General features: G+C 36.5%; 1 long non-coding RNA gene across 1 annotated transcript; it reads right to left on the reverse strand.

Moving 5' to 3' along the window:
* Nucleotides 1-43,611: 43,611 nt before the first annotated feature.
* Nucleotides 43,612-109,953, reverse strand: LOC141279696 (uncharacterized). Its single transcript, XR_012334361.1, has 3 exons — nucleotides 109,858-109,953; nucleotides 52,359-52,428; nucleotides 43,612-43,785 (listed from the first exon to the last, which is right to left on the reverse strand). It is a non-coding gene; the product is annotated as an uncharacterized lncRNA (long non-coding RNA).
* Between the last annotated feature and the right edge of the window lie 34,226 nt (nucleotides 109,954-144,179).

Below are 144,179 nucleotides of genomic sequence, written 5' to 3' on the forward strand. Positions count from 1 at the left end.
CCATTTACTGAAATAACTCAATTCTTTTTGGTGGGAAAGAAATCAATGTAGAGGGTGGGGTCACTCATCCCAAGACTTAAAACAGAGATTTTCTAAACAGAGGAATTTGAGATCTGGTTTATTGGTTCGGTTTATTGAGGCCAATAGTTGAATGTTACTGTCTTGCTCTTCACAGAACGTCAAAACTTAGGACAGTCATCCCTTTAATATAATATTATAGTGGTTAAAATATGGTCTCTGAACTAAACTGTCCGAGAGCAAATTTCAGTGGTACTGTCTAATATTTATGTATTCTTGGGCAAGTCACTTTTAAATCTCTTCCTCAGTTTCCTCATGTGTAAAATTAGGAGGCTTATATTACCTAACTTTATAGTATTACAGGCTTTCTGTGTGTGTGTGTGTGTGTGTGTGTGTGTGTGTGTAATGATTAAGTAATACATGTAAAACATTTAGAGCAAATATAAAATAAGCCTACTATTAAAGGAACTGTTAACTATGATCCACCTTACCCTCTCCCAGTTAGCCCCATTTTATTTTTTTACATGCTAATTTCTTAGAATATAAGCAAATGAGGAATACAAAAAATACTCATTTATGAAAAGACCATCCGGTAATAAAATTTACAAAATTGTCAACACGTATTACTTGAGCAAATAAATATTACAGAAATAAGATTTCCAAGTCAGAAAAATCAAGTCTAAAAGCACTTTCTGATTTATTCTTCTTGAGATTTTGTTTCTTTGGTTACAGCCTTTTCTTGCAGTGGTTCCCAGGGTCACTAACACTGACCTCCAAAGGAGAAAAAAATGAAAAAGATAAAGAGAATACTAAAATCCTTTTAGTATCCTATGATATATCTGATATATCTCTTATGACCATGGCAAGTATGATATATACAGATATATCTCTTATGACCGTGGCAAGTATGCTGCAGGTAAAGGAGGCCTGGATCAATTTTATACCCTTGTTTGAATTTTGGCCATAGGGTTCAGATGCTGTCTTGATTTCCACCACGTGGAATCTGGTCTTTCTAGATTTCTTACTTCAATCAAATACTAGTTTTAAAATTCATCTCATTCTGTTGGAGTTCTCCTTTATCTCTGATATAGAGTGATTATTATTTCCTCTCTAATATAAGCATTTTAAACTGTAACTTCCTTTAGCACTGATTAAGCTGTATACCACAAATTTTGATATGCTTAGTCATTATCATTCAGTTTGAAATACTACTAAATTTAATTTTTGCTTTCTTTTCTGACCCATGGGTTATTTAGAAGTGTCTTGTTTAATTTGAAAAGATTTGTGGTTCTCCTAGATATTTTATGGTTTTTGATTTATAATTACACCCCTTGTGGCCAGAGAACATACTCTGCATGATTTAATTAAATGAATCGGGATTTGCTTTATTTTCTTGCATAATTTCCGTCTTGGTGAACATACTAAGTGCTCGTGAAAATAATATGTTTCTCTAGTTGTTGAGTGCAGTGTTCTATAAATATCAGTTAGGGCAAGGTGGGTGACACTGTTACTAAAACAACCTATTGATTTTTGTTTTTGTTTAGGTGTTCTATTAATTCCTGAGAGAATGGTGTTAAAATCTCTAATGGTAAATGTGAAATTGTCTCTTTAATTCTGTTAATTTCTCCATATGTTTTGAAGTTCTGTTATTAAGCACATGAACAATTATCTGTTATCTATAAGAATTTCCCTGTTTACCTCTAGAAATACTTTTCTCTTAAAAATTAGATCATCTGATGATAACATAGCCACTCTGACCTTCTTAGGCATACTGTAAGCATGGCATAACCTTTTCCCATCCATTTGCTTTCAACTTATCTATGTCTTTATATTTAAAGGGAAACTCGTGTAGATAACAGATAGTTGAATCTTGTTTCTTTATCCATTCTGATAATCATTGACTTTTAATTAGAGTGCTTAGTCCATTAATAGTTAATGTAATTATTGACATAGTTGTGATTTATATATATCCTTGGCTATTTGTTTTCTGTTACTTCTATTTTTTTGTTCTTCCTTTCCTGCATTTTTTTGGATTATTTAAGAATCATTAGAATTTAATTTTAATGTATCAGCTTTTTTGGCTTGACTTTTTACATTATTTTTAGTGGTTGCTGTAAATATTACAGTAAACATTCTTTATTTTTCATTCTACTTAATGTTACTATACCATTTTATGTAAAATGGAGAAATTGTGCAGCCATCTTTTATGCTATAGTTGTCATATATATCACATACACATGAAAATATAAGCCCCACAGGACAATGTAGTAATGTTTTTTTTAAACTGTTCTGAAGAATTCCTTTAGCATTTCTTGTAATGCTGGGCTGCTGGATATAAATTATCTTAATTTTTCTTCTTTATTTAAAAATGGTTTCATTTCACATTTATTCTTAAAGGATAATTTTTTGGCATATAGAATTCATTTTTTTCTTTAATAACTTTCAAGATGTTGGTTCACTGCTTCCTCACCTGTATATTTTCTGAGGAGAAATCCATGTTATTGTTCCTCTGTAGGTAACGTGTTGTTTTTCTTTGTCTCCTTTCAAGATTTTGTCTATATTTAGCATTTAGTGTTTTGACTATGATGTGCCTTGGGCATGGTTTTCTTCATAATTATCTTGCTTGATGTTTGCAAAACTTCATTCCTCTTTAAATTTATATATTTCACCAAATGAAGACAATAATGGATATTATTTCTGCAAATACGTTGTCTGCTCAATTCTCTCTCTTGTCTTCTGCTGGGACTCCAATTACATATATATTAGATCTTTTGATTTAGTTCCACATACTCTTGAGGCTTTGTTTTTTTTCAATTTTTCTCTGTTTTTTTTCTCTCCAAGTTCACTGACTTTCTCTCATCCATATTATTTGTTGGGTTTCTTTTTTAAAATTTTCAGATATTGTATTTTTCATGTAAATAATGCCCATCTGTTTCCTTTTATAGTTTCTATTTCTCTTCTATTTCACTGTGAGCATACTTTCAGTTATATCCTTGAATATTTTTATAATTGCTATTAAAAATACTTGTCTGCTAATTGTAACATGGATTATCTCAGGATTCTTTTCTATTCAAAATGGGTCAAATCTTTTTGGTTCTTCATATGCAGAGTAATTTTGGATTGCATTTTGAGCATTGATATGCTGTGAAGGCTGAGGACTCTGTTTTATTCACTTGAAAACATTTAAAATTTTGTTATTTTAGCAGGTGATTTACTTCTAGGAATTCAATTCCAAATTTTGTATCTCAAATCTCAGTTTAGTTTTGTCTCTTTATCCTTATCTGAGGGCTATCAGAAGCATGTGTAGTTCAGGAGTGAAACTAATTTAGGCAGAGTTTACACACAAAATATAGGGATTTATTTCTCTAGTTCTCAACTTTATTGAATCCCTTTTACTTTTATTTTTTTAATTTAATTTAATTTAGTTTTATACAGCAAGTTCTTCTTAGTGATGTTTTATACCTATGAGTGTATATATGTCAATCCCAATCTCTCAATTCATCCCACCACCACCCACCCCGCTGCCACTTTCCCCACTTGGTGTCCATATATTTGTTCTCTACATCTGTGCCCTCTCACTTTTAAATAGCTGTTAGTTGCCTCAAATTCTGTTCTCTGGCTCTTCAAGGCACAAAATTCCTAGGTTTTCTATCAAAATTTTAGCTGCTATGTATGCAGCTAACGTTGACAAAAAGCCTTAGACATAAAAATCATATGAGCTACCCCTTTTTTCCAAAATTTTACTCCAGAATTTGTCTGCTGTTGTTCACTTTTAGCATCATTATTTATTTTAAAAAATTGCCCAGAGTTTGTAATTCTTATCTGCAGTAGGATTAGATCCTGTAGAAGAGTTCTTGGTTGTACCAGAAATGGAACACTGATCATTATTTCTTAAAACACAAGAAATGCGAACAATCCAAGAATATTTGAACTTTGGTGGCCGATTACCTAATTCTCTAAATGAGTATAGTTGCCTAGTTATCTTTTTCCCAAGTTTCTATCAATAAATGGAACCTGAGAAACAAAGTCCCTCTGGGGCAATACGAATGCTATAGCCATGTATAAATACCCAAGGAACCAGAGAAATTGCAAGGTGTATCCTTGCTTTAATTCTAATAATAATGAACCCTTTAGAAATATGAGAAATGAAGAGGGGAAATTTGCCTGTTTATGGATATTTCTGAATTAAACTCCTTCTCGTCCATCCACCTAAATTGTTTGGTAAATACTGCAAGGTCCTGTATCATAGAAGATATGGTACAGCCTTTCTTACATAAAGATTGGACTGTCAAGAATATAATTAGAGCCATACTTTCTGATCATAGTGATATTTCTGATACTTTTGAGCCAATCATCCATAGTACCTTACTTAGCAATTTAACTGATAATAGAATTTGCAGAATTGATTAGTAAAACTAGTTGTTGAAAAAACTAGACGTCACAGGAAAAAAAAAAAAGGTAGCTGGAGCAAAAGGAATTAATTTCAAAAATAAGATTTATGTTAAATACATGGGAGAATAAATGGTATGGACATATATAAATATTTAAGCCATCCCTATCTAAAATGCTTATCAAGTATATAAGCTACCCAAGACTTAGGACTGCACTGAAAAAAGATGGATATATGTTTTGTCAAACAAAAGATAAAAAACTTATGCAGACAATATTTGGAGTTTTGAGAAAGTATGTGTGTGTGTACACAGGCAGATATGCCTGTGTACATGTGCATAAATTTTTCACTGAATATTTTTTAAGTGAAAATTCTAGTGGAAAGGGAATCTAGCTAATGTCATTCTTTTCTGTGGCTTCTTCCCTACTCATGTCATTCTAATTTATCAATCTTGCTGAGAAGTTTAAAGACTAAGGTTTAGTTTCTTACTGAATATTATTTTCATTTTTATTATTTAATCTAATGAATTTTTATTAGACTTGCTGAATTTTAACACCAGTTTCTCTGCAATATGCTGATGAGTTTCCGTCACTGCGGGGCACTGCGTATTGCTATCAGATTAGTAGGTGGAGCACATACTATCAGATTTCCTATAAGTAATGCAGATTCACTTATGCCATATCAGTCAATACTGAAAATTATTTCTGAAGGAAAGTAGAAGTTATCATGTTAAAGAATAAGAGAAGGAGCTGAATTCTTTTTTTTTTTTGCGGTACGCGGGCCTCTCACTGTTGTGGCCTCTCCCATTGCGGAGCACAGGCTCCGGACGCGCAGGCTCAGTGGCCATGGCTCACGGGCCCAGCCGCTCCGCGGCACGTGGGATCTTCCCGGACCGGGGCACAAACCCATGTCCCCTGCATCGGCAGGCGGACTCTCAACCACTGTACCACCAGGGAAGCACAGGAGCTGAATTCTTGATCTCCTAGAGTCAGAATTTCTGCTTAGTGTTAGAACACTCTGGGTAAATATTTCCATTACACTTTGATACGTAATACTGAACTTCATATTCAAATGCTAGTCAATTAGAGAGTTTTTCATGGAAGTTGTAGCGGAAGACACATGACCAAGCTACCTAATAACCTACATCTCTGGGTTTTATTTTATAGAAATCAAATAGAAGTGGCAAAAATGACAAGGCACGGTGCTGGTTAGAGTTAAAGACAACTGATTTTTCACTTACCATCAATGAAGTATAACTTTTCCGATGGGCAATTGGGCAACATAAAGCTAATGCCATAAAAATTATAAATTTGATTATATATAGTAATTCAGCCTCTAGAAGTAAGCATTTCCTTGCTTATCCCAATGAAATAATTAAAAATGTGATGAGGCATTAGACATACAGAGGAATGTCAAATATGGCACAGGGCCAGTTGTATCAGAGGAGACTGTATCTGCTCCACTAATATTTTTCTGTGACTTTTGTAAAGATCAAGGCACTCTTCCCCCTAGAAGGCCATCTGATAAATGGATATACATGGTACAAGGAGGGAGCAGGCAAGGTTGGAGAGTGTTGAAAACCTCTTGTGCCCCATTTCATAGCTCTGTTCTCAGCTGCTGGGATTTTTTTGTTTTATTTGTTTGTTTTGGAAACATAGGTTGTCAATTGTTATTTGAAAAATGGTGGAAAGAAGTGGCAACACTGATGGATACAAAATGGCAATTTATTTCCAAGATTTCTTGTGCAAGATTTTGAGTATTTTCAAAATTATGAACAGTAGGTTACTTTTATGTGTTCAAAACTTGTTAGGAAATAATTTTACCAAATCATTTTACTAAAAATGCCAAATATAAAGATTCATAAAATCAGAAAACTCATGTAATGATCTCTTGACTAACTACCAATTAATTTTACTCCTGGAGAGTAAAATTTAGTAATCAGCATAAAAGGTTACATACTGACTTCTGATATATCTTAAGCTTTTCTCTAACCATTAAAGGCTGAATGGTTATACAACTCCAGGGCCATCTTCCAGATTGTAATCTAGGTGAATTTCTGCCTGGATTTGTGCAATGAGAAAAGTCCTCCACCAACATCTGTTTTGAAGAATTCATAGCTATTAGTTTATTTCATTATCTTTCTAGCAAAAACTGAGCATTTCAGGACCATTAAAGTCATAACTTTAAATACATTACCAAACCATGATTTAAGGTCTGCTACAAGCCCATATATTAGAGGAGAAAAACCAATGGGGGAATATTTGGCTCAAACTCCCCAGTTGAGATCATGGTCAGAGGTGTGACACTTGCCAGAAACCTCGGAAAAACATCACACATCTACACATCACTCCACCCTTCACCACAAGAAAAAATAAGGCAATATAAGGCTAATATCTTTCCACCTTTCCCAAAAGTCAGGGCATTAAAGCTACTCTTTGCAGTCTAGATTGTTAAGTTTCATGTCTGAATGCACAAAGAAATGGCATAGGTCATAGGTGAGATACAGCATCCTGCAACCCATTTTAAAAAGTGATTTTTCATGTGACATACTCCTTGTACCAGACTTGACCATTTTTAAACACAAAAATATCCCAGAGTATAACTGCCAAAATACTTAAAAGCATATCCTTGAGGAAACTGAGTGGATTATTATTTCCCTCTAGATCAAAACTTAAAATAGAATTAAAAATAGTCTTCTACTCCAAGATAATGCGGAACTTAATTTCTTGCTTTAATTTACTGTGAAGTTTTAACAACATTTGAATAGACTGGAAATAATAATAATTATTATTATCTTTTAGGGGGACATGGAGAGAATCAGATTAAACATTACAACCATTGTTTTAAAATGTAATCTCATCATTGAATCATTCCGTCCTGGTATTTTCTAATCATTATATTATTTTTAATAATATAAGAAGCACCCATGAACACACCACTTAACACAAAAACTAGGATCTTACCAATAAAATGCAGTTAACCTTAAGGTCTTCTCACAATGCATACATCTAACTGTCTCTGCTGGGGTAAGCATCCTCCCAAATATATTTTTACCTTTTCTTACTTTCATTTTTTTCACAGCTTTATTGAGATGTAATTGACATAAAATAAACTGCACATTTCCCCCCCCCCCAAGGTTTATTTAGATGCAATTGACCTATAACATTGTATAACTTTAATGTATACAAAATAATGATTTAATATGTATATGTTGTAAAATGATTACCATAGTAGGTTTACTTAATATCCATCGCCTCAAATAATCACAATTTTTTTCTTGTGATGAGAACTTTAAGACCTACTACTCTCTTAGCACCTTTCAAATGCACAATACAGTGTTATCTCTAGTCACCAAGCTGTGCATTACATCCCCAGAATTTATTTATCTTATAACTAGATATTGGTATCTTTTGACCACCATCACCCATTACTCCCCAAACCCAACTTCTTGCAGCCACCAATCTGTTCTCTGTTTCTGTAAGTTTGTTTTTTTTAGATTTCACGTGTGAGATCATATAGTATTTATCTTTTATTGTCTAATTTATTTTACCTAGCATAATATTCTCAAGATTCATTCATGCTGTCACAAATGGCAGGATTTCCTTCTTTTGATGGCTGAGTAATATTTCATTATATGTATACCGTATTTGCTTTATCTATTCATCCATTGACGGACACTTGGCTATTGTATATAATGCTGCAGTAAACATGGGGGAGCAGATATCTCTTTAAGACAGTGACTTTATTTCTTTGGATGTATAGCCAGAAGTGGAATTATTGGATCATATGGTAGTTCTACTATTAATTTTTTGAGGACACTCTATACTTTTTTCCATAGTGACTGCACCAACTGACATCCCTACCAACAGTGTACAAGAGTTCTCCTTTCTCTACATCCTCACCAGCACTTGTTATCTCTTATCTTTTTGATAATAGTCATTCTAACAAGTGCGAGGTGGAATCACTTTGCGGTTTTGCATTTCCCTGATGATCAGTGATGTTGAAAAACTCTTTCATGTGTCTCTTGGTCATTTGAATATCTTTTTTGGAAAAATGTTTATTCAGGTCCTTTGCCTATTTGTAACCAGATTATTTGTTTTTTGTTTTGGGTTTTTGGGTTTTTTTGTTTGTTTGTTTTTCGCTATTGAGTTGTATGAATTCTTTATACACTTTGGATGTTAACCTCTTTTCAGATATGTGCTTTGTTTCCAGACTTATTCCTAAGTATTTAATAGTTTTTGCTATTTTAAATGGTGTTTCTTAAAAATTCAAGTTCTGATTTTTTTATTAGTGTTCCTGATCTTAGGGAGAAGGCATTTAAAATTTCTCCATTAAGTATGATGTTAGCTATGGGTTTTTCTTAGATATCCTTTTTCAGGTTGAAGAAATTCCTTATACTCCTAGTTTTCTGAGAGTTTGTTTTTTTAATCAGAAATGGATGTTAGATTTTGTGAAATGGTTTTCCTTCCTCTATTGAGATAGTCAGATGGGTTTTCTTTTTGAGTCTATTAATAGGAGAATTATATTGATTAATTTTCAAATGTTAAATCAACCCTGCATTCCTGGGGTAAATTCCACTTGATATTGGTATATTATTCTCTTTCTCTCTCTTCCTCTTTCTCTATGATTCCATTTGCAAAAATCTTGCTAATAATTTTGCTAAAAATAAAAACTGTAGTTTTCTTGTAATATCTCTGGTTTTGCTAATGTTATTTTTTTCTTTAAATATTTGATAAAACAATGTTGGGTCCATATGGGCCTGGAATTTTCTGTGGGAAGGTTTAGCTACATCTCCAATTTCTTTGATAGATACAGGGCTGTTCAGGTTACCTCTTTCTTCTTGAATGTGCTTTGATGGTTTACATTTTTCAAAAATTTGTCCATTTTTCTAAATTGTCAAGTTTATTTGCATTAAATTGTTCATACTATTCCTTTATTATTCTTTTATTATCTGTAGAATCTTAGTAGTGGCACTTTTCTCATTCCTAATATTGGTAATTTTTAATTTTTTCCCTTATCAATCTGGCTAGAAGTTTATCCATTTTCTCCATTTTCTCAAGAGGTTTTTGTTTGTTTGTTTTTATTGATTTTTGTTCTGATCTGTATTTTTCATCACTCCTGCTAACTTTAGGTTCAGTTTGCTTCTATTCTACTTGCTTAAGGTGGAAACTGAAATAATTGTTTTGACACCTCTTTTTTCCTAGTATAGGCGTTTTGTACCATAAAATTTTCCCTTAAGCATTGCCTTAGTGGCATATCATATTTTGATGTATTGTATCTTTATTTTCATTGAATTCAAAATACTTTCTACTTTCCCTTTTCATTTCTTCTTTGACATATCAGTTATTTAGAACTGTATTGTTTAGTTTCTAATTATGTAGGAAGCACTTCACTCTCCTTCTCTTATTGATTTCTAATATGATCCCACTGTGGTTAACGAAAATACTTTGTATAATTCGAATCATGCAAGATATTTTAAGACATGTTTTATGGTCCAAGATAAGTTCTTTTTGATAATATTCAGTGTTCACTTGAAAATAATGTGTATTTTTCTATCATCAAGTAGAATATTCTAAAGTTAATAATTAAGTAAATTGGGTTGAGAGTATCATTCAAGTTTCTACATCCTTACTGGTTTTCTATCAACTTGCTCAATCACCTATTGAAAGAAGTGTATTGTGATGTTATTGTATTTATGGATTTTTCTATTTCTCCTTGCATTTCTATTGGCTTTTGCTTTATATAGTTGAAGGTCTGTTATTAGTTACATAAGCATTGATAACTTTTATGTCTTCTTGATGAACTGACTTCTTGATCATTATGAAATGAATTTATTTCTGATAATATTCTTCTTTCTTAAGTCTACTTTGTCTGATGTTAATGTAACACCTTCAGCTTTCTTTGATTAGAGTTAGGATGACATACATTTTTCCATTTTAAAACATTAACTCAGGGCTTCCCTGGTGGTGCAGTGGTTGAGAGACCGCCTGCTGATGCAGGGGACACGGGTTCGTGCCCCAGTCTGGGAATATCCCACATGCCGTGGAGCAGCTAGGCCCGTGAGCCATGGCCTCTGAGCCTGCGCGTCCGGAGCCTGTGCGTCTGGAGCCTGTGCTCCGCAACGGGAGAGGCCACAACAGTGAGAGGCCCGCGTACCGCAAAAAAAAAAACAAAAAACAAAACATTAACTCATTTCTGTCTTTATATTTAAACTGGGTTTCTTATAGATACCATGTGTTGAGTCTCACTATATTATCTAAGCTAACAATATCTTCCTTTTAATTGGGATAATTATACCATTTACTTTTTATTTAATTTGAATACAGCTGTTTTAAATTAAAATTTTTGAGATAGTTGTAGGTTCACATGCACTTATAAGAAATAACAGAGAGAGATATTCTATACCCTTTACCTAATTTCCTTCAACAGTAACACTTTGTGAAATTATAACACACGATTACAGCCAAGATACAGATATTAACATACTTAAGATACAGAACATTTCCATCAGCACAAGGAAGCCTCATTTTGCCCTTTTACAGCCACAACCATTTCTCATCTGCCTCTTCTTTAACCACTGGAACCCACTAATCTTTTCTCTTTCTGTAATTTTTTTTATTTCAAGGTTATATGTACATAGAATGAAATCAGAACACTTCCTAACACCATACACAAAAATAAACTCAGAATGGATTAAAGACCTAAATGTAAGGCCAGACACTATAAAACTCATAGAGGAAAACATAGGAAGAACACTCTTTGACATAAATCACAGCAAGATCCTTTTTGACCCACTTCCTAGAGAAATGGAAATAAAAACAAAAATAAACAAATGGAACCTAATGAAACTTAAGAGCTTTTGCACAGCAAAGGAAACCATAAACAAGACGAAAAGACAGCCCTCAGGATGGGAGAAAATATTTGCAAATGAAGCAGCTGACAAAGGATTAATCCCCAAAATATACAAGCAGCTCATGCAGTTCAATATCAAAAAAGAAACAACCCAATCCAAAAATGGGCAGAAGATTTAAATAGACATTTCTCCGAAGAAGATATACAGATTTCCAACAAACACATGAAAGGAGGCTCAACATCACTAATCATTAGAGAAATGCAAATCAAAACTACCATGAGGTATTACCTCACACTGGTCAGAATAAATCTACAAACAATAAATGCTGGAGAGGGTATGGGGAAAAGGGAACCCTGTTGCACTGTTGGTGGGAATGTAAATTGATACAGCCACTATGGAGAACAGTATGGAGTTTCCTTAAAAACTACAAATAGAACTACCATATGACCCAGCAATCCCACTACTGGGCATATACCCCGAGAAAACCATAATTCCAAAAGAGACATGTACCACAGTGCTCATTGCAGCACTATTTACAATAGCCAGGACATGGAAGCCACCTAAGTGTCCATCGACAGATGAATAGGTAAAGATGTGGCACATATATAAAATGGAATATTACTCCACCATAAAAAGAAATGAAATTGAGTTATCTGTAGTGAGGTGGATGGACGTAGAGTCTGTCATACAGAGTGATGTCAGAAATAGAAAAACAAATACCATATGCTAACACATATATATGGAATCTAAAAAAAGAAAAAGTTCTGATGAACCTAGGGACAGGTCAGGAATAAAGACACAGATGTAGAGAATGGACTTGAGGAGACGGGGAGGGGGAAGGGTAAGCAGGGACAAAGTGAGAGAGTAGCACTGACATATATACACTACCAAATGTAAAATAGATAGCTAGTGGGAAGCAGCAGCTTCGCACAGGGAGATCAGCTCGGTGCTTTGTGACCACCTAGAGGGGTGGGATAGGGAAGGTGGGAGGGAGATGCAAGAGGGAGGGGATATGGGGATATATGTATACATATTTTTCACTTTGTTATACAGCAGAAACTGGCACAACATTGTAAAGCAATTACACTCCAACAAAATGTTTTTAAAAAAAAGATTATATGTACATAAACTGTCCATTACTTTTTGAGATTGACTCTTCTAATGCAAAATAATTATTTGGATATTCATCCAGGATGTTGTGTGTGTCAATCAATAGTCCATTCATTTTTACTAGTGAATGGTATTCTATATCATAGATGTACCACAGTGGCATATATAAGTGGATGAAATTCATTGTTTTTCATCTTCTTTGTCCATTCATTTGTCAATGGACACTTAGGTTGCTTCCACATCTTGGTTATCGTAAATGATGCCGCTTTGAACATCAGGGTGCATATACCTTTCTGAATTAGTTTTTTTTGTTTTCTTTGGATATGTTCCCATGAGTGGAATTGCTGGATCATATGATAGTTCTATTTTTAGTCTTTTGGGGAACCTGCATACTGTTTTCCACAGTGGCTGCACCAATTTACTGTAGTGCCAACAGTGTACGAAGGTTCCTTTTTCCCCACACCCTCACCAACATTAGTTATTTGTAGACTTTCTGATGACAGCCATTCTGACAGGTGTGATGTGATATCTCGTGATTATGATTTGCATTTCTCTGATGATTAGCGATACTGAACATCTTTTCGTGTGCCTTTTGGCTATCTGTATGTCTTCTTTGGAAAAATGTCTATTCAGTTCTTCAGAAAAGCTTTCAGCTTTCACAGTTGAGTATTACGTTAACTGAGGGTTGTATTGTCACACTTTTAGTTTTTACCAGTTGGCCTGGCATAAAATGGCATTGCATTTTGGTCTTGATTTGCATTTCATTGACTTTCAGAAGGACCAAACTATTAAACATATTGTCCTCTTCTTAAATATTATTTATCTCTCTATATATCTTCATATATTTTATTTTATTTGTAGAAGCATTTCTTTCTTTCTTTTTTTTTTTTTTTTTTGCGTTACTTGGGCCTCTCACTGCTGTGGCCTCTCCCGTTGCGGAGCGCAGGCTCAGCGGCCATGGCCCACGTGCCCAGCCGCTCCGCGGCATGTGGGATCCTCCCAGACCGGGGCACGAACCTGTGTCCCCTGCATCGGCAGGCGGGCTCTCAACCACTGCGCCACCAGGGAAGCCCCTGTAGAAGCATTTCAAAACAATTGTTAGATTCCTAGATGTTTGTTATCCTTGGATGCTATTGTAAATAGATATAATTTCTTTAACTACATTTTCCATTTATTTCTTCCTATTATGTATATTTTATATTTTTCTATGTATAATACAACATAGGTAATACAGATTTGATACATAAAATATAAAAATTAGGTATAAATATATATAATTTATATAAAATATAATTTATATGAAATATTAAAGAAATATTGATATTTCTTTAAATTTTATATATGTTTTATATCGAACTTCCTTATAGATAAAGCTTTTAATTTACTTTTATACATTTCTGTCACCTGATTCTTGGTTTTCCAATAATTACAGCTATTTGGGCATAACTTTTCTGAAAGATTCTCTTTTTCAGACCTATTTCTGAGCCTGTTAGTGCTCAGTTATTTGCTAGAAAATGATAAAGAATAACTACTTTGGTGATATTGCTATTAATGGCTGTTAATCCTTCAATATATTTTGGTGTTTTATGGTACTAAATATAGCACATTGGTATATATGTATTTGGATATAAGGAAAGAGTAATTATATATGTATTTGGCAAACCTCCCATATCTGATAATTCATTTCTTCTCTGAACATATTTTGGTGTTGAATAGTATTAGTTTGGCCTAGGAGGCTGAATATAATATAGACTCCTATAACCAGAAAAAACAATGAAGTTGTTAAATAGTGGTTATTTTACCAATAACTACTGAATTAAAGAAATAGATATGGGACATGAAAGGGATACATTCCATCATGAATTCATTTATTAATTCATATTCTCACTCTATTCCGTAAAGATTTATTTAGTTCCACTTTTTTGCCTAGAAATGTGCCCATGAGTGAAATGTATGAAAGATGCTCTAGACTTGGTAAACCACTGCTGTTTTCTCACCGGGCCTACTGCGTTTATTTCTGGGCATCAGAGCAGATTCAGAAGAGATAGCTTATGTTTTTATAATTAGTCAAAGATATATTTACCTTGTAAATTCCAAATTCATTCATTTGAAAAGCTATCAGTGTGACAGCAATATAGATTTTTAGAACCAAAGATAACTTAGAAATCACCTTGTTCAATTCCTTTATTTTTTTGTCTTTATGACCTGCTAAGTTTCAGAGGGGTTAAGAAAAATAGGCTGCCTGGGTATAATCTCAGACTCCTAAGAAAATACAGAAAATAAATGATAGACAACTGACTTGGAAATTAAGTCTTAAAGTCTCAGTGTCCTCACCAAAAAATAGGAATATCATTCTACAAGGACTGATACTAAATGGAATGCACTAGCACTGTGCCCAGCACAGAGTAAACAAACATTACTTGCTAAAAATGAGCTAAATATTACCAGCAGCACTGCTAGTTGAACCCACTTTTTTGATTCAGCCTCCAGAGAAAAAACTGACTTCAAATTTTTTTGTGTCCATGAAGTAATAATCATAATCTTCTACACTGGGTGATGTGTGTCAGATTTTGTTATTGTTCCCCTTTACGTTCTTTCCCTTCTTGTGAGAGAAGTATAGCTCCCTGAGACATGGATGTCAGACTGGCTTTGGCCAGTGAAATGTGAATGAACCTGACATATATCACTTTCTACCAAAAGTCTTAAGAGCAGTTGTGTGCTTCTTCTTTTTTCTTTTCTTTTTTCCGTGAAGCCAACATAACTTGGTAGAGGCCGAGCCTTATGTATTCAGAATGAAGAATTTTGGGAGCAGGATCTCAGCTAACCCATGGTGAATATATATTGTGGTCAAGAAATAAACTATTGTTGTTGTACGGTATTGAATTTTCAGGGTCTTTATTACCACAGAAATAACATTTTTTACTATAGAATAACCTAGTAAAAGCTGACTAATACAGGGAATTACATACATTTTTTGTGCATTGTCTTGCTATTTGTTTCCATGGCAGCGGTATCTACAAACGCTGCCAAATATATGGTTGAATGTTGTGAATTTTATTTGGCAATTTTATTTTTAAAGTGCTAATCTTCTTTCTGGATTCAAGGGGAAAATATGAATGAGTTTTTTTCCCCCCAATTTTCACCCCAGATGTTTGGCAACATACAGACAGAATAGAATGTTAATGGTTTTGAAATGAAATTAAGCTAGAATGTTAGTCTCATCAGAGAAAACTGTATTTTAAAATAGGAGGAATAGGAATTGTCTTCCTGAGGGCAGCACCTCCTTCATTTATTAAGCTTCTTATTTGTCATCTAGTCTGAGGACAGGTTCATTCAGCTCAGCTGAAGCAAGTTAACTAGACGGATTTTTTTAAATACTAGTCACATAATAGCAGTCAATAAAAAAATATATTTTGAGGCTTTTGCAACACGAAGTATTATTAAATTCAAAAAAAGCAGGATGAATATATTATTGATACAAGTACCTTAAAAATAAGAACGCTGTAAGATTGCTTAGTAGAAAAACGTAATCACCAGAAATCAGAAATTCCTTACAATTGACCAGTGAAAGTAAGCCTTTATAAAAAAAAAAATTATTAGGTTATCTGCTTTAATTTTTTTTTGATAATGCATCTAAGGAGAGACACAATGGGGACTTCAAATATCTTGGTAGAATTGTGTTTCATAAACTCTGTGTTGGGTATATTGCTATTAAATATCTTTCATACATATTAATACATATTTTTTATTCAATATTTAATAAAATTTTAAAGAAAAATCCAGTAAGTTAAAAAATGGAGAATATCTGTTTGATTTTTGACATATAAATTGTGTAATGATATAGCAGGAGCCATATGGAGAAGTGATGAGGGTAAAAGCCTGATTGGAGATGGTTGAGAAAAGAGCAAAAAGTGATAAAAATGAAGACACAGATGGTGCATAACAACTTTTTCCAGAAAGGAGATATGGTAGTAAATGGAAAAGGAAGTAGTTTAGAAAAAGGTGGCTGTTTGACTTTATTTTAGTTTGTAGTAAAAAAGGGATTGACACCTGTTTCAAAGCCAGTGGGGAAGATCAGTTGAAAGGAAGAGGATACCAAAGGGAGGAAGGGATATACCACAGCAAAATGTACTTGAGAGGAAGGGAAGAGAGGAATCCATATTGTCCACAGAGGAAGTCACCTTGGATTGGAAAAATACACGGGCCCCTTTATTGTAACAGGAAGGAAGAAAAAAGGATGTGTATTCTTTCCATAAAGCTAGGAGAGAGATGCCTCTTTTCTGAATTAGGGAACTAGCAAAGAGAGTGGAATTGGTGAGTGCAATCAAGAAAAATTTAGAAAATACTAATAGGACTTTTTTACCATTTAAATGTTTTCCTGGTTGGGGGGGAGAGCATACATGGATAAAAGAAGAAAACAGGATTAGCTGGACTTCTGGCTTGAAAAGGTTTGGGTGGAGTGTAATGCTATTTGTTATTATCGAGCTCTAGGAAGATGTGTAGATTAGAAACTAATCTCAACTGAGGTTCAGACCTGCACAAAAACTCCCAGAAACACAGATCAGGACAACCACATTGTGAACGCTACCTCACCAGTGTGATGGAATCGTCAGAAGAACCAGGAGTCAGAAGACATGAACTCTCTTCTGGTTGCACCTTTACATTACATGGATCTGTGTACACCTTTGGGGATTTCATTGTCTTTATGAGACCATATCAATTTTTGATCCTTTATAATATTTTAATGAGCCTACGTTTGTGAACATCTTCAGAAATCCAAACCTCTGACTTTTCTTCTAGAGGTATATGGCATTTTTTGGATTGAACCTGGTTATAGCAAGATAGTGGTCAAAAAAACAATTGTTTTTGGAGCACAGCTCTTAGATTTAAATAGTTTCAGTATTCATTTTATCTTTCAATAAGAATATATTGAACCCTTACCATATGCAAAGGGCAGTTTTAAATACTTAACACAAGTGAAGCTCCTCCAATCTGCGGAGGGGGGAAAAGAAATCTGAGCCTTCAAGAGGCTTACGTTCTAATGAGAAGAAAAAGCTAATGAACAGTAAACATAATAAGTAAAGGATAAATAAATGAGGATAACATGTTTGAAAGTGGTAATTATTATGCAAAGATTAAAAGAGCAATAAATGAGAAATCTGGCATGAAGATAAACAGTAATTAAAATATGATTATCAGCATGGACCACATTAAGAAGTAACAGTTGAGCAAAGATTGAGGGATTTAACCATTTAGATATTTGAGGGAAAAGGGAAAACCTAGTGCAAAATGCCAGAAAGTACATGACCTAGAACAAGAACACCAGAGTGACTGGATCAGAGGGATCAGGGAAGAGTAGTAGGTGATGAGGTTGGAGGGATAAAGAAGTGATAGTTCACTGGCTGCTGCTTCTGAGTGACATGGGGGGTCACCAGGGTAATTTAAGCAGAGGAGAGACACGAGCTGACTTAGGCTTTATAAAGATCACTTCATCTGTTGCGTTGAAAGCGTTACTCTATCTGTGGGTGAGGGAAGAGGGCAAAGAGTCCAAGAAGAAAGCCATGCTAGTTAAGGTAAGAGATGACAGTGGCTGAACCAAGGGGGCAGCACATTATGATCCTGTTTCAAAAGTGAAACAGAATTTGCTGACACACATCGAATATGTGTGTGAGCGAAAAAGCAAAGTCAAGAGTAACTTCAAGGTATTTGGCCTGAACAACTAGGAAGATGGAACTGCCATCAGCTGAGATGGGAAGTCTGTGGATGGAGTAGGTAACCAAGAGTGTATGTACATCAGGAAGTCAGCTCTAAATGATAAGTTTGAGATGTCAAGTAGACCCTCTAGAGAGTTGCCAGCATGGAGCATGTTGTCAATCTTCCACCTGATATCACAGCTCATCTCATTACTATGTGAATAAATGACTCAGTGTAGTGTATTTGTGCAGAACATATTACATATTTAATGGTCAGTTAATATTCAAATTCTTGATATTCTACCAAAGTTGTTTTTGTTTGTATGCATTATGGTAGAATAGAAATACCTTAGGATATCCAAAAAGCTAACTTAGATGTAATGGAAATAGATCAGAATGTCCAAAACTGATTTAGTCAGTTCTTTCAAAATGTATAAAGTGCTTGATTCTTGTTAGAAGAAACTCTCCATGTTATTTTTTTTAATGTAATGTGGACTTTAATATTGCTCTGAAATATCTATCATTATTTGATATCCCAAATTTATTTGCTTTCTATATTGCAAATTTCTAAAATAATTCTGTCATTTTGCCGTCAAGAAGAACATTTCAGTGTGTCATAATATAATCATAAACCAGCTTAAAGACTCAGCCTATCCCATGTTTCTCTTATCCTCTAAGTAGATTTAGATTATTGCAACAAAGAGGTAATTTCACTCATTCAAGTCAACAATGATGGCCAGACAGTTTATGGGATGGAAATGCTTACAGATCATACAGGGACTTTGATTGCAGAGTGATATGAAGTATATTTGCAGTATTTTCTCTTAGTTATTTTTATCTGCTAGGCTTATAGACCTGTAAATAAAAGTGACAGATTTCCCCAAAGAATTAAGTTTCAGCTTATGAGTTTATTTTATGGAGCCTCTATTCTACCTGTACAAGTACTTCAAGTGGTAACACAGGCAAATATAAAGCAACATCCTATTTTACTTTATTAGTGTATTTTACCACAATTCTGCAGATACACAAGCTTCAGAGATCATAAACACCGAAGGTCTTGAAGACTTTACCTTCCAATAAAGCGCTTTTTGGAAAGTGGTACTGCCTTCCAACCTATAAATACACTGCTACCCTTGAGGGAGCAAAGATTTATCTCTTTCTCAATTTACAAGTAAATCCATTGTTAACCCACCTCACCTCTTCACCAATAAAGGGCTGATTTATGATGGACGGTCAATGAGTCCATCTGAGGCGATTTCTACTAAGGCTAAGAAAAGAAAGTATAAGAAAACCTAGTAAATTGTGCTCCGTTTAATGTAGATTAAATGAAGTGAGCTATATTATATTGCTCAGCATCAATCCTAAGGAAGCACTTGACTGTTGTACATTATACCTCCAGGATGAGAATAATGATGCAAGCCAGTAATCATTCCTCCAATAGAACATTGTTCATGGTGCTTGGGGACTGTGGCTGTACCACAGCTGTCTGATGAAGTCCTACTCATAACCTGTCACTTGCCCACTGTTTCTTGCATTTCCTTCCAAATAATTTTGGAGTCTGTTTCATTGTCTACCTGAATATATTATTCCATGCTAAAGAACAATAATAGCAGAATAAAAAGAAATAGCACATTATATACTTATAAAGAAGAAATGTTAAAATTAATAAATTGAAATAGGGACGTTTCTCACGGCTAACAGAAAAGTTCTTGATATTGGAAAGAGTAGTGTCTGGAGTTAGGGGCTAGATCTCAAATCCTCCACCAACTCTTCCTTAAATCACACATTCCCTGGGGTGTACAGCATACTTGTATCCTCTTAAAATATATTTTCTGGGGTGTCAACCTCCTAAAAGATCCTTCATTTTTCCTCTTTCTAAGAGAGTGAGCAGCTAAAGAACTGCGAGGAGGCTTTTTATGTGAACCTAACCAGGGTCAAAGGACCTTACAATCTGAGACCTGGGACAGATCTTAGTGAGCACTTTCCAGTGTTGTCTGAGAAAAGAACACTGAGGAATACTGCATCCTGTATCCTCTTCTTAGAGGTTTGTAAACTACATTAGCGTTTAAATACTTTGAGAAGTTCTGCAATAGAGAATTCTATTCAACATTGCATGGCCCACCCTCCCTCAAATATACTATATTATAGATTTTTTTTTGTTGTCGGGTGGAAATAAAATTCATTCACACGTTAGTAATGTTAATCTAATCCCACTTCTTTCAAAATGAGGAAACTGAGACCCAAGAAGGTAAATGATAATGACCGCAATCTCTCTGACTCTGTCATAAGCCTAAACGGGACCTGAGATCTGTTGATTACCAACTTAGTGCATCCTGGGGCTCTAAAAACTTTGTGAAAAGACTGAGCTGTATGTTAGATCAGGGAAGACTATAGAAAAACAGAAAAAATATCTCTGCTCAATATTTTGAGAAAAAAAAATTGATAAACCTCTTGCACGCCAATATTTTCTTTCTTTCTACTGTTATATAAAATGGTTTGAAATGTATTACCTCATTTACTTACCTTCACCTGACAATAAGTTGTTATTCTTAGTGCATTATCCAGAAACATGAATTCTTCATTTTTAAACTTAGAAAATTTAAATTGTATTTTTCTATATTAGTCTGTTTCAGCTGCCATAACAAAATACCAGGGACTGGGTGGTTTAAACAAGAGAAATGTATTTTCTCAAAGTTCTGGAGGATACAAGTTCAAGATCAAGATGTTGGCAGGGTTGGTTTCTGGTGAAGCCTCTCTTCCTGGCTTCTAGATGGCTGCCTTCTTGCTGTGTCCTCACATGGCCTTTCATCTGTGTGTCATAGTCCTGCTGTCTCTTCCTTTTCTTATAAGGATATCAATCCTATTGGATTAGAGCTCCATCCTTATGATCTCATTTAACCTGAATTATGTCATTAAAGGTCTTATCTCCAAGTGCAGTCACACTGGGGGTTAGGGCTTCAACATATGAATTTTGAAGGGGACACAATTCAGGCCAAATCATTTCCATTCCTATATGGTATTTTCTGCTATCATTTGTTGTTTCAGAGAACATTCCTTTTTCATCCCTATTCTTTCAGCTTGCCCCAGGTTAGCTCTTTCTTTCTTGTCTCTAAACTTTCCAAACATATTTTATAACTGAAAAACTGAAGTTTTGGGGATAGACCCAACAACAGTCTTGAAGATTTTCATTACCTCCAACTTTCGTAGACTTTATTTTCTTGCACAGACCAGTCCTTCTCCAGGTTCTCAATTTGGGAATCCTGCTTCAAGGCATCCCCTGCTGTCCTTGCACTTGTCTAACAAGCCCATGGTCCTTCCACAATAATTAGACCATCAACTGTGGTTTTATAGAGTGAGCTGTTGGGCAATATCCCATCTAGGAGATGAAACTTTTTGTTTGTACCAGCACACTAGTAGTATCAATTTGTTGACTCTTTTCTGTGAAACAGTCTTATATACATGAAAGAAATAAGTATGGTTGCATTGATGTTAACGACCATTTCGAACATTCTGCAGTTATGCAGAGCTAAAAGCACGGTATTGGCTCTATTTCAAATTCACTGCAGCAAAAAGAAGGAAAATAGGTAACAAACAGACCAACCGAAAATAAGTAAGTTGCATTTGATCACTTTCATAACAACCTTTACATTGTGCATTACTACTGCGGGATTAAAATAACATCTCTATATTATTCTCAGTTGTGCATTTTTGTTGCCCCTCATAATCATTTGCAAAGCAATAAACAGACATTAAGTAGTTATATGACTTAGCTAGGATCACACAACTATTAACCTCTTGAACCAAACTTAAACATAACTGATTTCAATTGATTTAAACTGAAATTCAGCAGTTAATTCAATCAACACTGACTGTATGCCAGGCTCTGGTTACAAAAAAGTGAGCAAAAAGAGTCAGAGCTTGGATTTAACCCTGCCTTCCAGAAGCTGGTGGAAAGACAGACACATTTAACCTGAACAGGCGGGGTATCAATCAGGCTTTGATTGGCCACAGAAATTAAGAAAGGGTGCAGAAATAAGGTCATATGGAAGACCAGAGTAGCTAAGTCAGAGAAAAGCATTCCATTCACAGAAGAGGACCAGAGAATGATGTAAGAGGTAAAAGAATGAATGAATGAATGAATAAGATGTTTAGTTTGACACAAAACAGAGGACACGTCTATGACTGATTATTGGAAATAATTTCTTATCCTTTTTAGTAATTGCCATTACAATGAGAGTTAATCATAACACACACCCAATTTCCAAAAAAAAAATTATAGTTTGAAACATATTTTTATTTTTTATTAACGCTTACTCTTTTGTCTCAGTCTAAGAATCTAAAGAATATTGCACTAAATCCAGACAATGAACTTCAATAGCCAGATTTTGATGTTTGATTTACGGCTACAGAATGTGTGTGGGTGTGTTCACGCCATCAGCCTTAAAGACTGAAGGACACACCCGAAACTTTCCCTTAGTAGCTAATTATGGAAAGTTAGATCTAAAAATTATACCCATCTTGAATATATTTATATTCACTATACCTTGGGGTATAACATTTCTCAAATCATCAGTCATTTACTATTGTACTACTTTTGTTTATTTCCTGTCATAACTGTTTTCTTTAACTATCAAGAGTTACCTTCATTCCTATGCAGTTATAACATTTGGGATCTAAACAGTTATTTATTGTCTCTATATCATGTATATTTTTTAGACATATCAGTAACATCAGTTTTCATTTTTACCAGAAAAGTCTTAGCTTATTTGATGGTCTCACAATTTACCCAGGAACATATCTATTATTTTCTTTCAGATACAGTTCTATGTTCAACAATATTTTTATGATTATTTTGTAGGAGAAACATCAGCATATTTCTTTATAATTACTTTATACTTACTTTATTATTACTTTAAGTTACCTTTCAAACCATCCATTCAATATAATATTAAATATCTACTGTATGCCATCTATTGTTCATATAATTCAGCAACATGTTCATTTTTTCCTTATTTTGTCTTGCCATAGGAGAATCCAGAAAGATTAAAGGCCCATGTATGCTAGCAAGTAGTTACCAGAAAAGCTTTTTATGATACATGATTCTAACATGCCAGAAGAAAACTGCATTGACAATGATGTAGTCTAAATAATAAGAGATACGTTTGAAATTGAAAATTAAATATACTTTTGCACATCCTGATATGCTACTGTGCTTGCCTCATTTGCATGCAAATAAGGGTTCAATAACTATTTTAATTGCTATATCCTCCCAAAAGCAAGGAAAGAAGATTCAAAATATATGTATTATTTTGTATGGAAAAGAACGTTAATATTCACCAAATAATTACCTAATTTACATAGTGATTAGGCTCATCTGCAGTAAAGTATTTTTATAAATATACAGAGGGAACATTAGATGTGAAATTTGACAAGTGAAATAAGCAAATCTAATAAGCAAAATTGTATGCAGGTGAAAGACTTCTAGTACATTCTTTTTACTATAACTTTATTAGTAATGTCAGAATGATAAGTCAAATCCTTAAGCATTCTATACATCGTATTTGGTAGGTGAGAGGGGAAAAGCAAATATAATATAGTTAAAAAAATATTGAACATGATCAAACACATCTGAAAGAGATAAATTCCTCAGGGAAGAATTTCCACCTACATTATTTCAAGTGGAGTAATCTATTTTCTAATTAGCAGGGAAAAAAATCTTCTGTATATGACCTTGAATTCTAAAATATTAGCTCAGAGGGAATATTTACAATCTGGAGGCTCAGATGCATAATGAAAATATGGACATGACTTTTACTCTTGTTAAGATTCTTTTTAAATCATTCTTAGGCATAATCTGCCTATGTTGACTGACATTTATAGTATGGAAATTAGCTGGAATACAAATGCAGTGGCTTTTGAAATTAGAAAACACAATACTGAGAAGGCAGGTTAAATGTTTGTGGTGTTTAAAGCCATTTTTCTTGGTAGAACCAATACCTTTTTTCATTTTGATCAAGCATATATTCTAAATGAGTTTTACATATTGAAATTATTTTAGTTCTCTAACGCAACTTCTTTTGTCATTTCATATGTAGCTGTTATTCATTTCAGAGAAATGTGTTTTTCAGCTTTCAACATTTTAAGTATGATAAAGGAGGGAAGACTGTAGGATTTAAACATGGAGAATTTGTTAGATAGAAATGTGTGCGAAATGAACAAACATGAACTTGAATTAGTGAATGAGCAAACTGACCTGCTTTTAAGCAATCTATTCACTTGTTTGTGGGTTTAAAGTGATCAAGAACAATGATTATAAGATGAACTGTGAGGCTGCGCAGATGGATATGAAGAATTAAGAGACTTGATGAAAAATTCTAGTTTATGATCCTTTTCTCCAGAATCTGGGACAAGATAGAGATTCCTGGGCTTCTGGGAGAATCTTGAACTGCTGTCTGCACTGAATTGGAAACTAAAATTATAAGGGCGAGAACGCCACCTTGCAATGTATCTGGATTTTGGTGTCAGCCAGACCTGAGGTGGAAACCTGACTCCTTCATTCGTACATTACCTGATCCTAGGAAACTTACTGTTCAGAAGTTCAGGTGGTAGGATGAGAATGACAGTCATTTCTTTCAGGTTTATTGTGAGAATTAAATAAGATTGTTAATGAGCATCAAGTCTGTAGAACATGGCCAATTTCATAAATAATGGCAAATATAAGTGTTATAAAAGGTCCAGGAGCCGAGAATCCTGGGATATTTCTCCCTTCAGCAGCTGACTTCCCTTATCCTTTTTCTTTTTTTTTTTTGAAGGCGTTTCTCTATTGTTTTCAGCAACCAGGCCAATGCCATTCTTGACCATTTTCCTTTGAAAGTGGTATGTTTTTCTGAATTAATTTTTAAAGTATTTATTTATTATTGAGGTATAATTGACATAGCATTATAGTTTCAGGTGTACAACATAATTAGATATTTGTACATATTATAAATGATCACCACCACAATAAGTCTATTTTTTTTTTAACATCTTTATTGGGGTATAATTGCTTTACAATGGTGTGTTAGTTTCTGCTTTATAACAAAGTGAATCAGTTATACATATACATATGTTCCCATATCTCTTCCCTCTTGCGTCTCCCTCCCTCCCACCCTCCCTATCCCACCCCTCCAGGTGGTCACAAAGCACCGAGCTGATATCCCTGTGCTATGCGGCTGCTTCCTGCTAGCTATCTAACTTACGTTTGGTAGTGTATATATGTCCATGCCTCTCTCTCGCTTTGTCACAGCTCACCCTTCCCCCTCCCCATATCCTCTACTCCGTTCTCCAGTAAGTCTGTGTCTTTATTCCTGTCTTACCCCTAGGTTCTTCATGACATTTTTTTTCTCCTAAATTCCATATATATGTGTTAGCATACAGTATGTGTCTTACTCTTTCTGACTTCACTCTGTATGACAGACTCTAGGTCTATCCACCTCATTACAAATAGCTCAATTTCTTTCTTTTTACGGCTGAGTAATATTTCATTGTATATATGTGCCACATCTTCTTTATCCATTCATCCGATGATGGGCACTTAGGTTGTTTCCATCTTCAGGCTATTGTAAATAGAGCAGCAATGAACATTTTGGTACATGAGTCTTTTTGAATTATGGTTTTCTCAGGGTATATGCCCAGTAGTGGGATTGCTGGGTCATATGGTAGTTCTATTTGTAGTTTTTTAAGGAACCTCCATACTGTTCTCCATACTGGCTGAACCAATTCACATTCCCACCAGCAGTGCAGGACTGTTCCCTTTTCTCCACACCCTCTCCAGCATTTATTGTTTGTAGATTTTTTGATGATGGCCATTCTGACTGGTGTGAGATGATATCTCATTGTAGTTTTGATTTGCATTGTCTGTATATCTTCTTTGGAGAAATGTCTATTTAGGTCTTCTGCCCAGTTTTGGATTGGGTTGTTTGCTTTTTTGTTATTGAGCTGCATGAGCTGCTTATAAATTTTGGAGATTAATCCTTTGTCAGTTGCTTCATTTGCAAATACTTACTCCCATTCTTGAGGGTTGTCCTTTGGTCTTGTTTATGGTTTCCTTTGCTGTGCAACAGCAGCAAAAGCTTTGAAGTTTCATTGTTTATTTTTGTTTTTATTTCCATTTCTCTAGGAGGTGGGTCAAAAAGGATCTTGCTGTGGTTTATGTCATAGAGTGTTCTGCCTACGTTTTCCTCTAAGAGTTTGATAGTTTCTGGCCTTACATTTAGGTCTTTAATCCATTTTGATCTTATTTTTGTGTATGGTGTTAGGGAGTGATCTAATCTCATACTTTTACATGTACCTGTCCAGTTTTCCCAGCACCACTTATTGAAGAGGCTGTCCTTTCTCCACTGTACATTCCTGCCTCCTTTATCAAAGATAAGGTGACCATAGGTGCGTGGGTTTATCTCTGGGCTTTCTATCTTGTTCCATTGATCTTTCTTTCTGTTTTTGTGCCAGTAGCATACTGTCTTGATTACTCTAGGTTTGTAGTATAGTCTGAAGTCAGGGAGCCAGATTCCTCCAGCTCCGTTTTTTGTTCTCAAGATTGCTTTGGCTGTTTGGGGTCTTTTGTGTTTCCATAAAAATTGTGAAATTTTTTGTTCTACTTCTGTGAAAAATGCCAGTGGTAGCTTGATAGGGATTGCATTGAATCTGTAGATGGCTTTCGGCAGTAGAGTCATTTTCACAATGTTGATTCTTCCAATCCAAGAACATGGTGTATCTCTCCATCTATTTGTATCATCTTTAATTTCTTTCATCAGTGTCTTATAATTTTCTGCATGCAGGTCTTTTGTCTCCTTAGGTAGGTTTAGTCGTAGATACTTTATTCTTTTTGTTGCAATGGTAAATGGAAGTGTTTTCTTGATTTCACTTTCAGATTTTTCATCATTAGTGTATATGAATGCAAGAGATTTCTGTGCATTAATTTTGTATCCTGCAACTTTACCAGATTCATTGATTAGCTCTAGTAGTTTTCTGGTAGCATCTTTAGCATTCTCTATGTATACTATCATGTCATCTGCAAACAGTGACAGCTTTACTTCTTCTTTTCCAATTTGGATTCCTTTTATTTCCTTTTCTTCTCTGATTGCTGTGGCTAAAACTTCCAAAACTATGTTGAATAAGAGTGGTGAGAGTGGGCAACCTTGTCTTGTTCCTGATCTTAGTGGAAATGCTTTCAGTTTTTCACCATTGAGGACGATATTGGCTTGGGTTTGTCATATATGGCCTTTATTATGTTGAGGAAAGTTCCCTCTATGCCTACTTTCTTCAGGGTTTTTATCATAAATGGGTGTTGAATTTTGTCAAAAGCTTTCTCTACATCTATTGAGGTGATCATATGGTTTTTTAATCTTCAATTTGTTAATATGGTGTATCATGTTGATTGATTTGTGTATATTAAAAAATCCTTGCATTCCTGGAATAAACCCCACTTGATCATGGTGTGTGATCCGTTTAATGTGCTGTTGGATTCTGTTTGCTAGTATTTTGTTGAGGATTTTTGCATCTATGTTCATCAGTGATATTGGCCTGTAGTTTTCTTTCTTTGTGACATCCTTGTCTGGTTTTGGTATCAGGGTGATGGTGGCCTCGTAGAATGAGTTTGGGAGTGTTCCTCCCTCTGCTATATTTTGGAAGAGTTTCAGAAGGATAGGTGTTAGCTCTTCTCTAAATGTTTGATAGAATTCACCTGTGAAGCCATCTGGTCCTGGGCTTTTGTTTGTTGGAAGATTTTGCATCACAGTTTCAATTTCAGTGCTTGTGATTGGTCTGTTCATATTTTCTATTTCTTCCTGATTCAGTCTTGGCAGGTTGTGCATTTCTAAGAAGTTGTCCATTTCTTCCAGGTTGTCCATTTTATTGGCATAGAGTTGCTTGTAGTAATCTCTCATGATCTTTTGTATTTCTGCAGTGTCAGTTGTTACTTCTCCTTTTTTATTTCTAATTCTACTGATTTGAGTCTTCTCCCTTTTTTTCTTGATGAGTCTGGCTAATGGTTTATCAATTTATCTTCTCAAAGAACCAGCTTTTAGTTTTATTGATCTTTGCTATTGTTTTCTTTGCTTCTGTTTCATTTATTTCTGCTCTGATCTTTATGATTTATTTCCTTCTGCTAACTTTGAGTTTTGTTTGTTCTTCTTTCTCTACTTCCTTTAGGTGTAAGGTTAGATCATTTATTTGAGGTTTTTCTTGTTTCTTGTGTTAGGATTGTATTGCTGTAAACTTCCCTCTTAGAACTGCTTTTGCTGCATCCCGTAGGTTTTGGGTGTTCGTGTCTCCATTGTCATTTGTTTCTAGGTATTTTTTGATTTCCTCTTTGATTTTTTTCAGTGATCACTTCATTATTAAGTAGTGTATTGTTTAGCCTTTATGCGTTTGTATTTTTTACAGATCTTTTCCTGTAACTGATATCTAGTCTCATGGCGTTATGGTCGGAAAAGATACTTGATACAGTTTAAATTTTCTTAGATTTACCAAGGCTTGATTTGTGACCCAAGATATGATCTCTCCTGGAGAATGTTCCATGAGCACTTGAGAAAAATGTGTATTCTGTTGTTTTTGGATGGAGTGGCCTATAAATATCAATTAAGTCCATCTTGTTTAATGTATCATTTAAAGCTTGTGTTTCCTTATTTATTTTCTTTTTGGATGATCTGTCCATTGGTGAAAGTGGGGTGTTAAAGTCCCCTACTATGTATGTGTTACTGTCGATTTCCCCTTTTATGGCTGTTAGTATTTGCCTTATGTATTGAGATGCACCTATCTTGGGTGCATACATATTTACAATTGTCATATCTTCTTCTTGGATCAATCCCTTGATCATTATGTAGTGTCCTTCTTTGTCTCTTCTAATAGTCTTTATTTTAAAGTCTATTTTTGTCTGATAGGAGAATTGCTACTGCAGCTTTCTTTTGATTTCCATGTGCATAGAATATCTTTTTCCATCCCCTCACTTCCAGTCTTATGTGTCCATAGGTCTGAAGTGGGTCTCTTGTAGACAGCATATATATGGGTCTTGTTTTTGTATCCATTCAGCCAATCTGCGTCTTTTGGTGGGAGCATTTAGTCCATTTATATTTAAGGTAATTATCGATATGTATGTTCCTATTTCCATTGTCTTAATTGTTTTGGGTTCATTATTGTAGGTCTTTTCCTTCTCTTGTGTTTCTTGCCCAGAGAACTTCCTTTAGCAGTTTTTGTAGAGCTGGTTTGGTGGTGCTGAACTCTCTCAGCTTTTGCTTGTCTGTAAAGGTTTTAATTTCTCCATCAAATCTGAATGAGATCCTTGCTGGGTAGAGTAATCTTGGTTGCAGGTTTTTCTCCTTCATCACTTTAAATACGTCCTGCCAGTCCCTTGTGGCTTGCAGAGTTTCTGCTGAAAGTTCAGCTGTTAACCTTATGGGGATTCCCTTGTGTGTTATTTGTTGTTTTTCCCTTGCTACTTTTAATATGCTTTCTTTGTATTTAATTTTTGACAGTTTGATTAATATGTGTCTTGGTGTGTTTCTCCTTGGATTTATCCTGTATGGGAGACTCTGTGCTTCCTGGACTTGATTAACTATTTCCTTGCCCATATTAGGGAAGTTTTCAACTATAACCTCTTCAAATATTTTCTCAGTCCCTTTCTTTTTCTCTTCTTCTTCTGGAACCCCTATAATTCAAATGTTGGTGTGTTTAATGTTGTCCCAGAGGTCCCTGAGACTGTCCTCAGTTCTTTTCATTCTTTTTTCTTTATTCTGCTCTGCAGTAGTTATTTCCACTATTTTATCCTCCAGGTCACTTATCCGTTCTTCTGCCTCAGTTATTCTGCTATTGATCCCATCTAGAGTATTTTTAATTTCATTTATTGTGTTGTTCATCATTGTTTGTTTCATCTTTAGTTCTTCTAGGTCCTTGTTAAATGTTTCTTGCATTCTGTCTATTCTATTTCCAAGATTTTGGATCATCTTTACTATCATTATTCTGAATTCTTTTTCAGGTAGACAGCCTATTTCTTCTTCATTTGTTAGGTCTGGTGGGTTTTTACCTTGCTCCTTCATCTGCTGTGTGTTTTTCTGTCTTCTCATTTTGCTTATCTTACGGTGTTTGGGGTTTCCTTTTTGCAGGCTGCAGGTTCATAGTTTCCATTGTTTTTGATGTCTGTCCCCAGTGGCTAAGGTTGGTTCAGTGGGTTGTGTAGGCTTCCTGGTGGAGGAGACTAATGCCTGTGTTCTGGTGGATAAGGCTGGATCTTGTCTTTCTGGTGGGCAGGTCCACATCTGGTGGTGTGTTTTGGGGTGTCTGTGGCCTTATTATGATTTTAGGCAGCCTCTCTGCTAATGGGTGGGGTTGTGTTCCTGTTTTGCTAGTTGTGTGGCATAGGGTGTCCAGCACTGTAGCTTGCTGGTCGTTGAGTGAAGCTGGGTGCTGGTGTTGAGATGGAGATCTCTGGGAGAATTTCACTGTTTGATATTATGTGAAGCTGGGAGGTCTCTTGTGGACCAGTGACTTGAAGTTGGGTCTCTCACCTCAGAGGCACAGCACTGACTCCTAGCTGTAGCACCAAGAGCCTTTCATCCACACGGCTCTTTTGGGAGGTCTGAGGTGTTCTGCAAGCATTCAGTAGTTCTGTAGGAGTTGTTCCACGTGTAGATGTATTTCTGGTGTATCTGTGGGGAGGAAGATGATTGCGTCTTACTCTTCCGCCATCTTCCCCTCTGCTATCTCCCCTTTTCCTTTTGAGATATGACAATTCTGCGTCTGTGAGGGTTTCTATGGTATATTTAAGCGATCTGACATGTAACATCCACAAGGGCAGAGATCAATCATGCAGGTATTAAAATCAATGCAATAATGAGAAATAAAACTCTATGATTATAATTTACTACTTTACAAAATGTATATTTATCTAAAAGTTCATTCATATGTGTTCATTGACATGAGATCATGCCAACCCTTGGTATGAAGTTTCACTGTACCTGACACATACTAGTAACTGAAATTTATTAGGAATGCAAATTTTCTGAAAGTAGAGAATTTAACAAAAGTCTGTGAACTTCAGACTGAAGAAATTCCTATCAAGGGAAAAGGACAAGAAAGATGACAGTCAGTAGAGTAATCCTGTACAGATTCATCCAGAGAGAGAAAAATACCTCCAAATAATTTTATAAGGTCTTTATAACCTTGATATCAAAACTAAAAAAGTACTTTGTCGGTCACACAAAATACTGGCAAGGTGAATTCCGCAGTACGTATGTTGTGAACAAGTTGAGTTTTTCCAAAGAATTCTAGGGAGGCTAAGCATTAGAATAATCTATACTCCCCATATTAAAAGATTAAAGGAGATGCTTAAAGAGCCTCTGATACTGTCTAGTTACTATCTAGTACTTATTTTTAATTTGAATTACTTGCACAATAACACCACAGTGTTCACTGCAGCTCTATTTACAATAGCCAGGACGTCAACCAACCTAAATGTCCATTGACAGATGAATGGATAAAGAAGATGTGGCACATATATACAATGGAATATTACTCAGCCATAAAAAGAAATGAAATTGAGTTATTTGTAGTGAGGTGGATGGACCTAGAGTGTGTCATACAGAGTGAAGTAAGTCAGAAAGAGAAAGACAAATACCGTATGCTAACACATATATATGAAATCTAAAAAAAAAAAAAAAATGGTACTGATGAACCTAGTTGCAGGGCAGGAATAAAGAGGTAGACATAGAAAATGGACTTGAGGACATTGGGTGGAAGGGGGAAGCTGGAGCGAAATGAGAGTAGCATCGAGCTGTATACGCTACTGAATGTAAAATAGTTAGCTGGTGGGAAGCAGCAGCTTAGGAGATGGGCTCAGTGTTTTGCGATCACCTAAAAGGATGGAATAAGGAGGATGGGAGGGAGGCTCAAGAGGGAGGGGATATGGAGACGTGTATGCATATGGCTGATTCGCTTTGCTGTGCAACAGAAGCTCACAGTATTGTGAAGCAATTATACTCCAATAAAGATGTATTTTAAAAAAAAAGGAATTTTCTTAACCAAATAACTAGTACCTATTAAAACCTCAATACAGAAGGAACCATTCAAAATATTGTGTTAGGACAATTGTTTATTCTAGATATCTACATTTTGAAAGGCCTGTTTATTCTTTATATTTGTCACGAAACGCAGAGCAATTGTCATAAATTGTCTGTGCTCAGAATCATAATCTCTATAAAGGGGATGTTGCCTGACCCCTGTCAAACTTAATGAGATGAATTCAATTAAAGGAGAAAGAAACTAATCTATGCCTATGCTCATAGTCTATGTAAAAAACAAAAAGGATTGTTTTTTCATACACTTACGTTGATATCGGTTCTGTGATCTTGCACCTCAATTACTCTTGCTGTCAAAGCAGATTAATATTGCTTTAGCCCCTGGTACTCTGAATGCAGTGGGAAAACAGGCAGCCTCAGCATCACATGGGAGCTGATTTAAATATGCAGAATCTCAATCAGACTCCACCCAGACTTACTTGAATCAGAGTCTGCATTCTAACAAGGTCCCCGGGCATTTATCTGCACAATGTAACCCATGAGAAATACTGCTCTAGGCTACTGACTTCCTGCCTTCAGAAACACTATGAGGATCATTAATCCCCAAGAATTTTACTTTTGGCACAGAGTATATGATATTTGCAAATATTTTGTGATTTTTTTTTTGTTTTATCTGAAGGTATCGGAATTTGTTGGCAACTTCCCCATCATGGTGATAATAATAGTTAACAATTGTTAAACTATGTAACTGTCCAAGGAACTGTCCTAAGTATTTGAAGTGCATTTATTGTTTTCATTTTTCCACCTCCCCTGTGAGTTGCATTACCCCATCGCACAGAAGAGGAAACACAGACTTTACATACCTTGCTCAAGATGAAAGTTGTTAAGATCCAGAGTTGGTTTCGGAACTAGGCAGTCCAATTCCTTGGCCTGCAACTGTTAAAGTCTCTTAGGCTATTGCTCTGATACCACAAATATACTCAACTGTTTTTTTTGTGTGTGTGTGTTACGTGGGCCTCTCACTATTGTGGCCTCTCCTGTTGCAGAGCACGGGCTCCAGACACGCAGGCTCAGCAGCCATGGCTCATGGGCCCAGCCGCTCCGCGGCACGTGGGATCTTCCCAGACCGGGCACGAACGCGTGTCCCCTGCCTCGGCAGGCGGACTCTCAACTACTGTGCCACCAGGGAAGCCCTACTCTTAATTTTTGATCAGTTTATTTAATATGTTCAGTCTGTTCCCAACGTATATCAGTATATTTAATTTAATTTAAGAGGTAGCACAAGATAATTTTTTTAATTGTATGCTAATCACTCTTTTAAGCATCCACATTCATTTGCTCATTTAGTTTTCACAGCAACTATGTGAATTTCATTGTTTTGTTTTACAAATGAAGAGTTTTTAAAATTCTTTTTAGAGATAGGAAAAAAAAACCCCAAAACCCTGAGTTCCAGAGGCATATGACTTGCCCAGCATCAGACAAGCTAGATATTAAAAAGTAAAAATTCATGAAGTCATGAATCACAGTGGAGGTAAATTCAGAGTGATGCTTCTGTTCCAGGATTTTCTACTTGAGCAACTCCATGAAACAATGTTTCCTAATACTGAGGTGGGGGGGGGGGGAACAACTTCTCAAAAGTAATTTTAAGAAACCCTTGCCTGTCCAACACCCTGTGTCTATCTCCTTAGCTGCAGAGCCTGCCCTTAGGCGAAAGCTACTTTGAATGCCAACATGTTGGAGATGGTATAGGATAGAGGTGGCAGGTGAGCAGAAAACATCATCAAATTCTCTAACAGTGCTGTCAACTAGAATTATAATGCAAGCCACACCAGTCACTGTACATTTTCAGATGGCCAGATGGAAAGAAGAAATAAGAAGTGGGTGAAGTTCATTGTAATCATATATTTTATTTAACCTGCCATGTAAAAAAATGTTATTTTAATATTGTCAATATTTACTTTTATGAAAGAGATACTTTGCATTTTTTATGCTTTGTCGTTGGAATTGGCATATATTTTTTTTTTTTTTTGGCATATATTTTTAAGTCACAGCACATCTCCTTCTGACTAGTCACCGTTCCAATGCTCAGTGACCACCTGTGGCTCCTGGACACATTGGTGCACTGGACATCATGGTGCCAAAGACTCTGAGTGACAAAAAACCCTCAATAAGTATGTCTAACATCAAAGGAGTAATCTATAATGTTATCATTACTAACACACAGTACTATTCTATTTCCCTGCAAGGTTTGTGCAATTTTATTTTTCATATTTTTCTTCTTTTAAAAAATTGGTGTAAAATTGTTTTTATTCTGATTTTTTAATTTCAGAATTTGAGCATAATTTTTATTCCATCAAAACCTTAATAATTAAATATTCCTTATGGATTTCTGACCAATGTTTAATAGAAAATCTCTGACCATCAGCATCTGGTATAAATTTTCTATATATAAACAATGCCTTGGTGAAGTCCTGCTACAAAAAATTTTGTGCTCATACCTGAGTAAATGTACACATTTGTAATGACCTCCATGATAGGATCAAATTGTTTTCCATAGAATAATACCAATGGTACCCATCAGAAGTGTTCCTTTACCACTCTGCCCAACCCTACTGAAATTTAGGAAATATCTTTGCCACTTTAAGAAATGATATACTTTTTACTTCTAGTTTGTTTCTTTAATTACATGTTAGGAGAATGTGTGTGTGTGTGTGTGTGTGTGTGTGTGTGTTTAGAGGCCATTAGTATTTCTTCTCATGCATTTCCTGTTTTTCACCTTGGACCAGTTCTTTATATATTGAAGGGATCGATTATTTTTTTCTTCAGATATGAGCAAATATTTCCTAGTTTGGAGAAATATATTGAGATGATTTATGGTATTTACAATTATGTAGTTATTATCTACCAATATTTGCCAATTGGTCTACCCTTTCACTTTCATATTTACAAAGGATTTTTTCCTCCCCCAAATTAAGTATCAATCTCCATTTTCCCCTGCTGTTTTATTGTTTTTTCTGTATTTAATGTCTTAACCTGTATGGAATTTATTTTTTGTATGTAAGTGAAATGTAACTTTTAAAAAAATTATCAGCTGATTCCAAGTAGCTTAATATTTGTTAACTTCAGAAGCTTTTAGATGCACAGAATTAGGTATTTAGTCAACTTCAAAAATAATTATTTTGTTTTCTTAGGAAGGTTTGAGCTAGGTTTTACATAAAACCTAAATCAGTCCCAAATGATGTGAGAAGTGTGAGGTTTAGAATTAACACAGTATTTCCTGTACCTGGTCAGTGATCCAGCAAGTGGAGAGGCAGGGAGGGAGGAAGGGAGAGCCTAATGAAAAGCACATGCTGTCAATTTTTATTTCTTGTGCAGAAACGTTTCTTCTCTGGACTGGCGCCATGTCTTTTTTTCTTTTCTTTCTTACCCTGGCATGGCCTCCTTCATCCACAGCCAGCCCTGCTAAAATCATTGTTTGCCTGAAATAAAGAGCCATGGCAGGTGTAAACATGCGATAAGTGCCTCCGTAGCCTCCAGGCCTGATGTATCTAGAACCAGAATTAGTTTCCAGAGTCCCTGATGGGACCCAGATATTCTTCCTCAGAACAGTCGCCTCCTCGTGTCCCCAGGACACAGCTTCTCCTGACATCGCTCTTTCTTTCTCTCTCTCTCTCACACACACACACACGCATACTTACACTTCAAGCCTTCAAAAATCATTGTTCAGAAATATCAGTAGCATTCTCCTTCTCCTGAGTTTTCCTCCTCTCGCTTCCCTGCTACACAGATTTTTCCCATAAGAAGAGCCACAGCCCACTTCTCAGTTCAACACTGTCTTGAACAAAGTGGATCCCGCAATTTCTTGGCATTTGGATTTCTTTTTTCCTTTCAAAGTTTTTTTCTTTCTATTTTTATAGTCAGTTGGTATATTTATTTGGAAATCTGGAGGTGAGCAGGTTTAATGCCTGCTAGAGAGAGACAGTATCATTGGCATGCTAACTGGATTGGTAATGTGTAACTGTTTAGCATTTGCTTGTGCTACATGCATGCATGTAAGAAAAACAGTACAGAATGTGTCCCAAGCACAAATCTGTCATTATGCCTGCAGGTGTTCTTTCAAAAGCATTGAAAGGGCCAATACATGTGAGTAGCATTGCACTTGCTGTCAGCAATCTTTTCAGCCTAGGGAAGAATAGAGTCATGTATGGAATATGGTGCTAGCATACATGGAAAGCATAGACTTTCTCTGTCAGTGCCCATGCATTTTGCACATCTTTTCCATAAAGTGATATAAACCTTCATTTCAAAAGCCAGTTGATGGAGTCCTATCTATTAAGACTATAAATGATGAAAAAAGCCACTTCTTTCAGTGCCATCCCTGGGGTTATGCTGCACACCTCTCGTAATAATTGTATACGTAATCACAAGCCAGTGGCCGTGTGGGATAACTGGTTCTTCCCCACTGCACTTATGGGAAGTCAATCTGAGAATTACTGAGATCGAAAGAAAGCCACAGTGACTGCAAGACTGAGGCCCATACTGATCTAGTCAGAACTGGATAGATCTGTCAGGTCGGAGCAGAATACATCATGCTCCTGGTGGGAGAGTTCTTTCCGCAGAAAAGGGAAATAATTATTCTCTCCAATGAAACACTTGAGACGAAAGTACACGTACTCAAAAAACAGTCTAATAGAACCCTGAACTTGGAAAAGAATTTTTTTTCTTTTCCTTATTATTATTATTATTATTGGTAGTTTCTGCTTGGGAAAACATTACTCTGAGGTTCCCTATGTCTTTCTGAGTCTATCTGGGCATTTGTTTTTTTTTTTCATCAGTGTATTCACATTTAAAACTATGGTTTAAAAGCCTTTAGTTGAAACAGAAAGAGGCAGATCCATTTGGTATATATGAAGTTGGCAGTAATTGCATTGGAAAACCCCAAAACACACAAACCAGAACCAGCTGTAACCAAACATGTATGGAAAGCAGTGCATAGAATTTTCCATGGCCTGTAGCAACGATGTTATACAAACAGTCCCTGAGGTGTCTCAGCAGCGCCATGCACAGTGGAAAGAAATTAGATAATGCTAAAGACTTACCAGATGGATATTCAAACAGTACTTTCGTGTAAAATTCTCTCCCTAAATTGAATATTGAAGAAATAGCTACACTGAACTTATAAAATTAACGTCTTTGTTTTCTAGCACTCTTCCCTGACATGAATGTGCAGAGCTGAGAATCTAAGGACTAAGTTTGTGCTGTATCAGTTAACAGGACACGTGAAAATAAGCAGTAAGGATAACCCCAAAATAATTGGGCAAAAACTAATTGAAAGTAGATTATGAGAAAATGCACAAAAGAAGAATAATTTCCAGTGCCCTTGATTCCAGATTTGAGGTAACAAAATGCCTTTTTAATAAGAAACAGACTTCTTGTTTCAATCATTGTCTTCTTGCAGAGTGTTGCAACTTTCTAGAACACAGTCATGATGCGGTTCTCCAAACACCTAAAATATATGTTCCTTGTTGCACTAAATCCCAAACTTTGTTTCATTACTAAGTCCCTTTGTAATCAAACTTCACCTTACCTGGAAAAACATATCCCCCCTGGAAAAACATATCCCCCTGCTAACATAGAACTTACTTTTATCAGTCTACTCTGTAATACAATGTGCACTGTTATCAGTACATACTCCAAGGCATTGTTTCCTTAGAAATGCCCTCTTTTTTCCTTCAATATGTCCAAATTCTTTTTTTCCTTCAATAAATTCAAATTCTGGATTTCAATATGTTCAAATCCAGGCTTGGAGGCCCAGACTATGCCCAGTCTCTTCCATGGCTACTTCAAACCTCCTGTCTGAAGTCTCCCACTGTAGGAATAATACGGGTTTCATTAAGTAGTAGGTGACTATTTATTGGCAAGCAAGTTAGAAGGACTACCATTCATGGGCATTCATACTGGGAAAGAAAATAGGTATTAGATAGATTCAAACAAGTTGAATTGGGAGTGCTGAATCATAAATGCTACATTGAAGGACATGGTTTCTTAGACAAGTATAGCAAATAAAAAGGATGACCATATATCCACATTTGCTCTGCGTGGTTACAGTTTACCTGTTGTCCCTCTATGTTATGAACTGTACCCCTTTAATCTCAAAGTTATTTCCATTTGGATGATAAATAACTGCTTTGTTAATCCCTGTTGAGCGCTTATTACATGACTGGTAATATTCTGAATTCTCTATGCATTAACTTCTTTGAACTGTACAACAGCCTTATAAGATAATTAGTAAAATTATTTTTGCTTTCTAAATTAAACAGAAGCCCAAGGATTGTATTTCAAATGATCACACAACTATGGAGGTAAAAGCAGCTGTATAGGGCAGCAGCTGGAGAATTTAGGCTAGGTTTTGCTGAATTCTAACATAGAGTTTTTGAGAATAGAGGTAAAATTAATGTTAAATATTTATGAAGGGAGTTAGAGAGTGCCTAGAGAATTTTCCACAGAGCTAAGCAGATCTAAATATTGAAATAAATGACACACAATGTTTTCTAAATAAAGGCACTATGATACTCTCACAGGAAGACCACAAATACTTCGGAAGAGGGGGGTTGAAAGCTAGAGGAGGAGTAGATCCGGCATTAATAAAATGGCTTCTGAGCCTATCAACACCATCTTGCTCTGTTCCTCAATATACTAGAGAGTGTCTTACAGCTCTCCAGCATCCTGCAGGTACTTGAATGTATTCAGAATAAGGCAGAAATGGAACGTTAAAAATATAATTACTTCGGAATAATTTGTCTTATGAAATAATATCCATACCCTCAATATCCATACCCTTCTGGGCGACTGTCAACCTAAATGAATCTAGTAGGTATTTGTAAGATATTAGCAGTGGTGGTATTCCTCTAGGATGCACTAATTGGCTCCACTGAGTGTACTCATGAGATGTGTGCTCATAGGTGCTCAATAACTTCTTTATGGATGACTTTCGCCACTGAGTACATTTGCATATGTCCATATCTATGAACGATCGTGCCAAACGTACCTTAGAAAACTGTACAAATTCAATTCAGTTTTAATTCAATTAATTCAATTCAAAGTAGCACATTGAGAATGAAATCATTTGTTCAAACAACAGTGGGGTCCCAAGACCATGACTGTTTTATCCAAGTTTGTGCTTATCCTTGGGGCCTGTAATTTTCCAGGTCACAATCCTTCCTCTATTTACATCAAACTCTGATAATGAGTACGTTCAAAGTTTACTTATGTGTCACCTTTGCATCTCTCAGAAAGTTATGTTTTCTCTCTAGAATGGTCTGTAATTTGTTGGCTGCCAGCTTTGCTTCATGCCTTAGGAATAAGTTTGACGTCTCTTTTCTTGATGTTGCAACTCTTATCATCTTGCCTCAGTACTCTATGTCTATCTCTTGTTCTGCAACTTAATAAATCTGTGTTTCTACTTCTAGGTTTAAAACAGAAATAGAATTCACAATTTTGGGCAGTAATTTCTTGAAGAAGAAAAAATATGGATTTCCTAACAAGAAGGGCATAAATGCCATTGTCTATATAATAATATAAGCATTAAACGTGTTTGCAAGAATTCAGTAACACCTATAACAATGTCATCTTAATTAACAATTACTTTCTGTGATTCATAGTAGTAGTAAATGAGTGTTTATATATGTCAACTCAAGCATTCAATTTAATGACATGACATTTACTGTTAAGTACCAGTATGCTTATTTTTTTAATACATAAGCTAACAATAGTATGCTTGCTCCTTTATCTCTAGATCAGGAAAACACTTCCTACTTCTTCAGTTCTTCAGCGTGAAGATGTGCACACTTCTCTGTACTAAACATCATTGCCAAGCCAACGTCCAGTACCTCAACTCTCCTTCGGATGTCATTTCTCATTCAGGGAGTACATACAGAGGAAGTGGGCCCCCCTTCAGCCCCAGAGGTTTGTCCAAATCATTTGTGGGTAATCTGATATCCCTAGCCAACACAGTTTAGCTTGATTATATCAATATAACCATTAGGATTTTTGTTTTATGCTAAGGAAGGAGATACCTTTGAGATAATTTAAGATATCCTAACCGATATACTTGCATTATCCTTACTTTACTCATTACTTACAAATAGAATATTGCAATTTAGATATGAGATATTTATAGATAGATAGAGATCTGAGATATATAATCTGTCTATGCATATGTATCTGAGATACATATATATGTCTCCATCCCCAAAATGGAAACAAGGTTTTCCCTTTCCTGCTAAAGGAAATCAAAGCCCATTGTCCTTGCAGAAAGTTTTATACCTCATGGCAGCTACTATGGCTATTCAAAAACAGTTAACTAATAGGACTTTCTGTCTTGGGGAACTTTCTCGAACATGGCACAAGAAGATGGGGCCCACACAGAAATCAGGAGTCTAACTAAGGTACCTAAGCTAAGTCTACCTAAGTTAAGCGGGCAGAAATCTGAGGTCAGGACTGTGGAGGGCCATTGAATTTGTGGAGTATGGTAGCAAAGAAAATGGAGAAGTGGGGAGCAGGGCAGTCTCTGTGGAGGTACCCTTTGGGTCTTTGGCTGAGGACTAGATTAGTTTGCAAAGAGAAATCAGAGGCTTCAGGTCTGGAAATTGAGAGTCGCCAGGATTGGGAACATCTTTAATAGCAAATAACTTAATGTGAATTAATTGATACAAATGGAACACTTAGTAAGCATCTAAAAGGGGTTATGCATGGTTTCATAAGAGGGAGAAGTAGCCAAAATGGGAACACAGGAAAATACCCAAGATGCAAGCTTCATAATTTTTCCCAGGGCTAATCATGAGTAAGAGTATGATTAAACCTAGTGCCGTTAGAATTTTATTGAAACAAGTAAACCCTTTTCCCCTCAATCCTTAAAATTACTGTATTATGCAATGACAGTGTCTTAAAATGAAAAAAGATCAATCCCACAAATTTTTAAAAAAATCAATTATCCAATGGGAAAGAGATGGATTACCATTGATTGCATCCTGCCTGAGTTAGAGATGATGGATGACTGCAGTCATGGCATTGATCTCTGGGAGCCGGCTTAACACGGGTCTTGCATGGCTTATTATGGGGCCACCCACTCAGAGAACACATACACACACAACAAATTCCACATCCACATTTTACATTCTATCAATCAGGGTCTTCCAGCTATTCTTTTGTTCATATAACTTTGACGACGTCCCTAAATTCAAGCAATGCTACCCACCTTAAACATTTTGTTCAGATACAATGACTATAAAGAACAGACAAGTGCAGTAACAGAAGGAGAGGGGGCCTTATAAATGATCTTCTGACAGTCACTGTGGTTCGTTCCTAAGTGAAGATCCTGAGAGCTCATCTTGTAACTCATACAAATCCTTCACATTTTCAAATAACCAGGAAACGGGTGAAATATTAGAGCTTTATTCCAACCTGCAGCATTTCGTAATGATAAATATGTCCAGTTCAGTTTCAATTTATACACTCCATGAAATACTATGTATATAAATTGGGGGGGGGAATCAATAGTGACTTGTTAGTTAAGTGGAATGCATTGTGACTTCAAGACTTTTTATTTAAATTTATTTAAATTGTACATTCTTTCTTGAAAGGCATCTCAACTTCAGCCTCATCTACTGTTCAAGGTGAAGTTCCATGCGCGGAGGGCAAGAATCACATGAACACAGGACTGGTAACGAGACATTTCAGATTCTACAATACATGTACTGTTCCTCCAATTGTTTACCAAATGCGGCAGTTAAGCTCCACTGCCCCCTCCTTGACTCACTGACTTACTGGCTGATGAACAAAACTGCCAACTGCACATTAACAGGGGTGCTTGTTGGAACTGTGTTAACCATTGTGTTGCCATTTAAACAGGAAAAATCCTCATCACTGTAATATATGTGCTGCTCTTTACACAAAATAAACAGGAAAAAATGTTGATGAGTAAGAAAAGCAAAAGAAGTAGGAAATATATCTTTGTCTCTGTTGTACACTAACCTAAGTCAATTGACTGCTTAGCCAATATCAATTTTTAAAAATTTTATCTGATGTTTTTGGTAGATGCTGGTAAACTCCAGAGTTAAAAGGAGGGGCAGTGCCTTATTAAAGAAAGGAGCTCTTATTATAAATTTTACCAAATGTAGTAACATTTATTAGTAAACAAACAGGTACAGAAGAGTCATATAAACTGGTCTGTACTTTAGAGAAGACTTTGCCCTTGGTGCATGGGACTTCACCTTGAGGGAATGGCTATTCCTAACAGCTAAGAATAACTAATAACTGACTGGCATAGATTAGCGTTAATTAGCAATATGTTTAATACATATATTTAATATATTCTGATAGTTACATATTTAGTAACGTATATAACACTCGATTATTCTAACATAAATAACCAGATAGACATAATTGTTCCAAGTTGAAATTTTTCATGCGGGGGCATAGTTTGACAACATAGCCGGGAGTTACCATCTAACTTGTGAGAAGCATACTATAAATGAAAATAAATAAAATAAACTTCCTTAAGACTTCATGTTTTCTCTGTGTGTGACATATCACTGTTTCCCAAGACTTAACAAAATTAACCCTGAACTACAACATGGGGAAATAGAATGAAGAACACAATTCTAGTGTCAGCCGTTATTTGGAACTGGGGCCTGAACCTAGATGAATTAGATATTATTATCATCACTTTATTATTAACATGTGACTTTTTATATCTGAATTGGTCATGCTAGGCCCAATATTATATAGAAAAGTCCAGAAAATTGAGAAAAAAACTTGCTGAGTTATCAAATAAGATGACATGCCAGATTTTTGGCAATTAGCGGGCAGGCTAATATCAATAGATCATTAATGTAACTCATTTTTATAGAAAAATAGTTTTGTAAAATGAAACATCCAAGCAAGAAGATCTGTGCTATGGGAAGGAGAATGGAGAGTAAACGAACCTTCATGAATGCCTATGTTTCAGACACAGTACTAGTGTGACCACATATAATCTTTATTATTTAGACTATCTCTGTGAGGTAGGGTATATTATTCTCATGTTTACGGATGACGATACACTGTGACTTATGCTAGATAAACCTACTTACATGTACCAAGCAATTATACTGTAAAATTAAATTCTAAAACTTTTGACAGATGGGGTGTGAAACATCTGGATTTCTCCCTTAAAATATAAGTTTTTAGTGACTTTCCATCATGTAAATGCAGTTGTACTCTAACTCTGAAATTGCCAGTTCTGTTCTGGGGGGGGGGGGGGGGGGGGGGGTTCTGCGGTACTTTTCTGGACACTATCTGGTCATTTTGTCCTGTTGTTATTTTTGTATCCTTGAAGAATGTAAAGATGGTGTTTTCATGAAAATGAATATTGCCTTTTCTTTGACTCAGGATGGTTGACTATAATGCTGTCATTATACTTATGTTTAAAACTCTCATTCATCTAGGCACTGAGTACTTGCTGGAATCCATAAAAAAGTATAACACCTACCTTCAAGGAGCTTATCTTTGCCTGGAAATTAAGCCAACTTCTTCCTTAGTGAGGAACAACTCTAAATATTGTAGCATTGAAATTGATGGGTCTCATCTTAGAAGGCTTTCTTTTTTTTTTTTGCACTTTACTCATAAGACCACCTGGAAACCAAGAGAGTTTATACATGTTATATTTTAATTGACACACACCACCAAAAGCTTGTTAATAGTTCAGAAGATTAGTGAGTGTTGATGTTTACCAACAAACAATATCCTTTGTAATGGGTTTATGGAGAGAAATAAAGAGTTGCGGCCTCACTGCTCTGACCTGCTCCTCCCTTTTACAATATTGGTACTTGTTCTGTAGTCACTTATAACCCTCTGTTGTGGCTAATTGGAAGTTCTTGGTCTGACTACTAGCTTCTTGCTGTGATAAATATTTAATCACAGAGGGGGAAGTTCCTTTTTTGAGAACATACATTGGTCTGTAACTCTTGAAAACAGAACAAAGGGCACTGTTACCTGGAAGGCACCTTCCTTCACTCCCTGGTCCAGGGTTGAGAAAGGTCCACCTAATTACCTCTGCGGAGAAACAGCAGTCTCCTCCTCACTTACTGTCTGACATTTAGACATTTCTCCCCTCACCTCTTCCCACTGGTGTGAAAAGGAACTGAATACAAAACGAAAGTCCACTTAGCTAGCACGTTTCCTCTCCATCACAAAGTTACGCCGTGGATATGTGGTATGTCACTCTAACTGTGTCATTTTTCTCTCCAATTAAAAATAATGGATGCTTTTGGCCTGTCAGCCTGCACAATGTTCCTGTAGGGAGAAAATTAGTTGGTATCTCCACAGAGCCATTGTCCACTAATTTGAAGTTCAAGGTCTGACTGCGATCCATCTCCATGTCCCCCCACGTATCAGAATGTCACTAAGAATCCGCACTTCCCATGGGAAGACTCTGACAGGCATGATTACACCTGAACCCATCTTTCCTGGAACAATTTTCATGCAAACTGGGAGTGAGAAAAGATTATCACATCTTTCAATTACTCAACTATATTTCCTGGAAGAAAGTCTTCTGAATTTGTCAGTAGCTGCTTCATCACAGGGATGTTAATATATTTTATTGGCCAATTTTCTGTGACAAATGCATTTGAGAACAAACCCAAAAAAAGAAGCTCTTAATATATCAGGTATTAGAAGAGAACAAAAGGATATACAGCCACCATTGGTCAAAGGAAGCTGTGTGTGTGTGTGTGTGTGTTCTCTTTATATTTCGATTCTCCAATACCTAGAAGAATATACAAGTTTTCAGTTTGCCCACCTTGGGACAGTTGGGCTGCCAATTGCTAGTAGAATAAATGCTGACAACCTGAACGTTGGGAACAAATTATTGAAGAGGTGCAAAAACATTTAATTAAATCTTGTAAGCCAGAAATAAATTTTAATAGTTAAAAACATTTCATTCCTCTTCAATTACACCTATTCAGCCTTCAGGGTTTTCTCTTTGAAAGAGAGTGCAGTTGCCAAGAGAGACAACTTTCCTTGAAGGGAATTGTGTTCTGGGTTATAACTGGGAGACTGTATTAGCTACTGTTTGAAAACTACCATTCTATCCCCATCTCTAAAGACTGCAAAATATACATAAAAGGAATATAAAAGGAAGAAAAAATTATAATCAAAAACATTAAAGGGATAGAACTTAAATTATTTCATGACATATTCATTAACCCCAAACTTAGAAGTATTCTACTAACTAAAATACAGCTAAGAGGGCATTCTGAAGAGGAAGAAGCTGTGTATGCTTAGCTACATTTTCTGAGATTTCTTATTTTCATATTACGCAATATATTCTCATTATAGTTCTTCAGAAATTTGTTTAGGTATCTCCAGGATATAAGCTACAATAATTTCAAATATATAGCATGAGTAAAGACAAATTTGCAATTAGAAAAGTATTATTTTTTCCCTTTAATCATTAGTTTTTTTCTTTTTACATATTCAGCAAATGTATTTAATATGTTTATAAATTCGCAGTTAAAATGATACTTCCATCTTACTTTAGTTCATTTTAAGATTGTATCTTAAATATATTTTTTTATTCCTAAGAGTTGCTGAAAATTATTTTAAGGAGTACCTGCCTAGTATTTCACTTTATCTGACAGTAGGTTGATTTCCATTTTTTTTTTTCGTAAGTATAGATAATTTGGCAATTAGGACATTTGTACATATGCATTCCATATCTTCTTGAGCAACTTCTGGAACTTCAGATAAATATCCCCATATAAGAACTAACACATCTAAAATCTATCTCTTTCAAATTATTTTCCCATTTAGTTTATTATAGAGTATTGAGCAGAGTTTACTGTGAAAAAGAATAGATACACATATATGTATAACTGAATCACTTTGCTGTACACCTGAAACTAACACAACATTGTTGTACAACTATACTCCAATATAAGACAAAAATTAAAAAAAAATAAATAAAATCTATCTCTAAGTTACCCGAACAATAGCTTTGGAAATTAGGGGCTTGCTACCTCAACTACCACCCCTAAAAACATATTGGAAAATTTTGTCAAATCATTAGAAGATGATAGCTTAGAGAACAACTGATTTTTGGATTCGTTCACTAATTTCATTACTTTTAACTGACAAGAGGAATTTCCTGTGTGAGAAAAAAATCAAGTAGCACTTCACAGCAAGCCATGGGATATTTTTGTTCTATGAGTCCCATGAATGCACATCAATTAAGCTAAAAATATCTAAGGGGTAGGAGCTGGAGGAACATGGGACAATAAATCTGTGTAGTTCAAATTTTTAAATTTTACAGAAGAAACTAAGGCCCAGCTAAGATAAGGGTCTTGTGTAGAATTTGTTTCCTCCTTCCCTGTCTAGTAGTCTTTGGACTATAACGATACTTCTTCTTTAATAGAAGGCAAATAAACTACAGCATTTGGGGGTAGAAATAAACTCTGATTTTAATTGTGATTAAAACACCAGGCTTTGGAGGCCATGAATTAAGATAAATTTAATGTGGTGTTATAAGAAATTTGACAATGAGTGTTTAATACAGTGATATGTAAGAAATTTGACATTAACTGGAATGTCTTAATATCATTCAATTCATTAATGATCACAATTGAATTAATGTATAGTCCCTTGTTTTGGTTCCAAGATTGACCTATGGAGTACAACCAAGGTAGAAAAATGAAAGTGATTAATTGTTGATTTTTTTCCCTTATCTTTCAGGAAAGCACTTTAGCCTCTGTTAAGCCTGGAGAGGGCAAAACTATTGTTGGAGTATGGTGATTACCAAAAAAAATTTCAAGTATGTAAAGGAAGATGATTCAGAAGATGTAGAGAGGTGACATATTACTATTAAGACCAGAATAGGAAGCGAATTTGAAAAGAATCAGGAGGGAGGAGGGACTTAGGTTAGACATAACAAAATACAGTGTAATGTATTTGAAACATAATTTCATGTTATTTTAATGTGCTATGAAAATGTCTTCCCAGAAGAATTGGAAAAGGCAAAAGGGAAAAAAAAGACACTATCAGTCTAGAACACTAATGTAGATGTCTACATAAAGAGAAGGCAGTGAATTCTGAATTCCCTTCCGTTCCTAGAATTTAGACTATCATTGACTTAAAATGCAAAATCTTGAGGCTAAACCATCTCTTATGACTTCACATATTTAAACTAAAAGCAGTAAATCATATGCAGAATCCAGTACAAAGTCGTTTAACTTGAAAATAGAAAGAGTGATCTCTACTGTTTCAGAAATTGGTTAAAATAAAAATGGAAAGAAATTTATGTGTGAGAGAGTTAACAGGAAAATGACTTATGGCATATAAATGCAGATTTGGATGATACACACACACACGCACATTCAGTAGATGGATTTGTAACAAAGAGTTTGGGATGGCTTTTAATCTTATTTTAGTTAGATGGGATATTGAAGTACATTATTTTGCAAAAAGAAAATCACATTAAAATAAGACCTTTGAAATGAGACTCAAATTTTTTTTTAGATTGTACTAAAAAAGTTAGATCATATTTTATATGATACCAATCTGTTGCAATAGCTAACATTGCAAAGGGCATAGAAGTAGAAAAATTTCAAGGAGGCAGTTCTTTTTTTTTTTTTTGGCTTAAACAACAAATTTATTTCTACAGTTTTGGAGACTGGGAAGTTTGTGATCAGGGAACCGCATGGAACGTTCTGGTGAGGGCCTTCTTGGTTTATAGACAGCTGCCTTCTTGCTGTATCCTCACATGGGCAACAGAGAGCAAGAGATCTCACTTGTGTCTCTTCTTTTTTAAAAAACGTATTTATTTATTTATTTGAAGTATAGTTGATTTATAGTGTTGTGTTAGTTTCAGATGTACAGCACAGTGATTCAGTTTTATATATATATATATATATATATATATATATATATATATACACACACACACATATTCTTTTCTAGATTCTTTTCCCTTATAGGTTATTATAAAATATTGCGTATAGTTTCTGGTGCTGTACAGTAGGTCCTTGTTGATTACCTATTTTATATATAGTACTGTGAATTGATATATGTCATCTTTTCTTTCAGATTACACATATAAGCCATATCAAATGTTATTTGTCTTTGTCTGGCTTACTTCACTTAGTTAGATAATCTCTAGGTCCATGTTGCTGCAAATGTCATTATTTCATTCTTTTTTTAATGGCTGAGTAATATTCCATTATATATATATATATATATATATATATATATATATATATATATACACACATCTTCTTTATCCATTCTTCTGTCAAAGGATGTTTAGGCTGCTTCCATGTCTTGGCTGCAATGAACATTGGGGTGTGTATATTTGTTTGAATTAGAGTTTAGGGAGACAGTTCTTTAATGACGTGAAAATTTTCTGGGCTAACTTAGGATTTTGTTTCCTCTCTCTCCACTATTACCCCAATATCACTCCACAATGTGTTTGAGACCCCCTGTTCCAATAAAGTACGATACAATTATACAAAGACGTGACAGTATGGAATGACTGGAAAGCTGTATTATTTTCCTACTGCTGCTGTGAGGGATCACAACCTTAGTGGCTTAAAGCAATATGAATTTATTATCTTACAGTTCTGGAAGTCAGAAGTCTGAAATCAGTCTCATGGGGTTAAAATCGAGGTATCATCAAGGCTGCATTCCTTTCTGGAGGTTCTAGAGAAGAATCCATTTCCTGGCTGCTTCTACCTTCTGGAGGATGCCCATAGTCCTTGGCTTCTGGCCCCCTTCAATGCCAGTAATGATGGGCTGGGTTCTTCTCACATCATATTACTCTGACCTCTTCTTCTGCCTCCCTCTTCCACTGTTAAGTACTCTTGTCATTATCTTGGGCCCACCTGGATAATGTAGGATTATCTCCCATCTCAAGGTCAGTGATTGGAAATCTTAATTCTACTTGAAACCTTAAAAGTCTTCTGTAGATTCTGGGGAATAGGACATAAGCATCTTTTGTGGGGGGGAGGGAAGCGCATTCTTCTACCTACTACAGAGTCGAAATGGCGCATACACACACAGAATTGAATTCCATTATTTATAAATAAATTTAGAGACTTTTCTTTGCCTCCTCAACCTTAGATAAGGTAGATTTCCCTTTTGCAGTACTAGGACAGCTGAGTTGCATTTTAGCTAGATCCTCCAATCTCAAGTCACTTGCTAAATGACATACCCAAAGTGAAAGAAAAGAGGAAATTTATATACGTCCTGAAAATGACCCTTTTGTGAACATTGAGTTTCCCTTTTATTTACTGACTTTAAAATGCATTGGAAAGAAAGATGATACTGTGGGCAAGGAGGGTATGGGAGATTCCAAACAAGTAACACTGTTGTAAAAGTGAAAAACTTCTATTAAATGTGTTGTGAATTTTTTTATACATGAAGTAAAAGGTCAAGAGTCTCACAGAATTAATTATGGAGCAACACACACACACACACACACACACACACACACACAAACCAAGAGGAAAGGAAAAGTGAACATCTGTGTTCAATTACTGTGCTAGGCAGCGCTACCAGTGGTCATCTTTGTGTGAGCGAATGATCGATAACTTGATTCATGGGAAGAGCACTATAAATAAATAAATATTTCTGGTGGAGATAAAAATAGCTGATCCACTTTTACATGTGGTTTTCTTGTTTGTTTCACTGGTGATCCCCCAGGAGTCCCAACCAGACTACCACACAGATTAAAATGCTCTTTAAGTATCTTTGAAAAAGCTTTAATGCCTTCCCAGTTGCATTTCAGTTGACTGACATGTCATGTCACATGAGATGATGTGACATTTGGACCTTTTATGATTGAGGGCCATTCATTAAATTGCTTAGCAAACTTTATGTTCCTGATTGTCTAAACAGAGAGGGTTTAACCAAATATTAAAGCATGGATGGTTCTATGAGTAATTTATTAAACCTGGCTTTAACAAGTAAGATAGAATGTCATACTGAGTAGTAAGTAATCTATCTATAGTCCACGTCAGAACATCCTAGATGGTACCATTCTTTAGCATTCTAGGATAGTACCTATCTCAGCATTCTTAAATCCAAATGCAGACCCATTGTCAGTTTCCTTTGAAAATTCTATAGCAGTCAAGACAATTTTTGAGTGTTCTATGGTCAGGGCTTTTTTCCCTCCATATCCAAAGAAAGATATAGTTATGCCCAATGGCTTAGACTATGTTATTCTCTTTTATGACCTCCAGAGGAGTTGACATTTCTAAAACTACTTACAGATACTACATAGTGTACATTTCTCCCATTCTCCTTAACTCGTTATTGACCTATATTCAGTGTGTACGTAAGATGCAGATCATATTTTAAATGTGTGATGCTCTTTATGAAGGACATCCAAAAACTGTTTAAAGTGATATTGACGTACAGTCTAAGAAATAGGGGCAATTACAGAGTTGAGGCAAAAGTCACATATCTGTATCCTGGATAGTAATTTTTGTACAAGATTTACATTTCTATTTGTAAAGTTTAAATTCTAGAACAAACAGTAAAATTTGGTGACCAGTACACTTTCAGTAATTCCACAAATTCATCCAATGACATGTTCTCAGGTAAAGAAGGATGCCAGTGTTTCTTTCATGTGGAAAATATTTGGGGGCATAGGCTATCAGGAGCATAGAAAAACATAGCAAACTTGTGTTCATGTAATTTCATTTCGTTTTCTTTAACATAGAATGAAAATGTCTTGGCATTTAAATCTAAGATGGATTGATAAAATAAAAGTGCCTTAAAGTAGTTATTTAAGATTTAGCATCTGCATAAGCTCCAGAGTAAAGTCTGTACTCAGAAGCATCCTATGTTTCTTGAGAGGGCGGCTTGCATTTCCTAATAATATCCCCCACCAGCTAAACAAAAACCCACCTTGTTTTCAGAAAAGATGTATTGAACAGTAGTAAAAATTAGTAATGGGCCAAGATAAATTCTGGATGTCCTTTTTTTCATTGCAAATTACTCATTACTTTCCTCCCTTGCAGTAAATTCAGGGTATAGTTAAAGAAGCCCTGTGTGGACTTTGGTTTTGTCCACTGCACTCACTATTTTGTGTTGGGAAGTCCCATGTCTTTAGCATGTTAGACATTTATTACCTAGGTAAGGTCTGGTCCATGTGCATGGGCCTGTACAATCTCAAAGGGCAAGACCTTGGAGTTATGCCCTTCCACTGGACTGAACATGCAGTGGTGAGATGCAAATACAGTCAACTCTTGCTCAAGAAACCATTTGATTGTGTTGAGTATGGCAGTAACTTGGTCCAGGTTTCAAAGGTCACATTGGTTGGTAAATTCCACGTACTGAATTTGGGCTGAGTTCCTGCTGCTCAAATGTGTTGACTGGATGTCCCTTGGAGAAGTAATAAGGGACAGCATTACCATGTTTTAGTTTTTGAGATATTGGGGAGCGAGGAAGGTTAAAGAAATAAAGGGAAAGGAAGACAGAGAAAAAACGCCGATGCAAATGTCAGTTTTCAAGGTGTTTAAAGTGTAAATAATGAATATGGATAATTTGGCTGTTTACACAGCCTCAGTAGATGCCACATAACTTACTGACATTCAGCCAGTCCCTATCAATATAAAGTCGTAAGAAAAAAAAATATCTTGAGGAGTTAACTGCACAAATGCCTGCAAACTGTAAGCCATACCTCGCACTGGACAGCTTTGCCCGTTAATCCTCAGGTTTTGAACAGAGTTATGACTAGCTAAAAATTATCCTTTCATTGACACATAGGGAGGGCTGCCTTTAAAACCTCTTATCTTTCCTGAAGTATAGGTGTGCTTTCCAGGAAGGATATCTCACATATGCAAACCTGGGTTGAAAAAGTAGGTAATTTGAAGCAGAAAACTGTACGTGTGTATATTAATAAAATCATACCCTTGAGTTGTGTATGTAAGTTGTGGTTGAAACTCCAAACTAAATCAAATATCTAAAATTTCAGTAACAAAAATGCTACATCCTCTGGATTCTATTCCTTTATGTATTCATCTATCTATCATCTATATCTGTTTCATCTCTCTCATATTTACTTGCTACTAGATCTAAATATTTTGTGCCTTTAGTATATTAACATAAATTAATATCACAAGTTATATGTCTGAGCTTCAAAACAATCTTGTAAGATAGTTATTTCCTCATTCATGAGGAAACTGAGTCTCAAAAAAGTAAGTACTCACCGAAGGCCACACAGATAACCAGTCCCAGCCATGCTGAAAGCCGTCTTCCTTCCACAAAGGACAGCCTGGCCTGAAGCAAAAGAATGAAAAGGTAAGTCTCTTCATAAATGTACCTAGACTTCAGTTCGCTTAGGGCAAATTCACTTTTTGTCTTGATTCATCCAGATCAGCTTTTTGTGAAATCAAAATTCACAGGATACTTGCCAACTAATTCCTATTTGTGTCACGCTAGGACAATCTGGCCTAAGAGGCTTATGATATAAAATTACTATATTGTTAAAAGACATTTATGAAATAGATTTTCCCTCCTACCACTCTGAGTGGAGAAAAATGACGTGCCATCAGTATCGACACGCTCTTCCTATATACTATTATTCCTGGACCAGCTTGAAGGGAGGATACAATAAAGGTTCATTTGTTACATGCCTGCAACAATAGATAGGTTTAAGTGGCCTTTCTCTGTTATTGCATTCACAGCAGATTTCTTACTGTGTGATATAACATGATATACACAAGCAAGGAGCAAAATTCCCAATGTGGCTTATCTTTTTTCTGAAAGTGACATTAAGCAGTATGATGTTTCATTACGAGTTTCTTATTGTTTTGATACACTTCATGGTAAATGGTGAGCCACTGTTCATTCCCAACTTGTTTTTAATCTGAACACAGAAAAAAATTCGGCAGCCCTTTGTATGCCTTATCAGAATCACTCAGCCATTCAAATGGATTTTTAAGACACTTGTCCCTTTCCATATTGTGTATTATATTAGTTTGTTTTCCTGAATCTTTATTTGTATATAGGTTTAACTCTAGAAAAAAAATACTCTGGAAACAAATCATTTCCCAAAGAATCAACTGGGAAATCTTTATGAATATTTCATTAAAATTATTTCTATTCTGAAAACCAAAACAACATAAATTATCAAATAGTATGATTTACATCTTAGTACAATCATTTTCTCATGCTGTCAATTTTCTTTTTAGAACCTCTGGTAAATATTGTTAAAAGCACATTTAGTTTAAATCAGAATAGGTGAAGTATAGCTTGACAAACATTTAGATGAAGTTGATCAATGATACTATCGTATATAATTTAGGTAAAAGTCCTTTGTAAGGATAGATCCTTTTTTTCTTCTTTTTTTTTATTGAAGTATAGTTGATTACAATGTTGTGTTAGCTTCATGTGTACAGCAAAGTGATTCAGTTATACACACATATATATATTCTTTTTAATGATATATTCTTAAACTTCAGTTATTATCTAAACTTGCTGCTCAATTTGATTGTGTAGAGATGGCAAGAGTAATTGTATTAACAAAACAGTAGACTGTATTTACTGCTGCAACCCTCTGACAATGGGTTTGCTTATATAAATAAGTCCAGACATGCTGGGCTCAGGGGGATTGATCAGTCTTCAAGTGGAAAGAGCTGACAAAAGATGCCAAACTCTCTGCCCCTCTGTTAAATCAATATTCTTGAATAGAAAGTTAAAACTCTACCGATCTGCCTAGGAAAAACTTCTGCAGCAAAAGCTTTACTGTTGAAAATGATGAAGTATGGGTTAGCATTCACACACCCATGCATTTTTCATTTTCAGGGAATCATAAAATGCAGTTTATGATTTTCAGCAACTGGCAATGGGAATTTACTCGTGTACTGCATACATGTATATCTAGGAAGTAAAAGAGAGTTTGAAGAACACTGATCAAAATACAGTGTCACAGTACTTCTTATACACCAAACTAAATGTCTTCAAACATCATATTAACCATCAGCTTCAAAGAAGGATAAAATCAAAGCTATTCACATTGGCATAAAAATGAATATATATTTGCTTGATTGGTGTCTCTCTGGTCAAACAGATGACTCAGCCTAGTGTGCCAGGTACCCAAAGAGGAGGACTGATCAAAAGACTTTGTTTTGGGTCAGTTAGCCGGGTGGTGGTGTTAAAAACTTCTACACTTCGAAGGAGAGTGATCAAAAGTGAATTAAAGAGCTAACAGACACGAAATCAAGGCAGCAGTTATCAAAGAGCCAAAACGAAGGGAGCTTCAGTACAGAAAGCAGAGAATGAAGACAGAGACCAGAGTCAAGTCCAGGCCACAACAAACGGGTGTTCCCCGCGTCTACTGCACGAGAGAGAGCCATTCGCCTTGCAGACATAGAGGGATTTGTGTGACATGGGGATTCTGAGCCTCCCAACCAAGTCCTGGAAGGGAAGGAGAGAAGCTGCTTCTGCATAAACCCACGCTGGCCCTCATGGTCATGCACACATATGGGAGAGGATGCTCAGACACACACACTAGTGCTTGCCGGGGCATGGCTGTGCCCTGTGCTGCCACATACTCTCAGTGCTCCCTGTTGGCATCTGTCTACCGCTCTCCAAAGCCCAGTCTCCACTGGACAGTGGGAGAGTAGAGCAGAAGCATCCTACCACCCATCGTTTGTCTGCCCTGATATCCAAGGTAAGATATCAGGTAAGATATCAGGTAAGATCATTTGTGAGAACTTATGGTGGCTATCCCCAAGGTTGAAAGTGACCCCAGCACAGAGCTGTTGAGGGTGATCCATAATATACTAACTTAAAAATGTTTTATTTGAGGAAAGGGGCATCTTATGACTGTATAAACTAGCAGTGACTTGGGTCAAGTTCATGGTCGCTATATCCAGGAATAGGCCAGAGGTCCTGATACCAATAGAAAAGATGGTAGTAATGGAATATTAGGCATTCATTGCCAGGAGCAACTTAGATGTGAAAATCCTTCCCTCAAGGGCTTTGCGTCTCAGCTCTGCACACTGCACGACTCGTTGTTTATTGTTGTTTTATTTGCTGCTCTTTAGATGTGCTTTCTCTTACCCCCAGGGCTTTGACACATAGTCTTCCTTCTACGTGGGGAGTGCCCTCTGCAACCCCTCTCCCTTACTTCCCTACATAGATTTTTTTCCTTCTCTACTTAATAAACACGTACACATTCTTTAGCCTTCAGCTCAAACGGACTGTTCTTGGGGTGAACCTCCCTGACAGGTCATGGAGGTCTAGGACCCTTCTTACGGGAACACAGAGTCCTGTTCCTTTCTTCCTCACCAGTTTGTCACCACATGTGTACTGAGTGGGATGTTCATGGTTGAGATTACAAGGAGTTGCAATTATTCATGATAAAATCAAGGCAAGATCATGAGACTGCATGGATGGGAGTGGTGAAGGACAGATATCTGGAAGTCAAAGAATGAAAGGCCAGCCTAAAAGAGTCACCTCTGGATATTTAACTCACCAAGTATGATGGCAAGACGTGGGACATAAAGATAATGAGAAAGGAGCTCAACTTTTCAAGGATTGAAGTATAGTAACTTGAGAGGGAGTATATGTCTGCAAAGTAGGGGAATGGTGGGTATTGTCTGATGGCAGGAGAGTCCAAGATGAGTGACTGCATAGAAGAGAGAATGAAAATGGTCTGAAAGTGGCAACAAGCAGCAAGGAAGACACCTGTCCCACCAGTAGACCCCACAGGTACGAGTGACATGGGACACAAACCATGAGAAGCTTTGAAAAGGCTGTAGGGAAAGAAGCTTTGTAAAGAGGCAGGTATCAGTTAGAGCAAGAAGACGGAATGAATATTCAGAGAAGAGGTGAAAGATACATGGGATTTTTACTCATGACTGACTTAGGGCTCCAGAAGCTCAGTGAATTGAGTTTACAGTTTGGGAAATGATAGAAGTGGTCAGAAAAGGCTAAGTTTGGAGTAATAGGATTAGATCTCAGGGGATGAGGGGTGATCTACAGTCCTGAGCTTCTTTTGGTGACCACTATAAGCGGAACAAGAAGTGTGATGAGATTAATCCATTAAGCCTGGTGTGCCCTGAGTTGCCCCTTCCTCTGTATCCCTGTTACATCTTTTACGATCCGCATATTAATCCTCATCACATTGTGATTAAATCAGTATGTTTTCTGCCTCCTCATAAAACTGTGGTAACATGAAGATGGGAGTAGGCCTTCCTGACCCTTTGTATCTCTATCATCTGCCATTTTTATTTGCATATTATATGCCTCCACAACCCATTTAAAATAATCAGATAAAATAATACAATTGGATAGACCATTTGATTCATTCTCTTGCCTTTGAGTTGACTAATATCTGAAGTTTCTACTGGGTAGAAGATTATTTTCCCAAAAGAGGAAAAAAATGGATACATCTTGACTTACTATTTAAGATACTTAAATGTGGAAATGAAAACAATCATTTGTTTATTCAACAAATATTTATTGAGTGTCTACTATGTACCAGGCATTGTTCTAGGCTCTAAAAAAATATAATTTTTTAAATGAAAGAAAAATATAGTTTTTACCTTCATGGATCATAGTCAGGAAAACATAAACGTATGAAATAATTATGCAAATAAATGTTAAATTATAACTATGATAAGAGCTATATAGGATAGTTTATGGAAAATTACTGGGTGTTTGGAAGCATTTACCAGAAGTTATAGGCTTGTTTGAGGATGGCGGGGAAGCATCAATGAGGAAGTGGTGATTTAATGAGTTTTAAAGGAAGAATAGAAGTTAATAGACCAAGGAGACGGATGAAGAACAAGCACAGTGAGAACCACGGAGCAGAAGGAAGGTCACCCATCAGGCAGACCTTTGTACGATAGTGAGACTTTGGCCCTTTATCCTAAGTGCAGTGACAATCTGTTGAAGCCAAATCTTCATAAAAATATGATCCCAAGAGTTAAAATTTATCCCAGTAAAGATCTACTTAATATAAGTTAAGACGGTAAAATGTTCCACATTTTTATTGTACCAAGGACTATGTTGGGCTCTAGAGGTAAACATGTGAACAAACATGGTCCCCTGACATACAGAAGGGCACACTCATGTGCAAGAAAAGATACGGAAACATTTATAATCACAATATTCACAAGCATTTGTAATAATAGAAGCATATGTAAAAATCACAATGAACAGGAAAGATTACGTCTGAGACTCTGAGGTTTGCCAAAGACTACTCTGAGCACTTGGTCTCTGGGGAGGAATTTGAAAAATCAACAGGGCATTTTCTAGACAGAGAGGCTGATGCAGCAAGGGGACAGCATGAGCAAAGGAATGAGCATACAGAGCAGCATGGTGTGTACCTGTGTGGCAGTTGGGAGGAAGTGGCTATAAGTAACTTAGTATTCTGAGAGCGAGGAGTACACAGGGGGTGATAGCAGATGAGGCTAAAGGGTTGTACCTGGGCAGACCATGATAGGTGTTATTTGCCATAGCATGAAGCTTTTCCTAAAACAAAGAAACACAAAAGCAAAAACAAAAAACTGTTGAAGAAACATAGTTGGAAGGAAGAGGCAGGTCAAGCAAGGTAATCAGTTGTAACAGGGAACATGGATAGTATAATTTTCCTTCCCCTTAGGCAAAGTTGCTACACATAGGACATAGGTTTACTTTGTTCTGGGAGCTTGAGAGCCTTTCTGTGTCTTATTCTGCCTTCTCTATCTTCCTCTCTATGCTTTTCCCCACTCCATCCTCTCAATGTAATTAACTCCTATTCATCTTTCAAAACCCAGAACTCTCTGGGGCTTTGGAAAGAGGTGTGGAGTGAGAGAGATACAGCCTCTCTTCTTGCGTTGCTTTATCCCCTCTGAATGCTAATTTCACATGCCTAATTTGTTCACAGAACACCTGAAATTCTTCCATTGTACTCCTATAAATAACCACCCGTGGGAATTGTAATGGCTACAGAACACAAACACTGACTTCTGATTGTCTACCAAATGGATGTAGGGCATGTCTGTGATCAAACCACTTCCCGAAGTTATAGCGGCTTGCCTTCACAAGTGAACAATGAGAACCAGAGGTATATGGGGAACTCTTGCAATTGTTAAAGGCGTATAAACTACGTTAAAAAAAAATAAAATACAAGCTTTCCGTCTTGAGATGTGTAACTTCCTTAACTCTCAGTTAGCCTCATACCTTAAAGGCAGGAAGGAAGAAATGCAATATTGGCAGAAAATTCACTAGAATTGGCTGCGAATGATGTGTTTCTGGCACTCTGAGATACTTAACACCTTTCAGAATAGAGGGAAAAATCGCTTTGAAACGTTTCAGCAAGGCACACATGGAGAATATTCTTGATCAAGACAAGCTGTCAGCACTGTATTTTACCACTGCTGCTCCCCTACCCATTTTCTTCACTAAATATACTGTGTTATTCTCTCATGCGGGGTCAAAAGTCTAAGAGTCAGCTCTAGTTTCTGCCCTGTCTCAAGTAAATTTATTTGCAAATGATATAGGAAAAGAGGTTTGCTTTTTTTTTTTTCCCAAAAGAAACAAACATAAAGATATGCTTGGGCTGGTATCAGTATTCAATAAGGCAGGTGAAGATAGCACTACATCAGCATCATTCCAAGGACATACACATCAGCTTAAAAAATAGATTCAAGTAAAATAAAATGTTTCTTTTACCTCAGTCAGGCTCACAGTACCTCTCTCTTTTAGAGAAGTATCCTGAAACGTTTTATTATACTGTAGTAATATTTTGATGTCTTGAGTGTATTGTGATTTCTTTTCAACAGTGATACACCTTAACATAGTCAGAACTTAAACAGAGTGTGTTGGAGTCCATTAATGGAACTAGACCACATTTGTCAGAATGATTTGTCCAGAGAGTGGTAAGCAGCACTTCAAATCTGAGCTGATAGATTTAGTCCAAACCGTTAATGCCAAACTTTTGGAAAATGATAAGCAGGTGGGAGTACTCAAATCAGACTGGACACAACCTGATCTGTTTGGATGAGCACTTGTGATTTAAAGTAAAAAGAATGTTGGACATGGTATCAGCAGATCTGGATGTGAGTCTGAAGTTGGTTCACTTATTAGATGCTTAATTTTGAGCAACTCATATAACCTCTCTGAACTCCAGTATTCACAGATGTAAAATGGTATAATAATACCTATCTCAGAGTGGTTTTGTGAAGATTAAATTGCTTTATTTTAAAATTTATTTTATTGAAGTATAGTTGATTTACAATGTTGTGTTAATTTCTGCTGCACAACCAAGTGATTCAGTTATACATATATATACATTCTTCTTTATATTGTTTTCCATTATGGTCTATCATGGGACACTGAATACAGTTCCCTGTGCTGTACAGTAGAACCTCCTTGTTTATCCATTCTATATATAATAGTTTGCATCTGCTAATCCCATTAAATTGCTTTAGCATAGTGAAGTGTCTAGCAAAAGCTTGGAGTACAGTAAACTTTCAATAAATGATTGTAGAATCAAAACTGAATGAATTCAACCTGAATGAATGAATATTGGGAAGCATGTTTCTTTCTGGACAAAACTGAGACAAAAGTGAAGGACAATGGCTGAGAAAGGTGACCAGCCCAGGCCAAACAGTGTGTTAAAGTCCTGATCCAGTGTTTACAGAATGCCTACTCTATCTCAAGGTAAGAAGAGTCTTTCCCAGATCTGACCTTGAGTTCTCAGTGTCATACTGGGCCACTCAGAGCCCAAGGAGCCTCCCCAGACTCGTGAAATTATTTGTTTCCATAACCAAGAGAAGAGTTTGCATGGAAAAATGGAAAAAAGAGTTATTGCTTCAAAGCTTAATTGAATGTAATTCAGTCTTACTAACAATGACTGAATACTTCCTATGTGCAAGGACTATATGAAAACCAAGTGAGTATGTATGTCAATAAATGTTTACCATAATATTGTACAATGCAAAGAAAGTTTATGCTGAAACAGAATAAGTAAAGTTTTATTTGTTCATTGAGATAAAGAATGAAGGAGAAAGGTTGGGCTTTTTCTTGGATGCTATTATGTGTGGAGAGCAGAGGTCCACATATAGGGAGATGTTCAAGAGTAATTAGAATTAAGAGTTTGTAGCAACTGAATGGAGACACAACATCACAGAAAAGAGCTTGTCCTACGCAGTCATTTCCACTGTGTCTTTGGTGCTCCCGGCTCCCATTTTTACTCCCTTTATCCCTTTAATTTTTTCTCTTTTTCACCTAGAATTCCTAGACAACAAATGCCTGCATTTGTATCCTGCCTGGGTCTCTCCGATCAGAAGGGAAACCTATTCTGTAAGGTCAGGTAGATTAGAATTAATCCCAGGGAGAATTTGTACTGTATAAGAAGAACCACTGGAATGGAAAATGAAATGAAATGATACTTCATAAATCTCCACAAACCCAATGGTTCTGAGTGAAGGACAGGTTGGGACAGAACACTTTCTGCCATGGCCCATGGGTAACTGGCTGCTTCTCCAGACGTAGCTCAGCCCTGTGCTCTCCTGTAATGCTGGTTGCTAAAAGGCACTGGCTTTCTTGGAAGGAGGGTAAGGGTCAAGGGGAAAATGAAGCCATTGAATGCTCAACAGAATTTGCTTCCACCATTTTTAAGCAGCAAGACCCCAGATTGACCTGAAAGCCATAATTGTGAGGAGGTTTCCATAAGGGGGTCAGAACACGGTGGGTGTCTGTGGCCTCCTGGGTGCCCTGGAAGGCTGTGTATTGGGAGTTGAGGGAGGCAGAAGAGATCCACGTAGACAATCCCTTCTGAACGTTAATTCCACCTTCCAACTTTGTTCACGTAATGCCTAACACAAAAAAACACTTTACGTTTCTATAACAGGTTGAGATTCAAACAAGCCTTCACTTCCTGCCCATCACTGCAGTATTCATGTATTTCATTAAACCACTGCCACTTTTTCTCCAGAGGATTCTGGGTGAAGTGACAGCTAAATATAACGGAGCATAAATCAATAGGTAAACATCTGCTCCAGGGGCCTCTGGAAGGAAAGGTGAGGAAGTTTACATACATATGTAGCCTCTCTGTAGCAAGACTGAATTTATCGCAATGCTCTCCACATCCATTCGAGAGCCCAAGAAGTGAAAAAGTCACTTCAGTGGGAAAGGGAAAACCCTGCTTCTTCAGTGTCAGACCTTCAAATCTTTGCAACAGGAAGCATTTCATTAAAGTTATTCATAGTTATCTAGCAGAAGTAATTTTGTGTTTGGGGTAAAAGAACATAACCTAAAACATATACAAAGAATCCTATTTAACATAAGAATAAGCTATTAAAGATCTGTTCAAACATAATCAAGGTTCTACTAAGGAAAAATAATACATGAGATTGTATGACTACAGCCCAAGCTTGAAACTCAAATCTCAAGGTTTATGTTTTCTTTCCTTCTTTTTCCTTCCCTCCTGATCTCTCTGCCCCCACCCCCTCTCATAAAAGAAGACAATGCAGGTTTTTAAACTACAATCCTCACAATTAATTTATGATTATTTTTCAGCGATATTGCTAAAAAATATTGTACATTTAGCTTTCATTTCATCAGTACGCTAAAAAAAAATCACTCTAAGCATTAGAGATTTTTCTTTCTGGATTCTTGAAAATGAATGTTAATCCAATGGGAAATTGCAAACATGATACAAGGTAAAGGTAATACATCTTAACACATGTTGTGCTGGTGTGCTGAACCATATGAGTTGGGCTCGCAGTTTTATATACTTCAGGTATAAAAGCCCTCTGTACATTTGCTAGGAAATATGGAGGCAATTCAAGAGGGTGCTTTGCTGCGGAGCATGTATTTTATGTGCTTGTCTCCCTAAATCTTGCCAGTAGTTACTGGTTATAAACCTCAGGGTGAATTTGCAATAGAATTTTCTGTCTTTACTAGAAAATCAAATTGGCAAAGCTCCTGCCTGGTAAATAGTGTTTGGGGATTACCCAATCTTAGGGTTGGAAATAACTTTGGAGTTCATACCTATGATTATTTATTTTAAAATCAGGAGTATGCCAATATTATAAAGGAGAGAAAATAAAAGTCCTGCAGGCTACATATCATAAACAAGGAGAAAAGCTTTTTTCACGTTCCCATATTGAGTGATGCACACCTATTTTTACTATTATGACTGCCTTAACTCTCACAACCATCATATGTATGTAGACTCTTCAGTAGAAGCTCAGATTTAGGGGGTACACCTTGGTTCCAATCCAAGGCTGTCAAATCCTGAAGAAGTTATTATTCTCTGATCTGTGAAGTATGAAACTTATCAGCATGATTTTTGTGGTTGGTAAATGTGATATAATACAATATGTGACGTCCTGATCCAATGTGGACCATGAGACTGTTGGTTCTTATACCCTGCTTAGAAATTGTAATTATGTGATGTGATGGATGTGTTAACTAACCTTATTGTGTCAATCATTTCACAATATATATGTGCATCAAACCATCACACTGTATACCTTAAATATACACTATGTTATATGTCAGAAATACCTTAATATGGCTGAGGGGGAAAGACAATAAATAAATAAAAACACCGATTTCACATTAAAAAAAGGAAATCAGTCACACTTGGTCTCAAGGCACAAATAGGAAACAGTTCAACAAGCAAATGTTGAGCACACACTTTGTGCTAGAAAAATGTGCTAGGTGCTAGGGATATAACTGTGAAGCAATAAGAATAAGAAGAATTAACATTTATTTAAGAGTGCTGGACAGTAATCTAGACATTCTGCGTATATTAAGTCCTTGCCCTTCGGGAACTTACAATTTGGTGGGGACACAGGTGAGAAAATGAGCCTATGCAGTACAGTATGATGAGGGCTAAGGGAGAGTTTGCTCAAGGGCCTGGGGCAATTCATCAGAACTCAGGAGGAGCTGGAAGCCTTCTTAGACAAGATGGCATTAGTGTGACCTACTTACGGGAAAGAGAAGCCTTTACTTTCTGAACTTTTGAAATGATAAGATTAACAGCCTTCGCATTAGAAGCAGATTGCACACTCTGCCCAAAGAGTCACTGGATCATTAGAGTGAGAAGAGGAATCGTGTGTGTGTGTGTGGTGGAGAAACTGATAGAGAATAGATAGAGAATGCCCGACTGGCAGTCAATGGTATGGCTTCATATGGACGAAATACATCCTGTATGAACCAACTAAATAACCACTAAATGAATGAATGAATAAGAGAAGCCCTAGTAAACAAAAAATTACAGTTTTGGAAGAGAAAATAGGTAATATATGCCATTTGAAGAATGACTGCCTGTTCTGGAAGCAAGGCCCATAAAGTCACTTAAACATCATAAGCAAGCTAATGAAGCCCATGGTGAATGGTGTTGCTTGTTCACAATTCTTTTGTTTGCTCCCCACCCTTGCCATGGCTTACCTGCCCTATTGTCTTTGATCTTGACCATAATTTGCTTTGGCCGATAGAAGTCATCAGACTTAGTACCATGTTTAAAAGTAGAGGTTCTGGAGTCAACCTTCTCTGAGTGATACCTCAATTCTGCCACTTCCCACCAGGTAACCTTGGGCAAATTACTTGACTTCTCTAGACCTACCTTTATTTTTTTTTTCCCATTTTCACATAACAATAGTAGTTTTTTCATAGGATGATGAAGATTTTGATAATGTAAATAAAGTATTTAGTACAGTTCCTGGCAAATAGTAAATTGTTTAAAAATTAGATAATCGCAACATGATTATAACTCTTCTACCTCTACCTCAGGTGAAATTTTCAGAATATTTCATCCAGATTTCTTCTTGAGTCCATTATATTTCTTGTGGTATTTCTGTGCCGCTATAACTTTTAGTATCCTTGAGACGGTGGCACCCTGAGGAAGTGCCTGGACTTCTACCCTTTAATTTTGGTTAGCCCGTAAGAACCTGGAAATCCTTGGTAATTTAAACTTATTTAATAAACAGTGCTAAAATCAAGTAATAGTTAGATGGACTCTTGAAGAGACCATAATCTCTGAGGTTCATTTTGGATTGCTGCTGCTTTAGAAACTCTGCAAAGGAGGAAAAAAGTGGCTATTGCTTTCTCCAATGGAAAATTTTCCTCTGGCAAATATACTCTGGAATTGCAAAGCACCATTTAATTTCACACAATGTCAGAGAGAAATAGTATTAGCTCATTTGGCCCTCCATAAGAAACTGTTTTTTCTAAGATCAGGTGTCTTAATGATTAAGGTTTTTTATTAATGTATATTTCTAGGCAGCCTCATGGAGCCACTACAAAGTCAGATTATGTTTCAGAAACATGGGTGTCTTATAATAAAGATGTTTTCTTCATGAGGTAATGTTCCTGAAATACGTGCTGGCTAATCCATGATCCACTAAATCCATGAGGTAATGGGTCTGAAATACATGCCATAAACCACAGAAATTTCTTGATGGGAAAACTGGACGTGGACTATTGCATTTCTCTGTACGTTAGGGCAGTCAGGATGACTAAAACATTTTTTTTTCTCTTTTCCCATTTTCTTTCACAAAGATAGACAAAATTTACACTACCAATTATTTCAGAAGAAAAAGTCATTTATAAAACTCTTCCCACAAAAAAAGGAAAAACAACAATTTGACAGTTTGAAATGTGGCACAAAGTATGTTGTAACAACCTCTCCACTCCACATGCACACATTTAAACCATTAATATGAGCTCTTACCTGTTAATTCAATTACAGAAATGAGAAAAAAAATCTTAACTTTGAAGGAAAAAGCATTAATATGAACTCAAGACAACGGATTTAAAAATACATATATTTTTCCTTAGAAAGAGTCACTCCCTTACCAATGAATATTCTTTCTGGAGGCACAAGAATGAAGCTACTTTACACACAAACCTATAAACATGCACACACATATACTTCAAGACTCTTAGTAACCAACTGGTTTAAACCCTTCATTTCATAAATGATGAGACAAAGAGCTAAAAATGTTAAGTGCCGTCTGTGGTGGTTCTGAAATACATCCATAATTTATGTTTTGTAAGCTTCCCTCAAGAGATGGAGCCTAATTGTTCTGTTACTGGAGAGTAGAACAAACTTAGTGACTACCTTCTGAAAGAATAGAATGTGGCTGAAGTAACAGTACAGGAATTTTGAGCGTAGGTCACAAATGGCAGTGAGACTTCCTCTGTGCTTACTGTCCTGGATTGCTTACTCTGGGACAAGCCAGCCACTTAGTCTGTGTCAGTGAAAAGTCAATGGAATGTGATGAGCAGAATTCCAAGATGGCCTCCAAGCTTCCCACCCCCGGTGTACACATCCTGTGCGGTCCCCTCCACTTGAGTGTGGGCAAGACATAGAAATATGTTTGGATATTACTCTCATGACCAAATGTAATATGGAAAAGGTGAATGGGTAGTTACTCCCATGATTATATCATGTTATTTAAGCCTGTCATAGCAGGCAGTGGAGAGATTCTTCTGATGCCTTTGAAGAAGTTAGTGCCATGTTGTGAGAGGGCCTTGTGGCTAGGACCTGAAAACAGCCTGTAGGAGCTCAGAGAGATCTCTGACTGACATCCAGCAAGAAGACAGGAACCTCATTGCTATAGCCATAGGAGCTCGATTTGGCAAACAACCTGGATGTGCTTGGAGATAAACCCTGAGCTCTAGATGACAACATAGCCCAGCCAACACCTTGATTTTCAGCTTCAGAAGAGAAACTAAGCAGAGGACCCAATCTAACCTGTATCCTGAATCCTGACCCATGGAAGCTATGAGATAATAAATTTGTGTTGATTTAAGCCATTAAGCCTGTAGTAATTTGTTACAGCAATAGAAAACTAATACAGAAGAGAACTGAGGTCTTCTGCCAATAACTATATCATGTGAGTGAACCATCTCGGAAGCGCATCCTCCAATGCCAGTCAAGTGTGCAGCCCTGCTCAACCTCATGAGAGGCCTTAAGCTAGAACCACCCAGGCTAGGCTGCTATATTAGTCATGCTTTTCACATTTTCTGATGTTTTGGCATCTTGAGGGCCCTGGCTGGCTGGGGAGAAACTAGCTAATTCCTAGCGATATTAAACAACATGCCTGCAAACACGAACACATTTCATATGCAAACCAAGCAATCCTGAGTCCATACCCCTAATTCCCTCCCCTTTAACTACCTCCTTCATGTAACTCTCAAACCCCAAGCCAACATTTCCTCTGTCCTAAATCAACCCAGGGCTAGGTACCAGACGACTAGAGATTACCTCTACAGTCCAGAGCCCACTGACATTATTCTACTAGTCAATCCTAAACGTATCCCCTGCCTTTCCCACAGGAAATACAATAAAGGCTTCATACCATACTTTCTCCTTGTCCTGTTACTGCCTCCTGACTAAATCTGGAGCTTCTCCATGTAGCCCTGCATGGAATGACTTACCCCACTTCTCTTGGGAAATCAAAGTAATAAATCTTCTTTCAGTTAGCCTCTCTGTGTTGTCACTGAGTCACCTCCATGAATGAAAACCCCGTTGAGTATTATTTAACCCAGCAGCTCCCTAATTTCTAATCCACAACACCTATGTGAGATTATCAATATTTACTACTATTTTAAGCTGCTCAGGGGTGAGTGGTTCTTCAGTAATAGACGACTAACACACCATCTTTGCCCCTATTCTTTGGCAGAGCCAGAGAAGACAGTCCAGGTTCCTGATCCTCCCAGATGTAGGCTGAAGTAGCAAAAGAAGCATAGCCTCTGAACTCGGACCGATCTTAATTTAAATAAAAACTCTGCTGCCCATTTTCTTTTTGAGTTTGGTCAAGTTCCTTTAATGTTACTGAGGCTCAACTGCCTCATCTTTAAAATTGAAATAATACTTAAATCTTCAGTATTTTACTAGCAAGATAAAGCTTACAAATGGCTTTGCATGAAGTTCAGTAAATACTAGTTATTTTTTCTAACTGGGTGTTCTCTCCATTGTCGTAAAATCCAGAGTTAATAGTCAATTGCTAATACAAAGACATTTTGTCAGTCCTAAGATCTCTGACAAAATTTCTTTGTGTAAGCAACTCGTATTTGAAGATAATGTTAAAGGACTATGACAGAAATCAGAAGAAGGAAAATTATAAGAGATCAATATGCATATGAAGAAAAAGACAAGTCACCATCACCATCTTGAAACGTTTCAGTATTCCTTTGAGTATCTTTCATAATCCTGGGTTGCTGAAGTGAAAGGAGCCAGGTAGTTCAAACAGAGCCCAAGCATCACTTGGGCATTGCTTGTGCCAGACCATCACTGTTTCAAAAGGAAAAAATGTTGCAGAGGAGGTAGAACACTGTGCTCTCATTTTTCCCCGTATCTCCTATCTGTTGATAAGAACTTCATCCCTATCTTCCTATCTTTTCAGTGATCTACGCTTTTCGGAGAGATATCCTGGAATAAAAAAATGGATAAATGCCAGGCAGTCTACTTATATATTCCTTCACCTAATAAATCATATCAGTAAGATGTATCAAAGATGACTCTCAAGGAGTTTATATCTAGTCAAGAAGGAAGTTATAAATAAAAGTAAAAACCATGAGATTGATGATTAAATCCCAAATGAGTGGTTATTTTGAAATGCAATATTCTCTAAAATCTTAATTAATTTGGTTATTTGTCTCTTCTTCAATGCTGGAAATATGGAAATAATGAAACTCTCTACACTATATATAAAATCAAATTTTCTCTCTTTTGGTTTATGCTATAAAAGAAAATTTTGCCTAAACAAATGCCAGGTTTTATAGTTTTGAATTTAATGTTTAGTTTTATGATCCATTTTGACTTGTTTGCATATAATATAAAGTGTGAATATTAAATTGTTCCATCAACATTTGTTGAAAAGCTACTCTTTCTCTATTGATTTATTGGGCAACATTGCCAAAAATCAAATGACCATGTACATTTGGGTCTGTTTTTGAACTATTCAGTTTCATTGATCTATGTGTCTATCCTTATGCCAATACCATATGGTCTTGATTACAGTAGCTTTATCATAAGTCCTGAAATCAAGTAGTGCAAAGCATCTAGTTTTATTGGCCTCGTTAAAAATTACTTTGGCTCTTCTATGTTCTTTGTATTATCAAGTAATTTTAGGAATAAAATTGTCAATTAATTATGCAAAAATTATGTGTTGATGTTGATTGGTATTTTTTTGAATATAAATATCACCATGGGGAGAATTGTCATCTTAGCAATACAGAGATTTCCAATCCGTAAACACAGTCTATGTCTTTAATGGTTTGAATCTTCTTTAATTTCTCTCAGTAATACTTTAAAATTGTAAGATACATGTATCACACATTTTTTAAAGGTATCCCCAAATTTTCATGTAGTGATGCCATTATAAATGTGTTTTAGTTTCCAATTTTTCATTACTAGTAAATAGAACTGCAGTTGATTTTTATATAGAGAGCTTATATCCTGTGACATAGCTAAACTTACTTATAAGTTCTAGTAGGAGCTAAACTTACTTGTAAGTTCTAGTAGCTTTTATTTAGTAGATGATTAGGTTATTTGCAAATAAATACAGCTTTATTTCTCTTTAGAATCTGTATACATTTTATTTCATCTTCTTCTCTTATTGCCTTGGCTAGGCCCCCAGTACAAAGTTAAAAAGAAATAGTAGGAGTGGACATCTCTGCCTTTTTCTCAATTGTTGGTGGAAAACATACAATTTATCACCTTTGGGAATGGAGTTAGCTGTATATTTTTTTCATAGATACCCTTTATAAGGTTGATGGAGTTCCCTATTCCTAGTATAGATATTGAATTTTATCTTTTTGCATATTTATTGAAATAATCATATGATTTTTACTTTTAGTCTACTGATATGGTGAACTACATTGGCTGACTTTTCAAATATTGAACAAACTTTGTTTTCCTGGGATAAACTCCATCTGATCATTTTATATTATCATTTTATTATATGATGTATTATATGATGTATTATATTATCATTTTATATCATCTTATTATATTCTGCATGCAATTTAACTGTATTTTCTTAAAATATTTTTCTTTATTTCTGAGAGATATCTGTAGTTTTATTGCAATGTATTTGATTTTGTCAGAATAATTCTGTCTCATTAAATAATTTGAGAAGTGTTCTATTTTCTTCCATTATTTTGTTTTTGTGGGAAAGCGTTTGTTTAGAAGTGCAGTGTAGTGTTGTTTCTCCCTTAAATGTCTGGGAGGAACTTCTAGAGAAGACGGCCGCCCCTGCATAGTTTTTGTAGGCAGCATTGGTTTCTTTGGATTATGAGTTATATTCCTTTAGTAACTATAGGACTATTCAGATCACCAATTTCTTCTTGAATGAAATTTGATAGCTTGTTTCTTTTACAGAATTTGTTTTTTCTAAATTATTGTATTTATTGTCTCAATTGTTCATAATGTTGTTCATAATATTCCTTTATTGACTTTTAATGTCTGTAGAATCTATAGTGATACCTTTCATTTCACTTCCGATATTAGTAATTTTTGTCCTCTCTTTTTCTCTTGATTTGTCTAGCCAGAAGTTTATCAGTTCCACTGATTTTTTCAAAAATCAGTTTTGCTCTCATTGATTTATTCTATTTAGTCTAGAAAGCAGAAGTTTTCATTTAATTAATTTCTCATTTAATCTTCATTATTTTCTCTATTCTGCTTGCTTTGAGTTAAATTTGTTCATTTATTTCTACCTTCTTAAGGTAATCTCTTAGGTAATTAGCTTCAGATCATTATTTTCTGTTCTCAGGAAACATTTGATGATGTAAATTTCTCCCCTCTTTTTTCGGATTTCCTTCCCATTTAGGTCACCAAAGAGCATTGAGTAGAGTTCCCGGAGCTATACAGTAAGTTCTCATTAGTTATCTATTTTACACATAGTATCAATAGTATATATATGTCAATCCCAATCTCCCAATTCATCCCACCCTCCCTTTCCCGCCTTGGTGTCCACATGTTTGTTCTCTATGTCTGTCTCTATTTCTGCTTTGCAGATAAAACCATCTATACCATTTTTGTAGATTCCACATATGTGCGTTAATATACCGTATTTGTTTTTCTCTTTCTGACTTACTTCACTCTGTATGACAGTCTCTATTTTTATTTGGTTCAAATTTTTTCTTAACTACCCTGTGATTTCTACTTTGTCTTATAGGTTATTTAAATTGAATTAGTTGATTACCCAATAGTAGATGATTTTCTAAATATCTTTTCTGTTATTGATTTCTAATTCCATTGTGATCAGAGAGCATATTTTTTGTGTTTGTGTAACTTTCATCTTATTAAATAGATTGACACTTGTTTTATGGCCAAGTATATGGTTTATTCTAGAGAATATTCCATGTGCACTTGAAATGTATGTGTCTTTTCAAGTGAGTGTTAGTATTTGAGTTTAGTTTTTGAGACAACTACTCTTCCCATCCCTGGTGCTAACTGAAACATTAAAAAGGGATGGGGTGAGATGGAGTATCTGGGGAAAGAAGAATGCTATAACTTTAAAACAGGAGCTGATGTACTGTTAAAAAAATAATCCACTGGCTAATTTAAATGGGACAATCCCTGACTGAAAGTTAGGTGGGTAGGTGGGGTTATTTTTTCATCACTGAATATTACAGGAGGGAGATGTATGAAAGAAGACTTGATGGAACGGCATTGGAAATTGTCATTGATAACATATGATGGTCATTCTATTAGATGCTCTATTAGTTTTCTATTGGTGATGTAACAAATTATCATACTTTGGTGGCTTAAAACAACAAAAATGGACTATCTTACAGTTCTATAGGTTAGAACTCTTGACTTGGGTCTTGCTAGTTGAAAATCAAGGTGTCAGCAGGGCTATGTTCTTTCCTGGAGGCTTTAAGGGAGAATATATTTCCTTGACACCCAGGAGGGCCCCCCACATTCCTTGGTTTGTGGCTCCATTTCTCCATCTTTAAGGCCAAAAACATAACATCTCTTTGAACATTCTTCTATCGTTACATGTCCTTCTGACCACAGCCAGGAAAGGTTCTTCACTTTCAAGAACTCCTGTGATTAGACATTGGGGATACTCAGGTGATGCAAGATAATCTCCCCATCTCAAGATTCTTCACTTAATCACATCTGCGAAGTCTCTTTGCCATCATATGCACATGTTCCATGGATTAGAAGTGAACATGTTTGGAGAGTCTGTTATTCCTCTTACCATGCACTTTTTATATTTTTTTCAAGATACAGAGTGTTTTAAAATGGTGCTTCTAAATCTGGTTTGTTGTCAAATCTGTGCCTCCATTCAGGAACGCCAAAATCAGTTAAGCAAATGGATTTCCTTGGACTGTAAATGTGATGTCAAAGAATGCAAAACATGATAGGTTGAAATGAATTCCTAGGTCCTTTGGCCATAGCTGCTCCTGACATAACTCTTCGCGTATAAATAAAAAAGGAGGAACTGTGCTGGAAAAGAGCTATTACAGACAAGCTAGGGACGTGTAGCTGGGCTGCTGTAAAGCCTGCCATGAAGAAAGGCTGTTGACACTCACACAAGAGGCTCTGTCCCAATAAACTCTGTTTAATCCCTGGTTTCTGTGGCTCTCCTTCTCTTCTCCTAAGCATCATTTTGTAATAGGGGAGGGAACTGAAAGAGAAATGTCTAGAAAGTCACAGGGAAGGTGACTAGCACACTTTGCATTTTGAATCCCTTCACAATGTTCTTATTCTTCTTTAGAATGTATTCTCATTGTGGGAAGTCTGGTCAAAAATCTTCCACAATGTTTTTGTCCTTTTCCTACCTGCATAATCTGCCCAATTCAGTAATTAATCTCCATATGGGCAAGAACATTGCTTCCTAACTATTTTTTTGTATTTTTTTCTGAAGATGCAGTGAATACAATGTTGTAACTCACGGAAAATACATTAATATCATCCTATTTGAGCATGCTTACACAACTGAGATAGAAATAGTAGGAAAATAGTTCATTCCCCACAGTTTCTTCATATCATTTATGTATTCGGACTCACCTTTCCTTACAGTAAAAATAATTAGAAGTGTTCATAAAAGCTCAAAAGTGTCTGTTATAACAGAAGCTGTTGTTTGTTGTCTACCAGCAGAAAGTGTGTTTTCGGGGACATGCATAAATAAATAGGGAAATCTGTTCTTGCTAATAAGTGCAATCTTGGCTATATGAAGATAGAATTATGAACCAATAGCTCAGTGCCTCATGTGGTTCTGTGTGTCCCACTTTGACTGCCAGTCTTCATAATTACAGTCCAACAGGACAAATGATTTTCTGCTGTTCTACGAAAACGTCATCAGTTATGTGCTTACATCCATTAAAACTTAATCTGATTATGGAATAGTATATTTTCTGTTATTACTGTTTTCATGTGTATTGGGCTATTTAGTGCCTATACTTCTTATTCCTCATACCATATCCCCTAACACATCGCCATGCCATAGCCCCTAACACATGTACACGTTTAGAGACAAATACACTTAATAAATGCAGCTGTGTTCAGATTGGAATTGTAAAGGAAAATCAGATGGTTTGAATAATCACAGTGGGGAAAGGACATTGCCAGGGAGAGACCTTCAAGATGGTGGAGGGCTAAGATGTGGAGATCACCTTCCTCCCCACAAATACATCAGATATATATCTACATGTGGAGCAACTCCTACAGAACACCTACTGAACACTGGCAGAAGACCTCAGACCCCCCAAAAGGCAAGAAACCCCCCCACGTACCTGGGTAGGGCAAAAGAAAAAAGAAAAAACAGCAACAAAGAATAGGGACAGGACCTGCACCAGTGGGAGGGAGCTGTGTAGGACGAAAGGTTTCCACACGCTAGGAAGCCCCTTCACGGGCGGAGACTGCGGGTGGCGGAGGAGGGGAGCTTCGGAGCCACAGAGAAGCACAGCAACAGGTGCGGAGGACAAAGCGAAGAGATTCCCGCACAGAGGATCGGTGCTGACCGGCACTCACCAGCCGAGAGGCTTGTCTGCTCACCCGCCGGGGCGGGCGGGGCTGAGAGCTGAGGCTCCGGCTTCGGTCCGAGCGCAGGGAGAGGACTAGGGTTGGCGGCATGAACACAGCCTGAAGGGGTTAGTGCACCACGGCTAGCCGGGAGGGAGTCCGGGGGAAAAGTCTGGACCCGCCGAAGAGGTAAGAGACTTTTTCTTACCTCTTTGTTTCCTGGTGCACGAGGAGAGGGGATTAAGAGCGCTGCTTAAAGGAGCTCCAGAGACGGGCGCGAGCCGCGGCTAAAAGCGCGGACCTCAGAGACGGGCATGAGACGCTAAGGCTGCTGCTGCCGCCACCACCAAGCCTGTGTGCGAGCACAGGTCACTATCCACACCCCGCTTCCGGGAAACCGGTGCAGCCCACCACTGCCAGGGTCCCGGGACCCACGGACAACTTCCCCGGGAGAACGCACGGCGCGCCTCACGCTGGTGCAACGTCAGGCCGGCCTCTGCCGCCGCAGGCCCGCCCCGCACGCCGTGCCCCTCCCTCCTCCCGGCCTGAGTGAGCCAGAGCTCCCGAATCAGCAATCAGCGGCTCCTTTAACCCCATCCTGTCTGAGCGAAAAGCAGACGCCCTCAGGCAACCTACACGCAGAGGTGGGGCCAAATCCAAAGCTGAGCCCCTGGGAGCTGTGAGAACAAAGAGAAAAAGGGAAATCTCTCCTAGCAGCCTCAGAAGCAGCGGACTAAAGCTCCACAATCAACTTGATGTAACCTGCATCTGTGGAATACCTCAATAGACAACGAATCATCCCAAATTGAGGACGTGGACTTTGGGAGCAGCTGTAGACTCGAGGTTTGCTTTCTGCATCTAATTTGCTTCTGGTCTTATGTTTACCTTAGTTTAGTATTTAGAGTTTATTATCTTTGGTAGATTTGTTTATTGATTTGTTTGTTCTCTTCCTCCATATATATAGATAGATAGATACTTTTTATTCCTTTTTCTTTTTTTGTGAGTGTGTAGGTGATTTGTCTGTATAGCTTTGTTTTTACCATTTATCCTATGGTTCTGTCAGTCCTTTTTTTTTTTTTTTTAGTATGGTTTTTAGCGCTTGTTATCATTGGTGGATTTGATTTGGCTGCTCTCTTCTTGTTTTTATTATTACGTTTTAAGTTTTTTTAATTTTTAATACTTTTTTTTTTTTTTTTTTTTTGCGGTACACAGGCCTCTCACTGCTGTGGCCTCTCCCGTTGCGGAGCACAGGCTCCGGACGCGCAGGCCCAGCGGCCATGGCTCACGGGCCCAGCTGCTCCACGGCATGCGGGATCCTCCCGGACCGGGGCACGAACCCACGTCCCCTGCATCGGTAGGCGGACTCTCAACCACTGCACCACCAGGGAAGCCCTAATACTTATTTTTTATCTCTTATTTTAATAACTTCATTTTTTCTTTCTTTCTTCCTTTTTTTCTCCCTTTTGTTCTGAGCCGTGTGGCTGATAGGGTCTTGGTGCTCCGGCCGGGTGTCACTCCTCTGCCTCTGAGGTGGGAGAGCCCAGTTCAGGACACTGGTCCATCAGAGATCTCCTGGCTCCACGTAATATCAAACGACAAAAGCTCTCCCAGAGATCTCTATCTCAACACTAAGACCGAGCTCCACTCAACGACTGGCAAGCTACAGTGCTGGATGCCCTATGCCAAACAACTAGGAAGACAGGAACACAACCACACCCCTTAGTAAACATGCTGCCTAAAATCATAAGGCCACAGACACCCCAAAACACACCACTGGACACAGTCCTGCCCACTAAAAAGACAAGATCCAGCCTCATCCACCAGAATACAGGCACTAGTCCCCTCCACCAGCAAGCCAAAACAGCCCACTGAACAAAACTTTGCCACTGGGGGCAGACACCAGAAACAACAGGAACTATGAACCTAAAGCCTGAAAAAGGAGACACCAAACACAGTGAGTTAAGCAAAATGAGAAGACAGAGAAACACATAGCAGAGGAAGGAGCAAGGTAAAAAACCACCAGACCAAACAAATGAAGAGGAAATAGGCAGTCTACCTGAAAAAGAATTCAGAGTAATGATAGTAAAGATGATCTAAAATCTTGGAAGCAGAATGGAGAAAATACAAGAAACGTTTAACAAGGACCTAGAAGAACTAAAGAACAAACAAAAAATGATGCACAACACAATAAATGAAATTAAAAATTCTCTAGAAGTAATCAGTAGCAGAATAACTGAGGCAGAAGAACAGACAAGTGACCTGGAAGATAAAATAGTGGAAATAACTACTGCAGAGCAGAATAAAGAAAAAAGAATGAAAGGATTGAGAACAGTCTTAGAGACCGCTGGGACAACACTAAACACACTAATATTAGAATTATAGGGGTCCCAGAAGAAGAAGAGGAAAAGAAAGGGACTGAGAAAATATTTGAAGAAATTATAGTTGAAAACTTCCCCAATATGGGAAAGGAAATAGTCAATCAACCCCAGGAAGCACAGAGAGTCCCATACAGGATAAATCCAAGGAGAAATATGCCAAGACATATATTAATCAAACTTTCAAAAATTAAATACAAAGAAAAAAAATTAAAAGCAGCAAGGGAGAAACAAAAAATAACATACAAGGGAATCCCCATAAGGTTAACAGCCTATCTTTCAGCAGAAACTCTACAAGCCTGAAGGGGGTGCCAGGACATATTTAAAGTGATGAAAGGGAAAAACATACAACCAAGATTACTCTACCCAGCAAGGATCTCATTCAGATGCAATGGAGAAATTAAAACATTTACAGACAAGCAAAAGCTAAGAGAATTCAGCACCACCAAACCAGCTTTACAACAAATGCTAAAGGAACTTCTCTAGGCAGGAAACACAGAGAAGGAAAAGACCTACAATAACAAACTCAAAACAATTAAGAAAATGGTAATAGGAGCATACATATCAATAATTACCTTAAATGTAAATGGATTAAATGCTCCAACCAAAACACATAGACTGGCTGAATGAATACAAAAACAAGACCCGTATATATGCTGTCTACAAGAGACCCACTTGAGACCTAGGGACACATACAGACTGAAAGTGAGGGGATGGAAAAAGATATTCCATGCAAATGGAAATCAAAAGAAAGTTGGAGTAGCAATTTTCATATCAGACAAAATAGACTTTGAAATAAAGAGTATTACAAGAGACAAAGAAGGACACTACATAATGATCAAGGGATCAATCCAAGAAGAAGATATAACAATTGTAAATATTCATGCACCCAACAATAGGAACATAGGAGCACCTCAATACATAAGGCAAATGCTGACAGCCATAAAAGGGGAAATCAAAAGTAACACATTCATAGTAGGTGACTTTAACACCCTACTTTCACCAATGGACAGATCATCCAAAAAGAAAATAAATGAGGAAATACAAGCTTTAAATGATACATTAATCTAGATAGACTTAATTGATATTTATAGGACATTTCATCCAAAAACAACAGAATCCACTTTCTGCTCAAGTGCTCATGGAACATTCTCCAGGATAGATCATATCTTGGGTCACAAATCAAGCCTTGGTAAATTTAATAAAATTGAAATCATATCAAATATTTTCAGACCACAATGCTATGAGAATAGATATCAATTACAGGGAAAAATCTGTAAAATATACAAACACATGGAGGCTAAACTACTTAATAACCAACAGATAACTGAAGAAATCAAAGAGGAAATCAAAAAATACCTAGAAACAAATGACAATGAAAACACGATGACCCAAAACCTATGGGATGCAGCAAAAATTTATAGCAATACATTCCTACCTCAAGAAACAAAAAACATTTCAAATAATCAACCAAACCTTACACCTAAGGCAACTAGAGAGAGAAGAATAAAAAACCCCCCAAAGTTAGCAGAAGGAAAGGAATCATAAATACCAGATCAGGAAAAAAGAAAAAGAAATGAAGGAAACAGTAGCAAAGACCAATAAAACTAAAAGCTGGTTCTTTGAGAAGATAAACAAAATTGATAAACCATTAGGCAGACTCATCAAGAAAAAAAGGGAGAAGACTCAAATCAATAGAATTAGAAATGAAGAAGGCAAGTAACAACTGACGGTGCAGAATTACAAAGGATCGTGAGAGATTACTACAAGCAACTCTATGCCAATAATGTGGAAAACCTAGAAGAAATGGACAAATTCTTAGAAAAGCACAACCTTCCCAGACTGAACCAGGAAGAAACAGAAAATATAAACAGATCAATCACAAGCACTGAAATTGAAACGGTGGTTAAAAATCTTCCAACAGGGCTTCCCTGGTGGCGCAGTGGTTGAGAGTCCGCCTGCCGATGCAGGGGAAAACGGGTTCGTGCCCCGATCAGGGAAGAACCCACATGCCACGGAGCGGCTGGGCCCATGAGCCATGGCCGCTGGGCCTGCGCGTCCGGAGCCTGTGCTCCGCAATGGGAGAGGCCACAACAGTGAGAGGCCCGCGTACCGCAAAAAAAAAACAAAACAAAATAACTTCCAACAAACAAAAGCTCAGGACCAGATGGCTTCACAGGAGAATTCTATCATAAGTTTAGAGAAGAGCTAACACCTATCCTTCTCAAACTCTTCCAAAATATAACAGAGGGAGGAATACTCCCAAACTCATTCTACGAGGCCACCATCACCCTGATACCAAAACCAGACAAAGATGTCACAAAGAAAGGAAACTACAGGCCAACATCACTGATGAACATAGATGCAAAAATCCTTAACAAAATACTAGCGAACAGAATCCAACAGCACATTAAAAGGATCATACATCATGATCAAGTGGGGTTTATCCCAGGAATGCAAGGATTCTTCAATATACGCAAATCAATGTGATAAACCATATTAACAAATTGAAGGAGAAAAACCATATGATCATCTCAATAGATGCAGAGAAAGGTTTTGACAAAATTCAACATCCATTTATGACAAAAACCTCCCAGAAAGTAAGCACAGAGGAAACTTACCTCAACATAATAAAGGCCATATATAACAAACCCACAGCCAACATTGTTCTCCATGGTGAAAAACTGAAAGCATTTCCACTAAGGTCAAGAACAAGACCAGGTTGTCCACTCTCACCACCATTATTCAACATAGTTTTGGAAGTTTTAGCCACGGCAATCAGAGAAGAAAAAGAAATAAAAGGTATCCAAATTGGAGAAGAAGAAGTAAAGCTGTCACTGTTTGCAGATGATGATACTCTACATAGAGAATCCTAAACACTGTACCAGAACACTTCTATAGCTAATCAATGAATTTGGTAAAGTAGCAGGATACAAAATTAATGCCCAGAAATCTCTTGCATTCTTATACACTAATGATGAAAAAACTGAAAGCGAAATTAAGGAAACACTCCCATTTACCATTGCAACAAAGAGAATAAAATACCTAGGAATAAACCTACCTAAGGAGACAAAAGACCTGTATGCAGAAATTTATAAGACACTGATGAAAGAAATTAAAGATGATGCAAATAGATGGAGAGATATACCATGTTCTTGGATTGGAAGAATCAAAACTGTGAAAATGACTATACTACCCAAAGCAATCTACAGGCTCAATGCAATCCCTATCAAACTACCAATGGCATTTTTCACAGAACTAGAACAAAAAATTTCACAATTTGTATGGAAACACAAAAGACCCCGAATAGTCAAAGCAATCTTGAGAATGAAAAACAGAGCTGGAGGAATCAGGCTCCTGGAATTCAGACTGCACTACAACACTACAGTAATCAAGACTGTATGGTACTGGCACAAAAACAGAAATATATATCAATGGAACAGAATAGAAAGCCCAGAGATAATCCCACACACATATGATCACCTTATTTTTGATAAAGGAGGCAAGAATATACAATGGAGAAAAGACAGCCTCTTCAATAAGTGGTGCTGAGAAAACTGGACAGCTACATGCAGAAGGAATGAAATTAGAACACTCCCTAAACACCATACAGAAAAATAAACTCAAAATGGATTAAAGATCTAAAGGTAAGGCCAGACACTATAAAACTCTTAGAGGAAAACAGAGGCAGAACACTCTATGACATAAATCACAGCATGATCCTTTTTGGCCCACCTCCTAGAGAAATGGAAATACAAACAAAAATAAACAAATGGGACCTAATGAAACTTAAAAGCTTTTGAACAGTAAAGGAAACCACAAAAAAGACAACCCTCAGAATGGGAGAAAATATTTGCAAATGAAGCAACTGACAAAGGATTAATCTCCAAAATTTACAAGCAGCTCATGCAGCTCAATATCAAAAAACACAAACAACCCAATCCAAAAGTGGGCCAAAGACTTAAATAGACATTTCTCCAAAGAAGATATACAGACTGCCAACAAACACATGAAAGAATGCTTAACATCACTAATCATTAGAGAAATGCAAATCAAAACTACCATGAGGTATCACCTCACACCAGTCAGAATGGCCATCATCAAAAAAACTACAAACAATAAATGCTGGAAAGGGTGTGGGGAAAAGGGAACCTTCTTGCACTGGTGGTGGGAATGTAAATTGATACAGCCACTATGGAGAACAGTATGGCGTTTCCTTATTAAACTAAAAATAGAACTACCATATGACATAGCAATCCCACTCCTGGGCATATACCCAGAGAAAACCATATTTCAAAAAGAGTCATGTACCACAATGTTCATTGCAACTCTATTTACAATAGCCAGGACATAGAAGAAACCTAAGTGTCCATCAACAGATGAATGGATAAAGAAGATGTGGCACATATATACAATGGAATATTACTCAACCATAAGAGGAAACAAAATTGAGTTATTTGTAGTGAGGTGGATGGACCTAGAGGCTGTCATACAGAATGAAGTCAGTCAGAAGGAAAAAAAATACCATATGCTAACACATATATATGGAATTAAAAAAAAATTGTTCTGAAGAACCTAGGGGCAAGAAAGGAATAAAGACGCAGATGTAGAGAATGAATCTGAGGACATGGGGAGGGGGAAGGGTAAGCTGGGACGAAGTGAGAGAGTGGCATGGACTTACATATACTACCAAATGTAAAATAGATAGCTAGTGGGAAGCAGCCGCATAGCACAGGGAGATCACCTCAGTGCTTTGTGACCACCTAGATGGGTGGGATAGGGAGGATGGGAGGGAAATGCAAGAGGGAAGGGATATGAGTATATATGTATATGTATAGCTGATTCACTTTGTTATAAAGCAGAAACTAACACACCATTGTAAAGCAAATATACTCCAATAAAGATGTTAAAAAAAACAAAACAAAACAAAAAAACCAGGGCTTCCCTGGTGGTGCAGTGGTTGAGAGTCCGCCTGCCGATGCAGGGGACACGGGTTCGTGCCCCGGTCTGGGAAGATCCCACATGCTGCCGAGCAGCTGGGCCCGTGAGCCATGACCGCTGAGCCTGCGCATCCGGAGCCTGTGCTCCACAATGGGAGAGGCCACAGCAAGGAGAGGCCACAGCAGTGAGAGGCCCATGTACCGCAAAAAAAAAAAAAAAGTCTGTATCTTTCTTCTCAGGGAAAAAGACATTGTCTATCTACCTCTAATTTATCTATCCCTCTACCTATCTATCTATATCTAGTTATCTATCTAGATATAGATAAGATTATATAGTCCAAATATATACAAAGATAAATTATTGATACGTAAATAATTAGAGATAATAGACACAGACATATGTAGGTAGAATAAACACACATACACATGCCTTTTTAAAATATAATTAATTCACTTACATATGGGACATGCCTAGACTAGGGGAATGTGTATATGTATATGTGTACTTGGTGTGTGTGTAGTGAAACATAGATGACAATTTTACTTCTGTAGGTTTAAAACCCATTTCTGAATAATAAAATGAATTAGTCACCCCTGTCCTTGAAAGACTAGCCACTCACTCATTATGGCTTCACATTGGAATTTGATCAAAGAAAGAAATGTTACCATAATTTCAATTAATTGAAATAGCTAGTGAGTGTCTCTGTGTTGAGGAAATACCATCAGAACTCAGGAGTCCAACAACACTGGTCTTTGTAAAATGGTTTTGAAAGATGGATCCCATGTCTTACTAAAGAAGCATACCTAAAAACAATTGCATGCAGCTCTGAATCAGTAAGAAACAAGGACGAAATAAAATAAAGTTGGGGAGGATAAACTGCTGAGACCCATCTCCAGAGGGCCATATAAATAAAGCAACACAGTATTTCCCTGAAAATTGACAGAATCAGGGCAAAATACAGATTTTTGAAATTTATAAAATGATTTGGTAAAAATAATTCAGTGGAATGCACAGACACACAAACACAGGAAGAGTGTGACTATAAAGTAGTGAGACTTACTTAACCAATCTCACCTACAAATGCTTTTCCATTCAGATGCTATAAATTGAAGTGTCAGTTTTCCTATGGACCATTATGGCACCTATGTATAAACAGGCCCTTTCTGTATTGACTTGGCTATAAAGGATGCTGACTTGCTCTACTTTCTGGTTTCAAATGGAACAATTGTATTTTCCAGTCAAGCTTAAAATAGGTCACACCGAAAGTTTAATGAGATTTCTTCTCATGAAGAACTTCTCCCTCAAGACTTCAAGCCATTCTTCTAACCAAAGAACAGGAAGTATTCTTTATACCTAGACATTGGGACTCATATTCTTAATAAATCAATTATCCAAATGCTGTTCTCCATATGAGGACAAATAATTGGATGCTATTCTTTCTTTTTTTATGCTTCACAGAAGCAAACCATTTCTAGTGGTAGCTGTGGGTACAGACTGTGAGTCTTACATGGTTAAAAAAAAAAAAAACCTTTGGATTTTTTCCCTTAAGCAAAGCTTTAACATTTCTGAAATTCAGTTGATTTGAATGTCATAACAACCTTTGACATTTGACTTTTACCTGAAAAGAATCATGTGAGTCTCCATTTTGAGTCATTCACTTCTGGATGAATGGCAAGACAATATCCCCGGTAAATCTAACACAAGAAAGTCCTATTCCACCACCTGTGATTATATTCAGGAAGTCTGGTATTTAAACAGTTTGAAAACTAATGTCCACTATCAAACAATCATATAACTTGGCAAATTAACAATATCCTCTAAATTACCTCCTAAAGCAATTGTAATATTTATTATCACTTAAATTTGCAGAAGAGATGTTCCTACATTTGCTTTTTGATGTTTATCCCAATATCCAGGATCACTCGCATTAATAAGTGGAAATCTCTCATAATCTATTAATTCTTTTCAACTGTTTGGTTTGAGGGTAGGTACCAAACTTTTAATGTTCCAGTTATTTTTGCATATTTTTTAACTTTATTGATTTTAATACTACAAGCCTTTCTGTATATTTCTTTAGTAAAGGCAGAGATATTATATGTTAAAATCGATGCAGGAAAGAACCAAGAGGATTTATTTCAATGGGATATCTTCACTGAAAACCACTGACCATCATTGTGGTATTTGCTATTATTCAGTTAGATCACTTTTTTTCTAAACTTTGCTTTGGAAAAATACTGGATGTTTTAGAAGAAGGATGGAGTTATTATTGATAAATTGCTAAGATATATACTCAGCAAGTGTCAGTAGCCTAACGAGGGTTGTACTTCTTCAATGATACAGGAATCCTCAGGAAAGGTGCAAAGCAATCTGCAGATGCATCTGTGAAGAGAGACAGGGAACGCTTCCTTCTTTAAATAGGAAATGAGTTGATTAACTATTAAAAGGCCAGCAATTTTGGTCAAAGCTTTGAATCATCTCAGTCATATATGGTCTGAAAATCAGTTCAAGCAGTAATGCCCAAAAGTCTACGGACTGTTTCCTGACACACATTAGTAATCCCAAGTATTGTGCAATTAAACCAGAATCAATGTTGGTATAGGGCTTGGGTAATATATATTATTGCTTGCTTCATGGTTTAAATCTTGGATCCATCACTTACTGCTGTGTGGCCTTATTCAACTACTACACTTCTCTGTACTTCATTTTCCTCATCTATAAAATGGGTAATAATACCCATTTTGCTATAAGGATTCAATGAGATAACATGTTTTTCAGTGCCCTAGTGACTATGATCTAACACAATCTTCCTACAGACTATTCTTAACATGACAAGCACACAGCTGCTGTAAAAACCTAAGTCATTTCATCTCATGCCACTCAAGATTCCTCAGCAGTCCCCCATTACTTTTAGAGTGAAAGCTGAAGTCCTTAAAATGGCCCACAAGATCCTATACAATCTGTTCTCATTCCTGGTCTGCTATTTCTTTATCTTCATTTCCTGCAACACTCTTCTGGCTCAAGCTACTCCAGACACCCTCTGTTCTTCTTGATTCTTATAAACCTTATAGCCGTGCTTCTGCCTCAGAGCCCTTGCACTCTCTGTTGCGCCCCCCAAAACCCCATGAGATAATCTTCCTCCAAATAGCCACACAGTTCACTTCCTCTCCTCCTTCAACACTTGGCTCAACTGTCACTTTCTCAGTGTAGCTCCATTAAAAGGACACACTCACCCATACCCCTCTCGATTCCCTTTATCCTGTTCTATTTGTTTCTGTAATACCTGATACTCTGTAACATACTATATAATTGATTCATTATGTTTATAATCTGTTGTATTTTCTCTCACTTGAGTGTTAAATCATGAAAGTGGATTTTTTTTTGTCAGCTTTGTTTACTGATTCATCCTAGAACAGTGCTCAGCGTAAAGTACTCAAAAAAATTTCGATGAATGAATAAAAATGAATAAGTGGTAGTGAGTTTTTGTATTATTATTTGGCTTATTGTACCTTCTTATGACTTGGTTCACTGCCATCTCTGCTGCCATTTTTTTTCCAGGCTGTGGCATATGGCAGGTTAATCATTCTCCCCAGGTTGGAGCAGGCTGGTCAGGAGTCCATGCAGCTTCCTACCTTGGAACATAATCAGTCCCCATTTATCTGCATTTACAAAATAGCTGCGCAGCAGTATGCCTTTGAGTGAGCATTCAGGAGGCTTCCAAAGAACACTGCTTTCTTTTGTCTCGCTGCAGGGAAAAAAGGTCTCAACAAAACTCAGTCTTGCCAAGTGCCACAAGTTCCCTCCTTTTCATGCCCTGGAATATAAAGTCAGTTCAAGATCCACTTCAGCTGCAGCTGACGGTGCCTGGGTCCCTGTGTCTCCAGCAGATACAGTGACCACTGCCTGTGAGTAGAGCTTCTGGTGGACTAAGCCCAGCTTAACTGCTGATGAGAAGAATCGCATCATAGTTGCAAAAAAATGCTCCCAAATGCATCTGGACATGCAAAACATGTTAGAGCATAGGGTAAATAGTGAAGACTTTTAAGAGTACTTTCTCTTAAATAAAATTCTATAATTTACCTCTCTCTTCCTCTTTCTTTATCCTATAAATACAAAGAGTGTAAATTAGCTTGAGGGAGATGACAGATGGTCTCAGAGAGAAAATGTGAACATCAGTTGCTTTGTTTTTGTTTGGGCAAACAGAATGAGAGACACACACCACAGCATTTGAAGGACAGGTACGGTTGCTGAAGAATGATTTACAATATTCTAATAAGTTTCTTTGGGGTTAAAAATAGATGGCTGTACATGGAATCTAAGTAGCTCTGCTCTTAAGTAAAACTGAAGAATAAGCAAAAACACCTTACCCAGCAAGTGGGTTGGACAGCATACCTCCCTAAGTTACCACTTTACCACGTTTAAAGTCACGGAAGAGAACGTGACTGTGTATGAATAACAATATATGAAATTAGTCCAATAGGATAATTCCTGTAAGTAGGTGGAAATATAAGCATAAGATAGGTACAGCTCAGTGACTGGCATGTCAAATTTGTGACTAACACACCGAACCCATTCATATGGCAAACTGTTTATTAAGCTTCCTCTATGGGTGGCACTGGGCTAAACTTGGGGGAAAATAGGAAAACAGCCTTTGCCATTAAGGAAGTCACAGTTGAATGTGTAAGAAAGACAAGGAATGTAATGATTTACCATATACAGTTGATGTTTGAGCTACATGAGTTTGAACATGCAGGTCCACTTATATGCCTATTTTTTTGAATAGTAAGTACTATCTATTTTTTTGAATAGTAAGTACTACAGTACTACACTGTCTATGGTTGGTTTAATCCCTGGATGCTGAACCCTGGATAAAGAGGAACCACGAATATGGAAGGCCAACTATAAGTTGTATTCCAATCTTTGACTGCATGGAGTGGCGAGAGGGAGGGCACACATAACCCTGCCTCTCCCCACCCGCCTCAGATGTTCAAGGGTCAACTGTAACGTGGTTATGGTCAACGACAAAGGAATGGTAAGGGAACATAAAGAGACATTGAGGGCACCAATCTCAAGCATGAAGGCAAGCACAGTAAATATTTCCAAGAGGATGTTACAGGGCAGCAAAATCTTGAGAAATGATAAACTAGAGTTGGCTAGATAGAGAAGGGATTGAATGAGAGAGAATATGATTAGCAAAAGGAGTTTGAGCACAAAGGGATGAGGGCAAGAAAGGGTAAGCTAGGAGGTACACAAAAGGACAGGAGGCAGGCAACAGACGGTAGAAGATTTTTACCTCTATTCTAAAGAGTTTGGATTCTTACGGAGAGCTGCTAGGAGAATTTACACAAGGGAAGGATGCAACTATTACTGTTTCAGAAAATAATACCACTGACAATACCAAAAATTCAAGCAACTGGATAGATGATGGCTTAATTCATTGAGAATGAGAATACTTCCTTGGGAATGGCAAAGCAGAAGCAAATTGATGCTGAATTCAGTTTGTGTTATGTAGAGTTTAAGTACAAAGGGGAATGTTTAACAGAATTGGAAAGATAGAGTTTGAGCTTAAGAGAGTAATAAAAATGTGAGAAAGAGAGTTGAGGTCATGAAGTACTTCATCACAGCACATATGATCTCTTGACACATTATTTCCTACCTTCCCCTACTAGAAGTAAAATCCATGAGGGCAAGAACTTTGCTTATTTATTTCTGGATTCTCAGCATCTAGAACCATGCATGAATCACAATGGGTACTCAGGGAATATTTTCTGAAAAGATTATCATTCAGAATTGTAGTTGAAGAAGATGTGTGTGGCTAAGATCACATCTTATCTAGAGTGGAAATGAACGAGGTCATAGAATGGAATTCTAAGTCAAACACTGGGTGAGCACCAACGAATTAGGAGAATTAGGAAATAATGGTGTTAGAGGCCAATAAAAGAGACTGTGGAAAACTGTCTTAAATGTCACAGAGCATTCAGAAGGAATTTATTAATGACTTTCTAAAGAGGTCCAGTGTGGCTCCAATGCAATAATTCCTAAAATTGTGGAATTCAATGAGGTGAAAGTATCACTACTCTAAACAGACACACGAGATGGAGAAGGGAGTGAGCAAGATTGCCCGGAAATATTGGGTCAACGAAGAATTCCATGTCTATTCCATGTCTACCTATTTACATTTTGATTGGGAGCTGTTTAGTTATAGTTAAGGGCTTAGTAGTGAAGTAGTGATTGAAGATAGGCAGAGTGGCCACTAGAGGAAGACGATCCATAGAGGGTTTAAAAACAGGTCTGCCTTGTTGCTGGCTGTTTCCTGGGTTCCCTGCAAGCACTAGCTACATAGAAAACACTCTATTAATCCTCATCAATTGAGTGAATATACTATTGAGTGAGGTAAGTGAATATACAAGAGTCAGGATCAGGAAGTAGGCAGAATAGTAGCTTTTGGATAGGAAGGAGGCTCATCTGTCTCTTTGTCTTACTTCTTCCAGGTGATCATGGCTTGACTCCTACATACATTTGTTCCTTTTTTTCTGGATATTAAGGGGCTGATCGCTTTTTGAGACTTCATCTCCCCTCCTTCTCCTAAACTCATACTTTTGATTCTTTCTTCACACAAAATCATCTGTTTCCACTTTCCTTCTCCTCCAGCTTAATTTCTTCAGTTCCACCTGGCTCCACCAGGCTTTGCATCACCCATTTTATTTTACTTACATGTGAACATGTAAGGAACACGTCTTCCTCACCTCGAGGAAGACAAACTCACCCACCCTCTTGTGGCTTCCCTATCCCACTTCTGAACACTGAATTGATTACCTGAGATTCCTAGGCAAGCTTTCTCATTGTTTTGCAATCAAATCCCTCCCTGTCTCTTGTAAACGCACATGAAACCCTCACCCTCCTTTATGAAGTTATCAGAGACTCCTCACAAAACACCCACTCAATGGTATAACTCATCTGCTGTTTTTATGAGTGGATTAACTTCAAATTGTTTTTCCATGGAGACACACAGGACTGTGACATTTACTAGCAGACATACTAGCAAGGGTACACCTGAGAATGCTGATCGTTTTCTTGAACACATGCAGTAACTTCTCCCTTTTTCTCCCACTCATAATGGGTGTGAATAAGAACTATGCTATGGAGATAACGCTAAATTATCTCTAACTAAATACTTTCACAAGCTTCAACATAACTATTAGTAACAAATACTTTTGAAAAACCACACCAACATTCCAGACTCTGTGAGTAGGTGAGAGCACCATTAAGGCAGACTTAAGTATTTTAAAGGGTAGACAACTTTACTCTGTATGGCTACAGATTATACCCTAAATCCTGCCCAACCATCCTATCTATTTGAATTTCTAGCAATGAGACAATTTAGAATAAATTCATCACTAATCTCATAAGCAATTCAAAGCTTATGCCTTGTTCTTGACTGAAGTACAGTGTGGATAATGTTGACTTATATTACAGAAGTTATATTGGTTATCTGTTATTGCATAATAAATTACCCTAAGACATAGACATTTAAATCAACTTTTTCAACTGTCTTGCTCGGTTTCTGTGTATCAGAAGGAATCCAGGAACAGCTCAGGGTTTTAGTTAAAATGAGGTTTTAGCTAAGCTGTCAGCTGGGACCGTGGTCATCTAAAGGGTTGACAGAGGCTGAAGATGTGCTTCAAAGTGGCTCACTCCCAGGCCTGGTGAGTTGGTGCTTGATAGTAGGAAGAGGCCTCAGTTCCTCATGGCGTGGACCGCCCCTATAAGACAGCTGGAGTTCCTGGAGTGAGTGGTACATGGGAGAAAGGCAGAAGCCTCTATGTCCTTTATGCTTAGCCTGAGGTCCCATCTCATCATTTCTGCAATATCTTATTAGTTACCCAGATTGGCCTTATTCACTCTGGAAGAGGGTTCCACAAAGGCATCAATACTAGGAACTGAAAATTGTTGGGAGTCCTCTTGACTGTCATGGAAGAGGTATCCCTGCGTTTCATTTATCTGTTTTTCCTACTAGCATTTCCCTTATCATAAAGATGCCTTGTTTACCTCAAACTCTTTTCACTCTCATAATTCTTACCTTACTGCATTTATAATAATTAAGCTCAATAAAGACTTATCCATAAGAAAATATACATATATAGGTATACATATTTTTTAGATTTGCTTTTAAGTATTTCAGAGAGAGCTAAAAGTCCAGATTGGTTTTCATTTCAGCCAAGTCAGTAGGCTGTATTTACTCCAAATGCCCATGAATGATTTCAAGGGCATAATGGATTTTGCAGAGACTTTTAGTCCTCCTCCAAAAAAACTGGAAGCCCTGCTGGGATGGGGCTAGCAGATGTGCAATCCTGACAGGAGGGACTGTGTTGTATTTCTGGATTAGATGTTCATTAAGGGAAAGTGGTATAGATGAGCTATATACTCAGGATTTACCACTAATGCCTTCCAGACCCACAGGAATCTTCTCCACTTGTTTTTCTCCACTAACGTTAAGAGACTTAACAACTGTCCTGGGAAGTCTGACATCAGTTTTGAATCTCATGATGGAGAGATTTTTGTCATTTAATTTTCTAACTGACTTGAAGCAGCAGAATGGCCTCACAAAATCTTTTTTGAACACCTGGTTACGTGAGTTCATCTGCCCTGAACACAGATATGTAGTCCAGAAGAATGGCTGCAAGCACATTGGAGCACTGTTCAGCATTACCCCACCCCCATCCCATTGCAATGACACTGTACTGTAACAGGCCAGCAAGGACTTGGAGCCCAGGGGCAAATTATTTAATGCATCCCTGTCTCTGTTGCCTCCCTGCCTTGTAAAAATAGAAAGATGATGGCTGACATGACTCACAGAACTCTTGTGACAAATGACTAATAAAAACCCAAGCAAAGGGCTTCCCTGGTGGCGCAGTGGTTGAGAGTCTGCCTGCCGATGCAGGGGACACAGGTTTGTGCCCCGGTCCGGGAAGATCCCACATGCCGCGGAGCGGCTGGGCCCGTGGGCCATGGCCGCTGAGCCTGTGCTTCCGGAGCCTGTGCTCCGCAACGGAAGAGGCTACAGCAGTGAGAGGCCCGCATACTGCAAAAAACAAAAACAAAAACACCCAAGCAAAAGCACTCTATAAATACAAAACGTTATTATATGAAGCATGCTGTGACATGATGAGACGATCTAAGGGACCTAAATGCTTTCAGGATATTTAGTAGATTTTGGCAATGTCCTAAATGTCATTAAGACCTGAGTAACCATGTCTTCAAGAAACACGTCCTGTGATTGACTCAGGTGCAAGACTCTTCCAGCTTATCAGGAACTACCTTGACACTTTTCTGTGGCAGGATGAACATTGTTTGATTGGGTTGGGTTACATGCCGCCAATGCCAATGAAACATGGTGAGTCAGGTAATCAAAAGAAAAAATCCAGACCAATGTAGTCACACTGATAGACTTTGGTTCTGATATCATTTTACTCTGCCCACATGACCCCTTCTGAATTCTGTTTTGTGAATAATGACACTTTGGATTTGCCTAGTAGAGAAGACTACCGGCTCTCAACCAGAATGTTTTCTAAACTCTTCTGTATACAAGGTAACTCTTGGGTGACTTGGTCATGCACATTTATCCCCCATAAACAAGGGCAGATTTATTGAGTGAAGATATCAAAACAATTTCTATTGAGCAAGCAGAATGGAAGTGGGAGTCTATAATCATATTTGATTTTGTAACACCTTAACCTTTTCTTATAAATATACTTTTTGACAACACATTTTTACTAAATTGAAATTTATTTCATTCTGAAGGGTTGGAAGAGGATTAGGAAGATGGGAAAGAATTGTGTTAAATCTTCTACAATAAGAGGAAATTGTTTGAAAAGAAGCCCAGTTACATGGAAGGACATCAAAATTGGAATCCCTGTTTTGTCAGCTATTAACTGTACAAAATGGACAAGTCATTTATCATTCTAATTCCATCAATAAGAAAAATTAGACATAAATATTAACACCTACCTGTGTACAAGGATTGAGTGAGATAAATCTCGATCTCTGTTTTGAGCATTTTGAGGTCAGCAGTGGATTACAGCTGTTTTAAAAAATTACGTGGGCCTATCTAAATGTATGATTAAAATTTCTCAGAGGTTTATCGTGTGGTATTTACAGTAAGATAAGAATGTATTCTAAATTGATCCTTGATCACATTTTCATTCTTTTAAACTTGTTCTACCTCATTTTCTCTGTGATAATAACTATAATTATATCCATTCCTCATTATAAAGCTACTCCTTTTTCTTTCTTGACATTCTGCCCTCACTGGCTAATAATGGTGAAACTACCCGAGATTATTTATAAAATTCAGGAGAGCACGAAGGAATGTCATACGCAGTCTGCATTGTATGCACTATTCTAGTTTTCTTACCTACAAAATAAATTTGCCAAAATTAGCATTTGTAACATAAGCTAAGTCCCTATTTCTACATGTGTTAGCTTCTGAGGCTTAAGTCAAAACTCCTAATTTTGACCAATGCTTCATCATCTGTCCTTAAAACATCTGGGAAAATTTCACCATTCTTCTCTCTTCTGTCCCCTTAACCTTTTCAGTTATTACTGGAATACATTTTTAATCCCTTTCCCTTCCTTTTGTTCTCATGCCTGGAGTCCTTCGTAGAGACTTCAGATGGAGAACATTCCACTTACAGTCTAGCTTTTCATAGTTAAAATTAAATTTTTCATCAATGGGAGAAGTGTTGGATATTATTCAGACTTTTAGGGTTTTGGAGAGTGAATTTGTAGAAAAAAATGACTTCATATTTGCTGTTAGATAAAAAACTATGTGTCTGTAATCAACAGAGATCTTCTATATGTAATTTATCTTTTTCTTATGCATTGTCTGTGAAAGATGATCTTGTGTTTCCTGACACATTTTCAAGTGAATGATCTTATAAGAATGCGCCTCTATTCTTCCATTATTTTACCAAATTGCATGTCAGTTTGGCATTTTCTCTCTTATAATCTTAACCTTTCCTTTATTTGAAGTAATTGTCTAGTTCATGTAAAACTATTTACTTTGGTTATTTTAATTACTTCAAAGGGAAAGAAATTCTAACGTAAAATGATCTTTTTCTATATCTCTTACAGACTTAAAATGTACTCCACTACTATGAATACCTTCCCCTACCTAGCTCACATCACCTCCCCACTCCTACACCATGGTCCCCTAGCTTATTGAATGCACTTATAGCATTCCTTTTCAGTCTGTATTGTAATCATGTTGTTTTTCTAATCTGCTTTCCATAGTAACCATGCATTCTTTGAGGACATGAACTCTTATTCAACTCTATTTCCAGCACATAGCTTTGTGAGTGGCCATAATTAGTTCAATAAATATCGATGTATAGATAAATAAATATCAGCTAATTTTTACTTATATTCCAAGATAAAGTTTTATTTATTGCCATCATTATCTTTACTCAATCTAAATAACTACATAAACAAAAAAGTGGTAATATACAAGTTCATCCTTAGACTGATACCCAATACCCAAAGTTTAGAACAAGTTCCACTATATAGTTTATTTTTTTATTCAAAACATTTGTTTCTGTGTTATTTAACTGTCTTCCCAAAGAAACCTATGAATTAAATGTCAATTTATCAAATTTCTATTTAGGTATCTTTAAGATACTCTCTAAATCCCAGCAACTAATCTTGGTGAAAATTAATTAAATTACATCTAAAACATTATAAAATCCTACTATTTAAAGGCACCTTAGAGTTCATCTAATACTCTTTTAAAAAAAACTGCTTATGAAACGTATTTAGACTGATCAATGTTTATGCAAACAAGAAAGATAGGCAGAACATTAGTTCACTTCAATCACTTCAAAGAGAAGATGTGCAAATAAACTAGAACACATTTGAGTTTTCAGAACTGAGTTCATGTTTACAAGACTGAGAAGTCTGGGCCATAATGTGATTTAGTGGTGATATATTAGCTGTATAACAATTAAATCTCAGTAAGTCACTTACCGTACCGAAAGTTTATTTCTGGTTCACACAAATCTGATGTATTTGGCAGGGGCTTTTCTCCATTTCAGGCTTTGATACAACATGCATCTTCCAGCATGGATATAACAGTGTAAGCAAACGATATAGGTGGCATACCAGCTACTAATCATCTTGGACCAAAATTATGTCCATCATTTTTGGTTCCGTGTATTTGGCTAAAACTAGTCCTATGGGCCTGCCAGACCTTACCCTACCAAGTCATTTGTTCAAGTCACACCACACATTAAATTCATTATCTTCCTGTGTACATAATAGACTGACCTCTCTCCAAGAAGCCAACACAAATACCATCCACTCTCTGCATCCAGTTCAAAGAGCAGGGTCACTAATTGTGCCCAGTAAGGAGAAAGAGACCAGAAATGAGAACTCACGGGTAGTCTTTACTATAGATTGTTTTGATCAAGTATGCTACATTGAATGCCTTTCATGATCAAACACTATACTAGGTGGCGAATCAAAATTTTATAAATGGCAATTCAATTATCTGTAGAGACTAAGAACGAACAAACAAAACCAACCACGGCATTGCTTTTTAAATCAGTTCTCATAAGAAACATCAGTATTGTTGCTTTGTACCCTTAGAAGGACTAGATATAGTCAATCAAGGTTTAATATCCGTTGAGTTAGGACCTCTGGCTTGCTTAACTGCTTTATTTTTTAATTTTTTTCAATAAAAAAAATAGGTGTGCATTTTTATGAACAAGAAAAGAGTGAGGTCATTTCACGAGCCATGAAATGATCCCTGCATCTCCCATTCGAGTGCTGCTGTCCAAAATATGAGAATGAAAGAAGCACAATTAAAATTCATACCTTTTTATGAAAACTTTGAAATAATAAAATTATACAAGGTAGCCTAAAGATAATCTGCTATGTGTTTTTGCTTCCCTTCTCTTTCCATTGGATCCTCAGAATATCTGTATAAAAACCACAGGCTGCAAAATGTAGCAAATGATGGCCCTCCAGCAGTGAATGTTTTAAGGTTTATCTTCTCTGAGCTCTTTGAGGCTAAGTAAACATGGTTAGCAATGGAACATTTCTAAGCTTACATTTGACTAAGACCTAGGCTTAAACCAATTAGCAAAATCATCTACACAACAGTAGGATCAGAAAAAATGATTATAGGGCCATTTGACACCTCTTTAGGAAGACAACAGTTATTAGCCCAAATACATCACTTAGAATTTTTCTAAGGATAACATGTAACACCAAATAGCTCAATCAGAATTTTCAGTCTAATTGTTTCTTATTTAAGGGATAAACTATATTTTTAAATGTAAAAAGGACTCCAGTATTGACTTGAGAAGCTGCTTAGTTAATTCAGGTGATTATAGTGGCCTTTTATACAACCCAAGAAAGTTTTTTTGTCAGTGCCTTTTTTTACCTATATGTAAAAAGGTATAATTTACCTTTTAGTATAATTTTTAATTTTTTTGATAGCATAGTTGGGAAAAATATATAGGGCTTAATTTCCAATAGCACAAAGTTCTAAGGACTTTGAAAATGAAAATAAATTAATTTAGTAATTTATGCTTTGTCTCATTCTACAAAAAAATCAAATAAAATAGAATGGAGGGAGCTTATGACAGAAACATTCTGAAGAAATATTCAGAACCAAAAAAAATGAGAAAATGAGGATAAAAGTAAAATATAATATACCCAGGGATTATGTCAGCGAACCATCACAGCTTCACATTTGGGTCTGTGCTTTGCAGCAGCCAACAAAAAGAAAAAAACATATACAGTTAGTGCATATAAGTAAATTATTTAATTCAAAATGAAAGAAAGAAAGGAAGAAACAAGAAAGAAAATCAGTCTTCTCAGTCCTAAAGTATTTCCTGGAACTGACAACTGGAAGAAATTTCTCCTTTGGATGTATGTACATGAGGAGGATTGGATTAAGTCTTTTGAATACACAGACGTAGAAAATGGACTTACAGATACAGTGGTGGAAGGGGAAGCTGGGACGAAGTGAGAGAGTGGCATTGACACTACCAAATGTAAAACAGATAGCTAATGGGAAGCAGCAGCATAGCACAGGGAGATCAGCTCGGTGCTTTGTGACCACCTAGTGGGGTGGGATAGGGAGGGTGGGAAGGAGACGCAAGAGGGAAGGGATATGGGGATATACGTATATGTATAGCTGATTCACTTTGTTGTACAGCAGAACCTAACACAACATTGTAAAGCAATTATACTCCAATAAAGATATTTTAAAAAAAGTCTTCTGAAACTTCTTGGTAATACATGTGATGTTAAGTTTCCCATGACTTTTCCTTTTAATGTTTCATGATTATAGTTATAATGTCTTATAACGTCCCATAATCCATTTATTTAACAACCATTGATTGCCTATATAATTAGTGCTCGGTATTAAGGGAGAAATGGTGAATGACACACTGTCCCTGCCCTCGTGGTGCTCACAGCCTAGCAGAGACGTGGAAATATAGGCAATTAAATCCTATAATGGGAGAAGCCAATCAAAGAGGAAATAGGAAGAGAGTGGTGATGGGAAGTATCTTCTAAGCCTCTGGGCAAAACCTGCAAAGGTCCTGACGGGAGAAAGTCATGGCCATGCCAGCAACTGCAAGTCTGCACAGGGGGCATGGAGAATAGATAGAGATAAGACTCCAGACATGAGCAGGTAATTATGAAAGACCTTGTAAACTGTGTTCAGTAATCTGGCCTTAGTCATGAGAACAGTGAGCCAAAGTGAAATTAATCAAAGTGATTCTGTCATTTACAAAAAAGAAAAATGAAAAACCAACCAAACAACAAAACATCACTACAACAACACTGAACTCCAATCACGCCATTATGATGACTTTTAACTAAAAAAATGCTTATAAAGTGTCAGGGGGACAGGGGAATTTAACGCACGTTCCATGTGACAGTGTGTCCTTTTATCAGCCTTAACTGAGCAGTTGGTTCCTACTCCAGGAGAGACTGGACTGCAAGGGACACAGCCAGTTCCCTTGCAGTCCTGAGGCCCTTACAAGAGATACACAGTCTACCATCCTAGCAAAGGTCACATGTCTGGCGTGGCTGCTTATGTCAGCAAGACCTGTAAAAATGCCCCATGGGCCAAGAGCATCTGTTTGTCTTCATGACTTGTGGTAATGTCAGATGCTTCATATTCCCTGCCTTCCCGTGAAGGAAGACAGTTCTCTGCTATTAAATGAAAGCAACAGCTTTACAAATCTTCTGCAAGTTCTTTGTCATAGGTACGTTCTCAATGAACCGAGGAGAGAGCTGTGCTTTCCTTAGAAGACGTGGACTTAGAAACTTCTCTGTGTGTCAGGAGAAAGGAAGAATACATGTCTTCTGAATGCAAGCCCTCACTTTTTCCAACAAGACACCCAGGTCTCCTCGACATGGCAACCCCATCCCTGCCTAGACACATCCACCCATGAGAGAAAATTCTCTCTCAGAGAGCTGAATTTAATTTCTTTACCCTACCCAAAGAAAAATTAAAATACTTAAGTAATAACATTCACTAACATTGTCTGCCATCTGACACTACACAGAAACAGGGCAAGTATGCTTCGCCTTGGGTGGCTGATGAGGCCACTTCCAGTTTCAGGCATTATCTAACAATATCCTTGCTTGTATCTAAGTGCATTGTTATAATTAGTAATCATAAAGAAAATGGGGTGTATGTATGGGGGAAATAGTTTTAATTATTTAATATGATGGTATAACAACACAGCCTTGCTGTTCCCATTCCTGCAAATTCACATCAAGCAACAAACATGCTGTATGTCCATAGCTTGGTACCTCTCTGCATGGCCTCTAGTTTAAAGTCTGGAAAACCATATAATTATCACTTCAAGTGAAGAGGGCTTCAGAGTGTAACTGCTATCAAGGATGTGCTAAAATGAAAGTAAAAACGTACTGAGGGACCAGAGAGGATTGTGAAGTGTCGGGCAATGGAACTACATCACGAATTTCAACGCTTAAGTCATTCACTAATGATCTATTTTGGTAGCTTTCTTTTCTTTTACAGACACTGTTTCAGAAAAGTCTTAATTTATTTTTTGGCTGATAGAGTGTGGGGAAGTAGCCATCTTTAATAAGGTGGTTGTGTGTGCTAAAGAGAACAGGAAATAGTGTAGAAGCACTTAACTTTGAAACCAGTAAGCATGGTTCAAACTCTACTACAATCCTCTCGATGACCTCATAAGTCACAAAGCTTGAGAATATCTCTCCAGGACAGTGGATTTCCAAATACAGTCTGTCCCACAGATATGTGACGTTAAGCTATTTTGCTCATGCAAAACAACTGCAAATAACAAAGTCGTGCATGTTCATCTTAGAAAAGGCAAACTTAGAAGATGTCTTTGTTGTCCTCCACTACTGCCAGGTGTGTCAAAAAGAAATTAGGATTTGATTCGTTGATCTTCATTGCTCCAGTGGGCAAACTATCTCCAAGAGGTAAAAGATACTGCAAAGCAAATTTTCCCTCAATATATGATTGATTTTATGTTTTAATTTGAGCCTGTGATAACCATTTGTCATAAATATTTTGTAGAGAAGTTTTCTGTGCCGGGTGGGCAGCTGCATAGAACACTTGTAGGGCCTCTTCTAATTTTATACAATCCAAAATTGTGTAGAATGGAGAAGGGACAAAGAAAAGGACTAGCATTCATAATCTATTAGTGAGTTGAAGTCTATTTCATTGCAATGAGTCTTTGAAGGATAATAACTTGACTTTCTCCCTCTGTACCTCTGCTCCCTCCTCCCATTACACACCCGCTAATGGTTTCCAGTGGCAGAAATCCAAGATACAGTAATCCTGTTTGTTTGATGACTAAACATCCTTTTATGCCTGGAGGATCAACTCTAACAGTCAAACAAACTGAATTAGTGCCTAATGCCAAAACCAGGGCACTCTCTGGACTTTAAAGAGTGGCCCAAATCACCGACATTCCCAGCTTGATTGGTGTCTCCCTGGAGAAAAAAATCACTTTGTTTCATTTTAGTTCATTATGACAAACTTTGGGGGATTTAATTGACCGAAAGGGCACTGAATTTAAAATGCATGCTGAGGTTCTTGGGTAGCATGAATCCACAACGAGTGTCCATACAGGCCATGAGCTGACATATGTTTCTGAAAATGTTTTGATTTGACTTGATTTGCATTTGGGGTAAGTGAAGTTGAAACAAAGATGAAAGTGTAAGCTGTTTGGGAAAGAAGGAAACTAAGTCTGATCTGATTTTACCTAATGTAAATTAGCCCTACAGGGAGAATAATTTAGTGTTATTTATTTGTCCTGCTCATGGCCTAGCTAGAACTTATGCTGGCCAAGATAACGTTATTTCATGAAATCTCCCTCATACTATGTGAAAACCTTTCATTCATTCAGATTGCTGTCCCTCCAAACCTACATGAGATAACCTTCTCTAGAAATGTGACTTTGCAGGGAAGACCTGACCTTAAAAGAGATTCTGTTGCTGCTATTTATTATGAGAAAATAATACCAGACTCATTGGTTGCCTGTGGGTCTAGCAGATGAAAATAAAATCCAGAATTACAGAAGAGAGGATGAGAGGAAGCCAAAGACAGACAATTTCCGCTTCACAATATGGCTTCACGCAGATTTTCATGATTCAGTCCTAATACGGAGAGTAGTGATTTATGAAGTGGCAGCATATTGAATGGTATCCCTTTCCCTACTCTTAGGTGTTTTGCAAATCCCCATAACTCTAACCTCAACTGACTTTTTAAATAATGAAGACCACATAGACAGGAATAATAGTATCATGGCTATTAACACAGTAAGAACAATATTCAAGGAAAACTTGTATTTCATATATCAGACTTTAATTATTGTTCTCCTTAATATGGAATCACCAATATTTAGAAGAGTACCCTAGGTCATTTCTTGCTCTACAGACTCAGTACTTCACTGCTATTAAAAATGGGGACTCCAATTGAACTTGTTCTAAATGAATCTGAAATTTTTACTGAAATGGAAAACAGTGCCTGATAATGAACTTCCGGTTCTCTTGCCAAGCATAGACCATGACCAGGAAGTCCCATTTTTATCACAGGTAGCCCCGAATGTCACTTCCTACCCACATTATGTCATATATTATGTATGGAATATAACTTCTTTCAATAACCTCAACTCTCACTTTGCCGTGAACCATCTTTAACACTCTAGAAACACACAGCATCCAAAACAGCGTAGGTCTGTTTTGTTATGTTTGTCTCCTTGTATGCTGGTCTGAATAATTTATTCACTTCATAGAAGAGGAGGGAGGTAAAAATTAAATCAGAATAATTTATCTAAGAATCGCATTCACCCATAATATGTGGCTTCTTAATTTCCAGCCCAACATTTGTCTTTAATTGAGAAGAAAGAATACACATGTTATATTACCAGATCAAGTTACTCTTTTTGTTTTTTCTTTATCCCCATCCATTTTGGAATAAATGTTATTCTCTATTCATTCTGATATTAGATTAAGTGGACAAATGTAAAGACCTACTAAAAATTCTTCTCTGACTTAGGAGATTGAGATAGGGAATTCACAGAAAGATGGAGTGCAAAAGAGAAGAATTGAAATTCTGAGCAATGTTTTTATCTCTTTAAACTGTAGCAAATATTTATTCTAAGTACATAAGATTGTTAAACAATTATAAGTATCATTTGATTATCACCACTTGCAATAGAAGCCAAACTCTGAATTACATCAGTCTCTTTCTCTATTTAGGTATCTTCTCTATTATCTTACAGGCAGCTTCGGCATACGTGGATGTATCTGGTTGAAAGGGACCATTTACCCAGTCAGATTCTGGAGTCAATGGAACCATAAACTACTATTTTCCTTTATTTTAAAAAGATTTTTTAAAATATCTTATTTTAAAAAGTAATGTTTCTCACAGCATAGCCTTCTTGATTCTCCTTCTTAAGAAATAATATTAAAATTTGGACTGGTTAAGTGCATGTAAGTTAATTTTAACCATCAGTCAGAATTCAGATATTGAGTTTCTAGTAAGTGATTCCTTATGTTCATATGCAACCTGCAATGCCGTTTCAATTTTGGTTGTTGCACAACCCTGTTTTTGTGTATTTGGACAGCAGAAATGTCCCAAAATCTTTCAGATGATCAACCAAAATAGGAGAGGGTTTTTAAACTATGACCTGACATTTCAAACTATAACATAGCAACACAATAATCCTAATTATTCAAATAATCATCAATAATAAATATTGAGTATAAACAGAGAATTTTAGAAATTCAAGAACACCTATAGCAAAGACATTATGCCTAAGTCATAATCTACATTTTCAGAGACAGAAGGATAAAATCATAGTTCCTCCTTATCTATGATGGCTAAATACAATTGAAGTAAAAAGATATTCAGAGTTGTCCATCAGATAAAAAAACAAACAAACAAAAACAAAAAAAACCTCACTCTGAAATGCGTCCAGTCTCCCATGATTTACTTTGAGAAGTCTTCTGACAAAGTAAATCACCCAGGTCAAAAAGTCAAACTGTTGCTTGGACTCTGAAGAAATATGTCATAGTAAAGAAATGATGGCCTGATTTGTTTCTTTTCCTTAATCAGTTTGAGTAATCTGAAGACAGGTGGTGTTGCCAATAGGGAATTTCCTAAGCCAGGTTCTCAAAAAAATATCCAGTTTAGTTTTTTGCTGCTGTTGTTGTTGTTTTCTCTTCTTAAAAGAAGGACTCCCAACAAGGGCAGATATTTTCATTGGATTCCTATTCATGTGCTACGTTTTTGGGCCCCATTATTACCCTTCCTGTCTCCTTTCCAGGCCATACACCCTCAATCTCATTTCTTGACCTTATTTAGAGGAGAGAAAAAGAGAGGAGTAAAGGTAGAAAGCAAAAGCATCATTTGCATAGATGGACAGATGCCTTTGAGAAAGGCAGAAGAAAAGTGTATGAATTTCACTTTCCAGTGCAGGTCTTGAAAGATGGTGTGTACTTCTAGCCAATAAATAGATGATTGATGGTAAAAAATCACAAACCAGTTGTGGTTTCGGAGGGAAACAGGAAATGGGCAAAGAAACTTTTGATATTGTCATGGTCTGTACACTTGAGAAATTTAAGAATTTTCTTTATTTTGAAATTAGCTGTTAAACTGTTGAACTGGGTTTCCTGAATGTGATACACAGATTAAAATAACAGAATACCATTTATTAGAATTACAATTGTAAAAGAGGACTCTGAAAATGTCTATTTTTTAGTAATATCAAAGCTCATTTGTTACATGGCATGGCTCTTATTTTTTAAAGGAATGCTTTCTATTGTATATTATATAATTGCTTGATTTTTCGTTCAGAATTTTGTTTTGTTTTTTAATACCTTGAACAATGCCTTTTATATTATGTAAAATAATTATATACTACTCTACATTTTAACATTTTTTATGAGAAAGCTTTAAAAAAAGTATAGACCTCAGTGAGACTTCTTTATTTCTACTAAAAACTACCCAAATAACTTAAATCAGCACAATCCATTTACATAAAATAAAACATAAAGGCCTTTCTTGTTTTCTTGGTCCTCATCCAAGGATTTGGATTTTTGTCAAAACAATTTAAAGGAAACACCCCCAACACACAATAATGTATCTTCTGTCATTGTACAAAATATATAAGTGCTATGAGTTCAAATTAAATTTAATAAGCAGGCATATAATAAAATGGACAACCTGGAAGAAATGGACAAATTCTCAGAAAAGCACAACTTTCTGAGACTGAACCAGGAAGAAATAGAAAATATAAACAGGCCAATCACAAGCACTGAAATTCAAACTCTGGTTAAAAATCTTCCAACAAACAAAAGCCCAGGACCAGATGGCTTCATAGGTGAATTCTGTCAAACATTTAGAGAAGAGCTAACACCCATCCTTCTCAAACTCTTCCAAAATACAGCAGAGGGAGGAACACTCCCAAACTCATTCTACAAGGCCACCATCACTCTGATACCAAAACCAGACAAAGATGTCACAAAGAAAGAAAACTACAGACCAATATCACTGATGAAAATAGATGCAAAAATCCTCAACACAATACTAGCAAACAGAATACAGCAGCACGTTAAAGGGATCATGCAAAATGATCAAGTGGGGTTTATCCCAGGAATGCAAGGATTCTTCAATATACGCAAATCAATCAATGTGATAAACCATATTAACAAATTGAAGGAGAAAAACCATATGATCATCTCAATAGATGCAGAAAAAGATTTCAACAAAAATTCAACACCCATTTATGACAAAAACCCTCCAGAAAGTGGGCATAGAGGGAACTTACCTCAACATAATAAAGGTCATATATAACAAACCCACAGCCAACATCATTCTCCAGGGTGAAAACTGAAAGCATGTCCACTAAGATCAGGAACAAGACAAGGTTATCCACTCTCACCACCATTATTCAACATAGCATTGGAAGTTTTAGCCACAGCAATCAGAGAAAAACAAGAAATAAAAGGAATCCAAATTGGAAAAGAAGTAAAGCTGTCACTGTTTGCAGATGACGATACTATATATAGAGAATCCTAAAGACTCAACATAAAGCTACTGGAGCTAATCAATGAATTTGGTAAAGCAGCAGGATACAAAATTAATGCCCAGAAATCTCTTGCATTCCTATACACTAATGATGAAAAATGTGAAAGAGAAATTAAGGAAACACTCCCATTTACCATTGCAACAAAGAGAATAAAACACCTAGGAATAAACCTACCGAAGGAGACAAAAGACCTGTATGCAGAAAACTATAAGACACTGATGAAGGATATTAAAGTTGATACAAACAGATGGAGAGATATACCATGTTCTTGGATTGGAGGAATCAACATTGTGAAAATGACTGTACTACCCAAAGCAATCTACAAATTCAATGCAATCCCTATCAAACTACCAATGGCATTTTTCACAGAACTAGGACAAAAAAATTTTAAATTTGTATGGAAACACAAAAGACCCCACCCCCACATAGCCAAAGTAATCTTGAGAAAGGAAAATGGAGTTGGAGGAATCAGGCTCCCAGACTTCAGACTATACTACAAATCTACAGTAATCAAGACAGTATGGTTCTGGCACAAAAACAGAAATATAGATCAACGGAACAGAATAGAAAGCCCAGATATAAACCCACGCTCATATGGTCACCTTATCTTGGATAAAGGAGGCAAGAATACACAACGGAGAAAAGACAGCCTCTTCAATAAGTGGTGCTGGGAAAACTAAAGAGCCACATGTAAAAGAATGAAAATAGAAAAATTCCTAACACCATACAGAAAAATCAACTCAAAATGGATTAAAGACCTAAATGTAATATCAGACACTATAAAACTCTTAGAGTAAAACATAGGCAGAGAACACTCTATGACATAAATCACAGCAAGATCCTTTTTGACCCACCTCCTAATCAAAATACAAACAAAAATAAACAAATGGGACCTAATAAAACTTCAAAGTTTTTGCACAGCAAAGGAAACCATAAACAAGACAAAAACACAATTGTCAGAATGGGAGAAAATGAAAATGAAACAACTGACAAAGGATTGTTTTGCAAATGAAACAACTGACAAAGGATTAATCTCCAAAATTTACAAGCAGCTCATGCAGCTGAATGCCAAAAGCACAAATAACCCAATCCCAAAATGGGCAGAAGACCCAAGTAGACATTTCTCCAAAGAAGATATACAGATTGCCAACAAACACATGAAAGAATACTCAACATCATTCATCATTAGAGAAATGCAAATCGAAACTACAATGCGGTATCACCTCACACCAGTCAGAATGGCCATCATCAAAAAATCTACAAACAATAAATGCTGGAGAGGGTGTGGAGAAAAGGGAACCCTCTTGCATTGTTGCTGGGAATGTAAATTGATATAGCCACTAGGAGAACAGTAAGGAGGGTCCTTAAAAAACTAAAAATAGAACTACCATACAACCCAGCAATCCCACTACTGGGCATACACCCTGAGAAAACCATAATTCAAAAAGAGTCATGTACCACAATGTTCATTGCCGCTCTGTTTACAACAGCCAGGACATGGAAGCAACCTAACTGTCCGTAGACAGATGAATGGGTAAAGAAGATACGGCACATATATACAATGGAATATTACTCTGCCATGAAAAGAAATGAAATTGAGTTATTTGTAGAGAGGTGGATGGACTTACAGTCTGTCATACAGAGGGAAGCAAGTCACAAAGAGAAAAACCAATACCATATGCTAACACATATACATGGAATCTAAAAAAAAAAAAAAAAAAAAGGTTCTGAAGAACCTAGGGGCAGGACAGGAATGCAGATGTAGAGAATGGACTTGAGGACACAGGGAGGGGGGAGGGTAAGCTGGGACGAAGTGAGAGAGTGGCATGGACTTATATATACTGACAAAATGCAAAATAGATAGCTAGTGGGAAGTAGCCACATAGCACAAGATCAGCTTGGTGCTTTGTGACCACCTAGAGGGGTGGGATAGGGAGGGTGGGAGGGAGATGCGAGAGGGAGGAGATATGGGGATATATGTATAGCTGATTCACTTTGTTATAAAGCAGAAATTAACACACTGTTGTAAAGCAATTATACTCCAATAAAGATGTTAATAAATAAATAAATTAATTAATTTAATAAGCAGGAATATATTGTATATATCTAATATGTATACAACAATATTCTGGATACTGTAATGGTTGTAGGAAATATGCACTTACAGCAAATATTGTACTTTTCTAAAAAACACTGATCAATTAAAAGGAGAAGCTATATGGTACCTTACATTTTATATAAGCTCTATTATTTGTGGTTTGTTAAAAGTGTCTAGACTACAAATTGCTTAGGAGTATGAACACATATATATAAACACATATTCATTTTATGTATATTATATTTTAACGTACATGTGCAGATATATACTCATGTATATATATATCTTATGTATGAAACATTTTCTATAAGATAAATATATTTTATATATATGATTTTAACACAATACTGAAAAATAACACTTTCAAAAAGGCTTTAAATGAAATATTTGTAAAAATCTGCACTGTAAAGCTGTTGTTAGTTTACCAGGTGCTCATCTACATAAATTGGAATAAAACAAATGTCTTGACCTGACATGTTTATTTCATTCAAGTAGGTCTAATAATTGAGCTGTGAAAACTTAGAAGCTTAGAACCATTTGGTTTACTCTATTTACTTTCTGTTCTTTAAAGTCTGACACTGTCCTTCATCTGAATGAAAGTTCTATTGAAATTATCCTTCTTTTAAAATATCCTGGCATCTTAGAAGCGTGCTTCACAAGCAAGTTTTCTATTACAGTACTTTTTTAGTATCAGCAACAATATAAAAAGTACTCTCCATGACTAAAATGAATTAAGCCATAATTGTCCTTGGTTTTCATGGTTTGGTAAAACCATAGAATCAAATACCTTGGAGATTTCCTTAGATGTGAGTTTGTGTTTCCACTTCAAGTGTCTGAAGTTAATAGAACCAAGCACAAAGAAAATTAAGGGCAACTGCAGAAAAAACGATAAAAAGTGAGTTTAGGGCTTCCCTGGTGGCGCAGTGGTTGAGAGTCTCCTGCCGATGCAGGGGACACGGGTTCGTGCCCCGGTCCGGGAAGATCACACATGCCGCGGAGCGGCTAGGCCCATGAGCCATGGCCACTGAGCCTGCGTGTCTGGAGCCTGTGCTCCACAACGGGAGAGGCCACGACAGTGAGAGGCCCGCGAACCGCAAAAAAAAAAAATAAATTAATTAATTTAAAAAAAGTGAGTTTAAAGGGTGCCTGAATTTGCTGATAAAAAGTGAAAATATCAATCATCTATATTTTTGTGTCATGCTAAATACCAGTAACTCTGTTCCAACCTGGAGTCACAAATTATTGAGCATTAATTAAGTGATCATTGAATCTTCTAAAACATGTGGATATTTGATAATATATAAACATGTAACTAGGCAAGAAACACAAAAGAAGGAAAAGACCTACAATACCGAACCCAAAACAATTAAGAAAATGGGAATAGGAACATACATATCGATAATTACCTTAAATGTAAACGGACTAAATGATCCCACCAAATGACACAGATTGGCTGCATGGATGCAAAAACAAGACCCATATATATGCTGTCTACAAGAGACCCACTTCAGACCTAGAGACACATAAGGACTGAAATTAAGGGGATGGAAAAAGATATTCCATGCAAATGGAAACCAAAAGAAAGCTGGAGTAACAATTCTCATATCAGACAAAATAGACTTTAAAATAAAGACTATTAGAAGAGACAAAGAAGGACACTACATAATGATCAAGGGATTCATTCAAGAAGAAGATATAACAATTGTAAATATTTATGCACCCAACATAGGAGCACCTCAATACATAAGGCAAATACTAACAGCCATAAAAGGGGAAATCGACAGTAACACATACATAGTAGGGGACTCTAACACCCCACTTTCACCAATGGACAGATCATCCAAAATGAAAATAAATAAGGAAACACAAGCTTTAAATGATACATTAAACAAGATGGACTTAATTGATATTTATAGGCCACTCCATCCAAAAACAACAGAATACACATTTTTCTCAAGTGCTCATGGAACATTCTCCAGGAGAGATCATATCTTGGGTCACAAATCAAGCCTTGGTAAATTTAAGAAAATTTAAATTGTATCAAGTATCTTTTCCGACCATAACGCCATGAGACTAGATATCAATTACAGGAAAAGATCTGTAAAAACTACAAACACATGGAGGCTAAACAATACACTACTTAATAACAAAGTGGTCACTGAAGAAATCAAAGAGGAAATAAAAAAATACCTAGAAACAAATGACAATGGAGACACGACGACCCAAAACCTATGGGATGCAGCAAAAGCAGTTCTAAGAGGGAAGTTTATAGCAATACAAGCCCACCTTAAGAAACAGGAAACATCTCAAATAAACAACCTAAACTTGCACCTAAAGCAATAAGAGAAAGAACAAAAAAAACCCCAAAGTTAGCAGAAGGAAAGAAATCATAAAAATCAGATCAGAAATAAATGAAAAAGAAATGAAGGAAACAATAGCAAAGATCAATAAAACTAAAAGCTGGTTCTTTGAGAAGATAAACAAAATAGATAAACCATTAGCCAGACTCATCAAGAAAAAAAGGGAGAAGACTCAAATCAGTAGAATTAGAAATGAAAAAGGAGAGGTAACAACTGACACTGCAGAAATACAAAAGATCATGAGAGATTACTACAAGCAACTCTATGCCAATAAAATGGACAACCTAGAAGAAATGGACAAATTCTTAGAAATGCACAACCTGCCAAGACTGAATCAGGAAGAAATAGAAAATATGAACAGACCAATCACAAGCACTGAAATTGAAACTGTGATTAAAAGTCTTCCAACAAACAAAAGCCCAGGACCAGATGGCTTCACAGGCGAATTCTATCAAACATTTAGAGAAGAGCTAACACCTATCCTTCTCAAACTCTTCCAAAATATAGCAGAGGGAGAAACACTCCCAAATTCATTCTACGAGGCCACCATCACCCTGATACCAAAACCAGACAAGGATGTCACAAAGAAAGAAAACTACAGGCCACTATCACTGATGAACATAGATGCAAAAATCCTCAACAAAATACTAGCAAACAGAATCCAACAGCACAATAAAAGGATCATACAAAATGATTACGTGGGGTTTATTCCAGGAATACAAGGATTCTTCAATATACGCAAATCTATCAATGTGATAAACCATATTAACCAACTGAAGGAGAAAAACCATATGATCATCTCAATAGATGCAGAGAAAGCTTTTGACAAAATTCAACACCGATTTATAATAAAAACCCTGAAGAAAGTAGGCATAGAGGGAACTTTCCTCAACATAATAAAGGCCATATATGACAAACCCAAGCCAATATCGTCCTCAATGGTGAAAAACTGAAAGCATTTCCACTAAGATCAGGAACAAGACAAGGTTGCCCACTCTCACCACTCTTATTCAACATAGTTTTGGAAGTTTTAGCCACAGCAATCAGAGAAGAAAAGGAAATAAAAGGAATCCAAATTGGAAAAGAAGTAAAGCTGTCACTGTTTGCAGATGACATGATACTATACATAGAGAATGCTAAAGATGCCACCAGAAAACTACTAGAGCTAATCAATGAATTTGGTAAAGTTGCAGGATACAAAATTAATGCACAGAAATCTCTGGCATTCGTATATACTAATGATGAAAAATCTGAAAGTGAAATCAAGAAAACACTCCCATTTACCATTGCAACAAAAAGAATAAAGTATCTAGGAATAAACCTACCTAAGGAGACAAAAGACCTGCATGCAGAAATTTATAAGACACTGATGAAAGAAATTAAAGATGATACAAATAGATGGAGAGATATACCATGTTCTTGGATTGGAAGAATCAACATTGTGAAAATGACTCTACTACCCAAAGCCATCTACAGATTCAATGCAAACCCTATCAAACTACCACTGGCATTTTTCACAGAACTAGAACAAAAAATTTCACCATTTGTATGGAAACAAAAGACCCCGAATAGCCAAAGCAATCTTGAGAACGAAAAACGGAGCTGGAGGAATCTGGCTCCCTGACTTCAGACTATACTACAAACCTAGAGTAATCAAGACAGTATGGTACTGGCACAAAAACAGAAAGACAGATCAATGGAACAGGATAGAAAGCCCAGAGATAAACCCACGCACATATGGTCACCTTATCTTTGATAAAGGAGGCAGGAATGTACAGTGGAGAAAGGCTAGCCTCTTCAATAAGTGGTGCTGGGAAAACTGGACAGGTACATGTAAAAGTATGAGATTAGGTCACTCCCTAACACCATACACAAAAATAAGCTCAAAATGGATTAAAGACCTAAATGTAAGGCCAGAAACTATCAAACTCTTAGAGGAAAACATAGGCAGAACACTCTATGACATAAATCACAGCAAGATCCTTTTTGACCCACCTCCTAGAGAAATGGAAATACAAACAAAAATAAACAAATGGGACCTAATGAAACTTCAAAGCTTTTGCACAGCAAAGGAAACCATAAACAAGACCAAAAGACAACCCTCAGAATGGTAGAAAATATTTGCAAATGAAGCAACTGACAAAGGATTAATTTCCAAAATTTACAAGCAGCTCATAACAAAAAAACAAAAAACCCAATCCAAAAATGGGCAGAAGACCTAAACAGACATTTTTCCAAAGAAGATACACAGATTGCCAACAAGCACATGAAAGAATGCTCAACATCATTAATCATTAGAGAAATGCAAGTCAAAACTACAATGAGACATCATCTCACACCAGTCAGAATGGCTATCATCAAAAAATCTAGAAATAATAAATGCTGGAGAGGGTATGGTGAAAAGGGAACACTCTTGCACTGCTGGTGGGAATATGAATTGGTTCAGCCACTATGGAGAACAGTATGGAGGTTCCTTAAAAAACTACAAATAGAACTACCATATGACCCAGCAATCCCACTACTGGGCATATACCCTGAGAAAACCATAATTCAAGAAGAGTCACGTACCAAAATGTTCATTGCAGCTCTATTTACAATAGCCCAGAGATGGAAACAACCTAAGTGCCCATCATCGGATGAATGGATAAAGAAGATGTGGCACATATATACAATGGAATATTACTCAGCCTTAAAAAGAAACGAAATTGAGCTATTTGTAATGAGATGGATAGACCTGGAGTCTGTCATACAGAGTGAAGTAAGTCAGAAAGAAAAAGACAAATACCGTATGCTAACACATATATATGGAATTTAAGAAAAAAAAAATGTCATGAAGAACCTAGGGGTAAGACAGGAATAAAGACGCAGACCTACTGGAGAACGGACTTGAGGATATGGGGAGGGGGAAGGGTGGGCTGTGACAGGGCGAGAGAGAGTCATGGACATATACACACTAACGTAGTAAGGTAGATAGCTAGTGGGCAGCAGCCGCATAGCACAGGGATATTGGTTCGGTGCTTTGTGACAGCCTGGAGGGGTGGGATAGGGAGAGTGGGAGGGAGGGAGATGCAAGAGGGAAGACATATGGGAACATATGTATATGTATAGCTGATTCACTTTGTTATAAAGCAGAAACTAACACACCATTGTAAAGCAATTATACCCCAATAAAGTTGTTAAAAAAAAAATGTACGTACTTTCCACGTAAAATGATTGGAGTTTAGCAATTATTCATCGTACTGTTACACTTTCTACTAATTTCACTGCATTGAATATAAAGTGCTTTACTGCTATTTCTTTAAGAGGGTCAGTTAAAAACTGCACTTATAAATTTGTTTGAGAGGAGTTTTAAAGTGGTTTTGAAACTACTGAAGTACATGTCTAAACATCTTACCTCTTGGGACTTCCCTGGTGGTCTAGTGGTTGAGACTCTGTGCTTCCAGTGCAAGGGGTGTGGGTTCAATACCTGGTCGGAGAACTAAGATCCCACATGCCGCACAGCTAAAAAAAAACAAGAAGAAACATCTTACCTCTTGGTCCTTCTCATCACTACTCCTTGTCACCTGGATTAAACTTGCAGATTTATAATACCCACAGACACAAGACTCTGACAAGAAGTCATTACTCTAGTTTTTTTTTAAGTACTCTATGAATGTATCAACTGGTATAAATGAGTTATGACTTTAAAATCCCATTTAATGATGAGCTCTGTTGTTCAAAGCTAAATAATAATTTTAAACAAATTTTGTACTTTTAAATCCATGATTTTTGTATCAGGTAAATACTTTTAAGAGGAATGAAAATTTATTTATGTAACATGAAGATTATAAATTAATGATAAGAGAATACTTGGAAATGATAGGATATGGACTGAATTAGTAAAAATTAACCAGTCATTTTAATAAGAGAACAAACATCAAGGCTGTATGTTCATACTGCCCATGCAAATAGTTCTTGGATGTTGAAAGGGGAGTGTGAGTGCTTGAGAGAGTAGGGGGATGGAGAGAGGGTTAAAACACTTGTATACTACGTAATGGGAAAAGGTTAAAACTAAGGTTTTCATTTATTCACCAGTGTTTTGATACATATGGTTACAAGTATGCATTTCTATTTTCTATATATTTACCTTTCATCAGGTCCAAAACATGAATCTGAAATTCATTTCAGTGTTTGGCTTCCTAGCAAAATGTCTCTGTGATCTCTGCGGGGCCACACAGAATGCTCTCTAGGGATCATTGTACCTGTTAATGGGCTGAAGTGCACCCTCACCCCCTAATTCATATGTTGAAGTTTGAACCCCCAGTCTCTCAGTATGTGACTCGATTTGAAGATAGAGTATTTACAGTGGAAATTAGATTAAATGAGGTCTCTAGGGTGGGACCCCATCCAATATGACTAGTGTCTTTATAAGAAGATATTAGGAGACAGATACACAGAGAGGACACCTTGTAAAGACACAGGGAGGAGAAAATGGTTGTCTATAAGCCGAGGAGAGAGGGCTCTGAAGAAACCAACCCTCGTTACACTTTGGTCTTTGGACTTCTAGCCTCCAGAATTGTGAGAAAACAAATTTCTGTTGTTTAAGCCACCCCATCTTGTACTTTGTAATGGCAGCCCTAGAAAACTAATACAATACCAATTCCAAATCTAAACCAAGGCAGGTAGAATTATGCAGGACAAAGAGGAGTAGAATCTTAATAAAATCATCCCTATGACATAAGATTTTCTGAGAGTTAAGACATGAATAATTTTCTTCTTGGTTTATGTTATGTCTTCTCTATGATATTGTACTAAAATTGTAAGCCTACCAAGGTTCTCTAATTAGTGCTTCTAAAGTATTCTTCTACTTGTATATTAAGGTTTCGGTATTTTCTGTAAGAGTTAGAAATGTCCTGATATTGATTGCTTTGCACCACTATAGCTTCAAAGCTTGGAATGATGTTTAATATAATGATTTTTTTCCTGACTCTACTATAATGCAAAAGAAATAGGAATACCTGCCATGAAATCAAAGGAAGACATTGATTTATGCTCTGGGAAGAACAAATTGAAAATTAAATAAAGAGAAAATAAAATTTCCTAGACCAGGAGCAAATGGAAATTGATTTAATTTAGTGAAAAGAAGTCACCTCTTTGAGTAGTCAAGCAAAGCATTAGGATCTTGCTGACTACCAGGAAAGGACAAATTAGAACTGGAAGAAACTATGAGTATGTAGCCTCCAAATTACCATAGTACTTTTCTGGTAAATTTCCCGTTTTACACAAAACATTATGTAACATTTCAGGGAATCATGATTTTTCCACCAGTAAAGTATAATGATATTAAAATATTTTCCTTGCCTTGTCTTTTAAAGAAAGATTAAATTATATTCTATCTTGCAGGCATATAACCCATGCATTTTTGAGAGTGGTGCATGGAACATACGGACATTTCAGCTGTCTATGGTTTTCCTCATACCTTTTGACACCCCTTAAACAAACTTTATTCTTAGAGCCATGGACTGAAATCTTTAGAGAGTGAGAGATGGAGATAGTCATAGGTAGGGGACAGACTTCTTGCTAGTAGAAGACTGACACCACGCACCACTTTTAGACTGACAACAAGAAAGGGTCAGAGCAACCTGGCAGTCTGCCAGCTGTAAGAAAGTGACACCACTAGAGGCTGAAGAATAAATTTATATTTAAATACCCTCAGTTCTGAAGAATTATGTGGTGGAATCAGAAGGGAAATATAGCAGGTAAAATCCTGATGACTTGAACTTTTAAAATCTCATCTTGGAGGAAAATTGCAAAAAAGAAACTCTATGGGACTTAGCATAGCACAAAATGTATTGAAGAGTTGGCATCAGGTGTGTGGTGTAATTTCAGACAGAATAGGGCAGATATTGGAAAATATATATGTGTTTCTATTTGAAAGCCACCTCCAAACTCTTTGTTTTGCAGTAATTCTCCCTGAGGGGAAATAGCTAGTCTCATATCAATCATTTCAGGCAGGAAAGGAGGGAGGAAGGTTTGAAGTGGTAGCTAGGAGGATTGCCTCCTGCCCTAGCTAGACCCAGAAGACACATCCCAACAGTTGAAGTCACTCTCTATATTTTACTTTTGTTATTCCCCAGCCTCCTTTAAAGTGGTCTTACAGATAGCTTAGTGGAAGCTATGCTTTGGGCAATTAAGAGACTAGTTGTGTCCATACCTGGGGTAAAACAATTTCTGGCAGAGCAAGTGGCAGAAATATCGAAAAATTAATCTACAAGGGTTCAAAGTTAAATGCTTTTGCAGATTAGGAGACTAAAGTGACAACTGACCACCATCATGGACTTTGAGAGTTCACAGTAGTCACTTCTCGAGAGGACTCGGTAGAAGAATGGGCTTCCAAAATCTATGGGACAGAAGCTTGCAGCATTACTCTTTGGGTATTACAGGAAGAACTTCCTAAAGACCTCAGAGAGACCAAAGATCATCAGCTTAAACTTTCTGTCTGTACATGAAGATCATCCAGCTCCCCAAGAACTTAGAGAACAGAAAACAATTTACCCTCCATTAAAATGTAAAAGCAAAGCACAGCCAGTTTGTGCCAAGTGTCCTGGAACAATGAGACATCATAATAACTTTAGCAGAGTTATTACTTGTTTGTAAATGAAGAAACTGTTAATCAAAAACAGGGATGGTCAGCCTGATGGAAGCATGGAAAAAAACGCTCGAAATGAATTGACGATAGTGCCCATCTGAGGACTATCTCAGTTACGGAAAATCTAAGTCAAGATTAATCTTATTGTGGTGTCATTGACAAGATTATTTCTACTGTGAAATGAGTATATCTGGTTATGTTCGCCTGATCTACTCAGGCTGTTTATTAATATTTAATACACTCCGATCTCTTTGTTCCAAACATATGCTTACCAAGCAACATTTTCATTATATTTTGGCTTCTCATACACACTCATCAGCAGCTTCAAAATTTCTTTATATGGGAAGATATTAGGGGTAGTGAAGTAGTTTAAAGCATGGAACTGACGATGAGAATCAGGCTGGGCTTACATAATGGGCACATCTGAAGAAATTTATTGTGTTTCTAATTGGGCAAGTTTGCAGAAGGACTAATAGAAACTGTTGGATAAGCTGTCCAGCCTGCCCTTACACATGGCATTTTTGGCACTGAAATTATTTATAAAGAGAGAATGGTTGGTCCTGTCCCTTGACACTGCATATCTTATTTAGTTTTACTTTTTTCTTCTTGGTGCTTATTACTCTTTAGCATACTGTACATTTTACTTAATAATCTGGCGTTTTTGATCTCTTGCATTAGAACACTGGCTCTATTAAGTCAAGGACATAGTAGATATTCATAAATATTTTTACTTAATCTTGTAACCATATACCTATTAGCAATAAGTGTTATCTTTGCTATGGGAAGCCTAGGACAAGGGATTCCAAATATTTTGTTTTCAAATAGGATCTCTCCTATTGTGAGATGTACTGTTGTCCAGAATGACCTTAAAACCTTTGCTGTTCAATGACCTTAACACCTTGGGCTGTTACAACTCATCTTTTGATTATATAGACATATGTTTAATTTTGTAACTCCAAATACTATATTTATTTACTGACATGTCAATTTCTTCAAGCCGAAGTTTTTTTCCGCTTTCTGTTTCGTTCTTATTGTTATTTCCTTTAAAGGCATTATTATTCCATATTATATTTGGAAGTATATCTCTTCTCAACCAAACCTCATTTTTCCTAATAATTTTGAGGGATAATGTTTCTGTTATAATTTCTCAGACATTTCTTATTCTTTTTGCCTTCTAATTAGCCAGGAGTTTAGTTTGTTTAATCTCACAGGAGGTTCTCTGAATCTGTATATCTCAATCTTAACCTGTAACTGCTAATTTAGTATTTAAAGAACAAGAAATTCTGATGGAAATGTATAGGAATATAAACATAATCCCTAAGTCTTCTCTAGTTCGCATAAAGTGGCCATTTCTCCATAGAATTCAGATATTAAAAACAGCATCTCCTTTTTCACCTCCCCACGGGAGCTTAAACCCATGTTATAACATCCTTAAAAACTGAAAATCACCTAGAGCATTTCTGTTGACTGGAAACACATTATCTCCTAAGTAGTCCATTTCATTGTCAGTTCCGAAAGATAGGAAGTTCTCAATACTGAAACCAACTCTATCTCTTCACTCCTCAAGCAACTCTAGTCTGGCTCTTGTCCTCACCGTTCCTCCAAATTGGCCACCTGTGACGCTTATGACAGTAAGTCCAGTGGATCTAGGCCAGGATCATCTTACTCTCTCAGCAGCATTTGACCCAGTTGGCATTCGTGACTTCTGGAAGGCTTTCTCTGTTTTTCACTCTCACTGTGCCACTTTCTCCTGGACGTTTGCCTATGTCTCTGGGCATTGCTTCTCAGTCTCCTTTGCCAATGTATCTAACTTAATTCCCCCGCAAAATAGTTTCCAGAAATGCTCTGATCCACCTGAAATATGTACCTAAATGTTAGAGTTTTCTTTTGGGTTAGAAGTAATTTACTTAGAAAAGCATCTAGTATTGAGCCTGGGACATACAAAGCACTCAATAAATTAAAATGATTCATTTTTCCACTCTGAAAGGTAACACTCATTAGGATGCATATTCTATGTTTGTTTTTGGACTTGGTTGAGTGATATTTAATATCTGCAAAATTCTGAAGTGTCTTTTTGGTTAACTGATGCTTAAGGAAGGATATCATTGCTGGTTAATGATTGAAACAGATTCAAGATACACTTACTTAATATTTTTCTCAATTTTCAATTATACTCATACTTTAACCTGTAGTAATTAAAAAGAAAACAAATCCTTCTGTAATGAAGAAAAACTATACAAGCTTTGTAACCCACAATTGTAACCAGATTTGCTTTAATGGGTTATATGTCTTGAGAAGATAGCTTAATGCAAAGTATGTGAAAGATTTAAAGGTGAAGCAAATTCCCTTGTCCTTTTCTTTAATAAACACCATCACAATTGACCTTTAAAGCTTATAAAGCTATAAGGAAAGACAAGGGCAGATGCAGTAATCTGCCAGACCTATTCGAAAATATTTAACAGATGGCCAAGGCAATCACTCTTCCTTTATCCAAAGAAATTTCAAGTTGATTTTAATTCTTATGCTGGTACTTCATAATATCAAGGTTTTTCTTATACAATAACTTGAAATAGGAAATGAACTGGAAAATAAAAGAACCATTTCTTTTGCTGGTCTTACAGAGGGTTTGAGGTAAATAGGACAGGAGCTTCCTGTGCCATAAAGAGGTGAAATACGCCAGCAAGCATCCATGTTTGCTGGTTCTATGACGTGCCCAAGAAATGATCTCAGCACTGTTCACAAAGGTGTGGGAATTAGGGTTGCCTTTTATTTGACCTCAACGCTTTTTATCTGCTATATTGTCATTTAGTCTGTGAAAACGTTCAAGCTAATCTTTCCAGACTCTTATAATCAACTAGAGTGGTATTGATTTTCCTATCATTCCCCTGCCTTTGGAAATCATGAACGGGTACGAATGTGCACACTCTTATAGATGATCTAAAGCTATTCAATATGTCCTTAATTATAAATAGCTCTTTCTAAATTTACTACTGTTATAAACATCATATACTGATATATACATACATATTCTCTCTCTTATCCATCCATGTGCATTTATATTCATAGTTTTATAGTCACATATGCTACAAATTTCACTCCCAGATGTCTCACTGCCATATCTATTTGGTGCTTACCCTCTAAACAATCTGAAGCCATTAATAGACACCTGGCTATAAATGAATTGCACACACAGCTCCCTGAGAAACCCTGAAAGGAAATAAGTGTCCCTAAGCTGGCTTCAGCTCATCTATTTTCAAATCTTTCAGCTATGGGTAGGAGATATCACTCAGCATCTACTAAATGCAAAGTTGAAATACAGCACAATGAACATTCATCTGCCCTTCACTATTTTCACTAATAACGAATATTTTGCCATTATTGCTTTCCTTCTATCTGTATGTTTTAATACTTTTGTTGTTAATGGTGGAGGTCAACCATTTGGAAGTAATTTGCAGACATGATGACAATTCACCTCTAAATAATTCATTATGCATTTCTTGAGAATAAGAACATTTTCCTACAAACCCACAATACAAAGAAAACACCATTAAAATTAATTTAACTATATCTATGTTATTCCACAGTGTTGAGACATGACATGAATTTTTTGAAGACTTCAGGCCAACTTTCATGCAGATTTTCCTATAGTCTGGCTCTCTTTGACCGTTTTCTCATGACTGACTACATGTATACTAACTTTTTTTTTGACGAAAACACCATATAAGGGGGCTTCCCTGGTGGCGCGGTGGTTGGGAGTCCGCCTGCCGATGCCGGGGACGCGGGTTCGTGCCCCGGTCCGGGAAGATCGCACATGCCGCGGAGTGGCTGGGCCCGTGAGCCATGGCTGCTGAGCCTGCACGTCCGGAGCCTGTGCTCCGCAACGGGAGAGGCCACAGCAGTGAGAGGCCCGCGTACCGCAAAAAAAACAAACAAACAAACAAAAAAAACACCATATAGGGGATGTTGTGTATTTTTATTTGTTTGTTTGTATTGCCTTACATCACATGGCACTTAAGTTTTATTTCCCTATTGGTGAAGATAAATTTGATCACTTGGTTAAGGTGGCACTACAAGATATGTCCATTGTAAAGGTATCCATTCAATTTATAATAAATCTCCCAGAAATTGGCTTTATTTGATGTACCCAAGTCTTAAGTTTCTCAATAAAGAAAAAAATATCCATAAAAAATTGTGAGTGGTATTTTTAAACCCAATGAATATGCAGTATCCTAACATCATTTACCCAATGATTTTAGCATCTACTGATTATCTTTATCAAAAGATAGTTCAATTTACAAAGTTAATTCATTTGCTACAGTTCAGCAACAACTGTATATATATACATATATATATATATGCCAAATAAAATGATTAAATATGAATTTCTTAATCTTAATCTCTCCATAACATTATCCACTCCAGGATAACCTAAAATACTGAGGCCAACAAACACATTTAGTTGTTTGTTGGCATATAAACGATAGGTTGGGTAAAGCCTTGGGGACCAGAGCTACATTGTTTATGAACCAGTGCTAATTAGAAATTAAGCATCTGCAAAATACCAGTTATCAATGGGAAAATACTGTTAACATTTTGAAATTGCTCAGAAATTACCTGGATTGTTTTTCTGTCTCTCTCACTTTAATCAAGCCCTGTCCAGATTGTTTATTTAACTGGATAGAAAATGAAAGCAAAAGGGGCATTTGGAAAGCAGAATTATGATGTCAAAACCCGTCTATAAATCTTTTATTTTCTTTCACTTTTTTTGTTACACCCAGTGTGACCCAGTAATCTATTTGGAATCAGAATTAAAAGAGCATTTGACAGTTGTGAAATGTATGTTTAAGTTGATACTTCTGATTAGTTGTACAATTTATCTTGAACAAATTACCAGATTAACTACATCATATCTTCAATACTGGGGGTTTTCCACAATTTCAAAATTGGGGTCTTCTTCAAATACGAAGTTAGGAAATGTAGGTATGTCTCCCTTACTGTACACCTGCTTGAGCTTAAAAAAGCTCCTTCTCCCCCTCTGGCTAATACTGCAGGCCAATGTCAACAGATCCTCCAGATGCCTATTGCTTGGATTTGTATTCTCTAATCCTGTCCATGAAGATGAAGCTTCTATATAGGATCGATTTCTTTATTAAATGCCATGCTCTAACACCAATGTCACTCTGCAAATGGACTGACAACGCCAAGGGAATGACAGAAGACACTTGAAGAGGCTCTGAGGAACAATGGTGCTTCTATTACCTGCACTCAGCCCCCAGCTCCCAGAACCACTGCAGCTGCCCTGGATCACCCCACCCGCCTTCCTGCCAAGGCAATGCATTATGGGCCACCACTTCGGTTTGTAGATTCTCATGGGACAGGAAGCATCTGGGAAACAATCAACTTGAATTTTTTCACTGAGGCATTTTTAAGAGAGGCATTAGAAATAATACCAGATGCACTCTCTTACCCAAATTTGAAAAAACGAGAAAGGCACAGTGGACAAACACTTCTTACACAGGTCTGGTCAACACTCCTACTAGGGAGGTTTAACGGTCCTAGAGAAGGCAAGTAAAATTATGAAGGAATTTGAGCAATAGGAAATTACACTGAAAAATGAAAGCGAGACCTATGATTTTCGAAAGTCAAAGACGAAGTGACATTATAAGAGCAACACAAAACATTATGGAGGGTGCCAAAGCCAAGAATACTAAAAACACTTGCGACACAGCAAAGGAGGTAATTTTAGGGTCTGTAAAGTTTCACATAGTTGCAAGTAAAAAACTGAGAACACATTTCCATCTAAAGACTTATAGGCTGAAAATATAAATTTAAGAAGTTTGACATAAATTAACGGGTGACATATTCATACCTGAGGGTAAATACAAGCTAAGAATATTTGAGAAGAACTATGTGAAGGGCAACTACCTTTTTTTCTCATTAAAATAAAAATTTTCATCTATTTGCAGAGATAGGCTCCTGAAAAAGTAACACCAGGGAGCAATATAACAAACCTTATAGTTCTATATTTTAGACCATGTACTTCCTTATTTTTGAGATTTGTATTACTTCTGCTTTCAAAAACACCACAATAAGGAAAAACCACAATTATACTTTTGTGTGTTGATTTCCAAATTATTATTTTTCTAATTTAAAAATAAAACACATTCATTTCTGAGAATAATAATAAAGAGGATTAATGCATTATCTCACAACTAAGTGGTCGCTACTAACATTTATTGTATTTTTTTCCATTTTCTTTTTCTAATTATTTACTTTTATATTTGGTTCACACTGTATTTACTATATTTGTAGTTGTATATGCTCATATATTGATTTTTTTTTTTTTTTAATTTGTGAGGTTGGAGTCTATTAGAAGAGGAACATCTGTCTATATCACATATTTGGGCTCCTGACAGTAAAATGAAATAATGTAACAAAAACTTTACTAGGCCAATAAAATAGGTCTCCTGGTAAGGTGAGCTTTCAAAATCCTGCCAGAGCTTCTCCGTTCAGCATCATAGGTAAAAAAGGTCATTTGTGTGCAAATTTTTTTTGACTCATTCTAAACCTGCTGAATGATCTATTTTAATTAATGTAAATCTGTAAGGCGTCCCTTTTCTATAGCTTAGCCAATGTCACCATTCCTAACTGTCCTTGGGTGGCATAGCTCTCAGCAGGCACAAGGTAGTTTTTCTTTGGATTCTGGGGACCTTCTGGGAAGGAAGCTTTAAAACTGACTCTGAGATTTGGTGACTGGGTTGGGGTGGCTATGACTGAAATCTGGGGGCAGGAAAGAACAATAAAGGTCCCGGAGAAGAACTCACTGTGAGGAGAGCAGAGCCATCTGGGTTTTCTAACAGGCTCTGGAATTTCATGGAGAAGACTTGATAACAGGGTGCGTCTGAAGCTGGTACAAACAGAGGGCTCAGCTACCTTATCACAGGATCATGTTTGGGAGATACCAGCTAAGCCTAAGTGTGAACCAGAAGATCTCTTTCTCTCACCCAATTCTGCAGCACGACCAGGGCCTGTGCAGAGATCTGGGCTGCCAAGGGCATTGTAGTGCACACTGCCCCACACACAGCACCAGGATGGGAGCTGTGTAAGCAAGACCACTGTCACTGATTCCAATTTCATTTTCTCCTTCTCTTCTTAGTTTTGAAAACAGGTCTTTAAATTGAATATGACTCCGTGAGTCTTTAGACATTTCAGATAGTGGCTTGAGATGGACATCTTGGACTGTCTGTTATAACAGCCAATTATTAAAGGTGGAAAAACAAATGCAAACAATTCAAAAAAACAATGTCATTGATATATCCAGTGATGCAGATTATAAAATTCTCCTCAGGCATGAAGGAAAGACAAGAAGGCCGATGGCCCTAAAGAGCTGCCTTTGTCCAAATTACTATTGTTCCCGATACAGAGGAGACTAACCAGGTAGAACCATCTGACATCATGAAAGATGTACCCATTCCCTAGCTGATATTTGCAATTTTTTAATTTTGATTTTTTAAACAAAAGTTTAACCATTAAATGCACAGAGGTAAGACTGTCTTTTAATCCTATTTTCTCAGCATTGTTAACTAATTAATATAATTCCATATGAGGAGGAAGTCCTTATATTTTAGTTTTTAAAGGCATAAGCAATTATTGCTACCGTGCTCTCCATTTTTACTACTATGCTCTTCAAGTCTGATTGAATGAGAATACATATTTGCCAAAATCTGTACCCTGTTAATTTTTAATATTCACTTGACTTATTCACACATTATTGGTCATAGCTTGACCAATGATCTGTTTATGTTTTATTTAAGGGTAAGATTATAACCCACCAAATAGCTCACTGTGACCTTTGTTTACTGAATGATTGCCTTGGTAAATGTAACTCTCACTTTTCAGACAATTAAGCAAAGATTTTCAGAAATACAGAATCTCCCCAATCAATAAGGCTTTGAACATTAACTAAATTTTAACTGTGACAAGTACAAGACTAATATGTTCCGAGGTCCACCTCCCAACTAGTCTATGTGAATAATTTTTTTTTTTAAGGAAAAAGAAAAGAAATTCCCTATGCATTTAATCAGGATAGACTAGCCGATTTGGAAGCTGTCACTTGAAACAGATGTGGTGTCACTTTTCTCGAATGGATGAAAATGTACCCTCTAAATAAATGATAAACAGGAACCAGCAGCCGCAAAGTGTAAAGAAGAGGGTGAGGGGGTGGGGTAGCCATAATATAAATAAATAAATAAATAAATAAATAAATAAGAAAGCCAAAGGGGTTTTTACCAAGTGCAATGATAAATCTCTCTGGGCTCTTGTTGTTGGGTTTATTTGGAAGACAGGAGGCATCATCTGGGTGCTCCTTGAACCATGTTATCTTTACCTGTACTCAGCTGGGCAATTGCATTTTTACTTCAGGGACAGCGAAAAGGATGGAAGAAATCAAAACAAAAGAGGGCAATAAAAAAAGAGACAGTGCTCACAAACTTGAGTTATTGCTAGCATCATAATAATGTCCCTTTCAGCTAACCTTTTCATCAGGCTGGGATCCAGGAACTGAGAGTCTGTGGGAATTTCGCATCCATTGCTTCTTCAACTTGCAAAGATGGAACAGTCAGGATGAGTTACTACCTAGACAGAAAGAAAAATGAAATATTTAAAGCTGCAGAAAGTGGTAAAACTAATAAATTATATTATATCCCTGTCAGCTATTTTCTTACTATAAACTCTGGGATTGAAGGAGATGTGTTTAAAGGATAAGTGAACAAAAGAGACTTGAAAGATTTGAAAATATTTATTGGGAATGTGGTAGCATCACATATGGGGAGAGATCTCTTTTCATTTGTGAAAGCATCCGAAAGATCATGTTCATTTTTTTCCAAAATAAGGATTAGTTTAGAGCATTAATATCATTTCTCCTGTCTTTGTTGAAACATAACTCAGTACCAAAAGTAGACAAGTCAGGGACCAGCAGAATGGGAAGGACATTAAAGTGGGATCTTAGCACTAATGCTGTCAATGAGAATGCTATTTTCCCAGTAACCATTACATAACGTCCAAACTTCCACCTTCCGATCTACCATCAAGTCAGGAAGCACTTCAAGTCATGATCACAACCAGGACTCTTGTGAGTTCTTGGTTATTATTCTGGGCTGTGAGTAGAAAGAGACAGGGCAGACTCTCCAAGGTCCTTCCAACTTCGGGATGCCACTTGGCTCCCAACCACGGCCTTACTTTTAGGTTTTGTAACGGCAGACCCCTTGGTACTTCCATGTGCCAAAATCTCTTCCAGTTACTGTGGCTGCATAACAAACTATCCCCAAATTTAATGTCATAAAGTAACCATTTCTTATGCTCATGGATTGTGTGGTTCAGGAGTTCAGACAAGATACAGCAGAGATAACTTCCTCTGCTCCATTATGTGTGCCTCAGTGGAAGACCCAACGCTGGAATTAGAATCATCGGAAGGCTTGCAAATTCCCTGGTGGGGTCCAGTGGTTAGGCCTTGGGCACTTTCACTGTGGTGGCCTAGTTTTAATCCCTGGTCAGAGAACTAAGATCCCGCAAAACGCAGAGCACGGGCAAAAAAAAAAAAAAAAAAGTCATCATCAAATAATCTGAAGGCTCATTCGCTCAGTGTCTGGCTGTTAATGTTGACAGTGGGCCAGGAGCCTGGGTTCCTCTCCCTGTGGGCCTCTCCATTTGACCTCTCTAAGTGAACTAGTCTGGGCTTCCTATCAGGATAGTGGCTGGATTTCAAGGGCAAACATTCCAAGAGAAACGGAGAGCGCCAAGAGGAAGTCATATTGCCCTTTCTAATCTAGCTGTGCAAGTCATGTATTGTATTCGTACCACGCTCTATTTAATGGAAAAGTCAGAAGGTGAAGGGGAGGGGGAAAGGAGGCTTCACCTCTTCATAGGGAGTAGCAAAGTTCTGGAAGAGCATGAGAGAACAGAAGTATTGCTGTGACATTTGGGGGAAATTCAATCTGCCCCAATGAGGAAACTAAAGTGCAAAATAGTTGAGATGTACTCAACGGATGCATATCCGGCAGGTGGTGGGACGGAGAACCAATTTCTCTTTCTTAGACTCCAAAACCTTTCTTCTTTCGAATATACAGCAGTGAGGAAATATAAAGCCCAGCTGAATGGGAGCTGTTCTCAATGCGGAAGTGACATCTTTAGGGAAATAAATGTTTATAAAGAGACAAAAATGAAAACACACTGAGCTACTTCACAAAATTGACATCATACCTGCCTGGCCTGAAGGAATTAAATATTATTTGAATGTGTTCTTGTAAATTTTAGCCATGAAGCTTTTAACTTTAAAACTCTTGAGTTTTAAATTGGTAGATATTATAGCTAAGGAATCTGAAGATGTAAACTGTATTATTGACTTTAATATGTAAATATGAAAGGAATACTCAAGGTATATATAATAACAAATCAGGACCTGAACAAAATAATGTCATATATGAGATATTTGCCAGTATCAAAGGAATGCCATTGGACAGAACAAACATTTCTGCTGTTACTCTAACAAGCTAAAATATAAAGCATGCTGAATTAAATCTGACCTTTAAAAAATGGTTAGTGATTATAACTTAATATTATATATGTTGAAAGACATAAAATGTTTTAATCAAGTTATTCTACATAAATGTTATATTATGAGGGCAATCATTTTATTGAAAATACTATAGCTAAAGAAAGAATCAGTATTAAGAAAAAATATATATATATTACCAGGGAATAAGAGATACATTTAATACAATGACATCTTAGCCAGACTTTTACCCAAGCAGAGCAGTAGTCAAATTCTTGTATGCAGTTAGCTGATTTGGGAGTGTGTTGCAAGGAAGCAAGGATGCAGAGAGTGAAGTAAAAGAGCTAGCAGGAAAAAAAACACACGGGTGAGTTTCTGCGTTAGTCACCCAATCCCAACAGAAGCTTCTGAGAACACGAACAGACCAGATCTCTCATCTCTATGCCTGGAGAATGAAATTCCATCCCTCCGTAGACAATGATGCAAACAGCAATCACTCCTGGGTTGCACATGCTGAGAGCAGAGCAAGTCCCAACAGTGTCCCGCCCCCTTTATATCAGAGGAGCCACAGGGCAGGGAGTGAGAGGGATGCAGCAGAGGACGGAGGCAATGTGTACGGTCCAAATATCCCCGTGCAAGACTAGAGTATTAAAGTGTAATTGATATAAAATGAAATGCACAGACCTTAAGTTTTCAGTTCACGGAGTGTTGACTGTTTTATATACAAGTGAAATCATCATTCTAAACAAGAAATGATTGTCACCATCACCCTAGAAAATTTCCTAAAGTCTCTTTCTCATCAATGCTCTCAAACACTTTATTATTTCTATCACATAATATTGAGAGATTAACTTAAATTTGTTAGTCTGCTTTATAACAATATAAATGTAATAAAAATACATACTCCAATGTATGACTTTTTTCAGTCAACATGTTTTTGAAGTTCATCCCTGTTTTTATGTGCATAAGTTGTACATTTGTTTTTATGGTTGGGTAATATATTTTTTTGTTGGAATATGCCACAATTTGTTTTTCCGTATTTTTTTTTAATTTTATTTTATTTTTTATACAGCAGGTTCTTATTAGTTATCTATTTTACACATGTTAGTGTACGCATGTCAATCCCAATCTCCCAATTCATCCCACCACCACCCCCTTACCACTTTCCCCCCTTTGTGTCCATACACTTGTTCTCTACATCTGTGTCTCTATTTCTGCCCTACAAACCGGTCCATCTGTACCATTTTTCTAGGTTCCACATATATGCATTAATATATGATATTTGTTTTTCTCTTTCTGACTGACTTCACTCTACATGACACTCTCTAGATCCATCCACATCTCTACAAATGACCCAATTTTGTTCCTTTTTATGGCTGAGTAATATTCCATTGTATATATGTACCACTTCTTCTTTATCCATTCGTCTGTCGATGGGCATTTAGGTTGCTTCCATGTCCTGGCTATTGTAACTAGTGCTGCAATGAATATTGGGGTGCATGTGTCATTTTGAATTATGGCTTTCTCTGGGTATATGCCCAGTAGTGGGATTGCTGGGTCATAAGGTAATTCTATTTTTAGTTTTTTAAGGAACCTCCATACTGTTCTCCATAGTGGCTGTATCAATTTACATTCCCACCAACAGTGCAAAAGGGTTCCCTTTTCTCAACACCCTCTCCAACATTTGTTGTTTGTAGATTTTCTGATAATGCCCATTCTAACTGGTATGAGGTGATACTCATTGTAGTTTTGATTTGCATTTCTCTAATAATCAGTGATGCTGAGCAGCTTTTCATGTGCTTCTTGGCCATCTGTATGTGTTCTTTGGAGAAAAGTCTATTGAGGTCTTCTGCCCATTTTTTTGATTGGGTTGTTTGTTTTTTTAATATTGAGCTGCATGAGCTCTTTATATATTTTGGAGATTAATCCTTTGTCCACTGATTCATTTGCAAATATTTTCTCTCATTCTGAGGGTTGTCTTTTCGCTTTGTTTGTAGTTTCATTAGCTTTGCAAAAGCTTTTAAGCTCCATTAGGTCCCATTTGTTTATTTTTGTTTTTGTTTCCATTACTCTAGGAGGTGGATCAAAAAAAAACCTTGCTGTGATTTATGCCGAAGAGTGTACTTCCTATGTTTTCCTCTAAGAGTTTTATAGTGTCTGGTCTTACATTTAGGCCCTTCATCCATTTGGAGTTTATTTTTGTGTATGGTGTTAGGGAGTATTGTAATTTCATTCTTTGACATGTAGCTATCCAGTTTTCCCAGAACCACTTATTGAAGAGGCTGTCTTTTCTCCATTGTATATCCTTGCCTCCTTTGTCATAGATTAGTTGACCATAGGTGCATGGGTTTATCTCTGGGCTTTCTATCCTATTCCATTGATTTATATTTCTGTTTTTGTGCCAGTACTATACTGTCTTGATTACTGTAGCTTTGTAGTATAGTCTGAAGTCAGGGAGTATGATTCCTCCAGATCCGTTTTTCTTTCTCAGGATTGCTTTGGCTATTCGGGGTCTTTTGGATCTCCATACAAATTTTAAGATTTTTTGTTCTAGTTCTGTAAAAAATGTCACTGGTAATTTGATAGGGATTGTAATGAATCTGTAGAGTGCTTTGGGTAGTACAGTCATTTTCACAATTCTCCCAATCCAAGAACATGGTATATCTCTCCACCTGTTTGTGTCATCTTAGATTTCTTTCATCAGTGTCTTATAGTTTTCTTAGTACAGGTCTTTTACCTCCTCAGGTAGGTTTATTTCTAGGTATTTTATTCTTTTTCTTGCAATGGTGAATGGGATCGTTCCTTAATTTCTCTTTCTGATCTTTCATTCTTAGTGTATAGGAATGCAAGAGATTTTCTGTGCATTAATTTTGTGTCCTGCAACTTTACCAAATTTATTGATTAGTTGTAGTAGTTTTCTGGTAGCATCCTTAGGATTCTCTATGTATAGTATCATGTCACCTGAAAACAGTGACAGTTTTACTTCTTCTTTTCCAATTTGTATTCCTTTTATTTCTTGTTCTTCTCTCACTGCCATGGCTAGTACTTCCAAAACTATGTTGAATAATAGTGACAAGACTTGACATCCTAGTCTTGTTCCTGATCTTAGAGGAAATGCTTTCAGTTTTTCACCATTGAGAGTGATGTTTCTTGTGGGTTTCTCGTATATACCCTTTATTACGTTGACGTAGGTTCCCTCTATGCCCATTTTCTGGTGAGTTTTTATCATAAATGGGTGTTAAATTTTATCAAAAGCTTTTTCTGCATCTAGAGTTGATCATATGGTTTTTATTCTTCAATTGGTTAATATGGTGTATCATATTGATTGATTTGTGTATATTGAAGAATCCTTGCATCCCTGGGATAAATCCCACTTGATCATGGTGTATGATCCTGTTAATGTGTTGTTGGATTCTGTTTGCTAGTATTTTGTTGAGAATTTTTGCATCTATATTCATCAGTGATATTGGTCTGTAATTTTCTTTTTTTGTAGTATCTTTGTCTGGTCTCGGTATCAGGGAGATGGTGGCCTCATAGAATGAGTTTGGGAGTGTTCCTTCCTCTGCAAATTTTTGGAAGAGTTTGAGAAGGATGGGTTTTAGATCTTCTCTAAATGTTTGATAGAATTGACCTATGAGGCCATCTGGTCCTGGACTTTTGTTTTTTGCAAGATTTTTAATCACAGTTTCAATTTCATTACTTGTGATTGGTCTGTTCATGTTTTCTATTTCTTCCTGGTTCAGTCCTGGAAGGTTATACCTTTCTAAGAATTTGTCCACTTCTTCCAGGTTGTCCATTTTATTGGCATAGAGTTGCATGTAGTAGTCTCTTATGATGTTTTGTATTTCTGTGGTGTCTTTTGTAACTTCTCCTTTTTCATTTCTAATTGTATTGATTTGAGTCCTCTATCTTTTTTTCTTGATGAGTCTGGCGAAAGGTTTATCAATTTTGTTTATCTTCTCAAAGAACCACCTTTAGTTTTATTGATTTTTGTATTGTTTTCGTTGTTTCTATTTCATTTATTTCTGCTCTGATCTTTATGATTTCTTTCCTTCTACTAACTTTGGGTTTTGTTTTTTCTTCTTTCTCTTGTTCCTTTAGGTGTAAGGTTAGATTGTTTATTTGAGATTTTTCTTGTTTCGTGAGGTAGGATTGTATTGCTATAAACTTCCCTCTTAGAACTACTTTTGCTGCATGCCATAGGTTTTGGATTGTTGTGTTTTCTTTGTAATTTGTCTCTCAGTATTTTCTGATTTCCTCTTTGATTTCTTTAGTGATGTCTTTGTTATTTAGTAATGTATTTTTGAGCTTCCATGTGTTTGGGTTTTTTACATTTTTTTCTCTGTAATTGATTTCTAATCTCTTAGTGTTGTGGTCAGAAAAGATGCTTGATATGATTTCAATTTTCTTAAATTTACCGAGGCTTGATTTGTGACCCAAGATGTGATCTATTCTGGAGAATGTTCCATGTGCACTTGAGAAGAAACTGTAATCTGCTGTTTTTGGATGGAATGTCCTACAAATATCAATTAAATCTATTTGGTCTATTGTGTCATTTAAAGCTTGTGTTTCCTTATTAATTTTCTGTCTGGATGATCTGTCCACTGGCATAAGTGAGGTGTTAAAATCCCCCACTATTATTGTGTTACTGTCAGTTTCCTCTTTTATAGCTGTTAGCAGTTAGTTGCCTTATGTATTGAGGTGCTCCTATGTTGGGTGCATACATATTTATAATTGTTATATCTTCTTCTTGGATTGATCCCTTGATCATTATGTAGTATTCTTCCTTGTCTCTTGTAACATTCTTGATTTTAAAGTCTATTTTATCTGATATGAGTATTGCTACTCCACCTTTCTTTTGATTTCCATTTGCATGGAATATCTTTTTCCATCCCCTCACTTTCAGTCTGTATATGTCCTTAGGTCTCAAGTGGGTCTCTTGTAGACAGCATATATATGGGTCTTGTGTTTGTATACATTCAGCAAGCCTGTGTCTTTTGGTTGACGCATTTAATCCATTCACAGTTAAGGTAATTAGCAGTATGTATGTTCCTATTACCATTTTCTTAATTGTTATGTGTTTGTTTTTGTAGGTCCTTTTCTTCTCTTGTGTTTCCCACTTAGAAAAGTTCCTTTAGCATTTGTTGTAGAGCTGGTTTGGTGGTGCTGAATTTTCTTAGCTTTTGCTTGTCTGTAAAGCTTTTGATTTCTCCATCGAATCTGAATGAGATCCTTGCTGGTTACTGTAATCTTGGTTGTAGTTTCTTGCCTTTCATCCGTTTAAATATATTGTGCCACTCCCTTCTGGCTTGTAGAGTTTCTGCTGAGAAATCAGCTGTTAATCTTATGGGAGTTCCCTTGTATGTTGTCATTTTTCCCTTGTTGCTGTCAATAATTTTTCTTTGTCATTAATTTTTGTCAATTTGATCACTATGTGTCTTGGCATGTTTCTCCTTGGGTTTATCCTGCCTGGGACTCTCTGCACTTCCTGGACTTGGGTGGCTATTTCCTTTCCCATGTTAGGGAAGTTTTCGACTATAATCTCTTCAAATATTTTCTTGGGTCCTTTCTCTCCCTCTTCTCCTTCTATAGGGACCCCTATAATGCGAATGTTGTTGCATTTAATGTTGTTCCAGAGGTCTCTTGGGCTGTCTTCATTACTTTTCATTCTTTTGTCTTTATTCTGTTCCACAGCAGTGAATTTCACCATTCTGTCTTCCAGGTCACTTATCCATTCTTCTGCCTCAGTTATTCTGCTATTGATTCCTTCTAGTGTATTTTTCATTTCAGTTATTGTATTATTCATCTCTGTTTGTTTGTTCTTTAATTCTTCTAGGTGTTTGTTCTTTAATTCTTCTAGGTCTTTGTTAAACATTTCTTGCATCTTCTCGATCTTTGCCTCCATTCTTTTTCCAAGGCCCTGGATCATCTTCACTATCATTATTCTGAATTATTTTTCTGGAAGGGTGCCTATCTCCACTTCATTTAGTTTTTTTTCTGGGGTTTTATCTTGTTCCTTCATCTGGTACAAAGTCCTCTGCCTTTTCATTTTGTCTATCTTTCTGTGAATGTGGTTTTCCTTCCATAGGCTGCAGAATTGTAGTTCTTCTTCCACAATTTGTTTATTTATTCCCTCATTGATGGCATTGCATTTTCCACTTTTTAGGAATCAATGAATAAGGTTGCTATGCAAATCCTTGTACAAGCCTTTCTGTGGACATTTGAGGAGTTCTACATGTGATGATGCCATTTTATAGTCCTATTAGTTGTTCCAAAATTCTTGCCAATTATCTTACTGTGGGCTGCTATGGAAAATACCATAGACTGAGTGGATTAAACAACAAACATTTACTTCTCACAGTTCTGGAGGCTAGGAAGTCCAAAATCAAGGGGCCAGCATTTAGTGTCTGGTGAGAGCTCTCTTCCTGGTTTGCAGACTGATGCCTTCTTGCTGTATCTTGACATGTATCTTCCCTCTCTGTTCTTATAAGGGAACTAATCTTGTTCGTGAGGGCTCCACCCTCATGACCCAGTTACCTCCCAAAGGGCTCCACCACCAAATATCATCACATTAGGGATCAGGGCTTCTACATACACATTTTGGTGGAACACAAATATTTAATCCATGGCATCATTGTTGTATATTATCTGTTTTGTTTCATTTTGTAACAATACTCATTCTAGTGGGCTCAGAATGGTATCTCCTTCTGGGTTTAGTTTGCATTTCCCTAAAGAATAACAAAGTCAAGCACCTTTGTAGGTGTTAATTGGCTATTCCTTTATCTTTTGTGTCATATCTGTTCAATTCTTTGCCCATTTTTAATTGAATTGCATATTAGTTTTCTATTGCTGCTATAACAAATTATCAATACCATAAAACTTAGTGACTTAAAACAATGCGAATTATTACCTTTCTAACCTCTGTAGATTAGAAATCTGACACAGGTCTCATCAGGCTAAAATCAAAATATTGCAGAGTTTTGTTCCCTTCTGGAGGCTCTAGGGGAGAATCCCTTTCTTTGCTGTTCCAGATTCTAGAGGCTGCTCACATTCCCTATCTTATGGCCCTTCCTCCATCTTCAAAGCCAGGAATGTTGTGTCTGTCCCTCTGACCATTCTTTGAAGTCACATCTCCCTTTCTCTCTGAACTCAGTATTGAAAAGATTCTCTGATTTTAAGAACCCTTGTGATTAGATTGAGCCCACCCAGATAATCCAGAATAATCTCCTGCTCTCAAAATCCTTAATTTTTATTCCACATTCATTTTGCCATGCAAAGTAACATATAGGTTCCAGAAATTAGGAAGTGGGTATGTTTTGGGGGACTCATTATTCTGCCTACCACAAGTCACTTGTTTTCTCATTATTGATCTGTAGGAGTGTTCTATATTTTCTGGATACACACACACACACACACACACACACACACACAGTTTTTCCTCAGCTGTAGTCTCTTTTGGTGAGCAGAGAATTTTGATTTTGATGAAGTCCAATTGATAGATTTGCCTTTCATGTCCTTTTCATTTTTGTACTTTTCACATCTTTAAAAAAAATTACTTACTGCAATATTGTGAGGATATTCTCCTATGTTTCCTTCTAGGAGCTTTATTATTCCAGCTTTTATGGTTAGGTTTATGACTCTCCTTGAATTAGTGTATGAAGTGATAACACACTTCACAGTTCTTGTCTTTCATAAAAATATCTAGTTGTCCCAGTACTATCTGTTAAAAGATATCCCACTAAATTGAATTGGTGTTATGGCCATAATTTAGTTCTGTAGGTCTCTTTGTGGTCTGTAGGTCTGTTACATTGATCTCTTTGTCTATGCTGATTCCATTGTCCCACTCTCACATGATTGTAGCACTGCAATAAGTTTTGAAATCAGGTATGAAAAGCCCTCAGTTTTGTCCTTCCTTTAACAATTGTTGTAGTTATTCTAGGTTGTTTACATTTTGATGTAGATTTTAGAATCAGTTTGTCAATTTCTACCAAAATCACACTGAAATTTTGATTGGGATTGCAATGTTTCTGTAAAGAAATGTGAGGAGAAGGGATATATTGAAAATAGTGAGTCGACAGATCCTTGGATATAGTATTTCTCTCCATTACTTAAGCCTAAGAGCAAACATCCACTCTTTTTACCAAATTTGGGAAAGCACTTCCGATATTTCACTATTATAAAGTTAGCTGTAGGTTCTTCATAAATGTCCTTGCTATTAAGGAAGTTTGCCTAATTCTGTAATTTGCTGAGAGGTTTTATTATAAATGGGTGTTGGATTTTATCAAGGGCTTCTTAAATCATCAGTTGAGATAATCATAGGGTTTTTCTCTTCTGTTCATATGGTGAATTACATCAATTTATTTTTATAATGTTAAACAAACCATACATTTCTGATGTAAACCCCCCTGGGAATGATACATTATGCTTTTTTTCTGTATTGGGGGATTTGATTTGCTGTTATTTCTTATAGAATTTGCATATGTATCATGAGACTTTCTGATCTGAAAGCCTGAAATACTTTTCTTTGCCTGAATTGTCATTATCAGGTTTTGTTTCAGTTACACAAACCTCATAAAAATGAGCTGGGAAGTTTTTCTGTCTCCTCCTAAAATTGGTATTGTTTCTCACTTCTTAAAGTAGAAACTGAGATAGTTGTTTTTACATTTTTCCTCTTTGCTAGTAAATATACTTCTAGCTATAAATTTCCTTCAAAGCATTGTTTTATTATCATTCTACAATTTTTGATATGTTGTATTCTCACATTCATTCCGTTTGAAATCGTTTTGAATATCTCTTGTGATTTTTGTTCTTGACCATAAATTATTTAGAAGTAATTCTGCTTAAATTCCAAATATTTGGGAATCATCTGCATCAGTGATTATACAATGTAAATATATTGTGAGCCACAGATATAAATTTGTATTTTCAAATATTCATATAAAAAAGTTCAAACAAAACAAATAAAATTAAATCTAGTAATATGTTTTAAGTCAGTATCTCTAGCATAAATCATTTCAACAGGTAATCAATGTAAAATTATTTAAAAGATACTTTACACTTTTTTTGTACTAGGTCTGTGATATTTAATGTGCATTTTACCCTTACAACACATCTCAATTTAGCTTAACCACATTTTAAGTGCTCAAGAGGCACATGTGGTCACATGTTACCATATTAGACAGCATAACCCTAGCAAGGTGGAATTCTGCTTTTTCCTAGGAGTCCCCATCTTAGGTCTCTGTCTCCGCTAACATACTTGATTTAGAAATATTAAAAGAGAAACTAAGGTCTGCACAGATCCAATTTCCTATTACAATATCTGTACAATACACAATTTAGTAAGCTCAGACCTGAGTTCTATTTGTGAGTGTAGAAATTGAGTAGTAACTTCAAGCGGTCATTTAACTTTTCTGTTCTCAGTTACTTTAGCTGTTAAAAGATAAGCCACCTTCTTATGTTTCAAGGCATCGTTGGACAGATTAAATAGAATAGCAGATGTGAAAGCAACGTCTAAATGTATAAATATATCTTATATTCGCACAACATGTATTATTAATATTTTCTCAAGTTCTTAGAAGATGAGTGTTTGATAACAAAAACATCACTCTCCCATGCAAATGCTCACTCCTTTGGATAAAGTCTGTATCAGTATATGGGTAGTAAAGTGAGAAAGCACTGACATAACATGTATACCTCACTTCAGGGATAAAGGACATTTTCATGTTTTGCTTTCTTTGTGCAACTGAGCTCAATATTCAGTATGCATTTCTCTTTGATGTTGTTGTCTTTATATATATATATATATATATATATATATGTATGTATGTATGTATGTATGTATGTATTACACGTTCTCAGGAAATATCCACAACTTAACCGATTCCTGGTTTATCATTTCTTTGAGGAGGATTTATCCTAAGTGAATATTTGAAATGAGCTACTTTCTAACTGTATGAGAGAAAAAGAAACAGGGAGTCTCATATATAATGTTTGCACATGATTAAAACAAATTCTTCACTTCCTTAGGCCTCATGACTTTCAACCCATCACTCTTCATTACACTGAGTTCCATTTTTACGTGCTTTTATATTAGAAAAAGAAAGAGTTAGCGATTCCAGTAGTTCAGTATCACTTTCTGCCTTCTTCTTTCATCTTGGTGGAGAGCAAAAACGTTTGGAGGTCGTGTTTATTGAGTCACCCTACATAAGGCATTAGAGGCTCCAACAAGTCATATTTGCAGGTAACATGCATATTGTTCTGGGGCAGCATTCATTTGTTTCAGCCTCCTCACCTTCCACTCTCTGTCCTCACCACACTCACACAGCCCTTGGGTTTTATTGAGTTTAATGACTGCTCTTAAATGTTATGGGAAAGAGAGCAGAGTCAGGAAAAAGTAGGTGCCATAAAAAACGTGCAAGCAAAGTAGCATTGTCACTGGTACTGCTGGAGTGCAGATCCCGGTGCGATGGCCTCTGTGTAAGTCTTTCCTGCGCCCAGTGAAAAATGAAAACAACATTGTAATAAATTAGCTGGAACTACACTTCCCTAGGGTTCAGTGACAGCATGATAAATAACCCTATGCATGTACGATCTGGCTTTCCCTCTGCCAAGGTTTTCTACCATAATATTTTCAGGCCTTAAGTCATGGTCATCAACACTTGATTAATACAAGGAGGGAAAGTTAAGATAACACTAGGGTGTATTTCCTTGGACAATGCAAGATATTAACAGTATAATATTGTATCTGGGTTAAGTTTTTATTGGTCATTATAAGGATGATCATTTTCATATATAATTAGTAGTTGAAATGTTCCAACCTTTCTCATAAAGTAAATACCTTGAATAAACCTAGAGGCATCTCTTAAGTTTGTTTATCTCTGATTTTTGAGGTGTATTTCCTGGACCTTATTTTCTAATTTTTGTGAAGAAGGTGCTTAAACCTGGCAGCATCATTTGTGTGCAAAATTTATTCCTCAGTACATTTTCCATTACATATATATGGAACATATATGTGTATAAATATATAAATTATGTGTATAATACAACTGTGTTTTATAAATATGTATATCACATTCACTTAACCCAAATCCATCAAATAAATTCAGTTATATTTGTATAACTTTCACAGGGAAGGATTAACTTAGCATAATTTTTCTACCTAAACTACTATTGTTAGAAATAAATCTGTATTTACTCGTTCTAGACCAGTCATCTTTTTCTTCTGACGAATAAAAGGTAAGCCAGAAACATTTCTTTGCCATTAATTATTGCACTAGAGAAAATGAATGTTCAAGTAAATAACAATAAAACTGATTTTTACTGAATGCAAAGCTGGATAAAACAAGAATACAGGGCTTCCCTGGTGGCTCAGTGGTTAAGAATCTGCCTGCCAATGCAGGGGACACAGTTTCGAGCCCTGGTCCGGGAAGATCCCACATGCCGCGGAGCATTTAAGCCCGTGCGCCACAACTACTGAGCCTGCGTTCTACAGCCCACGAGCCACAACTACTGAGCATACACGCCGCAACTATTGGAGCCCGCGCGCCTAGAGCCCGTGCTCCGCAACAAGAGAAGCCACCGCAATGAGAAGCTGGCACACAGCAATGAAGAGTAGCCCCCACTTGCCGCAACTAGAGAAAGCCCGCATGCAGCAACGAAGACCCAACACAGCCAAAAATTAATTAATTTTAAAAAAGAAGAATACAAATTTTTTGAGAGATAGCTTCCATAATTAACTCCAATATACTGACATAAGTTAATCACTATACATACATGTAATTTTTGTCTTATTTGGTCTCCTCTTTTAGGCCTTAAAGAATATCATGAAATCAGATTCTCATGATTCTTTTTACTTGGACTGAACGTGTTTGTATATGTGTGTGCACAGCTGTGCTGTGTGTTTCTGTATTTAAAGAGAGTAATAAAGGCATCTATTATGTTTTCAACACTTAATATATACCAGGTACTGTTTTAAGAGTTCTGTATTTTTTAAATCTTATTTAATTTGCAAAATGACTATATGGGTAAATACTATTATACCCTCTTTTTAAAAATGAGGAAAGAGAAGTAATAAGTTTGCAGAAACCATTCAGTGAGAAAATGGTAAGACCAGAATTCAAAACCTGTAAGTCTGTCTCGGGAGCTTCAGCTCCTAACCAGTGTGCTATACTTCAAAAAGAAAGCAAAGGCAGAGAAAACAGCATAATTACATCACATGGCCTTTCCTGTGAAATATACTTTCTTTATTCTCAAAGCTAGGTATAACTGGATTTCATGGAACTCTTATAAATCATGCTCAAGGAGAGATCCTTCTGATTAAATTCACCACATTTCCATCACTCCTTTGCGATGCCCATTCCACTTTATTTAAATAAAAAGTCAAATTAAAATTGGACAGATCTGAATGATCATAAAAATTACCACAGTACATCCAAGCTTTATTAACATGGAAACACACTGTATACTGAAAATTTATTTAGTATAAGAAATGGTCAGTAAAGGGGAGTTTCTTTTGTCTGACCCAAAGCAGGATCTGCGTTTATTCATCTTGCAGAAAAAAAATACTTCACCGGATAGGAACCGCATCTTATTCATCTTTATAGCTCCAGGACCCAGTTCTGAGTATGACACCTAACAGGCACTCATTAGATATTTGTTACATCAGACATGCCTAATTGACTCCAACATATTCATCAAAATATTTTATTTCATAATTTGGGTCATAGGAGATTTCACATGGAATTAGTAGTCTTCAAAAGACTTTGGGTTGCAAATGACAAAAAAAAATTCTTGCTCTATCTAAAATAGGAATTTATTAGAAAGGACACATGGAACTCAAGATCAAAAGATACTGGATTTTACCAGGCACTAGAAACAAACCAGAGTGGCCCCAGGAAGCCCAGTTGATTCTTTCTCTCTTTGATCACATGATCACTGCTTGTTCTCTCCTCAGAATCCCTTCCCTCATCTCCTTCTTCGAAGCCTATATTTTCCTGCCACTTCATACACATGACAGAAAACAGTAATTCAACCCGATCCCTACATGAGCTCCCAGCTTTAGTGCCACCAACTAACTGACTCAATCTCTCCATGGTCCAATTCTAAATTCCTGGGAGCAAGAATTCAGTTGATCTAGCTTGGGTCAAGAATCCACCTCATGGTTCCCTGGTTTACTGCTACTCAGCAAGAGGCCATGAAAAACAGGTTCTGAAAGGTGAGGGCAGGCAGCTGCTCCAAAAAAAGACAAGTGTGAGGGTGTGAAGATCATAAATGATAGAGAAAAAAACGTCATTTTTAATACCTTTGTAATCACCTCAACAGAAAAGTACTAGGCTGGGATCTTTACTAAGTCATAAATGTAAAGTCATTTTGCAAGGAAATACAATTATATCCTCACCTGTAATTCACATTTTCGAACATTCATATATTGGTATCTACACAATACCTAACTCTCCGGAAAATTTAGGGAAGACTCAATTAAATATTTATTTGAAGAACAAACATTCTAAATTCAGTGACGTAGTAGTGTGTTGCTTCCATTTTCATCAGTTTATCTATGTGAAACAGAATAAATATAAGACACCAAAACACTTCGGTCATTCAGTTTGGACCTCAGGTGTCGTTATTCAATATAGGTCAAGCCAGCGTATTCACATGAAGAAGAAAATTATGCAAATGTTAAATCAAGATGCAACCTTTTTAATCTGCATTTTAATTTCAATAAAACTAGAGATAACAGGATAGAGATAGCTAAAGATTGTGTTTGCCATTCTAATTTCTTTGAAAGAAATGCTTCTTATTCTGTGATCATGTCCATCCTCCATTTTGTGTGTGAGTTAAAATGGATATGCTGTTAGTTCTGTCTTTTCATATCACTACTTGGTAAATTAAAAGACTGTAGTATTAAAAAAAAAGACTGTAGTATTAAGTAGGCATTGCATATATTATTTCTGTTAAATTTACTTGTTAGTGATGGGAAAAATTAAACAACTATAGCTATAGCACAGGTGCATTAAGGAACTTAACACAATAAAATCGGAAAATAGAGAGTAAAGGGGTAATGGCAGAGAAAAAGTCAAGAAGGGAAAGCATAATTTGAAATGATGACAACTGAGTATATATTTTGTAGCTCTGAAGTTTGTAGGAGTCAGGAGAAACCTGTTTTCTCATTCTCACTGTCACACACTGTGGTAGGCAGGAAAATGTTCCCCAAAGATACCCAGGCCCTAATTCTTGGAACCTGAGCACAAGTTACCTTACATGGCAAAAGGGACTTTGCAGTTGTCATTAAGATTAAGCATCTTGAGATGTGGATAGTCTGGATGGGCCCGATCTAATGAGTCCTTAAAAGTAGAGAAACTTCGCCAGCTGCAGAAAATAAAAGCAATGACAGCATAAGAATTCAAGGCCCTTTTGCTGATTCTGACATGCAGAGGGATACATGCAAGGACTAGAAAGAGGCCTCTAGAAGTTAGAAAAGGCAAACAGATTCTCCCCGAGATTCTTCAGAAGGAATGGAGGCCTGCCGACACCTTCGTTGTAGGACTTCTGACTTCCAGAACCATGAGATAAATAATGTATGCTGTTTTAAGCCACTAAGTTTGTTGTTATTAATTACAGCAACAATAGGAAACTCATACAGACACACAGGTACAAACTTGTTCATAGAAAAAAGAAAAGGTTTCGGTTTCCCTGGTCCTGAACTCCAAAAGAAAACATTATACCTAGAAGCTTTATAACAGGATAATGATCCCAACTGCAATATTGAAAAAAAAAGTTTTGCAAAGGTAGTCTTCATATGGCATTCTTATTTATTTATTAATTTTAATATTTTTACTTTATTATTTTTGACAATAGCTTTTTAGGAAAAAAACACAGTAAGAAGAGTGAGGGATTTGGTTCATAGAAGAACTTTTAGCAAAGAATAGTTAATATCCCTAACTTAAAAAAAAAACCAAAACGAGCAAACAAACAAAAACCCTACATAGTAAAATATCATTCATCTGTTACAATAAAAATAACCAAAAAATAATGGAAACACTGTACTCTCCAAAAGGATCATGATTTTGACATCTGGACGGTAACTTTTTTGATTTGAAGTCCCTGGAACATCAATTACAAAGAACACGTTTGCAAAATGGCTTCAAAACAAGGCATACCCAGATTTGTATCAGCCAGTGTGCCATTAAGTATATGCGACACTAAGATACAGGAAGCATTGTAAATATCTCGATCTAAGAGACTAAATTTACAGAACTACAACTTTTCTATTCTTTAAATTTTTAAGTGCAGGCAGCCCTCGCTTTGCACAAGAGTGAGGTGCTGTATAAATGGCGGTACAAGCTGAAACCATGCAATGTGATCATGATAAGCAATGGGAAAAAACACAATTGTTCTATTCCCTCTAAAAATTGTGTCAAAACATTAAAAACTCAATGTCAGTTAGAAGTATTTAGAGGAATAAAAAACAGTAACACTAATATTTACTTACTACATTATAATTTCACACATTAGAAACACTGAAAATCAGTGCTTTAGTTTTTTGTAAAAAGCTTATCAAGTTAGGCTTTGTGGGCCGTACAGTTTCTTTTGCAATCACTCAGCGGTTATGTTTCATTGTAATGTGAAGCAGCCATAGACAGTATGTAACATATGTGGGTGTGTGCCAATAAAACTCTACTTACAAAATGCAGGCAGTGGACCTAGACCATATGTGATCTGGTCTAGGCCTCTGACTCTGATAACTTGGAATGAGCAGACACACAAAGCTACATAGTGTGAGAAGTTACTTTAGGAGTTAATCAAATAAACTTCATTTTGTAGATGAATTAGATGAGGTCCTGAGAGGTTGAATGATTAGCTTAAAGTAACAAACTAGGGGCAAAACCAAGACTCAAACCTGTAGCTCCTGACTCCTAATATATTTTCTTTTTGCTTCACTGTATTGCCTTTACTGTGCTGGGAGTAACAGAATTTATTATTAAATTGTTGAAATATGTAAAAGAAAAAAGGAGTCATTTGAACAGTGCTTGCTTTCTTCTCATAGTATAAATTACAGTCAGGAGTAAGGAGCGAGCATCTTTTCTATGCTTTAGCAAATCATCACACTCGTTTCTATGTTTTCATCAGCTTTCAACATTTTATCTTTTGCTCTTACAGCAACAGGAAATAGCTCTGAGTTCCTTTTCTGTGAAGTTTTATGTGGGTGTCATTTGCTCTGGGACATTTTTACCCTTTTTATCACAGTCACTTTTCTTATTTATATCAATGAGTTTGCCTTCATGAAGTTTTTCTGGTTGTGTATCTAGAGTCTAGGCAGCTTATCCACAGTCTAGAGTCTACAGCAGCAAGGTCAACATCCTTCGGATCTGTGTCTTCAAGTACATCACTTATGTTTGATTCAAATTTCACTCCCAATAATATCACATTTTTTTTCTTTACTGAACCTTCATTTTTGTTGGCAAATTTCCAACTTCAGGTACCAATATTTGTACCTTGTCACTTGGTTTTAGCATTGAGAGATAAGAAAGAAACACAGCTACATGCTTTGCTGTCTGTGTGTGAACCGAACGATAGCTGTGCAGGGACCAATCAATAGACTTTGAAAGAAGTGATGCAATCAGTCATTACCAATGATGCTCCTCTGTTGTTTACATATGAATGATCTGTGGGCTGAAGAGCTATCAGCAAAGTTTGTACTTCATGCAATTGCTTACAGTTAATATACTGTGGCAGTTGATACTTGAATATGCCATTCAAGTACTAGTGTTATTTAGCTAAACCTAAATAACTGAAATCCATGCATATCACAACCAGGCAAAGCAAGGATTGTCTGTATTGGGATCTGAGGACACAAAGAAGCTGAACAATGAAAACTGTCAGTTTTAAAAAGACATGAGGGAGGAAGAGATATGGGAACATATGTATATGTATAACTGATTCACTTTGTTATAAAGCAGAAACTAACACACCATTGTAAAGCAATTATACCCCAATAAAGATGTTAAAAAAAAAAAAAGACATGAGGGAGAGGAGAAATGACTTCTTAAAACAACAAATAATAAAGTTTTTAAAAAGACATTAAAGAAAGTAAACTTGTTATTGAACAAATATAGATAAGTCCATTCAAAATGTGATTGAGAAGTACTAGGAAATAGGAGATAATGTAAAAGAAACATTATTTTCTTGAATATAAGTGACAAAAGGAGATCCTTCAAGAAATCAATACAGCAGGCTACAGAGAAAAGGACTGGGGGAAAATCCAGCCAGCAGATGCACACAGAACATAAAGACAGTTTTATACAGGCAAAACATGCTAGAAATTTTTCCATAAAGCCCTTGAATTATGATAAATGTGAGTGCTGTGTATATATATTTGGAAAACCAACTGTGCCTTCTGCTTTAGTTGCCTTTTTTTGCACCAATAATTTCTTAAACAATATTCTATTTCTAGAGCATAACTCTGTCACCGTAGTGTAGCCAAGCTTTTCTTTGACAAATCAAGTACTAAATAATTCATTGGTGCTCTGAGGGGAAAAATATCCACAGCATACTGCTACAGAAAGTTTTCCTTCCTATAAATAGAAGAGCTTAACAGAGATATGCGGAGGCATGTCCTCTGTGTGTACAAACGCCTTCAAAATGAACCAGGATGGAGTACTTACAGTAGGGAGGAGCTGGACCTACTGGGCAGCCGTCTTTCATCTTATTATAATATTTTGCCGCCATTGTTCTTTACCTGAGGTTAATGGCATTACACTGGCTTAATTAGCTGGGCATAAAATATATTCTTTCACTAAAGAAAACTTAATGGTTTTTCTAAGAACCAATAGTAATTCATAGGGCTTATTTTATGTTATTTCCAATCTTTTATTTCAGATAGTTTCCTTATTTTTTTTTTAATTGAAGTATAGTTGATTTACAATGTTGTGTTAGTTTCAGGTGTACAGCAAAGTGATTCAGTTTTTTTTATATATATATAAATATACACACACACGTATATTATATACCTATATATACACACACATATATATTATATACATATACATATAATATATTCATTTTCTGATTCTTCTCCCTTATAGGTTATCACAAAATATTGAGTGTAGTTCCCTGTGTTGTACAGTAGGTCTTTGTTGGTTATCTATTTTATATATAGTAGTGTGTATATGTTAATTCCAAACTCCTAATTTATCCTTCCCTCCCTTTTCCACTTTGGTAACCGTAAGTTTCTTTTCTATATCTGTGGGTCTATTCCTGTTTTGTAAATAAGTTCATTTATATCATTATTATATATTCTTAAAAGAGATGGGAGACTATAGGATGGTAGGGAGAGAACGCATGTGCGTGAACCAAAAAATAATTGTGAGACAGAATGGTTACGATGGCTCTTTCCAAGGATGAAAATATATTAGCTATGGGAATATGCAGTAAAAATATGGATATCATATATAAATCACTGATGAGGACATGAAAAAAGTAAAAACCTTTTTTAAAAAGATTTATCTTTTCTTAAAATCTGAAGAATGGGGTCAGTAAAATCTGATTTTATTTTAAAAGAAATATCAATGTTTGTTAGACAAATGCATCTATCTTCCTTTCCCATACCAGTTACAAAACAAATTGAAGGAATAATGTAAACACTCATAAGGTATTTATGTTGCATATCTCTAGGGATCTTGGCATGCTTGACAAAATTCATACAATTAATTCTTCCTCTCTCCCTATGAGATGGGAAGCTAGCAGATATTATTAGACAGTAACACAGCTAATGTGCATATGTGGAAGCAGGGAAGCTGGTGAGTCTTCAGAGGAGCCTGGGCCTGCTGGTTTTCTGCCTTTGGGGGAAGGGAAACTACTCTCCGAAGCCACCAGTCCCTTCCCCTGCACAGGGAATTCTTTTGCCTCTAGTTCTTCAATCACTAAATTTATTTGAGTAACTCCCTAAACCGAATACAAAGTCTTCAAGTAAGTAAACTTTCTGGCTCTCTTCTACTCACTTTCTCCCACTTCCTAAGAGCAGATTGTCCTGTAGTTTTGAGTCCCTTTCTCTGTAACCAATTTCCAAGCATTACCTGTTACTAAATTGTACATCTCAAGCTCTGTCTCCACAGGCTCAGAAGGAAATCCAGACCCTCTTAATTTTATCTGCACTATTTCTGCAAAGCCACAGCAGTTGTCCCTCTCATGTTGATTCCTTGCAAATGCAAGTCTTTTCGATATTCTATTGAAGAACTCTTTTAAGTTTCTATACATTTGTATTGCTACTCCCTCACCAATGGACCATGGAAATTTGGCTGTAACAAGGAACACCTGCATATACTACGTTGTGTGATACTCAGAATCACTTCTGCCTTGACTTTGGCCTTGAAAGAATGGTGGTGTTAATTATCTTAACAACTGAATCTCTCCGGTAATAATATGTAACCTAGAGCTTACGTTACATTTACCACGTGTTTTGCAATGTACTAAGCACTTTACATTCATTACCATATGAAATATCAATATCTATGAGGACGGTTTTTTTATTACATGTATTTCCAGCTTAAAGAGACTCTGAGTTCAGATTGTAAATCGTCCACAGTCCCACAAAAGCAAGTGTGGACTAGAACTCAAGCCATGATTCTTTCACTGTGAGTGTGTTCTGAACCACTAAAATTTAATACTACTAAAATTGTGTGCTAAACAATTATTTATTAGATTACTAATAAATAACCTCAAGGGGACAAGAGAGAGAGATTCAAAACTGAGGTGCTGGGATTAGCTGAGTTATATGCCATATTTCTCATAGTTTTTCTTTTTTCATCTTCATGAAAAAGTTATATTTTTACAATGTAACAGAATGGACTTAAGTGTCACAGTTTATGTAGCTTCTTGCATATATTTTTGATAGCCCTATCACATTTCCGACAGATACATTTGCTCCCTACCCCACCTGCGACTCGAGGCCTTGAAATATTAGGAACAGGTTTTACCTCGTTGCAATGTGTATGAGGTGACAGAGGGCACATAATGAATAAGTAGAAAATGTAGGAATATGACTCCATCTTCCTGTCATTTTGAAGAGGACACAATAAGTTCCTAATGCTCTCCTATCAAGAAAAGTACACCATATTTGTGTGGTAGCATTGTTCCAGCGATACGTAAGGGGGTATGTGTTGCTTTGCTCTTTTTCTTCCAATACTGAAGTTGAAGCTTTAGGTAAAGTATGAGAATGATATCATCATTATGTGAGGAAAAAGAGTATAGTTGATATCAAGGTTTCCCTCACCACTTAAGTCATGAATAGAATATAAGCCAGGTGAATTCTGACTGTGCTCTATAATTTATTTAAATATACTTTCACTCTTCTGGAAGTCTTAGGGGTTTATTTGCAGAATTATTGTTTTGTAATACATACAGGTAATGCTGGGGTATTAAGAACTCTTCGTTTAGAGCTTTACAGAAGTTTAATTTCATATAACAAGAATATGAGGGATCACAGACCTGCTGGGTCCCAGTTTTCAGGTGTACATTACAATAAATCAAACCAAGGATGGGT

This window comes from Tursiops truncatus, chromosome 10 (genome assembly GCF_011762595.2).
Source record: "Tursiops truncatus isolate mTurTru1 chromosome 10, mTurTru1.mat.Y, whole genome shotgun sequence".
NCBI lineage: Eukaryota > Metazoa > Chordata > Mammalia > Artiodactyla > Delphinidae > Tursiops > Tursiops truncatus.